Raw genomic sequence first — 128,738 nt, forward strand, 5'->3', positions numbered from 1 at the left:
AAGCATTGCTCAGGACCAGCCCTGGGCTGCGTGGGTCATTTACCATCAGATGTGGACTTGGTGCAGGCAGCGACTGACAACCGCTTTGGGTGTGAGCTCAGCAGGTTTCTGCTGCCAGCTGAGCCATCACCACTCCATGCAGCCCAGAGGCAAAGTCAGTGTGTGACACATGGTGCCAGGTACTCCTCAGGAGAGGCACTGCTGTGTAGAGCCAGGTTCGTGACTGCTGCACACCTTCTGTAGAGTGCCAAGCACCAGTGAGTTTTCTCTCTGGACGGGTGCTGAAGTGTCTGACTGTCTCCCTGTCTTCAAGGTACCATGGAGCCAAGCTGGTTTTGGAGCCTGTCTGTAGGTTCAGGTGCTGATTTCTCCAGGCATTCAGGGGAAACACAAATAGATGACAAATGGCAGAGGTTCTTCATCCCTGCAGCAACATCAACCAACAGCGGGAGCCTCTAGAAGCAGCATCCCATGAGCTGGCAGCACAGCAGTGCCAATGGCAGAAGGGCAGTGAGCAGCTCATCGCTGGCTGGGAGATCATGTCCTCCTGCCTGCAGGTCCCTGGCTCCTCTCTCCTACCAGCCAGGCTGTGGAGGGTGACACAGTGACCACGGGCACTGCAGCTCTCACTTCCAGTGGCACCTGCCCAAAGGGATTAATGGGAGTCCCTCTGCGGCCGCCTTGGAGGAGTCACTGCCATGCAGCATGGGGCTCCAGACAAAGAGGACACTGTTTGGGTAGCTCACGGATGCCAAACGCATTCATTATCTGTCTCTCAGTATCAGATAAGTGTCTGGAAGAGCTGGTCGGCAGCCATGGGGATGGTGCTTCCTGGCAGTGTCAGATGGCCTGACAAGGGCAGAGAACACCCTGGGGAACTGCTGCACAGTGAAGAGAGGAGACACATTGAGTGCAAGGCTGAGATTGTGCCAAGGACCACTGTACTTGAAGCCCACAGTAATAGAACCTCTCTCCTCTGGTGCTGCCCCATAGCAGGATTCTCAACAGCTGGTGCATCCTGCCCCTGTTCCAAGGGGAGGGAACATGCTATCCTCTCCACCTCACCTCCTGCACATATCCACTGAAAGAAAAGGGGCAATGCATGTTCTCAACCTGCATCTTCTTATTATCAGCCCTGGGGCTCCCAGATAACAATACCCAGCAGCCTGCAGCTGTGGCTGCCTGGCTGGGTTACATGCAATAGTTTTCTGTGAGTTATTGAGCCCACAGAGGCAAAAAGCTATAAGGATTGTCCCAAAAGCTAAGCACCCATTGCACATAATTAGAAAGGAGAGCGTTTAAGCATCTCATGAATGCTCAGCATCAGCAGTTGTTCTTTGAAGCCCGCATGTGTTCTGCATGGATGGTTGCCCTGTGGTTGAGCAACTGGGTAAGCATCTGGAGTCCTGGACTCCCACCTCTGCTCCGTCCACATCTATTTGTCCTCTCTGTCAAGTGAGAAGGTATTTCCTTTGTCTGTCTAGTCATTTGGGTGTGGGGAAGAACAAACTGGGGTTCTGCAAAGTGTTACCCTGTCGAAAAGTGTTAGCCTGTCAAAAACCAGCTTCTTAGCTCCAGGATGGTGTCTCTGGTAGGGTGTGGAGGGGATTAGTCACCCCAGAATAACCCAGGGTTTAGGGCATTAGCACATCAGGTTCAAGCCACAGCTGAGTTTCATTTAAAGAATTCCCTTGTTCAGCAATTCCCAAATGAAAGAGCCCGAATGCCGTAAAATACAACATCCTCTCCCGGGAATGCTGCTGCCATGGGGCTGGGACTGGCTCAGAGGAGCGCCCCCTTGTGCTGGGTGCTGGTACACAGCAGCCAGGGCCTGGGCTCCGTTGCCGTCGGGAACACGAGTGCCTCCGACGGGAGGGATGTACAGAGCCGAACCGAGCTGAGCCGTGCGGAGCCGAACCGAATAATGGGGGTAATGGGACTCAACGGAGGCTAATGGGGGGGGCAATGGGAGCTGTCGGCTCCTCTCGGTGCCACTCGGGTCCCTTCGGGCAGCTCCGCCCCCTTTGGGCGGCTTCAGCTCCGCTCGGCTCCCTTACAGCAAAAGCCGGAATTCCCTCACTTTTGCTGTAGAAAGCACTGGGAAAGAGGGAATTCCGTCCCACGGGGATAAACTGGGCTGGGCTGGGGTAAAATAGACTGGACTGTTCTGAGCTGGGCTGGACTAGGCTAGACTGGGCTGGGCTCCACTGGGCTAAACTGAGCTGGACTGGGTTAAACTGGGCTGGACTGGACTAAATGGGGCTGGCCTTGGCTGCATTGGTCTGAACTGGGCTGGAACTGTCTGACCCTGGCTGGACAATTCTAAAATGAGCTGAACTGGGCTAAACTTGTTTGAACCGTCCTTAAGTGGGCTAAACTGGGCTGGACAGAGCTGGGCTGGGCTAATCTGTGCTAAAGTGACCTGGACTGGGGTAAACTGCTTTGAACTGTTCTGGGCTGGGCTTAGTTGGGCTCTTCGGCTATGGGAGCAGAGGCCAAACCTTCGAGCTCAACTCACTCTGCTGCTGGATTTTGGATTCAAATGGACTTTTCGGTGGGAAAACGAGGAGTGACAGCAATGGGGGTGGCACCTTTGCGATGGGAACTGTCTGCAGAGGAGCCCCAGCACCAGCATTGCTTCCTGCGGTGCAGCCTATCCTGCACCAGCAATGGGATGTCCCCTGCCCGCTCTGTAGCTTTGAGCTCTGCCCCCGTGCCTGGATCCCAGCAGCATCCCCAGTGGGATTCATGGGATGCGGTGCCAGGGGCTCACAGTTTGAGCATCCCAATCCCTTGGTCCCCTCTTGCAGGGCACAAACGTGGTCACTTCTTGTAAGCTGGAGGATCTGCGTCACTCCTGACCCACAGGGACACCGCTGGGCTTTGGGAGCTTGAGGCTGCTTAATTTGCCACGGGAGAAGGCAGCAGCAGGAGAGGGATGAATCAAATCACAAGGCAGCTAATGAAAATAATGGGGAATAAAGCACTTTTGGAGGCCGCTTGGTTGGATTCCTATTTCCGTGTGTCACCGGATTTCAATCGGAGATGTTTGTAGCCCTCAAGAAGCAGTCACTTAATTGCCTTTTGTGATTGGCTGCAACTCAATTGACTGTGAATTGCTCTTGCAGACCTGAGCTTTTAGCAGATGAGATGCGAACGGCTCCAAGCAGGGCTCCAGCCCCACGGCTGCTCCCACCCCATTGCCTGAGCACCCAAATCCCTTCCAGAGCGTGGCCCTTACAGCTTGTCCCAGGTCAGAGCGATGGGGGCCGCGGGGGGTGTTCCTGCTGAGGTGTATTCATACAGCGGGAGCAAGCAGGGATCCGGTGGGAGGCTTCGCCTGTCTCTATGTGCCTCCGGTCAGCGCCAGCCTGGGCTCGCAGCTCCCTTCGCACCTATTGACTCCGGTAAATAATGTCCAGATGTGTTTTGTTCTCCCGATAAAAGCTGATGGGTTTTCGATTATTGTCGGGGTGTTTATTGGGGCAGAAACATCCTCGGGCTGTGCTCGCAGCCTGACTGCTGGGAAGCGGCACAAGTCGGCCGGGAGCAAACGTGCTGCTTGGCACCATGGTCACAGGGAAGTGAGGGTGTGGGGGGGGACACGACACAAACATCCCCCTGCCCAGCTGGTTTCATGCGGAGCATCATCCCAGGGTGATCCCTTGTCAGAAGGGAACGGGAAGATGTTGAGTGGTGGGATACAAGGGGCTGGTTTGTGCCTCAGCCACCAGGCACCGGACTGCAGAGGCAGTGGTTTCGGGTCAGGCAGGGTTTATGTGGAAGTCTCACCCATCTGCTCAGCGCTCTCCTGTGCTGGAGCTGCAGCCCCTCAGCATCCCTTTGGCAGCTTGGCCAGAAGCCCGCTGCTCTCTCCCTATTGCTGATGACTGGAGTAGATGGCTTGCTTGAATTACTCGTGTTGGGCAGCAATTAAACATCTCTCCTGATCCCTTAGAGACCGCAGCAGGTTTTGCTCTTCCATCTTGCATCTTATATGGCTGGTAATATTTTGTGTCTTTTTAGGGAATGAAGAAAGGGAACATCTCCTTAGGGAGGCTGGTTCTGGCTGACAGCTGAGCCCATACAAGCTGGTAATGTACCTTATTCTGCTTAAGAGCAGTGATCTGCCCAGCAGGGATTAAATCAGAGGCGCTGATACCACACCTGAGCAATAGAGGCAGCTGTGGGGAGAGGTGGGAGAGCAGTGCTGGCCCCTGGGCCATGGATGCAGGTGATGGTTTGGCTGCAGTGGGGCACATTGGAGTCCTGCTGCCCCCCACATCACACCCAGAGCCCAGTGGGGAATGGAGCCACTTCACACCCCCCCTGAGGCAGGATCGGCTCTTCCCAGGGGGTGGTGGCAGCACCAGAGGTGCCTCTGGATGCCTCCATGCTGCAGGGCTGGGAATGGTCCAGTTCCATCCCTGTCCCAGTGCTGCCTCCGGGTTGTGGCCAGAGCTGCCCGAGGGCTCTGGCCTCACTGCTGGGCTGCCAGCAGTCCCCATCCCACACCCTGCAACCGGGAAAAGCCCTGCAGCCACTTCCCCTTTCCACCTTCCCCTCGCCAGGCAGCCCCAGGCAAAGGGGCCATGGGCTAGGAACCCACTGCACCACTGCTCCCCCTGAAGCATGCCTTGTCCGGGCCATGAGCACCCACACTCCTCCATGCTGCGCTGCCCTCTCTGCCCAGCCCCATTCCCTGTGTCGGCACTGCCTCATCCCATGGGATGCTTCCTGCCCCAGCCTCTCCTCTGGGCTTGCTGGGACCCATGGCTCTGGGTGTGGGTGCCCTGCAGGGATGGAACCCGGCCTCTTGTCCCCATGTCCCACCCCAAGAATGGGATCTGTGGGCCCATGAGGGTGACTCAGACCCGAAGGGGAACCAAGAGCTCTGTCATGGGGGCACGTCTGCCCCATCCGTGACCTGGGGAAGGGGCTGCTGCCCAGGGAGCTGTGCCAAGGATTGGCACCCTCAGAGCCTCCATGGGGGCAAACCTATCCCTGTGGAGCACTGGGATGGGATTCCCAGTCCCCTCTGTACAGGATGAGGGGTCCCACCATGTGTACCCCATGGACAGCGCTTGTTTGTGTCCCACCGGTGTTCACAGCTCCGCCTGCCCTCGGTTCCCACAGAGATGCCCATATCACCATGGCTACCCACGGACATCCCTGCTCCAGCTGGTAAACAGCCTGCAAGCCGCTTCCAACCCAAAACACTGCGGTTGCTCCACCCCAGGGAAGTGTTGCAAGGGCAGCAGCTGTGGGAATCGGCCCCATACCCCATCCCAGTGACCTGCACCCCCCAGCATCCCCATGAACAGCTCAGGCTGTTCTGGGCAGGGGAGATTTGGGAGGAGAAACCCCTTTCCTTAGGCTGTGGGGTAGCTGGATACAGCCCTGGGCCATGGCCCTGGGGCCAGCTCCATGGAACGTGATGCTGGGAGTGTGTCTGCTCTCCTATGGGATAGGGGCTGTGCTGGCTCCAGCGTGGGGTTCAGTGAGCACTGAGTGACGTGTGCTCCAAGTCCATAGTAAACATCTGTTTGCACAACAGCCCCATTGCGAAGGCTGCAGTGTGAGCCGGGTTGGGCAATCCCCTGTTTACCCTCATGTTCCAGCCCCATTCCGCAGGACATGGGGTTCCCCAGCCTGGCATGGGGGGGGCAGAGCTGCCCTGTGCCCAGCAGTGAGAACCCTGGGATGGATGGGTTGGACCATGGGCGAGATGCTGCTGGAAAAGCCTGAGTTAACGGTTGGCACAGGGATGTGTCAATGGGAAGGTCAGGCCTTGGGTTGCCCTGGGGGCCACCTCACCCGGGGCAGGCTGGACTGCATGGTGTGAACATGGGCAGCTTGGGTCAAAGGGGCTTTGCGGGACAGCCCACCCCAGGGCAGGACTGTAGGGGCCAAGCCAGGCTTGCTGCAAGGAGAGGCAGGCTTGTCCTGGGAGTGGGATGAAGGTGGCAGGGATGGGGATGAGGATGAGGATGGGGATGAGCCCATTCCCCTGCCATGGTGCCACCAGCTTTGCCTCCTGCCCTCTGAGTCCCACATCCCCCTTGCAGTGAGGCACAGCACAGAGCCCTGTGCCCGGTGCTGGATGTGTGCGTGCTGCTGAGCTTTCCTTCCTGCGGCGAGCGAGGCGGTCACAGCCTGCAGGGAAGTGTTTTGCAATCACCTCCTTCAGTCACAGCAATTAACGGCGCTGGGTTTGAGGAACTAACGGTGGGAGCAGCATGTTAGCAAACGGGCTGAACGCGGCCGGGCACGGAGGAGAGGGAGAGATGGAGGCGAGGTAGGGATGGTGGTGAGGTGGGGATGGTGGTGGTGATGGTGCTGTGGTGATGGTGCTGTGGTGGGATGGTGCTGAGGTGCGGTTGGGTTGTGTGGTGCTGTGACCGCGCTGTGGCTGTGAGCACTGCTCTGCCCTGTCCCACATGTGCTGGGTGCTCTCCCTATTCCTTTCATCTGGATCTTGGCTTGGGGGGGGGAGAAGGAGGTGGGAGCAGTCAGAGATGGGCTCAGTGTGGGCAGCATCTCCGGGGCCGGTGCTCAGCACACCAAGGACACAGCCAGGACTGGTGTGGGGCACAGGATGAGCCAGGCAGGGGCAGAGGCTGCTCCCGGGGCCGATCCCAGCAGCACGGGGGGGGCACAGACCGGACCCCGCAGCTCCAGCCGGCCCCGCTCCATTGGTTCCCCCTTGCAGTTATCGGCTCTGCCCCTCTCAGCCTCCCTGCAACCACAAATCTGTGCCCGGCAGAGCTGAAGACACCTGAGATAAGATCAGTCCGGCTGCGGCCGCACATGGGGTGTTGCACATGGGGTGTTGCAGCTGGGTTGGGGTGCGCAGCACCAGGAGCTGCCCGTGCCGGATGGATCCCACTGGAGCACCTCAGCCCTGCGCCTTTCCAAGGGGGGCAGAGGTGTCAGCTCTGCACAAGGGCTCTGACAGCAAACGCACATTTTGGTGGTGATGGTGGCCGGGCACAGTGATGGTGGCAGCAGCTCCTCCAGCCCCTTCATCCCAACCAGCTGCTGCCTCCATCCCAACCAGCTGCTGCCTCCATCCCAACCAGCTGCTGTCTCCATCCCAGGTGATGCCAAAGCCACAGAGACCATGGCAAGGTGCGGTGCCGGGATGCTCTTCCTGCTGCAGCTCCCCCTGCTCCTGCTCCTGTATCCCAGTGGTGAGTGGGACCTGCTCCATCCCATGCACCCGGTGCCCACCCTGCATGGCCCACGGGGGCTGCTCCGGGGGGCAGGAACGCCGGCGGCACAGAGGGTGCAGGCAGGATGGGGCCCGGTCTGTGCCATGAGGCTTGCCCAACGCCCGGCTCTTCCTCTCCAGTGGCTGGGGGCCCATCTAAGGGAAGAGTTGCTCATCCCTCTGTCCTGGCTGGGGCCTAGGGGCTGAGCTGGCTCCGTCCTGCCCCTGATGTGATGTGGTTTTCCTGCTTTCAGGGACCATGGGCTGTGCCCTGGTGGCTGTGGACTCACCCATTGTGCCCCTGGGCTCGGCTGTCACTGCATCTTGCACCATCCAGAGCAAGCTGTGCCGTGGCTTGGAGCAGGAGAAGGTCCGGATCACATGGATGCTGGACAAGGAGCCTATGGCTGGGAGGCAGAGCCAGGGCCCAGGGGACACGGAGGTGTCCAACCTCACCCTGCCCCAGTTCAACCGCACGCAGGCCAAGCTGTGGTGCTGGGTGGAGTGGAACGGGACCAAGCAGCGCGTTGGCATGGCCGAGATCAGGGCAGGCTGTGAGTGAGCAGGGCAGAGCTGCTGGGGCCGGAGCAGCATCCGGTGCTGGTGCTGGTGGGGCTGTGCCAGGGGAAGCCTGGGGTCAGTGCTGTGGCAGTGCTGAGCACAGAGGGGATGTGTTCACAGATGGGAGCTTTGCTCAGGCTCTTTCCTGGCCCCTCTCTCCCAGACCCCCCCTCAAAGCCCTTCAACCTCAGCTGCATCCTGAACCTCAGTGACTATGGGCTGATGTGCCAGTGGGAGCCGGGGGCCGACAGCCACCTCCCCACCAGCGTGGCACTGAAGTGTGCCGGGTGAGCCTCGGGGTGACCCATCCCCAGTGCCCCGTCCCTCGCCCCATGGCAAGGCCTGGTCCCCAAGCCCTCTCCTCTCGCTGCGGCAGGAGCAGAGCCCCAGCAGTCACAGGATGCATCCCAGAGGGAGGCCACAGCCGGTGCACGGTGCCGCGCCGGCTGCTCCAGCTCTACCGGCACATGGAGATCTGGGTGTCTGCCACCAACGCCCTGGGCACAGCCGAGTCAGAGCATCTCTGCATGGACCCCATGGATGTCGGTGAGTGACAGCCCCAGCACAGGTCGGGGGCCAGGGGAGCTCATCAGCACCGAGACAGGGGTGTTAGAGTGTCATTAAACACATGAGGCTCTCAGGTCTTCCTTATGGGCAGGTTCCCATGATAAAGGGCTTGCTGGGATGAATAGGTGCCAAAGCTGCATTACAGACCAAGCAGCGTGTGCTGGCGGGTTCTGAGCCATCAGTTGACCTGCTGCACTCTACATCTCTCTCCAGCATTGATTACCCATTCATTCAGGAGGGCTGTTCATAACACATCTGGCTCCCATAAACTAGCTATAAAAGGAACCTTCCCAGGCAGTGCGACCCATCCTCCCTGCTCTGGACCTGGGCAAGGGCTGCCCATGAACCAGGTGAACCCTATGGCTGTGCTGGCCTCTTGGCCTGGGGCAGACCCAAATGTGCAGATTTCATGGCTGTGAACCGGAGCCTGGGTCCTATAGGGTCTGGTTTTCCTGCATGGGCATTAAGGCTGCAGAGCAGGGGCAGCGCTGTGCTCCCCAGCATCACCCTGTGTCCCGGGCAGGGCACATCCCCAGCTGTGAGCTGAAGGTTTTGGGGTGGTTTCTCCCCCTCCCTCACCTCGGGCAGGCCAGCACCAAGGCTGTAACTCATGCCATCAACAACAGCCACACGCAAGGCCATGGGCCCAGTGTCTCCAGCTCTCTCCTCTGCTCTTCCTCCAGCCAAGCTGGACCCCCCAGCCCTGCGGAGCATCCGGTCCATCCCCTTCCAGACCGACTGCATCGCCCTGACCTGGGATGTGGCCCGGAGCAATGCACACATGGAGCTGCAGTGTGAGCTGCGCTACCGGACACCCCAGGACACTGCATGGGCTCTGGTGAGTGCTGCTGGGGGCAGCAGGAGTGACCGGAGCCAGGACCAACCCTCTGCCCCACAGCGGCTCTGTGCCCAAGGCAGGAGCCACCACAGCTCTTTGTGTGACTGCCACCAGGTCACCAACATCATTGGCCACGCTGGCACCGCGCGGTGCTGCGGCTTCCTCTTCGGCACACAGTACAGCTTCCAGATGCGGTGCCGGCGGAGCCTGGCACGGGGCTACTGGAGCGAGTGGAGCCCGGGCAGGAACTACACCACCCATGAGAAAGGTGGGTGCGTGGTGACCACGGGGTGCCCTCTGCCTGGCCAGGCAGCACGGCCATGGTGCCATGGCCATGCTCACCCCTCTCAGCTCCCTGCCTGTCCTCCTCCTGTCGCAGCCCCCACAGGGAAGCTGGATGCATGGTGGAGCACTCGGCCGGCCAGGGTGGGCAAGGGGCTGGAGGTGCAGCTCTGCTGGAAGGTGAGCACTGGGGGGGGGGGGTCATGGGGCAACTGGGGCATCACCCTGGGTACCAAGCATCCCTGTGGGTACTGAGCATCCCCATGGGTACCAAGCATCCCCGTGGGTACCGAGCATCCCCATGGGTACCAAGCATCCCCATGGGTACCAAGCATCCTCACAGGCACTGAGCATCCCCACACTCCCTCCCTGTGCCCAGGCCCCACGCTGGCAGGAGGCTAATGGGCGAGTGCTGGGGTACCACGTCACCCTGAGCCCCAGGAGGAGAGGAAGGGACCCCTCCATGGTCTGCAACACCACCCACACCCACTGCAACTTCTCAGCCCCAGTGGGGACCAGGAGGGTCTATCTCTCAGCCTACAATGCCGCCGGCGAGGGCGCAGTGACCGAGGTTGTCCTGCTGGAGAGGAAAGGTGAGGGCAGAGCACCAAAACCTCCGCACCCTCCCGAGGCTCTGCTGCTCCCCAGCAGCTCCCTGAGCTCTCAAACTGGGTTTGAGCTCCCCTCTCCCATCATCGCTGCTGGTTGTCCCCATGCAGGTGAGCCCCTGGCCGGGCTCCGGGCTGTGCCCGGCAGTGAGCACAGCCTCTGGGTGCACTGGGAGCCGCCGCGGGTCCCGGTGGCCGCGTACATCCTGGAGTGGCTGCGGGTGTCGTCGGAGCCCGGCCCCTGCAGAGCCTGCTGGCAGATGGAGCGGGATGGGGCGGCCACTGCAGCCCTGATCCAGGGTAAGGGGGGGTCCCTGCCCTCCTGGCCGGTGCTATGGGGCAGTTCAGGGCAGCCAGAGCCCCACATTCGTGCTCCTCCCTCTGCTCTCCATTGCAGATGGCATTGAGCCTTTCCAGCAGTACAACATCTCCGTGTACCCCCTCTACAAGGATGCCATAGGGGTGCCTGTTCACACTGCAGCCTACTCCAAGCAGAAGGGTATGTGTGCTCCCAGCAGGCACCCTCGGGGCCGTAGGGGACTCACCCCACACCATGAGCCTTTGCCTTTCAAAAGGGAGAGACCCAAGTACCCCTAATTCAGGGGCTCTGCAGCAGAGCTCAGCCCATGGGGCCGGATCTTGGCTTGTCCCTGAAGCTGCTCTCTGCCCAGAGCCCCATAGGGGCACAGCGTGGGGCAGGGCTGGGTGCCCCCAACTTGGGAGTGGGATTTGTCACTCAGAGCATCCCCCCTCAGTTCCAGCCCCGATCACTCTTCCTGCTCTGTTTCAGCACCATCCTATGCCCCAAAGCTCCACTTGAAGAGCATCAGCAAGTCCAGCGCCGAGCTGTGCTGGGAGCCAGTGCCCGTGGAGATGCAGAATGGCTTTATCACCGGTTACACCATCTTCTGGGCCAACAGCACCACAGATGTGTCCAGTGAGTCCTGCCTGCCCCCCCTGCCATGCCCTCCATCCCTCCTCCATGTGTTGGGTGCGGACATCAGCAGATTCTGCCCTTGTCAAAGAGGGTTGGGATGTGCACAGGTCCCACACGCATCACCAATGGACCATGCAGGTGAGGGCCAAGCAGCCCCCACCATGCCAACAGCCCCTGTTTCCCCAGGTTCCACCCTGAATCCCTCTCTCAGCTCCTTCATCATCCAGGACCTGAAGCCATCAACGCTGTACAAAGTGCACATCATGGCATCCACGGCTGCCGGTGGCACCAATGGCACCAGCCTGACCCTGGTGACCACAGTGCTAGGTGAGGGGTGCAGGGACAGAACCTGGGTCCTGCCCCAGCCTCGTGGCACAGCTCATGGCACAGCTCATGGTGCAGCATGGCCAGCGGTGCCCTGCACAGTTCTTCCTGTGACCCTGTCCCTGCCTGCCTTCCAGATGATGCTGAAATCCAGTTCATCTTCCTGACCCTTGGGCTGGTCTTTGTCCTGCTCATCCTCTTGCTCATCTGCTTCCAGAAGAACAGGCAGTGAGTACTGAGAGCTGCCATGGGCTTGATCAGCCCCACATTGGGCATCCCTGTGCCCAGTCCTTGTCCTGGAGGGACAGGGTGGATGTGAGGGGCGGCAGCATCCCTCCATGGGCTGGGCAGCAGTGGGGCCAGCCGCAGGGCCGCCAGCTCCAGGCCCTGCAATGATGCCCTGGTCCTGTGGTCCTCAGGGTGAAGCAGCAGTTCTGGCCCAGCGTCCCCGACCCTGCCAACAGCAGCCTGGGCAAGTGGGTTCCAGCAGAGCTGCAGCAGGTGAGAGCTGGGCACCTGCTGCCCCTGTGCCCTGCCCTCCACGGGGCACTGCCTGAGGGCACCAGGGGGCAGAGCAGGGGCTGCAGCCTGCGAACAGGCTCTGACCGTGCACTCTGTGCCGCAGGAGCCTCTGCAGGTGCCCGGTGTGAAGGAGCCCGGCCCGGCCACCATTTCTACCGTCACAGTGCTGGAAAGGGCAGCGGGGAAGCCGCCGTGTGCCGCGGAGCCGTCCATGCCCCGCACCGGGCCGCAGGAGGGCCGGGGCTGGTCCGCAGCGGAGCCGTGCCGGGACGCGGACGGCAGCGCGGAGCCCGTGCAGTACGCACGGGTGATGGGCAGCGGCTACAAGGGGCAGCAGCACGGCCCGGTCCGCCTCTACCTGCGCTCCAGCTCCACGCAGCCGCTGCTCCTGGACCCCAGCCCGCTGCCCTACGAGAACCTGTGGCTGGGCTGCCCCGGGGACGGCGGCTGCCCCGAGGAGCTGCCCGCAACCTTCCCGTTGCTGCAGGGGCTCCGCATCGGCGGCGCCGAGGAGATGCCCGACTGCAGGGCGGCTTAGGGCAGGGGACCGGGGCTGTACCGGGCTGCATGGGGCTGTACCGGGCTGCGGGCGCCGGCTCGCTCCGTCCCTGCTGTGCGCGTCCCCTCCTGTGCCCTCCCTGCCGCAATAAACGGGACGCGCTGAGAACGGCCCCGAGCATCCCGTTGAGAGCAGGATCAGCCCCGGAGCGCGGAGCCTCCGTCGGGGATCGGGGGTACCCGCTCCGCCCATCGATGCGCTCGGCGCTCGGCCCGTTCGCTCTGCTCGGCGCTCGGCCGTGGGGCCTGGGCAAGATGGCGGCGGCCACTGCGGAGGGCCCGTGACGGAGGGGCCATGCTGGCGCTGCGGGCCGTGCTGGGCCGCGGCGGGGCCGGTGAGGCCGTGACCGGTGGGGCCGTGGCCGGGGACAGCGGAGGGGAGGCCTCGGGGTGGGCTGGGGAGGAGCCGGAGGCAGCCCTGGGGGCTGCGGGCAGGTAGGAGCGGAGGAGCCGGAGGCAGCCCTGGGGGCTGCGGGCAGGTAGGAGCGGAGGAGCCGGGCCCAGGACTGGAGGCTGCCCGCTGGCCCTGCCCGGTACAACCGGGACCTCCCGGAGCAGCCCCGGCAGCTCCAAGGCTGCAGCTCCCCGGGGTGAAGCTGCTGCGGGCTGGAGCCCTGCGGGGTCTGCGCCCGTGCTGGGAGCGCACCGGGAGCGGGGGGTGGCGTGCGGAGCCCTGCGGCTCCGGGGACTGTCCCTGTGCTGGCAGAGCTGTGCTTGAGGACACGGTGGAGGCACAGGAGGAGGTACTGACTGCAGGAGCCTTGAAGCAGCAGTTGGAGTTTGTCCTTCGGAGGTCAAAGGACGCCTCGGTTGGGGCTGTGGATGAGCATCCTCACCCGTAGCAAGCTGTGCTGCTCCAAGGTTGTCTCCAGGTGTCGCTGCCTCTGCGCTCTGCCATTGGGGCAGTGCAGAGCAGCCCCTAACTCACACAAGGAATCACTTGATTTAGTGCATCAGTTTAAACCCTTCACGTGGACACTGTAGCTGGGAGTCCTCAGACTCTGCTTGGTGTCTGTAATCTCTTCCTTGCTGCTCTGTGCTCATCATTTGGGTTCAGATCACACGGAAGTAGCACAGCTTCACCCGTTTCTTTTAGCACCCATGTGACAACCCCACTGAACTGCTCACACTCCTTTGGGACAGAAGACCTGGCTGGCCACTGATCTGCTTGGAGTCTTACATACCCTGACCAGTTTTCCAGTACAGACTGAGTGGTATTTAATGTGTGCATAGATTAAAACAGCATATGAGTCTGACCAACCTTTGTTTTCTCCCATCAAGCTTGCAGCCCCCTTATTCAGACAGCCAGATGGTACGCCAGACCTCTGAGGAAAAGAAAGAAAGGTATGTCCAGATTAGAAGTTAGCCAGAATTCAGCTGCTCGTAATGTGGGGGAAATCAGTAGTTGCCATTAGCAAGAGATCACTGATCTCAGTGGCCTGTACACCAGGTGGTAAATCCATGGTGCTGAAGGCAAGAGGTTGCACCCAATTTTATTCACTCAATTCCTTCCATCTCAGCTTGATCTCTTAAGTTCTTCCTTCTTATTTGGAGCATACAGTCTCTTTTCTTTGCAGCTTGTTTCCTCTGGTCTAGTTTGTGGGTATGTTCAGAGCTCTGACTTTGTACTGCTCTTCCTCAAATGCTCATCTTCTCTTTGTAGACATCCCCAGCCATTTGGATGACCTTCCTCCCACAATGCTGAAGATAGGTTATGCCGATGTCCCAGTAGTAAGTAGGTATGAGACAGGGAGAGGGAAGGACTGTTCTCTTCAGAGATATGTATCTTACACAGGCACAACCACACTATGTGGAAGCTGTCGCCTGCTTGGGAATTAATCAGTGCTCTGTGGTCACTGGTTTGCAATTTAGCACAGAAATTGCAGAGTCATTTTGAAAGTCGAATTTGCAAAAGCAGTCGCTGATGATGGTTGTTTAAGGGGGGTTGTTTTCTTAATGCAAGATGAAGTGCTGGGTGCCCACATCTTCTGTGGACTTTGTAGAGCATAGAAAAGAGAAATAATATTGAACTACTAGAAATAGTCTTAGAAATGCTCTGTACCTGCCTTGAACTCAGGTGCTGGAGAGTGTGTGGTGAAACAGCACAAACAGAGTGGCTGCTGCTGAAACTGGACCTGGAGTTGAGAGGGTTTAAGCTTCAGTTCCAGCTCTGCTCATGTGTGGTGCAGAGAGAGCCCCCAGTGGCGTTCCTGAGACTGTCACAGACCTTTGAAGGAGCTGGTCTTACTTTGCCCTTGTGTGCTTACTTGGGGTTAATCTTCAGCACCCATTTTGCAGGTCAGGTTTCTGGAATTGGGAAGACTTCATGAGTATTTGAAATAATTGTGCTTCCCTCAGCAGCAAAACTCCTCCATGTTCAGTAATCCACACTGTGGTTATCCCTAGGAATGCAAGAACCAGTTTATACCTGACAGCTTTGGGAGGGGAGTTGCTGTACATGTGCAGAGTAAATTAAAGTTGAGAAAACATAACATGTTCTGAAAAGCTAAGTTCATTTCTGTAGTTAAATATATTTCCTTTCTAGCTTATAAACTAATCTGCAATCTTCTTGCAGTGTGGATGATGTAGTGAAAAAGCTGTTGTCACTGGAAATGGCAAGCCAGGTTAGTTCCATTCTAATTCCATCAAAACGTGACAGATCCAGTGAGCATGTTTGTGTAAGACTGGTCTGTGTTGTTAAATGCCCTTCACTTTAAGTGCTGCTCAGTGACTGCAAATCTGGGGCTATTAAATATGTGAGAGTGAAAAGTTTTGTATGCTCCTAAAATTGATCATGCAATCTTTATGATAATAATTCCATACTAAAATTAGAAGAAAATATTAGGCTGTCAATGGGGAGATGAGCTGTGTTACATTACTGCTGAGGCCTCTGCCCTAAAAACCAGGGCACTGGGCAGCAGATGTGCTTCAAGCTACTTTTTGTATGCCCAGAAAACAAAGTAAGTTAATTGTAAGGCAGCAGAAAGGTCTTGCCATTTCATGCTGCTTAGCAGTTCAGCTTAAAAAGATGTGAAAAGGAAAGGCTGCTGCCATGTGAGCTCAGCCCCAGTTCTCTCCCACACTTGTGAGAGCAGCAGGGCCTCTTCAGCACCCTCCTTCTGTAATCTTGGAGTGAAGGGTGTGCCTGGATTCTTGGTTTGAACAATGGCGTTTGTGTGCTCTGCTGAGATCTCTTTGTGTGGCTTTGCTGCTGTGCTCTGTCCCACAAGCAGCAGGGCCTTTTTTTGCAGCACTTCTTTCACGCTTTGTGATGGACACTGAGTAAAGCTATTAATTACAAAGTCTTCATCTGGGCATTCGGGAAGAGAGCTGGGGTGTCTCAGACCTTTGGTGCTCCCGAGAAAGTGACAAGCTCTTTGCTGTTATCCACAGAAGGAGAAGATGAAAGTAAAGACACAGCAGCTGGTGGAGAAGGTCAGGAGGTCTCCCAACGACGATGGCTCTTTTGAGGTGCAAGGTAAGTTAAAGAAGCAGGAGGGTATTGTTGGCAGATGATACATCTCTGCTTTTATTCAGCTATTCCCACCCCAGTACTTCACGTTTCCTTCAGGAGAGCACCTGCAGTATCCCCTGGAGCTGCAGGGTTGGGATACATTGTGGAAGCAGAGCATGCGCTTGCTGGCAGATGTGTGCTAGGGCACCTTCCAAATTCCTGATCCATATCCACCCTCCAGGGGTGGCAAGTGCATTATCCTGCTTGAAGTGCTTATATGACACGAAGCATCGCACTGCATTCATTACCAAAGTTCCCTTTGCATCAGACACCTTTGACCAAGATGTGCTCCTTTATCACTCTTCAGCTCCTCAGGATGCCACCGGCCTCTTAATCCAATGCCTGAAATCACAAAGAGCTGGCTGCTGCTTTTAGAAAGAACCTTTAGTTGGTGTCTCTTCCTCCAAGCCAAGTGAATTGAATGTAAAGTCACCAGTAACTGAGTGCAAGAGGCAGTTTTGAGCTGTTGTTAAGCTTTTATCCTCTAATTAAGCATCTTCATAATAGTAATAGTTCTGACATAGGTTGAGTAGGTTGTATTTTGTGGTTTGTTTTGCTCTTGTTTGGAGGGCTGTGTGGTGATGTTTGCTTTGGTGCAGTGGGTCCTCAGTTGGCAATTTGGAGGCAATGCAGATGACAGTCTCACCCCAGAAAGCTGCTGCTGCTCTCACACAGCTTGTTACATCTGTTCTTTACAGTTGCTATATTGACTGCTAAGATACGCACTTACGAGGAGCATCTTCAGAAGCATCCCAAGGTAACTGTCAGAAGTCTGAGCCCACACATCTGAGCCAGCAGCTGCTCAGGTTGTTTCCTCAGTTCAGGAACAAAAGGATTTTGATTCTAGGGATTGTGGCTTTCCTAAGAAGGTTATAAAATAGTTATAAATGTTTCCTGGTGCCAGGCTGGTAGCTGCTGGCTCAGTCACAGCTACATGCTCACCAACTGGGATGCAGAGCTTGTTCTTTTTTGTCTCTGGATTGGTGGAAACAGCTGAGCAGATATCATTGAATGGAGTTTAGCTAAATTTACCCTTGCTGCAGGTGTGGCTTTGCTGCTTGTTTTCAGTGTAATTAATGTTCTCACTTCAGCAGCTGTATTCTCTCTTAGTTCTGCCTATGAGAACATTGAGCAGGCAGGACTGCGTTAGTGTCGTAACAACCACAGTCCTCCCTAAAGCTGCCTGGGTTCAGAGCCCAAATTTGAAAACTGCAAATGTAGGCACAAGATGTATTAAAGATTCTTTATGCAGTGCAAAAGGTGGGAAATGCTTTAATCACCTGTGCTTGAAAAAAGTGCATTTGTTAATTATAAAAGCTTGAAGGGTAAAATGAAATAGAATTGAGTTTTAGTAAGAAGGCAGAAGTTGTACTAAATGTTTCAGCAGAAAAGACCTTTAGAAATTACTCAGATGAAGCCTGTTTGTTACCCAGATTGAGGAAGTTTCTCCCGTGGGAGGTTGCCCTGAATGGCTCTGGCTACACACGCTCTCTTCCAAAGAACAACCCAAATGGTCATAGCCAAGTCAGGTTTTATTTTCTCATTTAAAGGGGAAATTCTTCTGTGTTGTTTCTGGACCAACACGTTTCAGGGGAAGCAGAGTTTTTAGCCAGCAGACCTTCCCTTTGGCCTTTGCCTCCAAGCCACTGTGGCTTTTGCTGCTGTGTGCAAGTTGGAAACAGCCTTCAAGGCTGGGGGAGGAAGGTGAAGGTGCAAGCACAGAATGAAGAAAGCAATTTCAGTGGGAAGTAAATTAAATCTGCTCAGATCTCCTTGCAGTGACCTAATGTGCTGCAATGGCTGCCAAGAAAAATGGTTCTAAGATACTGTCCTTAACCTGATTGTTTCCTTTCAGCCATAATCAGGTCCATTCTAAGTGATTTATCAGGAGGAATAACATGTCTGCCATCTTTGCAGGATAAAAGGAACCGCCGCCACATGCTGATGGATATAGATCGCCGGAAGAAACTCCTGGGCTATCTTCGGCGTGTCCGCTATGATGCCTTTGAGAACACCTGCAAGCAGCTGGATATCCAGTACACCCCACGCCCTACCTACACCCGGCGGCCCACCAAGCGCTGGCTGGTGAAGAAGGCGTTCTGTCGCAGGGTATGGAGCAGCCTGCAGAGCAGGGCACAGAGCTGGAGTGGGAAAAAGGCCTTTTAGAGAAGGGCACAAGAAGACTGGTAGTTAAAGCCTTTTAAAATCCATTTGAGCAGACAGTGATAATGTCTGTAGACAAATGTGTAAGCTCAGCAAAGAGCTCCACAGTTATGCAGTGGGCAGCAGCACTCACGCTGCAGATGTTCTGTGCTGGAGAATTTCAGGTTGTTTTGCTGGTTTGCTCAGAAATTTAGGATTCAAGCCAGCTTTGTTTTCCCAGCCTGGTATTGGAACTAATGTGAGACAATTCAATCTAGTGGCAGCTTTGGAACAGAAACACAGGTACAGCCACTGTCTGCTCTCGTTTAATCTCAGTACATTGGTGTATCCGCTGTGTGCAGTGTGTCTCTGAGCAGGATCAAAAAGCAGGACATGCCTTCAGTCTCTATATACTAAATTTTAGCCCAGTGCTATTACAACCAGAAGACAGGTAACTGAACAGAATGCCTCCAGATGTTACCCTGGGAGCAGAGCTGGCTGGCATCCCGCAGGAGGCACATTGAAGGAGCAGATCTCACTGCACAGCGCGCCCGCTGCCCTCTGCTCCAGAACCGGATCCATCTCCCTTTCTCTCACCTTCTCCTGCAGGTTTTTGAGGAGGTGCGGAAGCTGAAAGCGCCAGAGAGGCGGAAGCAGAGGCAAGAGTGGCAAGCAAGAGCCAGAGCTGAGCGGGAGAAGGAGGCGCAGGCGCAGGCACAGGCACAGGCGGAGGGGACACCGGTGTAGCATCACATTGAACCTGGTGCAGTGTCTTTAACAATAAATAACTACTGAAAAAGCCCCTTTGCTTATGCGTGTGTGTGGCCTGCACCATTCTGAGCACCTGGCATGAGCAACTGAAGCGGTGTTAGAAGCTTAAGGCTTGTGTTGTGAGCAGTTGTGGCTGTGTGAGGGGGTTCACCCCTGGCTCCTGGCTGAGGGGCAGGGATGGGAATGCCTTGGAGCAGCATCCATCTCCTGTGCTCACACAGCCAGCCTGCGGGATGGCACTGACCCAGCTGCATGCAGCTGCGGGATGATAAATGAGAAGGAATGAGGTAAAACCACAGCCCTGACAGCCCCTCCTCACTGGGGTTGATGGGGAGCTTTATGGCCGCACAAACCATGTTAATATATCTGACTTCACAGCGGACTTACACCTTACCCTTGTTCTCTGCAGCCATCTCTTGCTGTGCTCAAACTTGGTGATTTTGGTTTACCACCAACCGCTGCTGCTGGTGATGAGCATCCCTGATGTGATTACAGTGATGCCTGTTGGCTGACACCCACAGAACGTCCCCATTCGTCTCAGCCGAGGTGCGTGCGGTCACCCCAGCACACCGGCCAGCGCTAACTTCTCTTTTATTGTATTCAATTTGCCGTTTTATTGCTTTTTTTGCCCCAAAACGCCCCTTTCCTCACGCACCTCAACCACGCACGCGCATGAAGGGACCCCTCCCAGCCAAGACGGCGCCTCCCGATTGGCTCCTTGGTTACCAGGCAACGGCGGCGGCGGTGGTGCCGGCGGTCGCCATGTCCGTGCGGACGCTGCCGCTGCTGTTCCTCAACCTGGGCGGGGAGATGCTGTACATCCTGGACCAGCGGCTCCGGGCTCAGAGCATCCCGGGAGAGAAGGCCCGAAAAGGTGAGTGCTGGGGCCGGGGCAGCTCCCGGAGACCGGCCTGCGAGGGGCCGGGGCTCCCAAGGCCTGTGGGGGCCGAGGGGGGCTTCAACCTGCGGCCTGCTCGGTGCCGGCCCCCACCCTGCTGAAGAGATGGGCTGCGCCAGGGCCTGCTCACCAGTGTGTTCTCCAGTGCGGCAAACACGGATATACTGGGTGCTGAAGGATGCTCAGAACGTAAGAGTGGCTGTCATTGAAAAGCCACTGGGGGAAGTGGTTTCCTGGCTGCAGTAATTAATTGTGTGTGTTTTCTCATCTTAATTTCGAAGTAAAGCCTCTTGAATTAATCAGTTGTCATGAAGCTTCTGTGGTAATAACTGCCTGAAGGTGTTATTGAAGCTAATTGGTGAAATGCACACAGATAAGGTATAAACTGAAACCCATTTCTACATTCCTGTATTTGTTTCAGAGGTTAGAGCTTCAGAAATGTCATTTTGGAACCAAAATAACTCAGGACTTGGGCATCTCAGTCCCGGGCCTGAACTGTTTCAGGAAGATCTGATTCCTTCTCCTGCCTATTCAGTATTAAGAAGTGATAACAGTAGCAAAGGTTTTGCTACAGTGGTGCAAATCTGAGTTATTCTGTGTGTCTTAGAGAATGATCAATGCCAAAAGTTTACTGCTGTTCACATAGGTCTAAGTTTAGATCTTAGACTGGATTAGCTGAGATATTCTGTACTTGGTGGAATATCTCAGGAGGAGAATTAGCTCTGTACGAGTTTATCCACACTTGTATTTATCTTACCAAAACTGGAGTGTTAATTTCCCTGAGCTGTGGTTTCCTCCACACTGAGGTGTTTGTTAACGCTTTAAACACAAATATTCTTCACTTGCACGTGTGAAAAAACAGCTGAAAACTTTCCAAGCTCAATGCAAAACGTGCTCAAAGTCAATCCAGGGTAAGATTTTACCTCCACTGAAGTGACAGGATTGTTTCCAAGGGGAGGGCAAGGTTTCACCCTCTGTGTGCTTGTGAGAGATGGCAACTAAGGGAAGAGTTCACTGAATGCTGTGAGAAAACCCCAAATCCATTAGTTAGATTTTCTCTCTTTTATTTAGATTATTTCTTCTCCTTGAAACTATTGTTCTTACTTCTTGAACTGGTGTTTTTGTTTTATATGCTTCGTGTAGATGAATGGACAGATGTGGACAGGAAACGAGGTACTGTAACCTTCTAGCTGCATGCAGTAGACAAACACCACTACATGCACACATGGGGCTCATCATATGTGAACACACCATGTGCTGTTCCTGCAGCCTTCTAGTCATAGCGTCAAAGACGAGTAACTCATCCGTTCATTAAAACTCACTTGAAATACAGATTGTATTGAAAATAGACAACAGCTCACAAGTGTATGGCTTCAAAAGTAAGTCGCTGATTTAATCAAGACCATAAATAGATCAAAACTTGTTATCAGAGCAGCCTTCCTAGCCAAAATGAGATTTGTATTTTTTTCTAGCATGGCATCAATGCAATGATATAATTGGGTGGGCACTGTGAAGGCTGTTTTTCAGCTGAACTGCAGGAATAGTTTATATACTCCATTTCTAATTCATTGCTTAGGGTTTTGACAGGTGAACTCCCAGAAGGATTTAAGGCACTTCCATCCTAGCTGTGTATCTGTCTCTGCCAGTGGTCACCACCCTTGCAGACAGGTCACAGAGGAGCTTCAACCAAGCTCCTCTTGACTGAAATGACCCCTGAGGGTGGGTTTGAGCTGAGCCATCGGGGTTGGTGCTGGAGCAGCTGCAGGGTGAGTGTGTGTTTCCTTACACACTCTGCCTGGAAACAGGCAGCAAAGGGCTGGGGTAAGGAGCTGGGTGGGCAAATAAACCTCTTAAACTGTCTCGTTTTTGGTAGGTGAACATGGGTAGAACTTTCAGTGGCTTTTTGAGCAGCCCTTTTTTAAAGAGAAATGAAGGTTATGATACTTGGGGGTTTAAATAAGCATCATTTGTAGGGTTTGAAGGTAAATACTGGTATCCTGGAGTTGGCCCCTGCTGTTTTATGCTACCATTAGACTCTGTTTCCAAGAACACTGCTTTTCCAGCATCTGATGTTTTAGAAGTCTAAAAAGATTCCAAATTCCTCTTTTATCATACCCAAACTGATAATGAGTCATACAAAAGCCCATTTGAGCATATTTAGATGGTTAGCAGCACTGATGCAGATCCCACATGGACCAATCCATCAGCTTCTCTTGTGAGAGAAAAAGGTTTGCCTATGAACACTGCTCCTGGGGCGAGCTCTGAAGAGCTGCATAGAGTAAGCAGATGATGAAGTCATGACAAGGCAGCTTCACATGCCTTTGACCTTGTTACTAACTATTGCAAGTACATGTGTGGCTGGTTTGAACTCGTAACGTTCCCTCTGTTGCCTTGAATGTCCTCCAGGAAGCACCAGCATAATCCAGGTGTAAAGGCTTCAGTCTCTTGTCATGCACCCAAGCCACCTTACGTGGCAGTGCCCTAGACATTAGCACGTGTCTGGCACCAGTGACAGGGCATGTGGAAGTGAAAACCACTGTAAATCCTCAGCTTCTCTTCTGCCCATCCATTGTCTATACTTGGTTTCCCTTTCCCCATCCCAGTGGATGAAACCCCTCTCTGCTGAATTGCTTTTATGCTATGTTGCTTGGTGTACCATTTTCCCTGAGCTCCTTTCTTTGTTATTCTCCATTGTTAGAACAGTGTAAATATCTCCTTAGGGCCTACCTGTGCTCTCAGATCTCTCTGCTGTGTCATTACCAAACATACCATGTGAGATTTGCCCTTTGCCATGACTTTTTTGTGTCTTTGTCAGTTCTTTTTATAGCCAATACAAGAGTTTTTAATCTCAGAAGACAATTTATGTCAGGCTGGGTGTGTGGTTAACACAGAGCATGGAATTCCTGTGTGAATATCTGCCAGCCACAGTAAGCATACTGAAATGATGTCTGTCTCCTGGCAGTTTCGGTTATTAGTGACCCTCCAGAGATGCTTCTCAGCCTTTGTGTGGGCAACATGGGCAAGCAACTTAAAAATATCTTTCTTGACAGCAGCATAAAGCAAAAGTTCTTCATTTCTGTCATCAGTGATTACTTGCAAAATGAAATATAAACTAATGCTAGTATGTTTGACTTTCTCCACTGAAAGAAGGGAGGGGTTTTGCCTCAGGCTGCAAGTAGGGATAGGTTTATGGACAATTTGTTTGAAAAGATGGGAGGAAGAGGAGGGATTTTCTTCCCATTTGTAATTAGATGTATTTATAATCCCTGCTGCCCAGAAGCTGAGCTGTCAGGATCCATGAACCCCATGAGGTGCAGTGCAGTGGGTGCTAGAATGTGTGCGTCACCACAGGTGTGCACCAGTGTAGGAGAAAACCCAAACCCATCAGGTTTAAGCAAGGAGAAAGAATCCCATCACAAGGGACTTTTCCTAACTTATCCTCTCTGATCCTGACAACATTACCCAAGACTTACTCATCTGAGACAAGATGAAGTGGCTGGGACAGTAACTTTCCTTTGGCTGGCTGTGTAGGTTGTGAGAAGCCAGGTGTCTACCCCAGCAGTGAATGATTCCAGCAGTGTTTCAGCAGCTAATCACTACCACTACACATAGTTCATCCTTTTTATCCTTTTCTTTATTACTTCCTCTGAGGTTTTTCTAATTTCTAAGCATCAGCCTCAGTAACAGTCACCTGCTCAGGAAAACTCAGGCTTGTGTAGGAATCTCTGTGATTTGGAGATTGATTTAACCTTTTTTGGTGAGAGAACTAAATGCTTATTTATGGGAGCTCTGTAGAGTGTATCAGGTGTATGATAAAAGTATCAGATCCAGCACAAAAGCTAAGGTGATGCATCTGCTTGGATCACTGCAAAATGTTTTTTCTTTGCATTAAAAGCTCCATAACCAGAGTGTAGCCCTTATACTCAGCACTCCTGATCTGTATGTACTCTTGTGTAAGTTGTGTTACATTTAGACATGGAATTGCCTTACATAGACAATTCCATGTCTAAATTTGCACCTAAAAAACTCGAAGCATGTGTAAGGAAGTTGAGAGTTCTGCTTTTGAACTGCTCTAGGATCTGCAGAGGTGGTTGTGTAAGAGCCCTGAATGGCCTGACACAGATCCCAGTGTTATAAACGCCTGCTTAAATACTTGCCAGTGTCAATCCCTATGAAACAAATACTACAGGGAGCCTTGAATCATTTGGGAGATTCTGTTTAGAGGGGAAAATAGACTAAGAGTGTCAAAGGCTAAAGAGAGGACAGGCAGAGTCAGTTGGCTGTAGTTTGCAAAACAGTCTTCTTAGGAAGCAGAACTGCAGCTTTTTGTCAGAGACACCTATAGACAAAGTAATTTAAAAAGTGAAAAGTGCCATAGCTGTAAAACCAGCAACAAACCCAACCTTATTCCCACTGGAAAACAGGGTTTGCTGCGTTCTGCCCCCAGGGACAGGCAGCAGGAATCTTGCTTAGGCTGCTGTGGGATTGAGAGAAATGTTGACATTAGGAAGTGATGTTCTGTTTCCTTTTTCCTTTGTGGCTGTGTACCACGTTCCACAGGTAAGCATTCATGTCAGTCCTCACAGCTGTCAGTGTCCACGTTCTCAGTGTGGAACGAATCCTGTGCTCTTTCTGAAGCAAAAACCCAGAGGCTCTTTGTCTTTGCAGTTATGAATGACATCATCACAACCATGTTCAATAAAAAATTCATGGAAGAGCTCTTTAAACCACAGGAACTCTATTCCAAGAAAGCGCTGCGAACAGTGTACGACCGCCTGGCTCATGCTTCAATCATGAGACTGAACCAGGCAAGCATGGACAAGGTAAAGAACCTCCTGCCCAGTCCTTCTGTGCTCCTGTTCATAGGTTTCTGGTTGGGATCATTAGCACTGTCATTCTGACAGCCCTCATTCCATTCACTTCCTTTGTAAAAGAAGTTCTCATCAAGATTTTGGGGAAATTCATGGTAGTGTCAGGTACTTCAGAACTTGGATTTCTGCTTTAATAGTTAAAAGTTGGATTTTAAGGAGTTCGGGAAGCATTCTTTACCAGATTTTTTTAATATCTGTTTAAAATACATACATACATGGGTGTGTATAAATATCTATTTCTATATTGACACTGTTTTGCAGTTGCAAATGAAGCAGAAATGAAATCAGAATTCTTGCCTGCAGACAGTATATCCAGCAGAACTGGGTTACCTGAGAGACCTCTGCCTGGGTGCCAGGGTTATGGAAATCAGCAGTAGTGTCAAAGGCAGTTGGAAAGCCCAGCAGGAGGGCTGACAGTGATTGCAGAGCTCTTAATTTCTCAGGAAACAAAGCTGAAGTGGTTCTTCCCATAGGCAGGCACTAACCCAGTGTCTAAATCCCTTCCTACATCAGCTCCCTGAGCGCTGTCACACTCTCTCTGTTGTGGCAGAACCAACATTGCCCTGTGTTCCCTTGCAGCTGTATGACCTGATGACGATGGCTTTCAAATACCAAGTGCTGCTGTGCCCCCGGCCCAGGGACATTCTGCTGGTTACCTTCAATCACCTGGATGCCATCAAGGATTTCATATATGATTCCCCTGGGATTATGAATCAGGTGGATGAAACTTTCCGACGGCTGATTGATGTAAGAATCCTTTGGAAAAGGGTGGGATACACTGTGGTTTGAGATGCTTTTATTTGTTTCCTCTTTCAAGCTCATCTTAGAGACTAAACACTACATCAGCAAGTGCCATATCAAGTGCAGACATTGATATCTCCTCAGAGAAACCTTCCAGTAACCTTCCCTTCTTTTTTACCTGAGGGAAACAAATTGGCCTCCCAGTTTCCAAGTTTTGCTGGAATTCTTAGGACAAAGAATATGAGCATCCCAGTGAAAGGAAACTGGTTTCACAACATGTTCTGGGAAGTCATGAAATGGTTTCAAAGGGCTGCTGGAGAGGGAGATGTCTGCAAGTCAAGTGTTATTTTTCTACTGGTGCAGGTTAAATCAGTACATTGCTTATTCAGCCTGATCAAGTCTGCACTGACTTCTGCAGGAATTAAATCAGACTTCAGTCATGGATAATAATTACTGGTAATGACCAGAAGCCCCCTCACACACACACATCATTTCTGCTTTCACTGCCACACGCATGCTATTTTTGCCAGCAGTATTCCAATATCCTTGTTTCCACCTTTACCTTGGACATAATACACTTGCAAAGCCTTCCATGATGGTTTTTCTTTTCCAGACATACAACTGTCTCTCTGATGGGGAATTTCAGCTCATCAGGCAAACACTCCTCATATTTTTTCAGGACATGCACATAAGGGTAAGAGCTCAATATAAGCATTCAATAGGAATGAAAGGGAGTTTGTGGCTAGAATACGGAGGTGTCTTGTTATAATTACACTGTGGGTTTGGTTTTATTACATACATTTTTCAGTCATCGTGATGTGTTTGCCATTATATATTATAATATTATATATATATATACAGTATAGTATATAGAATATAGACCTAAAACTCTAGGAAACCTACCCCAGTCTAGGCAGGAAGGCTTCAAGGCCAGACTTCAAAGGATTCACACCAGAAGATATGCAGTTGATTTTCTCAAAGGTGGAATATTCTTTTGCAGGTTTCTATCTTTCTGAAGGATAAAGTGCAAAACTCTAATGGTCGCTTCGTGCTGCCAACATCAGGCCCTGTTCCTTGGGGCACAGAAGTTCCAGGACTCATCAGGTGAGCTCTGCACTGCTGCTCATCCTGTTTGCAGTGCCTGGCATGTACGGCTGCTCACGGAGAGTGGCCAGTCCCAGAGGTCTAATAGGAATTGAGCTTAGGCTGTCATTCATGTTGCATGGATAGCTGAACCTCCAGTAAGTCCTATTTAAAGGATTTGGGGCTAAGTCAGCCAGCAATGAAATGTTAAGCTGTTTCTGGCATTCTCTACTCCATTAAATTAGTCATTAGTACTTTATCCTGTAAAATAGGCATTCACTAACATACAGGTTAGGATTTTATTCCCCTTTTTCTTGTGCTGTGAGCAAAGGAACTCAGTACTGAAAATCAGTAATAATAATTAAATAATAATAATTAAATATGTTTCAATAATGACATGTTTTTAAGGATGTTTAATCATGATGGAGATGAAGTTAAAAGAACTGAGTTCACCACTCCTGGAAATTATGTTACTCCACAAAGGGAAGGATCTTTTGGTCTTTATGGAGACAGAGTCCTCAAACTTGGAACAAATATGTAAGTAACTTTAGTCCTACATAGAAACAGGAAGTAAATGTTGATGGTTATGGATTTGTTCAAAAGCATGTCTTCATCCTTGTCGGTTTTTCCCTCTTTTCTATTACCAGCTTGAATTCTAACTTCTTATTTCAATTATTTACAGTCTTCAGAAAAATACCCTAAAATCATAGGTTCTGTGCTGCTTCCTCCAACTCCTTTTTCTCATACAAGTAACAGGGAGCTCTTTCTCATGTATGTGTTTTTTTCCCTTTAGGTACAGCATTAGTCGGCCAGTAGAGACACACATGTCAGGATCATCCAAAAACTTGGCATCCCATGCAAAGGTCCGTGTTGTTCTCTTCCTGTCACTGGTTAACTGGCTGACCAGTCTGGGTTGGTGGGTTCTGCAGCTGACCACATGTGATGGGAGCTTTTCCTTCCAGATTTTACATTCTTTTCCCTTGTCCCTCAATAGATGTGGTCACTGATTGAAATGCCCACACCTGTCACCTCCAAATCATTCACTGCCTTCCCCTTTGTTCATCTCATTTCTCAGGGAAACAAAATCCATCATTTTAGTCTACAATTACAGGATAACCTCAGGGGAGCTGCTTCTGTGGTTGTTCTTGGGGAGACCTTATAAGAGTCTTCCGATACCTAAAGGGACCTACAAGAAATCTAGAGAAGGACTTTTTACTGTAGGGATTGTAAAAGAGGGGATGGCTTTAACCTGCCAGAGGAGAGACTGAGCTGAGCTCTTAGGCAGAAGCGCTTCCCTGTGAGGGTGCTGAGGCGCTGGCACAGGGTGCCCAGAGAAGCTGTGGCTGCCCCATCCCTGGCAGTGTTCAAGGCTTGGAGCAACCTGCTCTGGAATCCAATCTGGGATTCTGTGATTCTCAAAGGAATTGAGAATCCAATTGTCCATGGTCCATTTTGAGCTAGGGAAAGGCACATTTTCCTAAAGAACCTCACACACAGGCTTATGCAATGGCTTTCTTGCATCCTATTTTAATCTCTACAGAAACAGAAAGCCAGTTTTACAGATTTCTCAGCTATTTAATTTAGCTGTAAAATTATCTTGTCCTGGGTCTATAAATTCAAGCATCATTTTATAGCTGATAATTACTAGCTATCTGCACAATCTGTACCATCAACAATACAGAAATGTATTTATATCACTCTGAAGAACCTTTATGTAATATCAGAAAACACATAAATGATTATAGTCCTCATCTCCAGGGTAACCTCACCAATGAACCTGTTTTCTGCAGGAGAATACAGTCCCTAACCCTCTTGCTAAAGAAGAACTGAACTTCCTGGCCAGGCTTCTGGGAGGTCTGGAGATCAAGAATCCCAGTGGCAGTGACACAGGATTTCGACTGAATTTGTTCACAACTGACGAGGAGGAAGAGTATGCCCAGGTCCTTCTTGATTTGGGGTTTGGGAGGTGGTGCCAGTATGGACAGCCCTGAGAGCTGGACAGCTTTAGGGACAACATAGCAGGGGTTAGCATTTTGTTGTCCTGGTCCAGATGGTCCCTTCAGGATGAAGGAGTGCTTTTCCCAGCTTGTTTATTCCGGCTGTCAGCAAGGAGAGCATTTGCCTTACTGGTGGTCAGCAGTGGGTGATGAGCTGTACTTCATTCTGTCCATGGAACAGAGCCATCCCTTCAGCCTTTTCAGCTCTCCTTTCCCCAGATACACCTATGTACTTAGGTGCATTTGGGCACTGGTGGTGGTGATGAGCCTCGCAGGCTTGAACACTGTAGCCCTCTCCTGGTGGGGAGCACAAGGGTACTGAGACTTTTTGTTATGTGATTTCTGCAGAATCTACTTTTAATCTCACTGACAGAGAGCTTAAAAAATCTGAGACAGGGAAAAGTCTCCAAATTGGGGTCAATACATTCATTTGCCTGGTAGGAACAGGGACGTGGTCTTCATGCTTACAGGAGCCTCATGAAATCTGATTTTTATCATTTACTTGTGTGTCATCATGACATTGAGCACTCTTTTCATGTTTTCCATCAAGACACGCTGCACTGACTAGACCTGAAGAGCTATCATACAAGGTTATCAACATAGAAGCCACACAGGTACGTACAGCACACTTCAGACCTTTGATTCTCATTGCGCTGCCTTGCTAAGTAGTGGGTTTCACCCAGAGTAGTAACTTAAAATACACCTTTTTTTACACCCAGTTAAGCTCATCAGTAAATCATGGCACTATTTTCTACCAAGCCTGCGCATTTGGTGACTGTTTCATAAGAGAACTTGGAACCTGACAAATATTACAAGTTTATAATATTATAATACAAATATTCCAAGGCTTTAGCTGCTTAAGATGGAGATGTGTTACTGGCTCGTCTGCTGCTTGCGGCTGCAGCCTGATGCCTGCAGCCCCTCTCGAAGGGGCTCGGAGGCACCGGCCGGCAGCTGGGCACATCCCAGCGCAGCCCCGCACGGACCCGTCCCGTCGCAGTCTGAGCTGCGCTGTCTCGCCCCGCAGGAACCGGGCCGACGGGAGGAGCTCTCCTGCATCCTGGGGCAGCTGGAGGCGGAGGAGCCGCGGCCGGAGAGCTCCGGGAAGGGCGAGGAGCTGCTGGCGCTGATGGATGCGCTCTGAGCACGGTGAAGGGAGGGACCGGCAGCGGGGAGGGACCGGCAGCGGGAGCAGAGCGCAGGCGCGGCCGCCCCTTCCTGCCGCCGGGCGGGCGGGTGGGTGAGCGTGGAAGCGGATGGGGCTCGGGGGAGAGGGTGAGGAGGAGGGTCCGTGTGTGCGTGCAAAGGGGGCAGATGGAGAATGGGAGCGGTGGGAGAGGGGCAGAGTGCAAGGGGGGGCACATAGAGAATGGGAGTGACTTGGGAGAGGGGGAGTGTGCAAGGGGGGAGGCAGTGAGGGTCCCAGTGTGCAAAGGGAGGCACGTGGGGTATATGAGTGAGTTAAGAGAGGGGCAGTGTGCAGGTGGGCGTGCAGAGGGTGTTGAGGTCGGTGGCTCTGGCCAGGGGTGGGGGTATCCAGCCGGGATGCAGCTCAGTATCTCCCTCTCCCCAGCCGAAGGCACGCGATGGAGGTCAGCCACTCGGTCAAGGAGCGCACCATCGCAGAGAACAGCCTGGTTATCCTGCTGCAGGGCCTGTGCGGCCACGTCACCACCGTGGACCTCCGCGACGAGAGCACGGCCACGGGGCGCATCACCAGCGTGGATGCCTTCATGAACGTGCGTCTGGCCGAGGTGACCTTCACGGACAGGCAGGGCACCGTGTCCCAGCTGGACGAGCTCTTTGTGACCGGCAGGAACATCCGCTACGTCCATATCCCCGACGAGGTGGACATCAGGGCCACCATTGAGCGGCAGCTCCAGGCCATCCACAGGGTCCGCTACTTCGGGGGCCGTGACAAGGGCAGGAAGGAGTTCCCTCGTGCCAAGTACAAGTGAGCCCATGGACCTGCCCTTTTGGACTGCCAGCCACTTCCACATCTCACCCCAGACATCGCACCCAGGCACATGGGGCTCTGCTGCTCCCCTGGCCAGTGCCCACAGGGAAGCAGAGTTATTCTTTCTGATAAATAACCCCATTTAAAAGGGTCTTTGATCTCAGTTCATTTCCTTGTGTGTCCCGTGGTGGCCAAGCAAAGTTCTTCAGGCCAACACCACATCCTGGGGGTGTTGCTGGACTGCAGCCTTCCTGCTGCCTATGGTTAGCTTCCCCCTTGCCCAGTACCCTGCAGGATGGTCCTGAGCTGGGATGGGGTCAGCTGTGGTCTAAGAGGTTAATGGAAAGAGAGCCACGGGAGAGGGTTTGAGCTTGGAGCGGAGGGGCTGGCTTTGCCCAATGCACACAGAGAGCGGTGCTGGAGCTGCCTGCTCTGCCTCTGTGCTCCTCCATCACCGTGGCCCAGCGCTGCCCTGCCCACTGCTGCCCTGCCTGCAGCTGCCCTCCCTGCTGCTGCCCTGCCTGCAGCTGCCCTGCCCACTGCTGCCCTGCCCGCAGCTGCCCTGCCTACAGCTGCCCTGCCCGCTGCTGCCCTGCCCGCTGCTGCCCTGCCTACAGCTGCCCTGCCTGCAGCTGCCCTGCCTGCTGCTGCCCTGCCCGCAGCTGCCCTGCCTGCAGCTGTCCTGCCTGCTGCTGCCTGCAGCTGCCCTGCCTGCTGCTGCCCTGCCTGCAGCTGCCCTGCCTGCCCTGCCTGCAGCTGTCCTGCCCGCTGCTGCCCTGCCCGCTGCTGCCCTGCCTACAGCTGCCCTGCCCGCTGCTGCCCTGCCCGCAGCTGCCTGCAGCTGCTCTGCCTGCCCTGCCTGCTGCTGCAGCCCTGCCCGCTGCTGCCCTGCCCGCTGCTGCCTGCACCCGGTGGGACAGGGAACGGGCAGCAGGGTCCCGGCGGCGCGGGAGCCAATCGGCGACGGCTGTGGCACCGCCCCAGCCAATCAAATCTCGCCTCCTTTCGTGTGCGCGCCTCAACCAATCAAAATCAGCCGTAAATCCCCTCGCCCACCGTCCCGGCCCTACCCAGTCCCAGCCGGCGCTGTCTGAATCTGACCAATCACCATCGTCTTCTCCCGTGCGCCTGCGCGGTGGCCGCCAGGAGGCGGGGCTGTAGCGTGGGGGGGCGGTGGCTCGTGCGTCACTTCCGTTGTCAGGTGGCTGCCGCCGCGCAGCCGAGCGCAGGCCGCGCCGGCCCCGGGGCCATGGGTGAGTGGGGCCGGGGCTGGGGCCGGGAGGGACGGGTACCGGATACCGGATACCGTGCGGGCCCGGGAGGGACGGGTACCGGTTACCGGGTACCGTGCGGGGCCGGGAGGGACGGGTACCGGTTACCGGGTGCTGAGCGGGGCCGGGGACGGGTACCGGGTACCGTGTACCGGGTGCTGTGTGGGGCCGGGGCCGGGTACCGGTTACCGGGTACCGTGCGGGGCCGGGGCCGGGAGGGACGGGTACCGGTTACCCGGTGCTGAGCGCGGACGGGGGCCTCCGGGCAGCGCCCTCCCTGCGGGGCCGGTGGAGCCCGTCCGCTGCTGAGGCCTCGGAAGAGAGGGCCCGGTTCCGTGTCCCGGTGCTCCCGGTGGCTGCTGCGCTGCCGGTTGCCCTAGAGGTGCTGTCGGGAGGGTGACGCGGCCGGTTCCGCTGCCGGTTCCGCTGCCGGTCCCGCTGCCGGTCCCGCTGCCGGTCGGTCACTGGGGACGGGGAGGTTCAGTAGCGGGGTTGTGTGTGCACGGCTGCGGTTAGAGCGCTGAGGAGCTCCCCGTGATGCCGGAGGGCTGGGGCTCAGCCGGAGCCGGCCCCTGGGCTTGGTGCTGGGTTCGCTCTCGGTCCGGTCCGGTCCGGGGTTTCTCGCTGTGCGCCGGGCAGGAGCCGCCCGTGGCTCAGCAGTGAGTGTGTGTCCTGCGTGTCCTCCAGGGGACAATGAGTAAGCCCATCGGGTGCTGCAGCCGGAACTGGCCTTGGGTGCCTGGCGGCGAGCTCACCTGGGGAGCATGAGGAGGCTCCGTTGGGGTTTCCTGCTTCAGAACCCCCTCTGGTGCCTTCTGGCGGTGGGAGCTCTGCCGCTGCCCTGGGTGGTAAGGGGCTGATGGTGCTGCCGGAGGGAGCAGGTTTCCTCCATGGCATGGGGAGGATGGGGCTTGTCTTGGTCCTGCTCAGGTGCAGTGATGTGCTGTCTGTTAGTGAGACAGTGCTTTACTGGCTTAGAGTCAGGCTCAGCACACACTGCACCGTGTATCTGTGCCAGGCACCTGGTGATGTGGTGATGGTGGAGCAGGAGCCAGTGCCTTGTGTGTCAGGGCTGAGCCGGACACTGGGCACCCTTTGGGGCAGAAGGGACATGGGCTGAGGGCTCGTGGGGTTCCCACAGCCCAGCTGAGCTGTGCCTTGGAGGGGAAGGGGAAGGTTTGCCCGCTGGGAAGCGGCTCCAGGCTGGTGCCATGAGATGCAGGACGTGTTTCATGCTTCCCTGATGCTGCAGCACTTGTCCTACATCCTCTTATTGTTTCTCCATGGCATCCGCACTGATGGCTTGGTCACGGAATCGGGTTACTTAAAAGCATCCTCATGTTCAGCTGCTTTTATCCCCAGGACATCACAGAACCACCTCCTTTTGGAGCCATGCAGAGGGAAGCCTTGTAGGTGCTGTGCAGAGACCAGGCTGGGCTCTGGGCTTGCTCCTCACTCCTGCCTGGGAGCCATCCAGCTGGGAGCTCTGGCTGGACTAGAGGAGGCTCTGTGCCCATTGTAGTCTATGTGAAACACTCTTAGGTGCACATCTGTGACCTTAGGGTGTCTGTCTGTGTGCTTTCCTGCTACCAGTGGTACTAACACTAGCGTGGTGGCATTGTAGGTAGCTGAAGTACACCTCTTTCTCTCCAGCTGGATGAGTAGATCACTGTTAAATGCCACAACCACACCTCCCTGTACCGAAAGTGTGTGCACGTGTGCGAGTCATGCGATAATCCGTGTGTGCAGGAGGCACTTGGGGGATATTGAGTGTACAGAAGCTATAAGCAGGAAGAACACACGCTCATAACACACAGCACACCTCACCTGATGGGGATGGGAAGGGCAGTGACTGCCCAGGAGAAGCCCAGGGCTGGGAGCTCCATGTCTGCAGCCTCAGGGGAGGCCCAAGCACTGCGGTTGGGTTTCCAGGCTCTCCTCCTGTGCTGGACCTGGCCCATGGTGCCCATGCCACGAGGATGTGGGGCTGGAGCAGGGATTGCTCCCAGGGGATGCTGCCTGTGCTTCAGCAGGAAGGGGTTAAGCTGAAGTTGGTGTTTATGTAACCAAAGAGGGAACTCCCAGAGATGAGTCCTTGGCTATCTCATGTGTTGATGCATCAGAAGGGTTTAAAGAGAGCCCAGCTCGTTGCTTGCACTGTAATTACGTCGCTGCAATCCTGTGCTTCAGAGTTTCCCTGGCTGCCTGCTGGGGGGGGCAGGCAGGAAGGAATCTGCTTTCCCTGATGATTGCCTTGCCCTTTGGAAGCCTGTTTGGACCCTGACAGGATGGAGACCGGCCACAGCTAGCTGTGGGAGGTAAGGTGTGCTGGGCACCCATTTAACACTGCAGCCTGGGAAGTGCTGGTTGTACCCTGCTCACAGAGTGGGGTTATGTTGATGAGGTTGGGTGGGCTGAGGAAGGAGGCTCTGCTGTGGGTCTGCATGGGATGCTGGAAGTGGTCCCGTCTCCCAGCTGGTGAAGCACATTCCTGTTTCCTGAGGTGCCTTCCAAGGGCATGGGGGTGCCCCAGCCCCCTGTGCTGCACCAGCACCTTGGGATTCTTCCTTCTTGTTTGGTCAGAGAAGCTCTGTGCCTGGTTTTGGGTGAGCTCCTGGCTTGGGGAGGAAGCCTGAATGGGTCTGGGCCATTCCAAGAAGTCTCTGAGTCAGGGCTCCTCTGTTCCTGGAGAAGGTTTCCCTTCCTGGAAGGGCTCACGCAGCAGTGCCTGGGCTGTGCTGGTGGCTCTGAGTCATCTCATGGGCTCTCGGTGTCACTGTTCCCTTCAGCTCAAACTTCCAGCACTCCTGGTGCTGTTTCTGTTCCTGTGCAGCTCCCTCAGGTGCCCTGTGCCTGCTCCTCCTTCACTTGCTTGGGATCTGCCTGGCAAACATTCCCTGTCACCCCCAGCCGGTGACTCCTCCGCAGGCTCATCCCAACTCCGCCTGTTCTCTGGGAAGCTTTTCCAATGGGAATGGAGCCTCCGATGACTCGGGTCTGAGCTGTTCCCAGCCGGGTTTGCCTGGAAGAAGGCATGTGGCAACACTGGGATTGCTGCTCCTCGCGGCCATACCGACCTGCGTGTTCCCATGCTGGGAAGCTGGACCACGCTCATGTAATGGCAGTGAGCATGTAGGTTTTTAGGTCATAGCCAGCGTTATCTTGTGGGCAGGAACGTGCTGTGAGCCAGGCTGAAGGTGAGCTTTGGTTCAGCACCACTGGTGAATCCTGCCTCTGTGGTGGTTGGCTTGTAAAAGGTGCAGCCGGATACTGTGGAATAATGGACAGTTTTAGCTTTATTCTCACCATAGCTGATGCCTGCACTGGCTGGGAGGAGAGAGCACAGCGAGGGTGGCACAGAAACCTTTGGATGGGGTCTCCTACTGCCTCCCTTGCAGACTGTAGCGGTGGGGTCGGACACCTTTGGGGTTTCCAGTCATCACACTGGATGTGTAAATACCAACAGCCACATTTCCCCTTTGTATCAGCTGCTCCAGTGTCTTAACTCCTTTCTGTGTTCTGAGTAATCCTGGAACGCCCCAAAGGTGCTTGCTTTACCCTGCTGTGGCTGCTGGACTGCAGGACCTGCTTGCTGTTTAAGCTGAGCTGAAAAGGTCAGTTAGTTCCCTCTGCTCTTTTCAGTCTCTGTTTTGCTGGGCACTGGATTTCAGGCAGTGATTTGGGAATCAGACCCTTTCCTGAAGCGCTGTCATTAAAAGGCATCTTGGTTTCCAAATGATTTGATTTTAAGGTCCGAGCTAGCACAGTAAGATGCTTTAGACACTTCTCCAATGAGATGTTTGGTTGTATCGGGTGTGTAACACTCAAGCAATGAATTTCAGTGCTGGATTTGTAACTCCATTATCTCGATGAGAGATCATTTTTGTTGCAGATGGTGGGACAGGAGCAGGGCTCCCATGACCTCTGCATGTCCAGATGGCTTCAGCACACACTGCTCATGGCACAGGACCCATCTCACAGCAGGTCCTGCTCAGGGCTGATGTTTCTGCTCACAGCTGCAGAGAGGGATCATCGCTCATTGCTGGTCTTGGTCTAAGGTTTGCCTTAAGCCCAGCCTCAAGCCACTGTTCCTTGTGGCCATCCTGTGCTTAGAGGCTGGGCACTCGTTCTGCAGGAGCTGACCCAGGGAAGCCTGTGCCCTTTTAACCAATTTCCTTGCTCTGCCTGGGGTTACACAATGTGCAGAAAAGGGAACAGTCTTCCTGCTTTGTCACAGCAGCTGCCCTGGTTTGCTTCCCTTTGGGACCTTCCTTCATTCCAGACATCCTTCACTCCGGTCTCAAGAGGATCCTGAAGTGCTCATGGAAACCCTCTGGGTGCTGTTGAGGGCCCCTGAGGCTTTTGTGGGGCTCTGCTGCCCTTGTGATGCAGCAGGAACCACGTAGGGAGCATGGAGATGGGGTTGACAGCGCTGTGAGTGGCATGGGGTTGTCTTTAAGAGCTGAATACTTGTTTGTGTTGGTGCTTTTCTTGCTCTTACAAGTATTGTGTGAGGGAGCTGTGAATGCCCTTTAAGGGATGGGACACCTCCACTCACTCTCAGTGCCAAGACAGCTCATTCTGAAAGCACTGGAGAGCCGGCACGGGGCTGCCAGCAGCAGAGCCTGGCAGTGTTCTCATCAGACCAGAGGCAGCCTCAGTACTTGAACTCAGGAAGACCTTGGGTAGCTGCCCCAGGAGCAGGTGATGGTGCTGTTTGCTTTGGGGTAGCGTTGGGAATGCAGTGCCCATGCCCCCAAATGTTCCTTGTGCTTTTGACAGTTGATCTGTGTACAGGGTGAAGTAATGCAGCTTGATTTAACGAAGAGTTAAACCAAGCATTTGGTAGAGGTTGTGTAGATTCCATCCTAGGGTGTCTGATTGAAATCCTGACTTTCTCCTTCTTCAATGGGGCCAGATGGAACTCCTGAGCAGCACTGGATTTAAGCAGAATTAGTCTGGTTTATCTTTTTGAGGCCAAATATAAATCATGACAAGGAATTAACTTGCAGCAGGGATTTGACAAGGATAAAATCCAGTGTATTATTCTCTGCCATTTGCAGAAATCCTTCTGTTCAAGTCCAGACTCTAAGCATTAGCTCTTACCGTGATTAAAGACTGCTGCCAGTGGTGAAGGTTCTGCTGTGGCACTGTTGCTAACCTGGCTCTATTGAAGGTACTGTTAAAACCAGGCAAGCAAACACCGTGTGGTGGAGGTTCAAATGGAGAACGTGTTTGTTTCTGCTCTGTTACTGATGCTCTCACATCACAAAATGCCTTTGGAGATCACTGGTGCTGTATTAGTCTTGCTGTGCGGGGCCATCCGTCTGTGACTCAGGGTCTGAACCTCAAGAATCCTTTTACTCTCTCACATGGTTTTGGGAGCTTCAGGCCTTTTCTAAGCCCAAATACACACAAATGGTTCAAGCTGAGGAGTTTTGGTGCATCCCACGTTATCGTGATCAAGAATAACCCAGAACCACAGCATCAAGTGTATCTCGTTTCACATTACAGAGTCCTGGACCTTTCGACCATCCAGCCTTCTCCGAGGTGATGACTCCAGTCCCCTGAGACGTTGGAAAACCTAGTTTGGAAGAAGAATAAAGATACAGTTGATGCTGAACTACGTGAGTGCTCCGGTTATTTTGTTTACGATAACTCTGTTTGCACCAGGGATCCCGATCCAGCTCGGATTGCACAAGGATCATTACCTCAGAGCTGCTGTGCAGTGGGGTTTCTCCAAGTGGAGATGTTACTCATGTATTTCCAGCAGGGATGATGCTGGTGATGTTGCAAGGAGTGAGGAATTTTATAAGGCATAATCAAATCTGAGGTCAGGGATGCGGAATGAACAGAACAAGGAGCATGTGGGGCTCAGGACTTTGTTCTGTTCAACTGGCTGGGCCTGGCAGTGCTGCTCTGTCAGTGGAAGCTTGGAGTGCAGAGATGCCAAGTCTGCTGCAAGACTTCTCACCTTATCTGCTGCTATCTCTGATCTGGGTGACAGGTACTAGATGAATTAATGCAATGAGATCACACTTGTGTCCACAGAAAGGGTGGGACTGCCAGAGGGTGAACTTCAGTCAAAGTACAGGGATTTCTCAGTCTCATACATGGTGAAACACTGGGACTCTTTAAGTGAAACCCCAAAATATTTTCCCTGTCTGCTGTAGTAACCTCCAAGGGAAGAGTCCTGGGGCTTGGCTTTGACTTGCTCAGAGTAAGGAAATGGATCTGTGCACAGTTCCTCCTCTCCCCCCACCCCAATGAAAACCTCTTTGAACAGTTGGGGCACCAGCATTTAGTGGCTAGAGCTTTGTGAAAGTCCTTGAAACCCTTTTCCAAGAGATAAAGGCAAAGTGGAGGTGTATTGGGAACCAAACTTGAGTTTGATGGAGCTGATTGATGCAGGGTGTGAAGGCCAGGCCAGCAGCAAGCATGAGAGGTTTCATCCTGCTAAACTGAAACAAAACTTTCCTATGGGGAAAAGGTGCAATAGTCAAAGGTATTGGTTCTGCAACACCACCACAAACTCTATAGATTTCTAAGCAGCAGAAAATGCATGTTGGAAAGCAGGTTTTCTGCAATAAGTAAGAGTACTTGTTTGCATTGAATTGCAGTGATGTGTGGACCTTGGATACTTGGATGCAAGTCATGAGATTCACATTTAACAGGTTAAATTATTCTTTGCATGAAGTGGTGGTGCGAGGGAGCACAGGTATTGGTATCCCAGTGTTTCCTTTCATTGGAATAGTCATTGAAGGCAGGTAATAGTCTGCATTGATTCCTGCACATGGGGATTGAAGGGATAGTTTTGGATGCTGGATTCCAAGCTTCAGCTGTGTTGGATGGAGATGTAATTAAAAGGTTAGAGCCTAAAGAGGGATAAATAGAGAGGGGGGACTTATTTTAAGACTCAACTTATATTTGTGGGCAAATCCCTGTTAAATGAACTGAATCTCACAGTAAGTGGCATTTTTGTCTCTGTCACCTTACTGGAAAAGATGAAAGATGCTCTCTTAATGGTCACGTGTGTGTATTCTGGGCTGTTTGAGGAACAGATTTGAGCCTTCAGTTACTCGGTGAGCTGGTGGTGATGCCTGGTGAGAAGTGTTCCATGAATGAACCCCCAGAAGCCAATAGGCTGCATCAGCAGCAGACATCCACACAGAAGGATAACTTGGGCATTTTCTTCCAGAGTTTTTTTGGAATATGTTAATTTGCAAACTCGTTTTTGCTGTAAAACAAGCTTTAATTATTTTGACTTGTTCCCACTATGTGTCTCAAACAACTGTTGTAGGAGACGTTGCTTTGAATAATGAGGCTGATTTATAGCCTCCAAAATGCTGTAAGCCTCCAGCCCACAACTGGTCTATCAGTAATGAGCCATAGCTTTTTTGTAGAAACACAAGTAGGCAGAGCCACGAGTGCGTCAGGAGGTGAAAGCCTCCCAGTGCAACAGAAGGGGTAGTGTAAGGAACTAACTCGGTTGCTCATCAGATGTGATCTTTCTCTTCAAGAGCCAAGGATGAAGCGACGAGCATCAGACAGAGGAGCTGGGGAAACATCCACGAAGGCAAAAGCTCTTTGTACAGGGATTTCTGGAAATAATGCCAAGAGAGCAGGCCCTTTTATACTAGGTAAGCAGGAGGGGAGGTGGTTCTGCAGTGTAGCTACAAGGCTGATGGTAAAGGCACTATAAAATGAGGGCAAGAACATGCGGAATGTAGCATCTTAAGAGTACAATTCACTTGATAGAGAAGAACAGCAGCCCTTGGAGCTTCTGCAGCTCTGGTCACACTGAGGAGATCTGTAATATGAATATTATATGTAATATGTAATATGAGCAGGAATGGCTTTAAACTTTGTCAGAGAGTAAATTCATTGAGGGAACTTTTTGGTTAGAGCTCCAGGGAGATGTTTGACCCTGCTTGCCTGGGATGTCCTGTCAGATCAGCATGTGGGCATCTTAATGATGCACTGGTGGGCATTATAAGTAGTATGGGCAAGGCCGGACCACTCTGCTAGCTTTTAAGAGCTGCTAGAATAAGTTGTATAAACTGTCAAACCCCTGATGGACTTCACAGTGGAAACCAATGGATAATCAACTGGAAGCTGATTGATTTAGGCTGAAGAGTGGAGACTGTGTTAACCTGAAGTTGGGGTAATCTGTGCCCGTGCAGAGGTGGCAGCTGGGTTCAGAGGTGTGGTAACAGCAGTTGCCATGGGTGTTGCTTGGTAAATGGGGAAGCCTTATGGTTCAGGCATGCAGAAATTTGAATTTCTGAAGCAGCTCTGCCCTGTGTGGGCTCCTGTTAAATGTTTCTGCAGTGAACAAATGAAACCTTGTGCAAAAAGCTCTGAGTTCAGGACTGGTTTCTTTTCTTCAGAGAGTGATTTGTGGAAATGTGCTTGATCTCTGAGGGGGGGAAAAGGGAACTTAAAGTAACCTAAAGTGCGTGACACTTGCCTACTGATGTAACCCTGAATTAGTCATTGCTGCTTAAAGGAAAACAAGTCTGTTTTTGCTTTGTGCTGCTAGGTCCACGTTTAGGTAACTCCCCTGTGCCAAGTATTGTTCAGTGTTTGGCAAGAAAGGATGGGACAGATGACTTTTATCAGCTGAAGGTAAGCAAACGGGGGGGTTCCAGATCTTTTAGGCTCTTCAGCTTCTTCAGCAGAAGCACTTGCAGTGGTGTGTGGTGTAGGCTGCACCAGGGTGCTGTCAGAAGCGGCTGCAGTTCTGCCAAGCTTAGATCTGGTGTCAAGATTAGCCCTGAGATGAGGCCTCTGTGGCTGCTGTGCTGCTCTCCTCTGATCTGCTCCACTGGCCTGAAATGGGAGTGACTCCAACGGGGAGCAAAAATCCCCTGGGATATTCCCAAAAAGCACCTGAGCTGCTTTTCTGGGTTAAATTATAGCATCATGGAATGGGATGGGTTGGCAGGGACCTTAGATCATCTAGTGCCAACCCCCCATCAAGCTCATGCTGTGCGTTCTGCACAGATGTTGGTTCAGACATTGTGTGGCCAATATGCAGGCATCAGAGCAATTGCATCAGCTGTTAAACACATGGGAATACCTGAAGTGAGAGTGGGGTGGGGGCATTTGGGTTTTTCTGGGAACTGTAAAGGTCTTTTCCCTTTTCTTGAAGATTCTCACTTTAGAAGAGAGGGGTGATAAAGGAATAGAAACCCAGGAGGAGCGACAGGGCAAGATGCTGCTGCACACGGAGTATTCTCTCCTTTCCCTGCTCCATAACCAGGAAGGAGTGGTTCATCACCATGGGCTCTTTCAGGTACAGCTGGTCACCATCCATATCAAGGGAATGCCAGTGATTGCTTTAGGCTGGAGTTGCTTTTGCTTAATGTACAGTTCATGCTGGCCCCATTGTTGTGTGTGAAGAATTACCAGCACACACTGAGGTTAACCACTGCTGCTGCAAACAAGTGGGTGGAAGGGGCTTTTGAGAGTTAAATGGGTGTAACAGGGTTTGGGATTTGGGAAATGTGAGGACATTTAAAGACGGGGCAGGTGCTCAGGAGCATCCCCTTCAAAGAGGACAATAGCTGCTTCACTGGCAAATTAGTCTGTGCCCACAGAGCACCCTTTGGGAACTGAATTTGTGCTTTCCAGTGTGTGTACTGGTTTATGATGACTTGGAAGAGGGGACAAACTGCCAAGAAACTGTTTCATCAAGTTAAACTAGTCAGTGTGCCCATCAGGGTCTCCTGTGAGTGAATTGTGGCTGATGATGCCTTCAGAGCTGTTTATGGATGTGATGGGTGGCTGAGGATTACTGGTTTGGATGCTGATGTTGCCTTTGCTTGCTGGTTAAATCTTATTGACACACTGTTCACTTGAGATCATCTGTACTATAACTTAAATAAGCCAAATGTCCAACTCTGCTGTGTCCTGCTTCACGTTATGGAAGAACTGCTAATTCCTGAGTCTTAAGATTCTTGCTCTCATTGCTAACATGTTGGATCCCTGGCATTCAGAGTGTGCACCCATATACAGTTATTCTAGGTCATATCAAAAGCTCTCTGTGTGTGTATAAACAGTATCAGAGCTGACAGAAGCCAGTCAGAGTTTCTCTCTCTTTTTTAAGCAGAGATCATGTATCTTCTCTTTGCAATCCCAGCTCAGGGCAAAGATCTAGCACTATGATTGCGTTTGCTTGTTTTGAGCTCACCACATAGTTACTGATTCTCCAGTGCTCTGTATGTAAGTACGTAATCCCAGAGAGCTTCCCTGAACTATTGCTCATTTGTTTGCCTCACTTAGGACCGAGCTTGTGAAATTATAGAAGATCTAGAAGCAAACAGAATGGTCAGGAAGATGAAGAAGCGCATTTGTCTCGTGTTAGACTGTCTCTGTGCCCATGATTTCAGTGACAAAACAGCAGATCTGATCAATCTGCAGCATTATGTCATTAAAGAGAAGAGACTCAGTGAGCGGGAGACGGTCGTGATATTTTATGATGTGGTACGAGTGGTAGAAGCATTACATAAGGTAAGGGCTTTGTTACCCCATGTGCTTTCCCACGTCGGTGTAATAGACGGTGTAAGACTTCCTGGTGTGGGCAGTGGTGAGGTTACAGGGGATGGATGTTTCAGCTGTTTCCCTCTAAGAGTGTTCTGCGTAAAGACCTCATGCCCCAAGCCATAAAAGAGCGTTCCCTTCCCCTCCCTTCATGTTGCTGGGTGATAAGACAGCATGTGTTGACAGTGGAGAGGAGCCAGCTGGACTAAATGCAGATCGGGTGAGCTAGTGTTGTTAACCTCAGAAAGGGGTGGTCAAAGAGAAGAGCAGAGGCTAATCAAATGCAGGAAGCACTTCAAGCTATTTCCTTTTGAAGCAAAATAAATCATAATGTAAGGATTGATTTCTGAAGGCAGAATGAGATCAATGAACTAGAAAGTACTGTGACAAAAATAGGCTCTGCTGCTGTTTGACTTCCTACCCTCTGAGAAGGGACACCCGTGCTTCAGTGCTCTGCCAAGGAAGGATGTGTCTTCTGGGGGAATGCCCATTGTATTGCTCTTACTGAGCCTGGGCACTTCAGTTTCAGGTCTCTTGGTTCCAGTCAAGTGTTCAAAGCAGCAGATTTGCTTGTTCTGTTGGTCTAAGCAGAATCCAGAATGAAGTGCACAAAGCATAGGGATGCAGCCTGACTTGGAACCTCGATCAGGGTTATTTCTGAGAGTGACAATTACATGATTTCAAAAGATACTGAGTGCTTTTCTCAGGTATTGAATTTGTGCTTCTCTAACAAATATGGGTTTGCTCATGTTGTGCTGTTTTATATTTTACAGAAGAATATTGTGCACAGAGACTTGAAACTAGGAAACATGGTGCTAAACAAAAGGTAAGTCTGCAGAGCTGGCAGTTTCCTATGCTACCTCTGTTTCTTACAGATACAAAGGCAGCACTTGAGTGCTCGCATGTGAGAAAGGTGATGGAAATGGGAACAAGCTGAAATCCAGTTCAGTGTTGCAGGAGTTCATCTCCAAAAATGAACTGAGCCCAACCAGGATAGTTCACTCTTGCACCGAGCTTAGTGCCCCCATGTCTGCACTTCTTTGAAGGTTCTAGCTTCTGAAAACTAAACTTAACTCAGAAATCTGCAAGAGAGATTTTATACTTATTAAACCAAATCAGAATGTGGGAATTGGTTCTGTTCCCAGAATTCACTTTCCATCGTGCTAAAGGAATCCCCACCGCTGCAGCCTGTGCTATAATCACAGCAGTGTTCCATCTTTGACTCCTGCACTGCTGTGTTTTTGCTAGCAGGAAAATATTTACTTATCTAAACAAAAGTTCTTCTGTCTCCTCTGTATTTGTGCTTGAAATAGCTTCCTTGTTCCTAGGAGTGGGTTTGATGCAAGCCCCAGTTTCTAACGCACTGGTGTCTGGGATGCTGTGCAGGCACAGGGGGGACCAGCCTGGTGGGGCAGGAGTGTAGCATGAGTGAGAGGTGTGGTGGTACCAGACGCTTTGCTTGGTGGCTGCTTGGAGTTTTTTCTTTGTCTTGGGTTATGCAGTGATTTGGTTGGCAAGTCCCATTTCAGATACTCCACTGTGTCCTTCAGGATTACATTACTGCCTAAATATTTTGCACTGGCTTTAGGAATGAGTGGAATTCGTTGTCTTTTCACACTGTCTGGGTTTGTGGAACGAGTAAAAAGCTGGAGGGCTGGAGGTCTGCAGCCTCCCAGAGGCTGTACAAAGCCTGCAGGTTCACTGTGGACACAGCTTCTTTCTTCTTTTTACTACTGTTTGAAAGCAAACATTTTATCTACTGAGGGTGAGCTTCTTGGTTCCCCCCACACACACACATACAGAACATCTAAGGCTTCTCAGGGCCACCTGTAAATAGTTCTGTTTCTGTAGGGCTGCTTTAAGATGCGTTTCTTATCTGCTGCTTGCTGCTTTGATTCTCCTTGCTGGGCAGAGGCAAACAAAAGAGGTTCCCTTCTTTTCTGGGTAAAGGGTGCAGTGGAGCATCCGTCCCACTGAGAGCTGCACACGGGGCCCCCACTATCAGGAAGGGGGAGGGATTCGAAGCTTTGTGAACACACTTTCAAAGTCATTCTCTTATTGCATACTATATATTGGCTTTTTACTAGCAAGCCCATCAGCTTTGGTGAGGAAAACCGTAGCCTCTACAGCAGTGAGTCATAAGAAAGGGTGGGTGAGGCGTAAGAATAGATCACCATGGAGAGGACCAGCCATTTGGGCTGATCAGAAGTGTTTGTTCTGTTCCAGCCGTGTTCACAACAGAGGCAGGTCTTTCCTCTTGGCGGGGGAGGAAGGGAGCTACAGATCACTGCAACATCCAAACCAGGCCAGTTACACCCTGGGCTAATGAAGGTCCCTCATTCATTGTCACCCACAAGATGGGGATGTGAAAGCCTCACAGGTTTTTCCATTAGCCACTTGCATGGTTACAGATTAGCTCAAATTTCAGTGACTAAATGCAGCCAAACAACCCTGAACATTTTGGTGTCCTTTAGAACACTTAGTCTTTTAAATCCTGCAGCTTGTTATTCAGCCAGGGAAGTCTCTTGACAGTTGAAGCTAACACTTCTTAAACACAAGTCTGTCTTAATAATCAGCTCTCCACTGCCAGCCCACACTTGGTTTTATTGCACTTGTCTGGTAGACTTGCTGGTTATTGTGACTGGATTTAATTCATTCTCTGGGGCTCTGGTTGTGTTCTTCAGCTTCTGAAGAATACAGAAATCTTCCAGACAGTGTTTTTCTACTCAGTCCTTTAAGTTGTACATTAAAACCCAAATTATCTGAGTGACATGGAAGACATAATGGTAGTTTTGTAATGAGCTTATGTTGATTAACTGGTGCTGGCAGTACCTTAAGGAAGCAGGGGTATCTTAATAGAGACATTGTGAGTACCTGCAGTTCTCACCTTTCTGTAGGAGGTTTTTTGGATGCTGAGACTTTCTCTGTTCTGCATATTTGGGTGTGAAGAACGGTCCTGCAGATCAGGTAAAACAGCCACCACAGTCCTGCTGTGGGACTCTTGGGTAACACAGAAGTGGTTGTACTATATCTGATCAAAGGTCCTGTCGCTCATCTGCTGGTGACACATAAGCAAACAGTGTGTGGGGGCCAGGCTTGGGTAGTCCTTCTTCAGGGGATTTTCCCTCAGCTCTCAGGTGTTGTGTGCAGAAGATGCTTTTAGAGGTGGGTGGTAAGCATAGGAGAGAAGCAGCAGTTACAGTTCTCCTTTAACACTCTTGCCCAGCAGTGGTCAGCAAGCACTCAAGTGCAGGTCCTGGTGCTGGGGATGCCTGCAGGGTACTGTGGAGGCTGCCCAAAGGGCAGTTGCGTGGCTGCAAGGTGCACAAGTTACAGGAGCACCCCGTGCTTACAGCCACATGCCACTCAGGGTGGATGTAGACATTGCCCATAGCTGTAAAAGAGATTCTCTTATTCCCTCTGTAAGAGTCTTGCAGGCCATGTGGACCAGTGTGGCATCCCTCCCCTTTGGGATGGAGTTGATCTTGCAGCTCCCCTTGCCTTTTCTCAGGGCTTCAAGCTTCCCAGGAAGCCCCATGGACACACTCTGTGCAGTTTGGAGTGTGCAGGATGCTCCTTGGTCACTGATGCCTTCTGATTCTCCACAGGACTCATCGAATAACCATAACAAACTTCTGTCTTGGGAAGCACCTGGTGAGTGAGGATGACCTGCTGAAGGACCAGCGAGGGAGCCCTGCCTACATCAGCCCCGATGTGCTCAGTGGTAGGCAATGCCCTCAGCCCCACACTTCACGCTTGGTGCACTTATTCGTGGCTCTTGACAATAAAAGAAACCCTAATTCTGCTCCCATACATAACCTGCCTCCTGTGAGAGCCTCTTAATTGGGGTCCAGTTATGAGACTTGCACTGTTTTTCCAACTGGGAAAGTATACGGAGGGAAGGAGTGAGTGTAACTTCTTTCTCAAGGCTAGTCTGAGCTTCAAAGCTAATGAGAAGCTCCCTGCCTGTTCCTGAGCCTGACTGCAGACAAGACGTTCCGTTTCCCATGTCTGAATCTTGTTCCTGAGGCTTTGCTTAAGCTGCAGGTAAATCCCTGGGCCTAAGAGGCAATTGGTCCAAATCCCACCACAATGTCAGCTTATTTCAGGCCTTACACTAAGGAGCAGTTGCTGCAGCTGCTGCTTGTTTCCAGAGGGAACTATTGACCCAATGGAAAGGAGTTACTTAAAACCAAAGGGGTGATGACAACAGGCCAGCCCAGCAGTTCTGTTTGGGCTGTATCTTGTCTCCAGCAGTCTGGGCTATGTCTTGTCTCCAGCAGAGGCCTTAAGCAGGAGTCTGGCAAAGAACAGTTTCCCCTAATGTCCTCCCACCTTTTAACTGTTTCCAGTGCAGGAGACTTTCAGAAGCAGATGTGGTTCATTGTCTGTTTAGTTGCTTCAGGAGGTTTCTTTTGCATGAGCTTTAAGGCTTTAAGGTCTGCTACTGTAATAGCTTTTGTGCTGGTAGTAGCTGAGTGGTGGTCCTGTTTGTCAGTGTAGTGACTGAGGGGGAGTTTCTTCTCATCCAGGTGGGCTGGACTAGTGTTGAAGGGTATATTTACAGCTGGGACTCTGCCTGTAAACTGTCTGTACACTTCAGTTATGGTGCATTGTCTCATATTGTTTGGATAAAATTCCCTTTGGATGGAGCTGGACCACACATTGCAGTCCAAAATCACCTCCAATGCATCCCACCAAGGGTTATCCATGCAAAGTGCTGAGCTAGTGCTTGGATGATGCCCAAAACTCTGGACTCTTATCAGTACCAACTGCTTTCTGGACAAGCAGTGCATTGGGTAGCACCCACTGGTGTGCCTATAGCATGTGAGCCCTTGCCAGTGAAATGAATCCTTGCCAGTGCATTTATCTATGCAAGGATGGCATCTGGATACTGAAAACGCTCTGAAGACTCGAGCTGCTCATGTCTGGTATCCCAAGCTCACCTATTTCAGGGATGCCCTCGGAGGGAGGTAGTCCTGAAATCCCCACAGCCAATGGACTCCTCTGTCCGTTTGTTGTCAGGTTTACAGGCAGCAGCACCAAACACTGCTGAGCTCTTCTGTCCTGATCTGCCAGGCAGGTCTGAAGCTGCTTCCCTCCTGGGCAGGACTGAGCCAGGAAGGGAGCAGGGGGAGGTGGAACGTGTGCTTGTTGCAGGCCTTTCCTGTTCTGCAGGATATCCTGAGGCCCCTGTAACCAGATGGATGACACGAGCCAACTGCTCTGCAGGAGCTTGGAGCACTTGCAGCTCCTGTGGCTGGTGGCTGGTAAAGGCTGCATGGAGCTGCTCCTTCCTGTTCATCCAGGGCACTGTTCTGTCCTGGACTTCAGCCCTTCCACCCTCCCAGCAGCACAGCTTGCCTGCAGGCACCCACTTTGTTCTCACAGCTCTCTTGCTGGTGGATTGACTGGCCTGTCTGGGGCCATGAAGCACAAGGAACTGAATGGGCTCTTTGCTGACTTCTCTGACAGCTGAGGCTGTTCAAGACCCTGCATGGTACAGCCTTAGTTCCAGGACAGCATCTTGCTCCAGCACCACCTGGCCTGAGCTCTTCCTTGCAGGGATCTGTGCAGCCAGATCCCCTGCTCTTGCAAATGCTGTTCCATAATGGCTCAGTCTGCAGTTCTCCTCCAAGCACTGAGGGAAGAGTTAACTTGAGGACATTCCAGGCTTCACCACCACCTTCAGACTCTGAAACCCTCTGTTTCTATTGCTAATGCTTCTGTGCAAGAGGAAGCTGAAACGCCTGAAGAATTAATCATTGTTTGAAGTCTCCAAGAGAATCTGTCTTCTGCTAGGAGATGGTTTGCATTCTGTGGCTGCTGAAATGTTACAGCAGGAAAAGCTGGAGGAGGAGGAGGGAGAGGTGCCTTTTTTTGAGCATATAAAGCAAAGAATAATTAGTACAAATAACAAATGCTGCAGCAGTGACTCACGTTGTGAGTCAGAGGAAGTCATTCCCACAGTCCTGTGCTGTGGCACGGCACTGGAGCTTCATTCCTGACCCTCGTGCATGCTGCCATTCGCAGGCTTGCGGTGTGATGGAAGGGGCTTTAAACCAGTGTTTTCACTGAGTGAACCCCAGGGTGTGCTGGGGCTGCAGCAGCTTTTGGGGATGCCTCTGGAGGAGGCAGCTTCCTGCATCCTCTGTGGCTCCACTTGCTGGATCCATCCCAGAGGCAGAGCCCCACCTCAATGGGCTCAGAGGGTCTGCACTTCACACCCATCTCCCATGCAGTGAGGCTGGCATTGATCTTGGACTTTCTTCACCAGAAATCCACTTGTCCTTGGGCTTTCTTTCCTGCCTCTTCTTGCCTTGTGCTCGCTGGACCTTAAATTCCCTTCTCCATGGACCCATCCATGCCAGGGTGCATCTGATGCCTCAGGGGCTCCTGGCAGTGACAGTCTGCAGGGATGGTGAAGGGGAATGAAGTGGGAATTCCTCTGTGTACTGTGCTGGGTTTCATTACTCGATGCTCTTGGATTCAGCAGGAATAGCCCTGCTCTGTATGGAAAGGGGAAAGAGACCTGTGTGGAGATGAACCAACTACTGATTCCCAAGGGATGCAGCTTTGGAAGAGTTTCTTGGTGTTTTGTAATAGGAATTCTCAAGCATTTTGATGAAGGCTTAGAAAAAGGGATGAGGAGAGGTTGCTTGAGAGCCTTCAGTGGTGGTGGAGGGCCTCAGAGGTGAGCAGTGTTGTAAAGCCTCTTGCTCTGTGTCTCCTTGCTCCCTGCAGGACGGCCATACCGTGGCAAACCCAGTGACATGTGGGCTTTGGGAGTGGTGCTCTTCACCATGCTCTATGGGCAGTTCCCCTTCTACGACAGCATACCTCAGGAGCTCTTCCGCAAAATCAAGGCTGCCGAGTACAACATCCCTGAGTGAGTACAGGGCCTGGGGAGCCCTTCCCCTGCTCCCTGGGCCTGCCTGGGGCAGACAGAGCTGCTGGGGGCTTCCCTCAAAGGTCCCAGCAGTGATGAGAACAGACTGCATGCAGTAGACACCAGGGAGCCTGGGACAGCTCAGGCAGTGGTGAGGAAGGGCCTGTGTGATGCAGGGAGAGGGAATCAACCTCCTGGTTAATTCTGGGACCTGTTGGTCAGTGGTGGAGGCTGTTTTCCCTGTGCTCTCAGCATGTCCATGCTCCTGCCTCTGCCCCTCTCGGGCTCATTGTGTGTTCTGTCTTGCAGGGATGGACGGGTCTCAGAAAACACTGTGTGCTTGATCCGAAAGCTGCTGGTCTTGGATCCGCAGCAGCGTCTGACAGCTTCTGAAGTGCTGGACTCCCTCAGCTCCATCATAGCATCCTGGTATGTGCAGGAGCAGAGAGGCAGGAACATGGTGTCTCTGGCCACAGGCTGTGTTATCCCAGCTGTGGCCAGCAGACTGCTGCCAAGCAGGACACCAGAGGAGAGGCTGTGAGAACTGCAAAGGAAGTCTTTAGATCTGGTGTCTGGAGTGGCCTGTGTGAATGCCTTGCCATTCTGACCAAGGCTGGAGCCTGTGGAGCAGTAACACTGCAGAGAAGTGCTAGGGTACAGGAGGGCCTTTGGTGCTGAGAGTAAATCTGACTCCAGGACTGGCATGGACTGACCAGGATGAGATTCCAGTAGCACACTCCAGCATAAATCAATCCTGGTGGTGTTTGCTCGGTGCAACGCTCTCTTGTCAGCCCTGTGACCTTCTGCCTGTGCAGCACAGCACGCCCAGGCACAGCTCTTGTGCTGCCTGTTGAGTCAGCAAGTGGAGTCTGTGAGTTTTGGAGCTGTGGCTGTTTTCTCTCCTACCTAGGCAAGAGTAGAGTTCCACATCCTGTTGAAAATGAAACAGCAAAGGGCAGTGGGAGCAGTTCTAGGGATTGGAATATGGTTTTATTCCAGGGACACTGAATTTTGGATAGCATCCTTTGGTAGCAGTAGCTGGTGTGGCAGCCAGGCAAGGCTGTGCCACACTCTGGTGTCCAGCCATGGGCAGCCAGGAGGGATTGCCCTGGCTGGGCTGTTGGGTTCCATACTCCAGATCCCTGACACTGTGCTCTCCCCCCAGGCAGTCAATGTCCTCGCTGAGTGGCCCTTTGCAAGTGGTGCCAGACATCGATGACCAAGTGGCTAACCCAGAAAACCCTCAAGAGGTAGGTTTTTCTCTTGCCCTTTCCATGGAGCTGCTTTCCCATGACCCTGTGCTAAGTCTGTCTGTAATGGAAAGAGATGGCAGCACCGTGTGGCCCCCGAGCTGTGATGAGGACCCAGCTGTGGCTGCTGCTCTGGGAGGCAGCTGAGTCCAGCACCACCTTGTGCAGTGTGCTGCTGGGGCCAGGAGTCACATCCATGCTGCCAGGCAGGGAGCTCGCTGGCACCAGGGCTGGTTGAGGGCTGTTTGCTCCTCTCCAAGCATCATTCCCTCCCTCACACACAGCTGAGGGCTCACATGTGCTGGGAAGAGGCAGCAGGGTTGGCTCAGGCTCCCTGGTGAGCTCTGGGATGGGAGCAAACATCCTGCTCTGCTGCCAGCATGTTTCCTGCTGGGAGTGACAGCCCCATGACCTCAGTGCCTTGGAGGAGCTGCTGCCTCTGATGCTGCAGGGTTGCCATCAGAAATCCCTCCCCTGGGCTCGGGGTCAGGCAGCTGCAGCCTCTGCATGGCTTGGGATGAGCTGTGTCAGGAGCCGCTCAGTTCCCAGACCTCTGCTCCTGGTGGCACTAATGTCTGTGTGTGAGGCAGCAGGTCCTGTTCTCGCATTAAGACTCCAGTTGTCCCGTGGTAGCTCAGGACCATCGGAGGGCAGCTGTGGGCCCGTTGCTGTGGCTCTGACCGTGGCTCTCTGCAGGTGAAGGTGACGGAGGAGTGCTCACAGTACGAGTTTGAGAACTACATGAGGCAGCAGCTGCTCTTGGCTGAGGAGAAGAACACATTGCATGAGGCCAAGAGCTTCCTGCAGAAGCGGCAGTTTGGGAACATCCCCCCAGTGCGGCGCCTGGGCCACGATGCTCAGCCCATGAACCCTTTGGACGCAGCCATCCTGGCCCAGAGGTACCTGCGGAAGTAGCTTCCTCCCCACCGAGAGCACAAGCACCATCCTGCAGTCTGCCTTTCACGTCGCCTACTACAGCCCAACAGCAATACCCGTGTCCTGTGATGGAGAATAATGTAGCAATCCTTCTGAGCTCTGTTCAGGGACACACTCACTCTGGAGGGAGAAGACTTTTGGGAAACGCTGGTTTTGGAAGCAACAACCTCTTGGCATCTTGTGGAATCTGGTTTTAAATCGAAGCCTAGATGACTAATCTGCTTTTAATCACAACTGTAATCTACCTCTCTTGTCTTTTTAACCATGCTGTTCTCTGGATGGAGCAAAGCCTGTGGGAAAGGAGAAGACACCCGAGGGTGAAGCCGGTTTGCTGGCCCCAGCCGCGGCTGTGCCGGTGCAGAGCCGGCTCCTGGCGCTCGCTCCGGATGGTTTGAATAAGCTCAGATTGGGGTTTCTCAAGAGGAAGAACTCCTTGAAACCTCCCCCTTCATCTGCATCCGATCTCTCTCCTGTCCCCCATGTGCCACTGCTGTGGCTGTGGTGTCTGACCCTGCAGCACACCAAGGCCTTCGTGGTCCCTGGTGTCACCAGGGCAAGGATGGGCTCTTGTCCTCAGTTCTGAGGTTCTCCAGGACTTGGCCGCCCGTGGCCCCATTCCCCCTTTCACTGATTCTTTAGTTCCATAAGGATATGATTTAATCTTATTTTTCAGTAGCTTACCTAAGGTGCAGTTAAAATTGCATTAATTCTGATTTAGCATTTTCACACTTCAGTTGTGGTACAGATATAATATATGAGTTATAATGTGAAAAAGCTTCCCAAAATAATCCGCCTAGAATTAGGAAGGGGCTGGCTGCAGTCTCTGCTGTGTTTGCTCCCCAGCTTATCTTGCCATCCCAGCCCCACCACACACCACCCCACAGTGCTGAGGTGGGAGAAGGAGGTCCCAGTTTGTCACCCAATGGCACTGGGAGAGCGTTTGCCTGTGCTGAGAACAGGAACGGTTGTTTCTGAGCCTCATTTAGTGAACTGGATGCCTGTCTTGCCAGACAAACTGTTCTCACACACAGGGCTCCTTGCTCAAGGCAGCGCTTCCCTGGCTGCCTCCGGCCCCTGCTCCCAGCTCCAGCACTGGGAAGTGTGGGAGCAGGGGTGGGAAAAGCTGTGGGGTTGACCCTGTTGTGTGGGGCTGACCCTGTTGTGTGGGGCAGCTCCAGCAGGGAGCGAGTAGCAGATCTCTTTGTAGCGTGTTGTTGCCTTCTCTTGCCCCGGGCTGGTGACGGGGACTGTGTCTAAGCCTGGGCCAGCTACAGGTGTCCTTGTGGGGATAAAGGGATTGACCTGAACCTCCTTGGCAGCATCGGGCATTACATCCTGCCTGCGCCCTGGCAGCGGGCAGGGACTCTGAACACTAATGCAGACCCCACCAGTGGCCCCAGCCCCAGCTGAGCCAGTAGCCTCAAGTCTTAGCCTTATTTATTGTACCGGTGGGTCTGGCCCCGCACACCCCAATGGGTGCCCATCGCCCCCCCTGTGCCACCAGCAGCAGCACAGGGACTCCCCCCCCTTAGGGTCCTGCTCTCTCCATCTGGTTTCTCCTCTCTTGCCCCCCCTCTGTTGTTGTTGTTGTTGGTTTGTGCCCCAAAGTTAAAGCAATACTGGGGGGGGGCTCTGCAAGGCTGAACCATGCCCAGTGTCCCTGCGCACCGGTCACCAGTAACTGGCGTGTATTGAACTGGAAGAGGGGAGGCAGGAGGGGCCGGGGGGGGGGACGGAGCCTGTTGTAAGAGTTAAAAAGAGAAAGAAAACACAAACCCAGAGGAAAACCTCTTTGTATAAAGATGTTATTTTTGTACAACATGGACCCGACCCCTGCATGGTGGCAATAAAACTTCATACCTGAGCCCTGAGCGCCCATGGGGACCGGGGGGGATGGACTGGGCTGTGGGGATGCAGCAGCACAGGTCAGAGGGGGCCCATGGGGACTCCTGCACCCTTTGCTGGGCCATAGGGCTGAACCCAGTGTAGTCACTGGGGTGCAGCCCCAGCAGCTCGGCTGTGTCCGAGGCTGCCATGAGCGGGGAGAGCCCTTTCCCTCTGCTGCTCCAGCACAGCAAAGGCCACTGGGGCTCCGATGGGTCCTGGATGCTGCTGCCCGGCCCTGGCTGCTCCACCGCAGCACCAACGAGCCTGGAAAGGACCCTTAAGGCCGAGTCCAGCCGGGCCAGGACCCTGCCCTGTCCCGCAGGGCTCCGAGGGTCGGGCCCGATCCTGCCGGGCTGGGTTCGGTGCTTCGGGCGGCTCCGAGCTCCGTGTCCCGGGGGAAGGGGACGCTCCCGGAGCGCCGGGGCTGCCATTGGCTCGGGCGGGGAGCGCTGACCGCCCGCAGCCTCCGAACCATTTCCTGTTGCTGCAGCGTTAACTCGGAGCAGACCCCGCTCCGCTTCCCCCGGTGCAGCCCCAGCGCTCCGGTGAGTACCGAACCCGCACGGGCCGGCCCGAGGGGTCCCAACCGCGTCCCGCAGCCCTCGGGGGGTCCTGGCTCTGCCCCGGGCCTCGCTCGGGGTGCTCCGGGGCTGGGGTGGGGAAAGGGGGCCCGGGATGAGCGGTCGGAGGTGGGGATGGGGACTTGGGGAGCTCGGGGCTGGGACCTCAGGGCTGAGCGCTCTGGGGCTGTGCCCAGGGTGGGATCCTGGGGTGATCCCGTTCCAGGGTTGGATCCTGGGGTGATCCCGTTCCAGGTTGGGATCCCGGCGCTCTCCTGCCCGGCTCCCCTGCCTGTCCCCGGCTTCCCTCACCCCCTGCGCCAGCCACAGCCCCGGACCCCCCCGGTCTGTGGCCAGGGGCACCCCATGGCCCTGGGGTCAGCTCTGCCCCATCGCTGGGCTCTGCCCCTCCAGCCCCAGAGCAGGACTGCGCAGCTCCCCTTGGGCCCCATTGCAGGGACAGGGGCTGGGGGGGCGGCTGCCCCATGGGGAGGGCACCAGGACCCCCTGGGGATGCTGGAGCCCGGGCTGTGGGCGGCGGGGCTGGGCTGGGAGGGCTGCTGATGTGTCAGCTCCTGCCTCCTTCCTGCCGCTCGGGCCGGGGCTGCTCCGGCTCCTGCCCTGCCCCGGGGGCCGCAGCAGGGACCGGGATGTGAGCTCCGTGCTCCGGCTCCCGTGTGCCCGTGGGCTCCGGGCCGAGGATCCGCCGGTGCCGGAGGAGCCACGTCCGTCCTGGCCCCGCAGGAAGGGCGAGGGGCAGCGGAGCCGGATGGCTCCGGTTCGGCATCATTGGGGTACAGCCTTGGATGGAGCAGCCTGGACCTGGGACCGTCCCCTCGGTGATGCCCATTGGGGTCCCCCATGGTCGCACTCGGGCACGGTCCTGAACGGGACAAGGAGCTCGGGGGTCCCCAGCAGGGACCATTCAGCCCCTGTGTCCGCAGATGCGGAGCAAGCACCACCCCTGAGACCCTGAAGCCGGCGCAGGATGGAGAGCCGCCGACGGGACATGGAGCTGCTGAGCAACAGCATGGCCGCGTACGCACACATCCGAGGTGAGGACACGTCCGGGGGGCACTGGGACCCTCATGGACCAGTCCCACATCCCCTGTGCTCACCCCACAGCCAACCCCGAGAGCTTCGGGCTCTACTTCGTGGTGGGCGTCTGCTTCGGGCTGGTGCTGACCCTGTGCCTGCTGGTGCTGCGCCTGTCCTGCGGGCCCCCCCCGCGCCGCCCCGGCCACCTCCGTGATGAGGATGAGGATGAGGATGAAGACGATGATGATGATGAGGATGAGGAGGACACCATTGACCGCGCAGCGTCCGAGTCTCTGCTGCCGGTGACCGAGATCCCATTGGAGCCCCACGGGCCTGGGGATGGGGCTGCAGCCATCGACGTGTTCACGTCGGCAGAGGAGCTGGAGCAGGCTCAGCGCCTGGAGCAGCGGGAGCGCATCCTGCGCGAGATCTGGCGCAATGGGCAGCCCGACATCCTGGGCACCGGCACCATGGGCACCATGGGCACCATGGGCACCGGCACCATCGGCCGCAGCCACTACTACTGACCCGGGGGTGCTGTGGGGCAGGAGGCTGAGGGGGGGGCTGCTCCCTGCCCCTGCCATGGAGCCCTCACCCCCCCCCTTGATGCACTTTGAGCCATTGGTACGACCGCGGGCCCGGGACCTGCAGGGATGGGGACAAGGACAGAGCCATCCCGTGGGTCACATCCGGACGCTCCCATGTAAGCTTTGGGGGTGCTGCCCCACAACACGGTGCTGTTCTCCCCCCCCCGGGGTCAGTGTGGTGTTGGGGGGGTCGGGGGGGGGTTCAGCCGCTGCCTTCCCAAACCGAAGCCTTTCCCATGACCCAACTGGAGTTATCCGGATCCTTTCCGGCACCGCCCTGGGCCTGACCCTTGCGGATGTTTCCCTATGGGGCTCCCCAGGGATGTGGGGCTGCTCCCCACGGGGTTGGGTCACATCCTGCCCCTTCCCCCGGTGCTGTCCCTGCCCCACAGGGGCCCCTCTCCCCCCTCCCCAGCCCCCTATATAAATAGCTCCTTCCCAGGCTGGTCTCGCCGGCAGGATCCAGATGTTTTCCAGATGTTCTCCCAGCCCCACGTCGGTGGCTGGAGGCCAGGATGGGATGGGGCTGGGATGGGAAATGGTGCAGGAGACGGAGGAAGAGGAAGAGGAGGAGGAGGAGGAGGAGGCACTGCCCAGCCCTGTGCTGCAATGGGCCCCATTCCATGGTGGGATCTTTGTGCTGTGATGGGTGTCCTCTGCCCACCCCATAGGGACCCTGCAGCCCACAGCAGACCCCTCTGTGGGTACCCAGCTCTCTGTATCCAGAGCTCTTTATTCCAAGCACTGTCCCAGTGCTGTGGGGCCGTTGTCCGGGGTCCGGGGTGAGCATCCTGCCCCCAACCAGTGCAGAGCAGGCTCAGCACCTGCCCCAACCCACCTCACACCGTGGGGCTGCCCAATGGGGCACTGAGGCTGCTGGGGCTTGGTGCCCACCTTGTCTGGACTGAAGGGACTCTGCATCCCAGGGTGGCATCAATGGCTTCAGCTGATGGAGACGCGCTGGGTGAGGATGGGGCCGTGGCACCAAACCGAGGGCTTTGGCACCGTGGAGCCCACCAAGGGACTGGGTCCATCCACACGAGCCCTGCGTGGCCTTGGCCACTGGGGAAGAGCCGTCTCCGGTGCTGGCACTGCCGGTGCCAACACTGCCGGTGGCAGCACTGCCGGTGCCAACAGTGCCGGTGCCAGCACTGCCGGTGCCAGCCCCCAAGCCCTGGGTGCTGCAGGGCAGGTGTCAGCACCAGGGCCCTGCCTCGGGGTGCCCCTGTCCCCATGGGTGACATCCCCATGGATGCAGCTCACGGGGTCCTCCCCACACCCCCCCCAGTCATGGCACCAGCCCTGCCTGCAGGATGGGTGCAGCTCACGGTGCCCAGCACCCAGCACTGCTCCCATGGCACATCCCTACCTGAGCTGCACCAGGACCCAGCACCGTGGGCAGGGCTGTGGAGCGGAGCAGCCTCAGGGCTCATCCGGAGCCTCAGTGGAGGGGAAGTGAAACCCAAACCATAGAGGGGCCGAAGCCACAGCCCGAGGGCACCACAGGGTCCCTGTGCTGAGCACAGGAGCTCAGCACCCTTGGGTCAGGTGGGTTCGGTAGCGGTGGGACCAGCACCAGGGTGCTGAGGAGCAGGTGCTGCCCATCCCTGGGTTCCCGGCTGGGAAGTGGGGGCACAGCACCAGGCACCCAGCACCAGGCTCCTTCTCTCCAGCTGGCTCCAGGGCTTGAACAGGCTGAAACTTAGCTTAAAGGGTTCAGAATGGACGAGGGAGGTGCTGCTGCTTTCATGCTGCTTGTGTAAGTTAGAACTGGTTCAGTGAGGCAGGTTTAGGCAGAATTAACCTCTTTTAGTGACCTGGACTTCATAGTCTAGAACTTGGGTTTGAGTGGCAGCATCCCCAAGGCTCTAAGTGATGGTTTAGTGGTGGCCTCGGCCGTGCTGGGGTAATGGGCTTGATGATCTCAAGTCTTTTCCAACCTACTTGATTCTATGTATTCACATGAAGGGGAAGCACGAACCGTTAACCCACATCCCTGTCTCAACTGCTCTTGGCCAACACCATTGACCAAGGCCAGGCAGGAACTCTTCCCTTACCACCCAGGCACCCACCATGGAGGCCACATGCTCAGCAAGGACCAATCTTCCTTTGAGGGAGCAGCAATGGAAAAGCATCTCCTGCCCAGTGCCAGCAAAGGCAATGGCCTTACCCTAACCAGGGTTTAGTGCTGGTGTAAAACCACCTACAGTCGTGCTCTTGTGTGTGGATGGAGCCATCAGTCCTGCTCAGGTGTGAAGGCCCTGAAGGCAGCAGAGCCTGGATATAGGAGCTGGGGCTGTCACCTCCTCTTCCCCTCATACAATCACAGCAACCACAGGCTAAAAGCTCCAGTAAGTGTTTAAAAGCCAGGAGTAAGCTGGTTTTAGCCACTCATTTAAGAGCAAGAGGCCATGGGTGGAACACATACCCCATGGGTGCAGGGACAGGGTTGAGTCACCATCCCTGGAGGTTATTTACACATGGAGATGTGGCACTTACGGACATGGTTTAGTGATGGACAGGGCAAGGTTAACAGTTGGATTCAACAACCTTAAAGGTCTCTTTGAACCCAAGTAATGCTTGTGCTGCGAGGGCAGTTTTGGTACCTGTATTCCTGGCCTGGATACCCACATAAACCAGGAGTCACCTTGGGCCCTGCTCCAGGAGGCACCAGTTGCACACAGGGGAACCCCACAGGCCCCAGGCTCAGCTTCCTCTTCCAGGCTGCTCCCTGGCCCATTTTCCCTTGCAGGATGCTCCTGGTTCAAAGCTTCCCTTCCCAGCAGCTGCCCAAGGGGATGTGGTTGTGAACACAGCAGACACACAGAACAAAGAGTTACACCTACTACTCCTTTTATTGTGTTTTATTTGCATAAACAAACTGGAGGGCTTTGCTAAACAGGAACTGTTCAAGTCAAAACAAACCAAACTCTATTGGTGTGTGCGGGGACAAGAGCACAGCAATCCATGGGGAGGGAAGGCAGGGAGGGAGAGCGGTGCCTACACACAGCGTGGGTGCATGGCCATGCCTCTCCTGCTCCGAGGCACTCATCCAGCCCCAGAGCTGCTCACAAACTCCTTCAGAGCACAGGGAAGTGGGAGATAGAAAGAACACCCCAGTCCCAGCCACCCTCAGCCAGCACAGGAGGGACTTCGGTTCTGTCGTCTTTTTGGTTTTTGTTTTATATAAAAAGATTAATAAAAAATATTGAAAAAATTCTCATCTCCTTTTGTATTTTTAACCCAGAATTCCAAAGTTTCTTAGAAAACTGTGGTACCTTGGAAAGAGCATCGAGTTCACAACCAGCTGCAGAGAGGACACACAAAATGCCTACAAGCGGTTCGGGGCTCCAGCACACACCAGGCCTAACAGTGTACACAGACAGTGGTGAGAAGTAGGGTGTCAGGTTTTTCTCTTTAAACCATGCTAATTTTGTTAACTTTCAACAGAAAAGGAAAACATTTTCTTTTTTTTTGCTTTTTAAAGGCCCCAAAACTCAACAATTACATAAAAAAAGGTTTAAAAAAGAAAAGTCATCGGAGTTTGGTCCCAAGGAGTTAACATTTAGATGTTTATTCACATGCTTCATTGTTTTCTTATTGAGAAGAACCAAAAAGAGTTTCCAAAATTATCATTTCATTGGTGTCACTACAGAAAGGCCCTAAAGTAAAGTATGGATTTAAAAAACTGAATACACAATAGGGGGGAAAACCCTTGCAGGGGTGAACGAACCCCAAGCAGAGCATTGCAATTTATAAAAGAGAACCCAAAATGTCAAGACTACCGGGGCAGGATGGGCACAAACCAAACTCCACTTTGCCTTCTAAGCCTGTTAGCAGAAAAGTAACCGACCATTCAATAAGGTCACAGGTGAGAGGAAAATCTCTGATCTCAGCCCGTACTTGACCTTACTCAGTCCAGAAGGGAAGTCTTTGGGAAGATAACTCCAGGAGTGGATCCGAGCATAAATGATTGGTCAGTTTAGTCCACGCTTAAGGGAGGCTGAACTCTGGAAATGTGGTTAACATCGGGGTTGTTTCCGAGCTCCTCTCCAGGGCTCTGCTCAGCACATCAGGATCAATCCAGCCCTGAAGCCTTCCCAGGGCCCTGCAGCTACTCGGTCGTCGCCTGCGAGTTGTCCTTTTCCTCCCTGTTTTCTGCTCCGCTCTCATCATCCTCAATCTCTCCTTCTTCTCCACTGAATTTATCATGGGCCCACTTGGGGCTGGTGCTTGACTTCCGGAACATGAAGCGGCCTCTGCCCCTGGGGAAGGCACCTCGGCCACGGCCACGGTTCACCCACTTGTCTGCGCCTTCGCCCTCGCGGTCATCGTGCTGCATGGGAGGAAGGCAATGAGAGCAGGGGAAACAGAACACTGCTCACTGTGGGACAGGGGAAACCCTGGCTGGGGACACAGAACCTGCAGCGTGGACCAGATCCCCATCTAAAGAGGAACATTAACTTGTCCAGGAGAGAAACGCATCAGATGGAGGAGGAATGCACTATCACTGCCCAGCCTCTGTGCATGGCAGCCTGTCCTTGCTGGCAGGAAGCCCTCTAGAGTATTTAGTTTAGTATATAGCTCTGCCTTCAATAACACTGGAGAAAAACACAGTAAAACCCATGAAGGTTTTCTTGTTTGGAGTACGAGACTGAAATACTGCGTTATCTAATGAGAAGATCGGGGATCTCAGGAACCCCAAATCAGGAAGAGACAAAATGAGTTTGTGTCTGTTTGAAACTACCCCTCTTTCTAAGAACACAGTCACACAGAACCCCCCAGACTAATGCCCCTTAGCAAGGCAGGCTGCTGTCACCAGGAAGGAAAAGGAGCAGTACTAACCCACCCAGGAAGCTGGACACTATATGGTGATAGAACCACCAAGAAACAGAGGCCATCTGCAACACAGACTAACATTCCAGCTGCATTTCCCACAGCCCTCTGAAACACATACTCTCTAACGAGCCTTTAGGATTTCACTTAATGGCAAACCACTCTACAATGAACAGAAAGAAGTTCTCTTTAGTCCTAAGCCACAAGCTTCTTATGGAGTGTCTCACGAAGCCTTACCCTGGGGGACCAGACAATTTAAGGACAGCTGGCACTTCCACCTCTCAAACATTTAAGACCAGATATACCTTGAGCATACGTACGTGTTTCAGTACTTAAGACAACTACATACCAAGTAGTACTTCTTGCTCTTCGGTGTGTACTCTGGATCCCACTCCTCATCTCTGCTTCTCTTCTGGAAGTCATTGTTGCCACCACTGTTGCTGTTATTGTTGCCTGAAAAGTTGCCTCTGCCCCATCCTCTCCCTCTTGCACGGAATTGCTGCAACAGCAAAACACAAAAGCAAAGTAAAATGGTTGCAGTGGCAATGCCCTCCCACCCCCAGAGAGCTTCCAGGGCTACCAGAAGGTACCTCGTCACTTCTCTACCATCCAAGAGCACCTTTAACCCATCATTAAAGTAAGAGGTCAGTATATTTTAGGGTTTTCTACATCATCTGATCACACAGTGCAGCACAGTTGCTATAAAGCTGATTAAGATCATGTAGAGGCATTTCCAGAGCGCTCAGCAATTCCTAATCCACAAAAGCTTCCAGGCTTCATTTTGCTCCATACATCTTGAGTTCAACTGCCCAGACTATATTCTCAGCACCCTGGTTTGTGCTCGAGACCCAGAGCAATCATATTTGGCTCAGCATCCACAACCAGACAATGTCTTTGGGCTTTCTCCTTCATGGTATGCTTTGACTGTGAAAGAGCAAAGCACAAAAGCGACTTTTTGATCACTTTGGGAATTGATACCAGGGTGTGGGGGAGTGGAGAACACTTACAAAGGTCCCTCTAGCTCTTCCTCGTTCATTGGGTCCAGGGAATTCTTTAGTCCCGAGTCGGGACTTGTCAAAGCCTGTGGTGCTTTCCTCTCTCTCCTCAGTCTCCTCGGGATATTCCTCTGCTTTGACTGAATGAGAGGACCACGAAGACGATGAACTGGATCTGGATCTCTCACGTACCCTTCGGTGCTTCCTGTTTCAGTGACATGAAATGGAGGTGAGTGGGACACCGACAAGCTCAATAACACTGTTGTGTCTTGCTTGCTACAGAACTGTTTCTTTATCACTATCAGTGCAATGTTTTCCTTTTCCTACTCCAAAAAGGAACAGCTACAGTAAGAGCTCAGGATCAGCCAAACCACACAGCTCTAACAGAACCCAAGTTTTCTCCATAAAGAACTTGTTGCTTGGAAGGTGTTTATGTGACCTACCATGAGCTAAGCATGCACCTTCAGTTTTAGTCAAACAAAACAATTAAGTGAATAGAGAAGAATTTAATCAACATTAAAGCAAAGTCATTTAAATGTGGCTGTTCTCTACAGCAGGAACAAGAAAGAAGCAACTCACCCATTCCAACACATGGAGCCTTCTCATTTACCTTAACAATTATTTAGTGTTTCAGACAGATATAATGCTATCAAGAAGACAAGCAGAGGGATAATTCATGCCACTGGAGCAGTTATGTCAATAGGTGCACAAGTGTATGTACACGATGTCATCTCCAGCCTTAACAGCAGAAACATGAAAGGCAGAAGGAAATGGTTTAGGTTTCCTACATACTTTTTCTTTGAGCCTTTGTGACTTTTCTCCGTTTTCTCAGCTGATCTTTCCCTTGAGTGACTTGAATCCCTCGAGTCCACCGATTCTCTGGATTTATCACGTTTAAGATCTCTTTCCTTATGTTTTTTACGGCGCTCAATATCAAGGCGCAGGTCAACAGGGTCATCCTTATACTTCCCTTCAGCCTACAAATGCAGGGAAGAGGGGAGAGTTTAATACAGAGGTTTACAGTGTTCTAGATCAGCACCATTACTTTGCTATTGACTGCACAGACTTCTGGAGAACAGGATTTTATCTGAGTACTAATCAATATTCCATTTTAAAATGTAAAATAATGCACTACTGGATTCTCATTTGTCAGACTGCAATTTTCCTTCTGCTTTCTAAGAGCTTTAACTTTTATTCTCCTCTTTTAAACAGCATTAGAACAAATAGCCTGATAATAGGGAAGCCAGAAACACAAAGCTGACACTTATTGTACACCACAGCCAGTGAGAGATGAGAACTTGGAAATTCAACTGACTATGTATCAGAAGTACAGCATGTGAAGTGTCTAACAGCCTGTGGGTGTTACTGAACAGCAGCATGCTCCCTGTCCTGCTGACAGACATCACCTAGCAGGGTGGAAGGGATTTGAATCACCACATCTGGAGGCAATCCTTAAGAAGCTGTTTGCTGCTTGGAGATACCAAAAATCATGATTACTGATCAAAGCATATGAGATGGAGGCCACTGAAATGGAGCAGCCAGGTTCAAGTGGGTGAATGCCAACATCCCACTGGGATGTAGCCTTTAATACAACTATCAATTTAGTGTGTGGCAGCTGTCACCTAGAGCCCTTCTTCCCCCTTGACTGGAAGGCACCATGTGAAAGATGCCAAGAAGTCAATGCAGATGGAGGTATGCATTCCTCCACACAATCCTGCAAGTTTGCTAATGCGAGCTGACCCTGGTGTTTCACAAAGCAAAAAGCAATCAGGTGTATGAAAAACACCCCACAAACAGCTTTGTTTTTTCTTTACAGTGTCAATTAAAAAAGATCTGGTAACAATAGCTTTGAGTTCTGTTGAAATTCCCACTTAAATAATGGATTAAGATAGCTTCTTTGCAAAATGAGAAGTTGCGTTACCTGCATACACTTAAGACCAGTGGCACCTGGATGAGATTCTGCTGACTGCACACACAAGAGCAGCAAACTGACAGAGGCTGTGGTTCTGACAAACATTTAACAGCAGCAGTGTGTCTGCAGGAAGCCTGCACAGACGTTGCTATCAACAACATAGAGCCTTCAGGGTTTGCTACCTCATTCACACAATGCTAATCTTGGGAACTGTATGACTTTAAATGCAACATACATCATATTAATTGTCTTGAATTAAATACAAAAGGATTAGTAATTCTCTAGCTATGAAAATTTTACTTACATGAGTTTCTAAACACTTTTTTGTTTAAATAAATATGTCAAATAACGCAGGAGTGAGAGCAGGCGTTTTGTTTTGGTATTTTGCTCTTCTACTTTCCCCAGGCAAAGAGCTTTTATTTCTACTCTGAGAATAAAACTGCTCCCAACACGATGGATGACAGATAAGTGACAAAATCAGCAGCAGCTCCCTTATGTGGTACAGCAAACACCTATTTGGGTTTGTGAGGGCACGTCTGTTTCACGGAAGGCTGGCGAGCTGTTTGGAAACCACGTTTATAATACACTCTGCCAAGCTGATGCTCAGAGTTCAGGCCCATCAAATCCATCTCACCATCGTCCATGTCAAGCCACAAGTGTGTTTGGAAAAAAATATGAAACAAATATGAAACAAGTAAGGTTTCAGCAGGACTGGTTAAAATCTCTTCAATGTAAATATGTATGAAGGTGAATAAACAAAGGTTAAAATCCCAAACATTTTATGTGAAGCCATTTTTATGACTGTTTACAGCGAGTGCAATGGCTTAACATTCATCTATTCAGAAAAGCTAATACACTCAATTCCAAATGGTCTGGCTCTACTCAAACAAGTGCTGAATGTTAAAGTAACAGCAATCAACAGCAACGGTACAGTAAGTTGTTAGAACAAAATTCATCATCTGCTTAATAGTGTATTCGGCTTAGATAAGTACTTAGTTTTACTTTCCTCTCTTTGACATGCATGTCTGTTTGAAAACATGGTTGGAAATATTGCATGTATACAATTGATTTAATCATACTTACAAGCAGAAAAATATCACAAAAAGTTTCTTCTCTCATCATGGGCACTTGTTCCAAAAATCCTCTCTTTTTTTCTCTCAAGCTCACCTCAATTGACTTTGGGGTCATTTACCATAGTCTAACCACTTCACAAAGGTTGTTGATACATTTTTATTAAAAATTAACCCTTTGTAGTTCATTTTTAGAATTATGCCCATCCTTAAAAGAAAAACACAAACTTAAGTAGAGAGTAATTTAAACAAAAACATCACTGTTAAGTTCATGCCCAATGCACTCATTTTGTTGAATTAAACTAGTCAAGAGTAACAGTTCACCTTGAAGCCAGAATCTCGGGAGCTTTTTGATTCCTCTTGAGAGAATCCATGTTTTCTAAAAGTACTGGGAGATATATCTATCCTCCTAAAATGTAAAGAAAGGACACAGATATAATCTTGACCACAGGAAGTATCCAAAGATTTCGGAGCAAATGGCATTTAAACCAGACCAATGTTTCCAGAGGTACATGAAACTGCCCATATTTTTCCCCCTTTTCTTTTCCCCCTGAAGTTATATAGTTATATACATACATACTATATACTATATATAGTATATATATATGTATATATATATACTTGAATTACTCCAGAGTTTAAGAGCACAAAATCTGAAATACCCCAAAATGTTAAGCCAGCACCAACCTGTGGATTTCAGGGCTCTTTTTGTTTTTAGCTGCATCTTGTTCCATTCCTTTCTTTAGATATTTGGTAAAGCGTTCATTCAGTGTCATTCCTGAAGACCCAAAGTGATGCTCTGTTGGGGGTGTGAGTGAACAATGCCAAAATATTAGTCCCATTTTGGTAAAAAGACAAAGCACATTAGTCCTACACCTTGGTCAGATTCGAGGCAGGAAACATGAAGCACTGCTGAAGGAGCTCTCACTAATGCTGCTGGCAAATCTCAGTCTTGAAATGAACCATTTCCTCGAGTCACAGGTAAAACTAAGAATGCCTCTTCTGCCTCTCCAGAAGACAAGTGTACAATCAGGCTGCTATCCTCACCTATGGCATGTCTGCTGGAAACCAACTCTTTGGGCATTAACTATAGTGCATAAAACTCATTTATTTGATTGAACAAAGGAGGTGCAAACATTCAGCTGAGGTCACATGGACTTCTCACTTACCTCTTACATGATGGACTATAGTCACTATATGCTGAGCAAACAGTTCAGAAAGACTTCGCTGGGACTGAGCAGACTGAATATGATGGAAAATGGAACGGAATTCCTGCTCTTTCTTGTTGCTGTGCACAAGGTCACGACACAGCTTGCGTTCCTGAGCCAGGATGCCACTTGGACTGGAAAAGAAAGAACAAACCACATGAAATACAAGAACAGGGTAAAAGGGAAGCAGTGTAAGATGATTAATGTTTCCCGAGTTGGAAGCTGACTGCATTATTTTATGTTGTCTTATGAAGGCACATCAGGCCTTAAATAGCACATGCAGGACTTACTTAAACATCTCTAAAATACATTGGTCTGACTTACTGGGGTAATTCAGGTCCCTTGTTATTCTGTATGGAGTGCAGGTATGAATCCCTGACATCCTGGGAAATAGATTTACCTCTAACATCCCATCTAGCATTCCTGTCTCAAGATCTCTGGAAGCAATGCTGAAGTGGCTCTCAGAGTTTCAGTACCACTATGTTGAGAATATGAGTAGTTAAACACACTCCAGAGAATCAGTATCAGTTAAGCAGCACTGTAACCTTACTGTACCACTAAGCTTCTAGCAGCAAGAAGACACAGAGTACCTAACTCCTTCCTGAAGCTGACACAGAAGCATTTATGTTGTAGAAGACATTAGGAAAAGCCCTTTAACCCCCGTGCTCCACTTTCACCATCTGCAAACTGGTAACCCCTGTAACCTCCCACCACGAAATAAAAGGGTCACACAAGTCATATAATGCCAGGGAAAAAAAATCAGCTCTATCTCTAAAACATGCAAATTGTGACACAATATTATTCAGCCTTCCTCACACTTGGCAAGCCTATGAGGATCTCAGGAAGAGAAACAGGACAACACTGCTATTCGGAGCTGTACTTACCGTGCAAGGTCTTCATCAAAGGAATCCATTCGAATATTGACCTGGGCCTCACGGGTGATAGAAAAGGAAGATTTACTAGGAGTCAGCCCTTCTACTTTGGAGCCTGGTTTCTCCTTCACCTCAGAAGTCTTCCTTGGTGGGGGGGAAGAACTTTTCTCCTGGCTTGATTTGTAAGTGGTCACTCTGAAATTCTTCTCAGGAACAAAGCCCCTGTGACCTGATTCTGCTCTCTTGGATGCTGCTCTCTCCTCTTTCTTTGATCGTTCTGAATAGCTTTCCTCCTCCAGTTCATCAGGTTTCCTCTGCTTCTCTTTTCCAGGTGGCAAGAACACCACACCTTCCCATTTTCCCGATCTCTCCTCCTCTTGATTTTTACTCGAAGTTGCCACAACTTTAGACATAAATTTGGGCTCTTCCTCAAATTCCGAATCTTTTCGGCCCTTTGCCTTGTCTTTCTTTTCCTGATCATCTGTTTCCTCTTTGCCATAATGGCCTTCCTTGTGGAACTCCGGGGCCTTTGGCTTGTCAAAGTCATCCCGGAACTTGTAGCGTTTGGGCGACTGGCTGCCGCGATATCCCTTCTCCGAGTCGGCTTTGGATGTATAGGAGTCAGATTTTGCCTTTCCATCTGCTGATCCCACCTCAGAGAAACTCCCTTTTTCTTTATTTTTTTCTTTTTCAACATTTGTTACTTTCTGCTCTTTGTCTTTCCCATTCTCAGGCTTCTGCTCTTCCAGGTACCTGTTCATAAGACAGACATTTAAGTAGAACTCTTATTAAAAAGAGATCACAGAGGTTCATTCTTCAGTTGAAAGCAGTCAAATTTTAGAGCACACCAAGCTATGCATGGACAGAAAGCTGTGTCTAGGCCCTAAAATACTTAAAAGATAACACAGATTTACTCAGCCTGGATTTAGACTTCTAGTTCTCAATAAATTCAGCAAATGTACAAGAAAATGGATATGCAGAACTGGTGAGATGAGGCTTAAGAACAAATAACAGACATCTTACCCACAGAGTCAGTTGAAGGAAAATAGTAACATCTTACCCAATCGGTTTATTTACTTACAAACCTGGTTCAGGAGAACAACACATCAAAACTTTCAAACTGGGCTGTTCTGCTTTAAACAACACACTGGAAATAAAAGCCTCAAAAGCTACTTCAAATTTTGGATGCAAGTTTCATAGGTAAGCTAAATATTTCCTGACAGACTGTAAATACAAATAAAAGCAAAAAGGTTAACAAAGGAGAATATGTATTCTGCTTGGAGAAGACAAAACACTCGTACTGAGAACAACAGGTTAAAGCATCAGAACTGTGTTTTAAAGCACTCATGAGGAAACAGAAGCCCTCAGACATTAGTTCAGTGCTTTGGAAAGCCCAAACAAGAGTTACAGCTTTCCCCCCCCCCCTTTCTTTTTCAGTTTCAGGCATCTTTGATATAGAATCAGTTCAAAATAACTTCCAAAATAGTAAAAGCTTTAAAAGCACTTGTGAATGTTACCACATCTTCTAAAACCAAGTGTTGCACATGAATGTGCAGTGGATTAACCAGGCAAACCAACATGGGAAGCTTCTCTATGGAAGGATGTCTTAATAAGCTTGGTGCTTTAACCCACAACCACAGGCACAAACTTCAACTACACCTGCCTTAGGTTGCTTTGCACCGGGACATGCAGTTAAGATTTGATTACATTTTTCTAATCTATAATATCTAATGCAATTCAAGAATGCAATACTATAAAATGTCTTTAAGTGGAAAGTAACAGAGAAATGCAAACTTCCAGTGGGCACTGTTAAACTGCCAGAAAACCTCCAGCACACCTTCAAGTGTTCACAAGCTATGAACACTTTAGCAACTATGCAGGACACAAAACTAACTCCAGCTTTCTACAACACAGGGCCAAAGAGCTGGCACCCTGCACACCCTGGGGCTCATTCCAGCTGGGGCCTGCACAGGGAGAACCCTTGCAGTGCTCCTGGACAGTGTCTACACAGAACCACCACAGCACAACACACACATCACTTGCCTTTTGGAGAAGGCTCCTCCTCCAGGAGCTGAGGCTTCCTCCTTCTGAGATGCACTGTAAATGGAACTGACTGGTGTTGGACTTTTACACACAGGACTCTTCCTTGTTGGGCTCAAACCTGCCGAGCCATGGTCAAAGGGACTCTGATGAGAGCCTGCCTGAAAGGAGGTGCTGCTGCTGCTGCTTTGTAAAGCAGAGCTCATCTGGGATGGGTTGGACAGTGGAGGGCTCGACTTTTGCAATGGACTTGGCCGAGGAGAACGCCGCCTCACCACAACTGACTGGAGAGGGCTCTTTAGTGCAGGACTGCGTTCCCTTGGGCTAAGCTCAGACGCAGAAGCTCTTGACGCTGAACTTGTACCATAGGTGGTCATCTCCTGCCATGGTTTTGATCCCTCAGATGCCTTGACATCTTGAGCCACTGCTCCTGAAAACTGCTGCTCCTTAGCCTCGTCTCCTTGGTTATCCCCCGCAGGCTGAGATGCCCGGTTATCCTTGGAAGATGACTTCTTCTCCTTCCCAGATTTACGCTTCGAAGACTCCACCCGGCTGTGGTTTGAGGAGGACCGGGAAGAGGAAGATCTCCTCGACCGATCAGAAGATGACTTATCAGAGTTCCTAGAACGACTTCTAGACCTGGGAGAAGGAGACCTCCTCTTGGGGGAACGGGAGCGCGACCTCCCTCTCCGGGGGCTATACGCTTGGCGGTAGTTTTGCCAGTTTGACCTGTAATTCCCATATCCTCCTCGATTATACTGGCCCCAGGGATAAAACCCTCGATTTCGGCCTCGAAAATAATATGGTCTCCTGTAGCCTCTATTATGACCTCGGAAATCCCGGCTCTGATAGACTCTCGGATGGTTCCTTTCCCTGTTATGAGATGGAGAATACGATCTCGAACGGGACCTAGAACTGAGAAAAGAAAATTACACAAATACATTAAAGTTTATTCTTCTGTCACAACTTTTTATGTGAAGTTTTCTAGAAAAGTAGCTGAAAATGGCATTTCTCAAGTTTTAAAACTGATTTCTTTGGTTTGGCCTCGTCCAGTTGAGGTATTACACTTTGCCCTCAATAAACTGCTGTGGAAAGAACTCGTATCTGTGATACCACCAAACAAATATTCAGGATCACAGTAGAGACCATGATAACTACTGCTTAGTTTTTCCTGGATGCACATGGATGTCATCCAGCTTGAGGAAAAAAGTGACATGTTGCAAACTTCCAGCCCTTTACAGCTCAAAGTCGAGGCTCAAAAGGTGCAGCCCTTGCCCCAGTTCAGAAGCTGGAACTCCAAACAAGTGGGACAGCAGATGGATGCACTCATTTCCAGGCTGAGGCCGCAAGATGGCACTGCTCAGTGTCCCACTCCTAACCCCATAGGAGAACACTCAGAACAAAACTGAACCCAAAACCTGTAAGAATAGAGTCAAGTGGCAAAACATCAAAGGCTCATCGGTCCAGTAGTCCCCCCCATGCAAGTTCTGGAGCTGCAGCTGTGGGGCTGTTTAAAAGCTCAGGATTAAATGCCAGCCTTACATTATTTCACAGCTGTTGGAATAAGAAACCTGCTGAAAGCCTTTTAGCAAATTTGCATTGGTAAAACAGAGAAGTGTCCAAACCAGTACAGTTAAACAGAGAAAGCCATTTTTCCAAATGGAATTTGAGTAACTAATATTCACTGAAACCATTCCCACTTTCCATTTCACTTCTTGGTCTCATTGGTCATACTCCAACACATGTGTACTGGCTCTTTCACAGACTGGCAACGCACAACTCACTGCTGCTCCCTCTCCACTCACACCCCAAGCACCCATAATGTGAGGAAATACAACGTTGCTGTTAGAATTCCTACCAGATGAGGATAAATGCATGCAGAGGTGGACTTCAGTTCTGGGTTTATTTCTTCCACCTATCAAATGCACATGACAGTTTAGCAGGAAACTGTTCATACTGTAGTTACTGCTAGCAAACAGCTTCATGATAATTTTAACATATACTTCACCCTCTGCTTGAAACAACCAAACGAGCTAAACACCCTCTCTGAGACACTTCCTCGCTTGAGCAACAATAAGAAGGAAAAGCATAGAGGCAGATGGGAAAACACAATAGTAATGAGCCCCAATCAAAAGCACTAACACCACATATACTCCTAGTTTCAGACAACTGCTGTATTTGTCCCAGCAAGGGACCTGTTGAATACAGCTTCCCAAATCTGCTCTATCGTTTTAGAGCCTGCAGCAGGGAGGTTTCACTCTGCAAGCCCCAGCCAACGTACATGGCTCCAGTTGTGAAGCACCCACAAATCTTACAAGAGGTAAAATAAAGCCAGAAAGAAACCAAGAAATATTAGGCAGCCTCCAATATGACAATATGACTTAGAACAAACAGCAAACCTACCAAAAGAAGAGTCAAACATTTTGTGGTGCATGCTGAAGTTCATAATAATGGACTTTCATGACAAAATACCACAAGACCTACCTCAGAAGATATCCTAATGCCATACAAGGTGACTTGTCTGTACTAACCGCTTCCATTGTGGTTCTTATTTATAAAGCACGAGTGGATTCAGCAGCAGCAGAGGAAACAATCACGCTTGCACAGGGTGCCTTTGTTTTCAACTGTCAAAGTTCCTTCACAGCTAGGCTGATGTTCCCAAATGACTACGTCTCTTCCAGCATTCCAGCTTCCTTCTGCAAGAACTTGGTTTGACTCAAGTCTCCGCCTCTAGTTTAGTTTTGCCATGTCCTTCTCCCTCCAACTTTACATTTATTACAGCCTCTGCATTTGAAACCTCTCTTTAACTGTTAACAGTTGCATGTGTTTGCAGTCTAATGGTATGTGTTATTAATTAAAGATTAGAGAGACAGCAGCTGAACACCATTATACCCAGTCCAACCGGAATGCCTTTGCCAGCTACGTCATGCCAAAAGAAAAGGAAAACACAGATATCCTGATATCCAGGGAAGACATGAGTCTGATCAGAAGCAATTCCAGGAGGCAAGAAAAACTATTACAAACATTAATGAGCTCTCCAAAGTAACTTTATCCATGAGTTCTCCAAATCTACTTTATCCATCCAGAACAATCACCGCTGTCACATAATAGCAGTATATTAAATGGACATTAAAACTCATTTCAATCAAGTTTTAGAAAGAGGGGAAAACACACAATAGCTGCAAAATCTGGGATCAATTACATTAACAGCTGAAGAAAAAACAGCCAAAGATGTTTAACACCACAAAGGAGCATGTTTTGCTGTGGACCTTCCCAACTCTTCTTGCCTCCTTTGACTATGAAACACACACTTAAACTCTCTCACAGCACTAAAGCAAACGTCTGATCAAAAGCAGAATCTCAAAATGACCTCAAGCCAGGATACAAAGCTAGCATTTTCTGCACTGTGTCCTGTTTTGGCAATTTCAAACATAATCAGTAGTCATGAATACTTTCAACACAGGCAACTGGAGCTCAGAGATTGTCTCCACTTTGCATTAGGGAAAGCCCAACAGGCTATCCTGTTACACACAGCAGTTCAGAACTGCAGAACATGGGAAGAAACCCACATGCGTTTTGACACACACTTCTATTAATATCTTTGAGAAGAAACAAAGTACAGAAGTCTTCTCTAAGGGACCAGCCTAAAAAGGCCTTTAACAACACCCCCCTAACAAAATGAACTATATTAACCAAACCACCTTCTGATTAAACTGTACATTACAGGATCTCTTCATATTTACACCACGGAAGAAGTTATTGTTCACCAAAAACATGCTACAGAGAGCAGATTAAGAGCTCAAAAGAAGTATCTTGACAATTCACTCTCCTAGCTCATTGAAAACACTTCAAAACAGTTCAGGTTGGCAGGCAACAGGATGCTATCTGTCCTAGAATCTAGTTAAAGTCTTTCCCTGGAAAAGCATTAAGTGACAAACCATCTGAGCAGGGCAGAGAGGAAAAGCAGTTACACCCTTTGGCTCCAGAGCTGCAGGCACTTACCTAAGTCTGCGCTTTCTTGACCGTGAGACAGACCGAGAACGGGAGCGGGATTTGGAGAAGGATCGTGACCGGGATCTCGATCCCGACCTCGAACGGGAAGAGCGGGATCCAGATTTGGACTTGTTAGTTTTAGACATCTTTGCAAGCACCCGTCAGCTGCACCTGAATGAGAAAGGGAAAGGATGTGAAAAGTGAAGTCGGATTTGAGAGGCCACTGGCAGCCTGACCAACTGACATGATACTGGGTAAGACTGGAAATGCGAATGCTGGAAGTGGCTGCCTAAATAACAGATGAATGGTGGTGGGCTCAGAATAGAAGGTGCACTTCAGGAGGAAATCTGTAAAAGGATAACAGGCTTTCACCTCAGAGTAATCACAAATATGAGTGCTAGAGTTGAAAGCAGCAAGTTAGTGCAAAGCCCAGGAACAGGCAGAGGCCACGCTGCTCACTCAAGCAGGAACATCTTTAGACAGACAACCCATTTCATTTCAGTCACATCACTGTCAACAGAGCAAAGCTGGTTTAAAGAACAGTGAGGAAACCCAAAAGGCTTACCGTCAAAAAACCAAAAACCCAACCCCAAAGTCTTCTCTAAATGCTCAGGAGGGAATCATGAACACAAACGACAATCCAGGATTCAGGAATACAATCCTGTTTGCACAGGTCTGCCTCGCACTGAACACTCAGGTTAAACCCTGGCCGTTACGTGTCCTGTCTGCTTGTGGAGCTCCTGCACTTGCTAAGATCAGTTATCAGTGTGTGTATCATCCAGGGAGGAGCTCTGCTGCAGCCAAAATAATTCAGAGGTCCTTCCAAGTATTCACAGACACCAAAGAGCTTACGCTGTGGCATTAAATGGCTCTGAACAGCTATAATTATGAATTGAAGCACGTGTCCAGGTAAAAAGACCCTTAAAAGATGTTTCAGGGAATAGTTTGAGCATGTAATTGTTTCACTTACACCTCACCTGATCTGTTTGCTTGTAAACATCGACTTTGTATCAATGAGCAAGACTTCCTAATGGATTTCCATTACCTTAACTCCAGGGGAAGAAATACTGAGGACTATTAAGAGGGGGTTGTGTGTGTCGCAGGGTTTACATCTGAAGGTTGGTACAAATACTGATGAAATCCAAGCTGCTTTACTCTTTCAGCCAGATTTTCCTGTCAGCATCCAAAAGAATCAAATTGGTAACACAGCTCTGCAGCTTCTGACAAGGACCTTCACAGACCTTCCCCTTCCTGCTGCCACCAACCCCCCCAACCAGCAGTGGCTGTGGAAGCAAAGCCAGCACGCTGGAGATGGGCTGGGAGAGCTGTAGTGCCTCTTCCACGCAGCCATTACAGTGCTTCTCAGCTGTAGTTAATAGCTGACCTACTTCAGCCCTGGATCCAGCCACAAACAAAATTCCTTACAATTTAAAGGTTGATCATGCTGCAAAATGTGCTCCAGCTTTGGAATCCCTGTTGGTTCCAGGATAATTCTTCAGCTTAAATGGAAAATGCTTTGGCCCTGATTTGGCAAGGAGGAAGGGACTCCACTCCTCAGATTAAGTTCCCAGACTCCTTCCTACTTTCATTCCTAGAAATGGGATGTTTCAGCAGTGGGCTGGGAAAGAGACTAAGTGGTAGTTTGAGACGTGTTTGGCTTGTCGAGTGTTCCATACTAGCAGTTGGTATCAAGATCTCTGCAATTCCAGAGGCAGCTGATGAGGCTAAGAAGATAATCTGCTCTCTTTACAAATACCTGAGTTTCATTCAGAGGATCAGAAGCAATTTATTTAGCATTTAACAGAATTCCTTAGGAATTTCTACAAGAAATTACATTTTCTCCCAATCAAACTCCGTAAAATATTGCATAGCTGCAAGTAGTCTGGGCAGAGGAAAAAGCCATCAGTGTACTGGCAGATTTACAGTTCTGCTTCTATCTGCACATGCTCAACAGCAAAACTGCACTTCTTGTGTGCACCACAAGTCGCTGGGATGGTCCAGAGATCAGGCACTGGAAGTTACTTTAATTACTTATTTCAATGGCTAAAAAGCATCTCAAATCATGACATGAACAAAGAGGCGTTCGGAGAGCAAAGTGCCAAAACCTGAGCATCTGTGAAACGACTGCTCTGCAATGCTCATCGCCTGCACTCCAAGAGGGAAGAAACTTGAGACTGCTCTGGGAATTAGGTAAAGGTTTGTAAAGACAAGATTTGCATTAACTCAGTATTGCATAAAGGTTATCCACAAACTGCAGCAGAAGTGACTAACAAATCCAGAAAGAAACAAGGAGCTATATTAGGACAATTTTATCCTTTTTTCCCCCAACTACTGATTAAAATAGAGCTAGAGAAACCCATCAAGTTCTGCTGCTACTGCATCCATTTTAAGCACATTCCAGTGGCCTGACTTGCAACGTCTTCACTTTGAGTCACTCTCCAAAGCCAAATTATGTATACGGTGAGCAAATATTCCACCTAGTGCCAGGGCACTTTCAGGAACAGGAACAGGAAGCTGGCTTTTATTACAAAAACCATGTTACATGTTCCTGTTCTTCCCTTTCACCGCCCTAAAGGTGCAGTATCCATCCAACTGAAGTAGTTTAATATATTCCACACTAGAAAGTATGCAGGGAAAAAAATGTGTGTCCTCATAGTTGTTCTATTAGGAAAGAACAATAGCACCAGGGATGAAAATCAAATGCACAGTCCTTTTTCAGGGAAAGAATGGATGAAAGGATCTGAACTGCCTCCCTGAGTCAATATTATTGACACATTAAAACCGGGGGGGAAAAAGCACTATATTCTGTAGAGTTATTATAAATATATCCCATAAACTGTGTAATTTCAGGACAGCTCTCTACTGAGAACCCTGGAATTCAAGAACAAACTACACTTTCACATATCTGTAAGTTACCTTCATTGACACTGAACTGTACTGCTTGAAATACCTTACTAAACTAACATGATTAGAGCTTTCACCACTGTTCTCCTCTGCTGCATCTCTTCTGAAAGAACTCATTTTTCCACGAAAAAGCACATTCTTAGAGCTAACCCAGCAGTGCAAAAGTGGCAACAACTCTCAGTAAATCCTGAGAAGGCCCAAAAAAAGACTTTAAAGTCTCACTTGCTTTGGGCTGTTGAAGTCTTTGTATTTCACTTTGAACCACGGCACTTACTGGCCAAACACAAGCTTGGAATGTGTGACGTGTGCCAAAAGCTCTCTTGTCATGGAAGGGTTTATCTTTGTCAATATTTTTAAAGCTGATTCATTCCTAACAGCTGAGGTAACTCCTCCTAGAATAGAAACCGAGTTGCTATGGTCTATCAGCACCCAAAAGGTTAAACAAACTCAACGTTGGAGTCATTTCAGCTCCCCTGTGTCAACACTGCAGTTGTAAAGGCACTGTGATACACATCTAGTTGTTCTAAGAATTAATGACTGACTCGGATAAAATGTGTTCAGCTGGTAAGCAGAAAAAGCCCAACTGTGCTGAAAGAATCTGTTCTTATAGAACACCCCAAGGAGTACTCTGAGTTTAAATGCAGCAAACTGTGAAAGCAATGGCAGCTGTGATTACCTCCCCATTCAGATCTCTCCACCCACCAAGATGCTGTGCCCCCAGATCACAACTGCATCCAGCCCCACAGAGCTCACAGGGGAGGATGCTGCTTTTTGAAACTCTGGAAAGTAAAATGTGTCTGCTCCTGAGGGGGGACTGCAGCAGAAGCATTCACAGTGCTACAGTGACTTGTGGTTAGCAATCTGCTCTGCTACAAGTCGTATTTCCTTCCTGCCTACAGCTACACAACCACCTTCCCATGACACCGACTCCACGTCTACCTTAGAAAGGACACTGGTGATCCCTGCTGCCTGATCCAGGTCTCCTGGAAGCACTGCCAGGAGTTTTCAGAATGGGGGCTCTTATGGTTCATCTTCTCTAAAGCACCACTTCCAAGAAGAGCTTCCCAATCAGTGCAGCCTCACATCCCAAAATACCAGCACTGATCCCAAGTGTGTCGAGTTTAAAAGTGCTGCTAAAGCACTACCCTACTGGAAACCAGACACTTGACAGCTTGTTTATCTGCCATAAAACTAGACTGTGTAACATACCTCGTAATTCAACACACACCAAGTCTCAAGAAACAATCTGTATTCCAAACTAGTTTGCTAAATGCACTGCTATGACACAGATTTAAAAGCAGGTGCATTTACTACAAGCCAGATCTGAAATCACTGAAGCTGGTCAGTGGAGCAAAGAGTCAATCTAACAACCAGTTGGTTAGCCTGCTCAAAGTGAATTGACAGTGCACTGAACAGCAAGACTGAAACTGGGAAACATCTCTATACGATCTTAAGGTCCTTTCCAACCCTAACGTTTCTATGATTCAACTGTTTTGAGTCCTTCTTCTACAGATTATGGAAAGTAAAGGCAGAGGGTTTGCTTGGGCTGTGCAAGTCTTTGATACCAATCAGTAACTGAAGTGAATTTGACTTCTCACAGGAGAATATTGCCACATTGCTGCTATGCCCCTTCTGGCATCAAGGATTTCCCACCCTGATCCCAAAGGCACACAGACTCTTCAAACCTCTTTCTTGTGAAGTAAAGCAGAGAACACAAGCTGAGCAGTTCTGCACATTGTTTTGCCAGCACTCACAGAAGCTACTTCATTCTGGAAGTTCTTGAGCTGCTTTAAAAGAACTTTTTTGCCATGCTACAAATGGTGCCTTTCAGAGAGAGAGACTCTTACAGAGGTGGCAATACAGTAGAAATGAGTTCTACTCAAGAACTAAAAGACTTCTGTTATCACAAAACTGTTGTGAATCTTTAACATCTACAGAGAAAAAGCAATAAAGTCCTGGTTTCTAAGGATCTTATCCAAACAGGACCCATACTGCTAATTGTAAGCAACAAGTGTCATCTAACAACTGGAGACAAAGGCCAAAGTCAGCCCTCTTTGATGTTTAACCTTTGTGGATGGATTTCTGCAGATCCACTTCTACTCCTTAAAAGAACTAGAATGAAAATTAACACAGATGTCTCTCAGGATATTTCTGTCATTGTGTACTTGGACTAATTACTACCTTAGCAACAAGGCCCATGTAGAAGGTTCCCAACTTGCCAATGCACTGAATTACTCATCTACAACCTAAACTTACTCCATGCTATGACGGAAGTTACTACTGTTCTGCTTTATAAGAATACTCTTAATCCAGGTTAATTCTGTGACCCCATTCATACAAGCCCTGCTGACAAACACGAGGGGGTGTGCGATGGAGAACCAACAGCCTGGAAGCCCCTCACAAGAGTGTTTCCCAAAATATGGAGGCAATTTCAAGCAGCAACGTTTGCCTTCTCTGTTTCTAAAGCTCCACGGCAATCCAGCACACCACTCAAAGGTGAAAATGAGAGAACAGCAAATGCTCCTAGGAAGCCACCAGAAGGGACTTTGTTCAGAGAACAAACTTTTCTCATGGAACACTGCCAGGAAAGTTAATGTTTTACCTGTTTGAAGTCTCCCAACAGAACTCACCTCTGCTCCACAGCAATGAAAAGAAGTCACTGTCAAGAGTCTCTTATTGCTGGACACTTGCACAGGTACCACAGCTTCAGAAATTCATTATTCAGAATAGTTATGGAGAATTTTTATGATCACTTCTTCCAGGAATCCCACATTATTTCACAAAATTGATCTATTTTACCTTTATATTTACCAGCTATTTGGAAAGAGAAGCCAAAAACATTCTAAGATATGAGGATGAGTTCCTTCTTCAGAACCTCATTAATTCCTTTTTGCACAGCAACATTAGCAATGAAAAAAGAATTCAACTGATACAGGTCAACTTGCTGTATGGCCAGGATAGGAGGGATATAAGAAGGCATATTCCAAATCCCAAAACAGGCAGTTTTAGCACTTTTGAAGGTGTTATTTTCTGTTGTGTCCCTACCTGCTTGAGCAGGTTCACACCTTGCACCCTGCAACAGTCAGGTTTCACTGTCTCAGCTCTGTCAGTTATGAAATCAGGAAGCAAACCTGAAATGAGAATAAAATGCATTGAAACATCTTTGTACATACAATGCTGTACCTGCTGCCACCCCTGATCAACAGGAGTCGAGCTTCCTTAAGCAGTCATCCAGTGCTGTACCCAAAATGGCCATCGGAGCTGAAGTACTTCGAAAGAGCACATACATTGCAAAGGTTCATCACCCACTTCACCATGAATATTCATCATGTGCTTTTATGAAGAACAGAGTTTTTTAAATGGTTATTCAAGCTTTCACAATTTTAAGTCTACTTATTCCTTCCTCCTCCTCCTCCCATCCCCTCTCCTGTTACATACACGCTAATTGCTACCATTACATCTGTATAGCTGTATGGAAGTTAACTTCTCTCAGCTCATTTATACAGTCTTACTGGATTTGGGACTATGGATTTTCCCATATTGTCAAAAGAATCCACAAGCCAAGAGAAACAATTGTTTTCCTGATAAATTCATGCAGCAGCATATCTCCATCTTCCAGGGGTGCCACCACCCCACAGGGAGCTCATTTGACAGGTCTGCAGTTACATTTCAGTGTCCTTCCATGCACTGCAAGAGGGGTGCAAGGTTTAAGAGAGAAAACAACAGTAAACACTCATAAACCACTTCATGTTATTAAACCTCTGCTCTAAGAGCAAGAATGTCATTTACTCTGGTTCAACCATAAAATAAACTTCTTTAAAGCTATTGATTTCTTCATTTACTTAACTGAAAAAGGATTCAAGGCTACCTGAAGATTAGACTTTCTCTGGAATGGTGATTTCATCCTATTCTCACCCAAGATGTTTAGTGTGCTCTAAACCATGCTTACCAGTCTTTGGAAATAGCCAAATAAAGAACACCACACCACCGACTTGATGCTGCTGTTGTCATATCCATCCATCTAAACCTCCACAGAAGAGAGAAATCCTGTCTTTTACTTTAACAAGACCTTTGACTTTCAGACTTTCACAAGGGCTACTAGGAAAACATAACTGCCAGAACCTCCACATCCTGCTTTGTGGTAAAACACTTGGTGTTTGTGGGGGTTCTTCTGCCTCTTCCCCAGGCACCACCATTCCCACTGCACACAGGTGACAGCCAGATAAACAGCTGAATTCTCCTTTGTAGAACTCTGTTCTCATGTTTAGAGCACCACCACAAAAATAATGAACCAAGATGCAGACAACAAGCAAGAAGAGCTAAACTTTCTTCCAGATATGGAAAGAAAAGCAGGAAACGTGCTCTACGCTCTCTGCTGGAGCAGAAATCATAGTCCAGGAGTTTCTTATTCCAGAACACTGTACAGAACATTTCTATATGCCAAGACTTGGGTCAAATGCAGAACATTTCTTGTTTTCACAATGCCTTTTTCCAGGAATTTGTTTCCTGTTTCCAGCTGGCCTCTGTTACTTTATGACTGTCTCTTTCCATCTTCCACTCCTTTCTTGAAGTCTTTCAAGCAGGACTCATCATTATTTCAGACCTTTCACAACAGATGTTAAAGCAGAACAGAGCCACCACAGAAAAGCCACCTCACAGAACGTTACAGCTGAAATCACTCCCTCTCCAGCATGTCGAGGATTGCTGCACCATGCAGCACCACACTTGCCAGCTTAGAGACAAACACAGCAGAGGTGTCCCTACCAGAAACAGCAGTTGATTTGCCTGTAATACCCTGAGTAAAAACACTAGGAACATTTGGAACCAAGTTGAATAGTCTATGTGCATACCTCAGAAGCGTGCCCAGCGCTGTGAAACCCGTCACAGTGGTTTCACTTTAGCAGAGTGTTTACAAACCAGTCACTTGCAAATATTAACTGGTTTTGTAAAAGCATCTGTAGAAAGCTCTGCGTAATTGTGGTAGGAAAACAACAATGACCTTGTTTCTTTCTGGCCAGCATTTAATGAAACTGCTATGGCTTGTTTTGTTGTAAGACCCAAAGCAAACAAGATAGCATCTCAGTAGAGAAAACATTCCTTCCTGGGCACCTTGACACCCATTTAGTGTTCACCAGCACAAGCATGCAGTTTGGGTGAAGCAGCCCAAGTGCTGCAGTATTTGCTCCTGACAGCTTTCATTATCAGGGAACAAAACCATTAATTCTCCTTCAGCTGGCCCTACACTTCCTAATCCTGAGCTCCAAAACCCAAACAAGATTAATTCGTTCTAAAGAAGGGGGGAAGAAATCCCACAGAACATCTTACGCTGCATAATAAGGCAGCAGCAACCACTACAAAAGTACACCTAGAAAAAAGTCACAGAAATACACAGTAGAAGGAGTTTATTTCCCACAAAACAAGCTTTTTAATGCTTGGATAAGATACCTAAAAGGCTTACATCAATTTAAACAGTGGCGCCCTTTGTCCTATCTGAGGAACTGCCTTTTTACAACTTAAACCCTCAGAAGATAAAAATTATTGCTGATTGACCCTATATCTCAATTCATACTTCACAAAGATATCCAAGATACTGCAAAATGCTGGCACAAACAGAAGTGTCAGCACTGTGCTCTCTTAGAAAGAAAGAAAATTAGCTATTGATAAACAGTAGAAATTGCATAATCCAGGCCTAGCAGAAGCAGGAAATCTGATCAAGCAATTCAAACCCCAGTCCTATAGGTGATCTTGTAATTCACAACCCCCTAAAAGTCACTGGTTTTGTGCATTTTTAATTCTCCTCCCTCCCAGAGCAGTAGAGGAGGTAAGTGACACCTGCAATATTATCTAGTAGTATACTAGTTAAGATACAATAACAAACTGTAGGAACTAAAAAGTGTCAAAACACAAGAGTAACTAACTGTCAGCATCTTCTAAAACTAATTTCAGCACGATCTTGTTTGAATAACTCCCTACAGCACAGCAGTTGCACTGTGCCCAGTACCAAACTGCTACATGAACACCAAACACCACCAATATGGCAAAAAATGGTTTAAAAAGCCAAATGTGACCTACTGGGCTCATGTAAAGAATACACGCAATAAATTTGGTCTAATGTAGCACTTCCTCTTGCACTTGGGCTTAATAATACATTTAGAAAGAGCAGCCGGACAGTGGTGTCAAATCAGAGTGAGTTTTGTTTTCTAGACATGGATCTAACAAAGAATAGAAGAACTGTTATTTTCCTTTGTGCAGCAAGTGCCCCAGGAGGATATTTCTCATAGCACACATGAATTCCCTGGAAGGAATTGCAGCCCAAGCAGCACTTGCACCTGTTGAGGCTGCCACTGGCAGCTCATGCAGAACAACCTCCAAAACCTGCCTTGCTCCAACCCACCCATGGCGAGCACAAAGGCACATGACATCTGCTCTCCCCTTGCAGGTCCCAGACCTATTGCCTTTATCAAAAAGCAAATCAACCACAAATTCCTACATTAGCTTAAAAGCTGAAAAGGGTATTCCTGCATCCGTGAAGTTTGACAACCATCGATACACTGCAGTGACCTAAAGCTCCTGCTCTAAAAGAGCAGCCCAGAAGCACGACAAACGAACCTTGCTATGCATGATAGCTATGTAAAATCTATTTCCCAACAAGCTTTGGGCTGCAGCTGCATGAGGTTTTGCTGTGAACTTACTTGAAGTGGAAAAAAGTTGCTGCTATCTGCGTGTCAGAGCACACTGGGAGCGCCAGCAGTAACGTAGAGAGTACAAAAAGCACATGGTGGCTTTGCTAGTTTAGGAATCAAAGTCTAATCATCTCACTTTCTACTGAATTCTTCCCTTTCAAGCTATTTTCTGGTGCAAGATCAAACCTGAATGGTCTTGATAGCAACAGAGCACTTCAGAAGCAGAAAAAAGAGCCACCTGCTTAGCTCCCATTGCCAGCCCATTGGCCTGCAAATTAAATGCTACTTCTACATCAAGCAGTTCAAATTTCCTTCGGGTAACAAAAAGCAGAACAATTTCCCTTTCTAGATCAAGCATCCAATGTGTGTTTTCGGGAGATTAAGGACACAAGTTCCACTAAAGCCTATGACTACACCTACCAGCCTCCTTAACAAAACTTTTCCTGGACAACACAGCTAAAACTAAAGAAACAATTAAATAAACCCAAACCAGTGTGTTTTATTTTAACACATGCCAAGCACGCTGTGGGGAAACAACGTTCTGATTAATCTGCCACAGCAAGAGAGGTACTAATTTGTCAGCAGCAGTTCCAGCTTCTCTCTAGTCTGTATGCTTTTAAAATTCAGATTATTTTCCTTCACACAATTAAATTAATCCCTAAAGGAGTTTAACGTTGAGCTCCAGCTCTGGGTTCTGATTAGAAGCAGGTTCTATAGAAGGGTTGGAAGACTAGCTACAGGACTGATTGTACAGAATGCAGTGCTCAACAATCCTTCCCAAAGCATCTGGCCAGCTCGACACACCAATTGATGACTTGAATTTTGATCCTAGTTCCCTGATAGAAAAGTATTTTCTGTATCTTTGAGCTTAAAATGTCCTGTGTTGGCGTTCAGTTTAGTGACAGGGAGCTCGGAGAATACAAATATGACAAAAAGCTGCTTAGAAACCTGGATGGTTTTGTTACAAGTCAGGCACTTGGATCTTTTGTTAAACACAGAAGAAAAACATCCATAATAACAAGAGGAAAAAAAACAAACCAAAAACCTTTTTCATCACCTTTTTGCTTCCAAACCTATCCAACCTGGGAAGAGATGAGCAGAAAAATCAGATGCTTCTCTGAAGAACCCAGCAGGTTCTGCACACCAACATCTCCTTTATTACAGTGCCCACAATGCACTTCCAAAAGCGTGGAAATAATGTAAAAAACAACTGAACTGAGGCTCTTTGGAATATCTCCTGAAATACCCAGTGCAGTTGCAGCCAAAACTGAATCTGTCCTAACTAATTCCTGCTCCTCACACATTTAACCTATGGAAAGACAAACTCCAGCAACTTGCATTTATAAGCTGCAAAAAGTAAAATCATTCCCATGTTTATTTTCAAGACAGTGCTTGATTTCTCTCTACCTTAACTTGAATCTTGTAACCTCAGAGGAAAATAAGGAAAATTATTTCCCTAACTTGGTGTAACATTAAAAGTTCTTTAAAATACTTAGAAATCAGAGTTATTGTAAGCACAAGCCATCAGAACATGCTACCCCTATACTCTATTGAGCTATGAAACAGAGGTAAGTGCTTGCCCATGGAAATCCTGTATGTATGGAATAATCTTATTCAAACAGTTTTCAGTGCTGTATTTCCATACCTTGAAAAAGTCTCCCATCAATGATGTTTCTGAATCTGCTTTAATAGAAGCGACTGAACTCTCACCTAAGAAAGAGAAAAACAAATTTAAGACAACCAAGATACTGGCAAATTGTCCCATTTTACAAGCACAAGGAAGCATACTGGTTTCAGCCATTCATCCCAGCATCACTTCCCAGTAAAATAAGGCTGACAAAATTACTTAATCAGATAGTGCATGCACAGATCCTTAGCTCAGGAAACCGATCTCATCCACAGCCCTATAGGAGCAATTAACTGTGATAATCTACACAGATACACAGGGCCTGAAATAAGCAGGTACACAATGCTCACAAGATATCACGTGTGCAGCCTTCTGTGAACTTAACATCATTAATACAGAGCCTAATTCCCCTGAAAACAGGATTTCAGCTCAACACCCCCTCAAGCCATCACCTTTGGTGCTCTCAGAGCAGAGAAACCCCTGGGGTTCCTTGCCACGCTTTCCCTTCTTCCTTTCACTCAAGCAAAGGTAAAAGGGAAATGCAGGCAGCAGCAGGGAGGACTGCTCAAACCCTGGTGTTACAGCAGGGACTTTGGGGGGGTTTGTACAGCCACCTCACACTGTAAATCATGGCAGGCTAAAAATGGCCTGGTGACAAATGTGGAGATGAAATTATGAGCAGTCCATTTGCTCTTGTATTAAAGGAGTAGTAGCTGCGGAGCAGGGCTTTGCAAAGAGGCCTTGCTCTCCTGCAGCAGAGGACAGGGGGGAGATGGACAAAGTATTTGTATATGGGATAGGCAAAAAGGACACTGACTGAAAACTTCCTTAGGAAAGGACACACACACCATCACCATCACCCCCCCGCAGCAGGGCTGGGTGTCACCTCTGGGTGCCAGCATGAGTCCTTCTAATGGACACCAGAGCTTCCGGTTACCATGGAGTGCAACAGCGCAAACACCATTCCCAGCTGGCATGAAATGGAATCTCATGATTTTACTATTCATAGCTCTGACATGATAAAGCTAAATTAAGCAGGCCCTCTTCACTTTCTCAAACCTAATAGCAGTGACTACCTCCACTGTTTAGCCCCTGCCAATACTCTCATTTCACTGGGAAGAGGGGAAGGTTATTTTCCTTTATGGCAAGAGAGACTCCAGATCCACAAACCAGCCTGTCATCCAGAAACAAAATGGCACCTACTTGTTCCCAGGCATCACTTTGACTCCAGCAGGATCAGATGAGTTCTTGTGCTGAATCTAACACCTTCTCCTCATCTTGGGACCCATTATAGGAACCCACAAAGCCATTTTCAGCCATGCTCCCAGGCTTGCCCAGCAGCGAATGTTTGCTGAACCAGAGTCAGGCCAGGAAGAAGGGTCAGCTCAAAGCACATATTTGCTGTTATGCACAAGGTCAGACCTTGGTGCCTCCCCTTGGCTGTTTACACAGCCTTGCAGGATTACCTTGCACAAGCTCTCCAGGGAGCCAGAACACTTTTTGCCCTCTTTCAGTGCCTGTGGCCTAAACTATATGGCTAAATAAACAGCAGGAATCCTGCCACACAGAAGAACTCCCTGTACCACTGAAAATCAGAGGAAACCATACGACCTAAACCCCACGTTACTGTACTGGCACATCCAGCTCAGTATACTGTAACCTTTTCCAGATATGGAAAAAAGTTCAACGGCTATGGACCTGCTTAAACTATTAAGTTTTGACATGGCAAATTGTCATTTTGCAAACACAAAGGCCAGAGAGCTAAAAAAAGTACAAATAATCAAGCTTCTGCAATAAACTGCACTGTTCTTTTAGGGAGCCAGTGATACAGCTACACAGTGAGCACCACAGTTTCACACTGAAAAGCATCCTCAGGCTTAACTAAGTTTGAAAGGCTTCAGACTAACTTGTGTGTGCCCCTCGCTGTGCCTGCTAAAACATGAACATTCATAGCACAGAGGATATAAAACTATAAAGTAGGACCTAAACAGAATGTAGACACAATCATAAGGTCCCAGGCTCTACAGAGGATCCCATGTCACAAATCCATGCATTTTAGATAGCTCTCTGCAGTAACCGCATCAGTTTATCCTCTTATCTGCTGTTTGATTGTGTCACAAGGTCAGCCATGTGCTGAGCACCTACAAAGTGCCAGAGCAAGAGGATGAATGGGCAAATGCTCCAGAAGAAAGCACTGTTGTGCTTAAACACTGATTTTTCCCCTGTCTCTACAACATGCTCCCTTAAAGGCAACCTGAGAGGCTCAGCTTTGGAGCGTCTCTTTTCAAACGAATGCAGGTTATGCAACAGAAAGCCAAGGAACAGATCTCCTCTTCAGCCACAGCACTCCAGGGCAGCGGCCACACAAAAGGCACATTAAAAACACACCCAAACCATCACGTTGGCCATGCCACAGCCACTGACATAACCACCTGCCTGTGCTCCTAGCGGGAAGGAGCACTGCAAGCGCCCTTTGCAGACAGTAATTGGATGATTTAATTGAGCTCTCAGGAAAGAGCATCCCGAAAACGTCCATTTGCTGATGTGACCCTGCAGCCTCTCAGAGGAGCTCTGTGCTGCCACTGCTGCAGCAGCAGCAGATAAAGGCTCCTCTCCATCTGCCCATCAGCCGTAAGACAACTTCTAAGGTTTTCCACACGGTTTTACCGATTATTCCAACAAATCTGTTCTTACTCCACAGCATCTGCCACATTACAGAAATGAGTATCCCACCTCTGCCTAGTCCCAAGCAAAAGCCGTTGCACACACACCACCACCCACTGCTCGTCTAGGGCATCCTCACTCACTCACACACACAAGGGAACAGGAGTTAAGCTGCGCCTCCCAGAGCTGCTACATGGCTTATCCCAAACTTATCGCGTCACCTTCTGGCACATAAATGCACTCGGAAAGTAACTCGGGAGGCAATTACAGTAACCATTACCTTGTGGAGACTTTGGATTATACTTATAGAGACTTCAAACACGTTCACTCCCTAAACAACACGAGTGCAGGAAACAAACCCTCATGCGCCCGGTGAATGATGCAGGGCTCACACGTGTCTGTGCCACCGCCAAGCCCATTCCACCGCCTTCCCCAACCCCACTTCCACACCAGATGCAGAGTGGGACGCGTGTGGATGCGCCCATCCGGCTGCACCGAGCAGCACACGGTGCCGAACGGCGGTGCGGCCACCCTGCGAGAGCCACAGCCCGCGGGGGCTCCGAGGACGGCGGCAGCGGACACAGCCGTGACCGGAAAGAACCGCTGGGGCCGGCCCGAAGCGAACGAGGAGCCCCCGGGAACGGGCGGAAAGCGGCAGCCTGCGGGAAGCGGCTGGGCCGGGAGCGGGGGTGAGGCCCCGGGCCAGGCCGCGGTGCGAGGCCCGGCCAGGCCTCAAGGCCGAGCCGAGGGCGGCGCCGCGATCCAGCCTCGCCCGGGGGGTGGGGGGGGCCGCGGGGCCGCGCCCGGCACATGGCGGCCGCCGGGGCACGGAGGGGCAGGGTGGGCAGCGCTGAGGCCCGGGAGGGGACGGGGGGGAGCGAACCGGGGGTGGGTGTGAGGGGCGGCCGCGGAGGGCGCTCGGTGAGGGGCAGGAGAAGGGAAGAGCCCGGCGGGGGAGGGAGGTGACCGGACGGGACCGGAGGTGACCGGACGGGACCGGAGGGAACCGGACGGGACGGGCTGGGCCTACCCGTACTCACCGGGCCCGCTCCGCCCGCGGCCTCCTCAGCAGCCAGGCGCCTACCACCTCCCTCTCACGCACTTCCGCTTCGCGCTCGCCCGCCGCCCGCCCTCGAGGCTGCCGGGAGTTGTAGTCCGGTGAGTGCGCGGCTCCCATTGGCTAGCAGAGCAGCTGGACTACAACTCCCAGCGGGCACAGCGCACGGGGTACGTCACTGCTCGCTCCGCCCCTCACGCCACGCTGAGGCGGAAAATGGCGGCGGCGCCGGTACCGGTACCGGAGGCTGCTCCTCTCCCCCCCCCCGCCCGGTCCCCGGTCCCTGCCCCGCCATGGGGGGGGTTCACCGGCCCCACCGTGACCCGGCCCCCCCGAGCACACAGCGAGGCACGGTGAGGGCAATGTCCGCTTTATTGTTGGCACAGGGTGTCCGGATGCATAACACTGTCACAACGGCACGGGGAGCTCCGGGGGCGCATGCGCGGGGCCGGGCTGCGCACCCCAAACCCCCCTGCCCCACGCAGGACCGGACCGGGCCCCCGTGTATGGCCGAGCTCTATTTACAGTATTCACATACATTGTACCCAGCAAGTTAAATAACTACATTATTACAGCACACGTCTGGGGCGGCTCCGGTGGGGGGGGGGGGGGTCTGATAAGGTGCATATGTAGAAAATGAACCAAAACTGCAATAAGAACAAAGAACAAGGAGAGGAACCCGGTGTCCCCGCAGCACCGGCACCCACAGCACGGCAGCGGCAGCAGTGGGGCCTTCCGACAGCAGGTACGGGTCCGGTGGGGCCACATCCTGGGGTCACAGCACCTCTGCGGGCAAGGGGAGGTGTGGAGCTTGGGGTGGCCGCAGCACAGCCCCAGCCCCACACACTGCCCATGTCTCACCTGTGACCTGCGGGGGCTTGACCACGGCCTGCTTGAGGAAGGGCTCCTTGTCACCGAAGGGGATGATGCTGCCGGGGCTGCTGCTGTGCTGGAGCTCCAGCAGCTCCTTGGAGCCCTCCGGGCCCGAGAAGCCGTTCTCGTGCTTGCCGGGCTGCACACCGTTCACCAGCGAGGCCGGGGATGCCAGCTCCTTGGCTGGGGAGCTGTGGGGCAGGGGGGCTGCGGTCAGCCAGGACCCTGCTGCCCCCCGGTCCCCATAGCCCATCCGGTGCTCACCTTGGCTGCAGCCCTTCACCCACCAGGGCCTTCAGCCCCCCCGGTGTCCCTGCGCTCGGTGTCTCCATCTCGGGGAGCTCCTCCTGCTTTGACATGGGTCCCACGTGCTTCTCCCGGCCTGGGGATGCCGTCAAAGCCCCCACTCAGCCATGGCCCTGGCCAGGAGCAGGCACCCCAAAGGGCAGCAGGGTGTGGGAAGGGGCCACGCACCTGGGACATCGTCCTGCTCCGCTGCTTTGCCATTCACCACCTTCTTGTCCTCCTTCTTCTGCAGGGAGAGAAGAACCATGAGGGGCAGTGGTTGCTTGGGGGCTCCATAGAGCCCCCATGTCCTGACGTGCATCCAGACAAGGGACGAGCACAAACCTTGGCATCTGCAGCATCGGACTTGCGCGTCCTCTTCATGATCTCCTCCAGGCGCTGTGGGGCAGAGAGCGGCTCATGCACAGCCCTCACCGGCCAGATCCTCCTGGGCACCAGGCAGGACCCTGCAGGGAAGCCCCTGCTGTGTCCACAGCCCTCACCTTCTTCCTCTCCAGCCGCTCCTGCTCCTCACGCTGGAAGTGCTTTTCACGCTCCAGCCGCTGCCGCTCGGCCTCTTCGCGTGCTTTGGCCTCGGCCTCTTCCCTCTGTGGCACAGCAGGGTGGCAGGGATGGATCAGACATGGGATGGGGCAGGGACAATGGGGACACAGTGCCCAGGCAGCTCAGCACAGCCCTGCCCCGTGTCCCATTCCTCCACCTGGGGTGTTAAGGTAAGGATGCCTCACACTAGACCCAAGGCTCTGACCTTGAGCACTGCCAGGGATGGAGCATTCACCACTTCTCTGGGCACCCTGTGCCTCACCCTCACAATAAAGAATTTCTTCCTTATCCCCAACCTGAACTTCCCCTGTTTCAGTTCCATCCCCCCTTGTCCTGTCCCTGCAGCCCCTGATGCACAGCCCCTCTCCAGCATCCTTGCAGCCCCTTCAGACCCTGGAAGCTGCTCTGAGGTCTCCATGCAGAACAGCCGCAGCTTCCTCAGCCTGGCTCCGTACAGGAGCTGCTCCAGCCCTGAGCATCCCTCCCTGCCTTCATCCCAACCCCACCTCCCCATCCCCATCCCGCACCTGTCTCTGCAGCCGCTCCGTCTCCTCCCGCTCCGCCCGTGCTCTGTCCTGTGCCTCCCGCTCCTCCTGCTCCTCCCGCTGCCGCGCCAGGGCCTCCGTGCGTGCCCGTTCCTCCTGCTCCCGCTGCTCCCGCTCCTGCTGCAGCCGCCTGCGGGGACGGGTCCATCACCATGGCATGGGGGGCACAGGGGGCACGGGGTCTGGGGCAGCACCCACCTCTGCTGCTCCTCCTGCAGCCGCTGCTCCCGCTCCCGCTGCTCCCGCGCCTGCCGCCGCTTCTCCGCCAGCAGCCGCGCAGCCTCCTCCCGGTCCGTGGTGCCGGCAGGGGCTCTGCCAGGGGGGGGCCCTGGTGTGGGGCTGGGGGCTGCAGGGGCCGGGGGGGCTGTGGGGGGCACACAGCATCAGCGCTGCCCCTGCTGCCCCCCCCCAGCCCCACTTCCCCCCGGTACCCACCTGCTGCTGGCTCTGCGGGAGCCTTGGGGGGCTCGGGGGGGGGCGGAGGGGCCGGGCCCCGCTCCTCCTCCTTCCTGTCCCGCACCTTGGCCTGGCTCTCCTGCTCCCCCCGCTCCTCCCGGGGCCTGGCCCGCACCTTGGGAGAGGAGTGGGTGCTGCGGGGCAGGGGCGGCTTGTGGGGAGAGCCCAGGGCCGGGCTGGGCGATGCCGGACGGGTTCTGGGGGTGGCAGGGGATGAGGGACGGTTCTTGGGGCCAGGGCTGCAAACAGAGCAGGAGATGGTGTTAGCAGGGCTGGGGCTGCCCCCATGGCAGCGGGTGAAGGGCTGGTGGTGCTGGGCCCCTACCTGCTGTCGGCAGCGGGCAGCAGCCGGGGCTGTGCTGGCAGTGTCTGCCGCTTCTTGAGGCTGCGCTCGCGGGACAGGGCACTGCGCTCCTTGGCGTTCTCCCGATCCTTCTCCTTCTTCTCCTTCTTCTTCTGCTCCGGTTGGACAGAGACAGTGACAGCAACAGCATCAGCACCGGTGCCAGCCCAGCCCGGACCCAAGGCTGTGCCCACGGCCACGGTGGCACCGGGAGCACATGGCAGGGGATGGCACTCACCGGCGAGGCCTCAGTCCTGCGGCGCGGTGTCACGTCGGGGCTGGCCGTGGTGCCCTTCCGCCTGTCCCAGCAGCGGTGCTGCAGGCGGTGGTTGTGGCAGGGGCTGAGGGGGCTGGCAGAGGCCGAGCGGGGGCACACGGGCACTGGGGGCAGGAGAACCCATCCCATCAGGACACAGCCACACGGCACCGGCTCTGCCGTCACCAGGCTGCCTTGTCCAGGACCCCCATGGTACTCACCCTGCTCCTTGCCGTTCCCGGCCAGCATCACTGCACTGCGGCTGCGTGCCAGGAAGGACAGCGTGGGGGTCATGAGCCGGTCCACGATGCTGCTCTCCCACGGGCTGAGCTGCAGGCTCCGGTCTGGGGGAGGACAGGAGCCATGAGCAGAGCTCTGAGCCCACAGCACCGGCACAGCCATGCGAGGGGCAGCCATGCGGTTACAGCAATGCCAGGGCTCATGCACAGCCCCGCAGTGCCCGAAGCTCTGGCTGCACAGGACATGGGGCCATGCGGGCGCAGGGGTACGGGGGTGCCTGAGCACCCATGGCACGGCGCAGCAGTGTGACAATGGTGTCCCCATGCCCCACGGTCACCACAGCCACCATGCACCCACAGCGAGCGGTACCCATAGGGTACAACCCCACTGAGAGCAGCCCCTCCACTCTGACCCTGTCCTTGCTGCCGTGTCCCTTCCTGTGCCCCCAGCCTGGTGTGATCCAGCCCCCAGCACACCCTCACCCCAAGGGAGCTGTGCCGAAGCCACCAAACACGCCGCAGGAGCCAGGCCCGGCTCATGGCACCCAAGGAACAGTGGTCCCCAGCCACACTGCTGGCCCAGCAGGACACATCCACTGCCCATCACCAGCACCAAACACCCCACATTGACAACACCCCACATTGACAACACCCCTCTGCTCCTTTCCACCGGGGCCCCCACTTAGGGGTCCAGGAGGGGAGAACAGAGCCATGGGTGCAGTGGGCCAGGACACCGGGTCCGGCACCAGCCCAAGGAGCTGCTGCTGTCACCCGTGCGGTGCTGACAGCCCCTGGTGCCTGTCCCTGGGCTGAGCCCCCAGCACAGGGACACTGGGAGCCGCCTGCGTCACCAGCGCCCGCAGCCGTGTCAGCTGCTCGGGCTATTTATAACCACCCATCACCAGGCAACTCCAACACACAACAGCCGTGCCGGTGCCGGACGCATCCCTCCGGTGCCAACGTCAGCCCCAGCAGCTCGCAAGGGCCACAACAACCTCACAACACCCGGCACAGCATCGCACCCAGCGCCTGTTGGGGACAGGCGACACGGTGGCACCAGCCCCAAGGGTGACCCTGTGCAGCTGCACCTGCACCCACCAGAGCTGCCCTAGGGCAGGGAGCCACAGCTCCCATCCCGTCCTGGCGCCCTATGGGGCTGCCAACACCTCCTCCTCCTCCTCATCCTCACAGCCTGAACACAGCCTCAAGGAGCCTCCTGCAAACACCAAACGGCTTCTCCTATCTCCATGGGCACCATGCTGCAAGGCAGGGCCTGGGGATGGGGGTCCCTGGCCTCGGGGGTCCCCAGCGCTGCGCTGGGGCGAACACAAAGGGCTCTTACTTCTACTGGGAGAGTTCCAGAGGGTGGCGGAGGATTTGGAGAGCCGCTTGTTGATTATAGAGTCCACGTGTTTGGGGAGGTTTACAGCGGACACCGAGCACCGGCTCGCACCTGGAGAAGGGAAAAGACACAAGGGCATTAAGGTCCCGGGGCTGGGGCTGAGCCCCCCACATGCAGCATGCACGGCTGTGCCGGGGCACTGGGGCAAGGAGGATGCAGCACAGAGTGGGACCGGGAGATGCTGGTGTCCAGGAACACGGCACATGGCACTGGCATCCCGCATGGCGCGGTGCCCGAGCGAGCCCTGGGGGGTCATGCTGGGATCATGCAGGATCGCATCCTTTGGGAGCCAGGGGGCTTCTGAGCCCTGCTAAAAGGGTGACCCCAATAGCATCATGGGCACTGGGAGGCCAAGGAGCTCGGCATCACCGGGTGAGCGGGTTGAGGGCAGCAGGTCCGGACGCACAGAGGACAACACTGACCCTGGTGCTGGGTCACTATGGCAGTGCCAGGAGGGTGCTGGTGGCCAGCACCACCTGCACTGGGCTCCTCTGCAACTGGTGCAGGCGGCAGCAGGACCCTGGTGAGGGACAGCACTGGAGCAGGTCCCAGGGAGAGGAGGCAGGGGAAGGTGTCCCCTTGCTGGACCGTGCCAGGTGCTGCACCATGGACACACAGGACTGTCCCAGAGTGTGCCACAGCCGGACACACGGCACCAGGACACACAGACCAGGCAGGCGCAACCAGAACACAGCACCTGTACACTCAGCTTGGCCAGGCACAGCCAGGCACGCAACACCTGTACACACGTGGTGCCCGTACACACAGCTGGGCACGCAACACCTGTACACACATGGTGCTGGTACACACAGCTGGGCACGCAACACCTGTACACACGTGGTGCCAGTACACACAGCTGGGCACACAATGCCTGTATATATGTGGCTCTGGTACATACAGCCCAGCACACAATGCCTGTACACACTGTACATGGATGGTGCTGGTACGTACAGCCAGACACATGACGCCTGTATAGATGTGGTACTGGTACATACAGCAGGCCACACAACATCTGTACACATGTGATGCCAGTACACACAACCTGGCACACAACACCTGTAAACACTGTACACATGTGGTGCCAGTACACACAACCTGGCCAGGCAGGCACAGCCGGGGCTGCCACAGCAGCCCCATGGCACACGTGGGGCAGATCCTGCTCCCCTCTATGCCTTGCACACACCAGGCAGTGCCAGCACCCGCCTGCATGTCCCTGTCCCCTCCGGCGGTCAATGGACAAAGGAGACCTCCACGTGCCCAACCATGGTGCTGAACCCCAGGGGGTGTCCCCAAGACACCCCCAGAAGGGCTGAGTGTCAGCTGTGGGGCACGGCTGAGCCTCCAGCACCCACCTCAGGGCATGGCACAGCCACACTCAGGCACAACATTGCCATGGGCACCCCTGCCCAGCCAGGGAACAAGGGCACAGACCCCAGTGAGAGATGGCAACAGCCTCGCACAGCTCCACAGCCCATGCCCCCCTCCTCCGGCTGCTGCAGACCCAGGAGCACGGCCTCAGCACCCCATAGGCAGCAGGGCTGGCCCCAAGCACAGCCCCTCACACAGCACAGCCTGCAGCTCACCCAGCCCTGGCAGAGCAGGGAAGAGCCAAGGGATACCAAGGGTCCCCACCAGGCTCTGGCACAGCCCAGGCTGACAGCAGCATGGGGCTGAGCTGGGGTTTGGGGTCTCACCCTCCTTGCACAGAGCACAGCAGAGCCATGCCCAGCCGGCACAGAGCCGCGGGGCTCTGGTGCCCGCAGCCAGCCTGGCACTCACCATCCTTGTGTGCCGGAGAACCATGGTGCAGGGCTCCAGCCCAGGACCACCGCTGCTGCCGGATCTCTGCCCACGTCTTCTTGGCTGACCTCTGGATCGCTGCCTCGTAGCGCTCCTGCCCAAGGAGAAGGACAGGATGAGGCCAAGGGCTTGGAGCATGGGGCTGGCACTGGATGGGGCCTCCTGCCAGGAGGCTGCCGCAGTGATGGGATGCTTGGAGAGGATGTGGAAGTGATGCCTGGCCCAGCCAGGGCATATATGCTCAAGGAGCTGGGTACCACAGAGGCTCTGCACCATAAAGGATGCACAGAGGATGGGCACAGTGGGAAGCTGTGCCCAAGGAGCTGGGTACCACTGAGGCTCTGCACCATACAGGATGCACAGAGGATGGGCACACTGGGAAGCTGTGCTCAAGGAGATGGGTACCATGGAGGCTCTGCACCATAAAGGATGCACAGAGGATGGGCACAGTGGGAAGCTGTGCCCAAGGAGCTGGGTACCATGGAGGCTCTGCACCATAAAGGATGCACAGAGGATGGGCACAGTGGGAAGCCCCCAAAGTGGCTGCTGGAGCCCCAGGGTCACCCCATGGAGCTCATCCCCATCCCCACCACCCCCAGTTCCCCATCCCCACCTTGTTCTTCTCCAGCTTCTGCCTCTGCCTCTCCTCCAGCACCGCTCGGCGCTTCTCTGCCTTCAGGCGCTGCTCCTCCAGCCGCTTGCGCCGCTCCTCCAGCTGCTTCTCCCGCAGCAGCCTGGCCTTCTCCTCCTTCTCCAGCCACAGCACCCGCTTGGCCGCTGCAGGATGGGGCCGCGGCGGTGTGGTTATGGCAGAGCCGCAGCCGCGCTGAGCCCCGCACCGGGCACCGGTGCCCATGCTGCAGCGTGGGGCTGAGCGCTGCCTGCGGCCGGAGCATGTGGGGCCGGCGAGGGAGGGCTTTGGGCAAGGACAAAAGGGAGGCCGGGAGCCGAGGAGGGAACAATGGGGGAATGAGGGTGGAAAGAGCGCGGGGATGAGGAGGCCCCATGTGCTGCGCAGGGGCCGGCACCCTGAGCTGCTGCTGCCTGCATGCAGTGGAGCTGGGCTGGGGGGACACGCACGGATCGGGGGGCACCCATGGACTCAGGGGCACCCATGGACCCGGGGGCACCCATGGACTCAGGGGCACCCATGGACCCAGGGCACCCATGGACACAGGGCACCCATGGACTCAGGGGCACCCATGGACCCGGGGCACCCATGGACCCAGGGCACCCATAGACTCAGGGCACCCATGGACTCAGGGCACCCATGGACTCAGGGGCACCCATGGACCCAGGGCACCCATGGACTCAGGGCACCCATGGACTCAGGGCACCCATGGACTCAGGGGCACCCATGGACCTGGGGGCACCCATGGACTCAGGGGCATCCATGGACCCAGGGGCACCCACAGACTCAGGGGCACCCATAGACTCAGGGGCACCCATGGACCCAGGGGCACCCATGGACTCAGGGGCACCCATGGACTCAGGGGCACCCATGGACCCGGGGGCACCCATGGACCCAGGGCACCATGGGGAGCAGCAGCAGCACAGCGATGTGCTGGGGGTGCAGAGCTGCCGAGCTCAGCTCATTGCAGTTAATGGGATTGCCCATGACCCAGCAAAGCTCCTTAGCTCTTGCCATCCTCTGCGTCCCCTTTCCCCCCCGGCACACACCAGGATGTGCCAGCCCTGCTCCCCAGCCCCATACCCAGGTACTTGGCTCGCTCCTCGCGCCGCTCCTTCGCCTGCTTGTGCCTCGCCTGTGCTTTCTGTGCATCTGCAGTGGGGACACAGCATCAGAGCGGTGCCCATGTGGTGCCAGCATCACCACAGCCCCCCCGACCCCCCAGCACCCACCTTGCTTGGGCCTGGCGCTGGCGGAACTCGCTGGCGAGGCTGCAGCCGCGGTGGGGCGGTCGCTCCGGGGGGGGGCATCCTTTGAGGACCCGGCTGTGCCACACACGGGGGGCTTGGCATCGGGGGGGGGCCCTGCACCGGCAGCTGGGGCTGGGGGTTTGCTCCCGTGGGGCAGGGTCTCTGCTGGGCAAGGGGCAGCAGCAGCAGTGTGGATGGGGACGGGGGGGGATGCCTCTGCTTTGGGGTGCTCTGTCAGGGGCTGGGGGGGCCCGGGCAGGGATGTGGGGGGGGCACTGACTGCAGGGCTGGGGGGGCCGGGCTGTCCTGATGGCGTGGTGGCTGCAGGGGGGGGGTCACACTGCGGGGGGGAGCTCCCAGAGGGGGGTGTCCCGGTGTGGGGACCGATGGGGTGCTGGGGGGGGGTCAGGGCTGCAGGGATGGGCTCTTCCGAAGGGGTGATGGTTGTGGGGATGGGAGACGGGGGCTGTGCCGAGGGGACGGGCAGGCCATGCTGCGGGGGGGGGGGGCTTTCCATGCAGGGCACCCCCAGGCGAGGCGGGGGGGGGGATGCTGTCTCCCATCGGGGATGGTGGCTTCCCTGGAACACAGCAGAGCAAATAGTCAATGGCAGAGCCTGGGGCAGCCCTGTGCCCCCCACAGCCCCACACACAAAGCTGCCCCCCGGTCCCCACCACAGCCCCGGTTTTGGGGGGCACCCCCACCGGGTGCCAGGCACCGGATGCACAATGCACAGAGGCACCGGCTGGTGCTGCACCAGGCACCGCTGCCACAAAGCTGCCCTTCATCCCATGCCAGCTGCCATTGTGGCCGCACACAGTGGGGACATGGGGCTGGGGACCCACGGACACCATCACCGGCCCCGAGGATGCGGCACCGCTTCCGCCGGCGCTGGCCCCACGGATGGAGCAGGATGGGTGCGGGCTCCATGCCCTGACGTCACCACAGCCCATGTCCCCCCGCGCTGCACCACGGCCAGGCCCATGTGCAGCCATGAACTCATGGCCCAGGAATGCACTCGAGGACACGGCCGGTGCAGAACAGTCCCCTCCTCATGTGGGGCTCACTCTGTGCCATGGGGCAGGTGGGGGGCACACCAAGGGTCGCTCCCCATCGCCGCCAGCGCATGGGGATGCCAAGAACTGGGGACCACTGCAAGCACTGATGCTAGGGATGGAGACCCGGTGCCAACCGCCCTGCAGTGCCACAGCGCTGCCCTCTGCAAGCATGGATGCACCGTGACCAGCAGTGGTGATCCCCTGACCCCCATCAACCCCCTAACCCTAACCCTAACCTTCAAGCAGGTGCCAAGATCCCAGCCCCACACCCCACAGTCATTCCTGCAGGGAATGATGCCCAATCCACTCCAGGGCCATAGGCACCGGCTCCAGCGCCATGGGCAGCACCGGCTCCAGCGCCGTGGGCAGCACCGGCCCCGCTCCGGTGGCGTGCGGTGACACCGGTGACCCCAGGGCGGTATCACCCTGGGGCTGGGCCGTGTTTGCAGAGCTCTCCACAGTCATCAGCGAGGGGCAAAGTGTGGGCTCTGCAAACAGGGGCCGGCGCCACTCCTCACCCCACTGCAGCAGCCCCAAGCACCGCCAGCCCCGCTCCGTGCCATAGGCATGGCTGCACCCCAGCTCCCGTGGCCACAGCACCCACAGCAGTATCCCCCTGCCCATGGAGGGGCTGGGGTCCTGCTGCAGCCCCATAGCACACTGTGGGGCTGGTGCCTGCAGGGCTCACCCTCCCCAGGCTCTGCAGGGGACTCACCCAGCCCCGGCCCCCCCCGCAGACCCCGGCAGCCTTCCGGGTATTTTGTGCTGCAGGAAGCCAGCCCATCCCCTGGCCCCGATCCTGCACATCCCATATTCCCATCGCTGCACCCCACACATCCCCATTGCTGCACCCCCCATATCCCCATTGCTGCACCCCCCACACCCCCATCGCTGCACCCCCCACATCCCCAATGCTGCACCCCCCACATCCCCATCACTGCACCCCCCACATCCCCATCTCTGCACCCCACACATCCCCATCGCTGCACCCCACACATCCCCATCGCTGCACCCCCCACATCCCCATCTCTGCACCCCACACATCCCCATCGCTGCACCCCACACATCCCCATCGCTGCACCCCCCACATCCCCATCTCTGCACCCCACACATCCCCATCGCTGCACCCCACACATCCCCATCGCTGCACCCCCCACATGCCCATCACTGCACCCCACAACGCAGACATCAGCTCATGTGCCTGAGGAGGTCCCAGAGCTGCAGTTAGGGGCTCCCCTGCCCCGATCAGCACCCACAGGACAGGGGCTTGGCAGGCACCAGCTCCAAGGACAATACCCGTGGTGGTACCACACGTGTCCCAGCTGGAAGAGGTGACCCTCTGGGTGCTGCCCATGGGGATGAAGCACCAACGCCAGGCTGGTGTCCCTGAGCACATGGACATGTCTCTGGAGCCCTGGATGTGTAGGGAGCGATGCCAGGGGATGGAGGGAGCCTCTGGCCACCCTGCACCATGGGGCACACACAGAGCCCTGGGCAGGATCCATGGCCAGGGCAGGGCTGCCTGCACAGGCTGGGGCCAGCCCTGCTCCATCTGTCCCTGTCGCTGCTCCAGCACAGCAGCTGCCCTGAAACCCAACGCTGCCTGCGCCCGGCGGCGCGGGTGTCCCCTATCCCCGACCATGGCATTCCATAGGGATTAGCTCCCGGCCCCCCAGACGTGCAGGCACAGCCCCCCTGCAGCCCCCAGCCCGGGGGAGCCTGCGCAGCACTGGTCCCACTGCTGGCACTGGAACCGGCCATGGGGCTGCCCCTCGACGCCTGTCACCCAGCACATCCCAGCCCACCCCATGGCTCCCTGTGGCACCCACCGAGCACCACCAGCACCTCCAGCCCGGCACTGCCCCATGGCCGGCACATGGCTGAGGATGCTCAACCAGGCAGAGGCAAATCCCTGGTGCTGTGAAGCGAGAGCACATCGAGGCCCTGCAGGCTGCTCTGACCGGATACCCATCCACAGCGCATCCCCGCAGGGCACTTCCCATGAGGACAAGGGGGGCACCCTCCTGCTTTAACCTCAGCTCCCCCCATCCACAGTAACCTCAGGTCCCTGCTCTGTGGCACGACTGGGGCTGCTCTACGTGCGGTACCTGCCCTGGGATGTGGGCATCGGATGGGGCCCATCGTTACCCCATGAGGAGAGGAGAGAGGGGCTGGTGGGTGCAGTGGGGCCACTGCAAAGCCACCCACTGGGGCACTGTGCCCAGCCCACCCTGGCCATGGCACATGTCCTGTGATGCCCAGGGACAAGACCCCGAGGGGAACCACAGCCTTCAGACCCACCACAGGCTCTGCAGGGCTGCTCCCCACAGCCCATGGTGCACACTGGGGCTCTTCCCAGTGCTGTCCATGATCCCACCTCACCATGTCTCAGATGTGCTTCAGAGCTGAGCCCTACCTGGTCCCACCCAGCTCCCGGGATTCCCGAGCACTGCAGCACCTGGATGACAGGGATAGTGAGCAAGCATCCCTGGCACATCCCCAGCACGTCCCCAGCACGTCCAGGCCTTGGCTCACATGCATGGGCAGGGAACCATGGGCAATGCTCCGAGCAAGCACCAGCAGCCAGCACCACAGGGGTGCCCAGTGCCACCCTGGCACCACCAACAGCAATGACCCCCCCCTTCCCCATGGAGGGGGTCCTGTGGGGGTGCTGCCCACGGCCACCCACACCCTGGCCCCGGGCAGCATGAGTGCTGTGTCCTGAGGCTGAGCTCAGGCTCAGAGCCAGAAAGCAGCCGGGGCACGTCAGGCATCACCCCATGGTGCTCCATGCACTGCCCTCAGCTCCAGGGGCAAACATGGGCAGGGCAGGAGGGGCACAGCCGGGTGCCCACAGTGGGTACCAGCCGGAGGAAGGGGCATGATGCGGCATTGCCTGCCCGGCTGGGGCCACGCTGCCTTCGCACCCGCTCCTGGCAGCACTGGTTTGGCCTGGGGCTGCACCCACTGCTCCAGGCAGCACTGCATGGAGGTCCCAGACCCATTCCAGTGCCCGCGCCCTGCCAAGGGCACATGGAGGCAGCCCTGGGGGAACCGTGCCAGCCTCCAGGCCGTGGCAGCAGCCACCAAGCTCATGTGGCACAGCCCCGCGCCAGCAGCTATGTGCCAAGCCAGGGAGCAGCAAGGGGAACTTGGGAGATGGGATCTCGTGGCCAGAGCCCAGCCAGAGCTGGGGGGTTTCCAGGGTTTAAAATACACACGGAGGGAAGGGCTGGGGCTGCACCCCAGCACCCGCACAGCCCAGAGCGAGGGCAGCACCTGCCCCTCATCCATCTGGGCAGCACCGGTGCCACAAGAGGTGTCCTCGTCCTTGGGGCGACCTGTGTGGAGCTCCCAAAACCCTGTCTGCCAGCATCACACTGGGCAACAGAAACCTGGCCCCAAGGCAGGCCATGGGGCAAGCTCAGGTCCTGAGCCTCACAACTGGATGCAGGCACCTACCAAGGCTGTGGTGTCCTACCAGCTCTGTGGTGCCCGTCCCTGCTCGGAGCCCTGCGACAAGCAGGAGCTGTGCTAACTATTTTGGACAGGCACCACGGGACTGTCACATCCCTGCTCCCTCCGCACATCGCATCACGTTGCTCTGATGGCTCCACAGCAGCAGCTCTGCTGGCATCCCTGTGCTGCCGGAGCTCCGGAGCCGCCTGCTCCCAAACACAGGAGCTGGCTGGCACCCAGCTCACCCTGCACCCTCCCTCTCCGCTGTGCAGGAGGGAATGGGGCTGGAGACACCACGGGAAACATGGATCAAGGGCAAACCTGCTCCCTGTTTTGGTCCTCACCCCCGTGCCCGTCCGCAGGGCAGCATCCCAGCCAAGCAGCTCCATGGGGCCACACTCTGCTCCTGCCCCAACAACGCCACCAGCTGCCCCACACCACTGTGGGTCCCAGTCAGTGGAGATAAACCCCATCCCTGCTGGCAGTCAGGATACGGCACGCTGGGGAGTATGGGGGCTCCAGTCCATGCTGGGAAGCAGGACAGGAGCAGCCTGGCCTACCCGACCATGCAGGCTGCCCAAACGAGAAGGATCAGGGCAGGTCCCTGGAGCGGGATGTGGTTCATGCACATCCCGGCACCATCCTCTCATGGTGGAGCAGCCGAGGTACCAGGGAACCAACCCACGGGGCAAGCAGCGGCATGAAGGGGGCTGCCAGGCCGGGGGCTGCGGGGGGCACACACACAATGAGTGCGGCCGCTTCGGTCGGATAAAGGGCGAGCGGCGCTCGGCATCGCTGGGGGCCCGCAGAGACCCCTCCGCGGCTGCGGGGGCCCGGGCGGCCATGGGCGATGAATCACAGCGCGGCGGAGGGGACCGGCAACGAGGGGGAAGGGAACTGCCTCTCCTCTTCCTCCATCGCTGGGAAGCGGCTCCACCGCCGAGCTCTGCTTAGTCACAGCCCAGAGCGAGCGGCCCAGTGGGACCAAAGAGCGCTTGGCTGGAGCCCTGCAGCGGGGAAGAGCCAAAGCAAACCCCAGCCCCGCTTTGCCGAGCCGAGGGCCGGGGCTGGAGTTCATCCCGGGGCAGCGCCGGGACTGGATGGCCCGGGACATGCCCATAGTGGGGGGGAGCGCAGGCAAGTGGGGCGCAAAAGCGGAACCCCTCAACCCACCAACCCCTCCGCTCGCACAAGGGGTGACCCCAGCGCGGACCCCGGGCCACCAACACCCCACAACACGAGCGCCGCAAGCGGGGCTGCGAGCCCGGCAGCGCAGGGAGCAGCGGGGCCCTGCCCGCAGGGACCCCCGGCAGAGCGGCTCGGGGCTGGGGGCGCTCAGGACCAGGCCGGCATCGCCCTCCGGTTGGCGAGGACGAGCCTGAGCCCGAGCCCGAGCACGGGCAGGCGCCGCCGCCCCGGTTCCCCCCCCCCTCCATGGCGGGGCCGCGCCCCGGAGGGCTCCCCAAGGGCAGCTCCCCCGACGGGGCCGGGGTCGGCGCCGCTGCGGCCCCCCCAAGATGGAGGGGCCGTGCTCGGGCTTTGTCCCTCCCGGGAGGCCGCCCCCGGCCCCCGCTCGGCTCCGAGGGCGGCCCCACCGCATCCCCGGCCGGATCCCGTCCCCACCGCTCCCCCTCGGCCGCATCCCCCGGCTCGGGCAGGGCCCCTGCTCCCCCCGGTGCCGAGCCCGGAGCCGGTGCCGGTGCCCCCCTCGGAGCTTACCCTGGGCCTGGGGCTGCGGCTGCGGCTCCCGCCCGGCGCCGCTCCTCTCCATGGCGTGGCGGGGAGGCGCAGGGGGCCGAGCCGAGCCGAGCCGAGCCGCTCCCCCCGACCCGCCGGGGGAGGACGCTCCGCGCTCCCCGCCCCGGCCCCGCGGCCCCGGCCTGGGGGGAGCGGCCGAGCAGGGGATGCTGATGCTCTGCCCCTGCCCCTGCCCCTGCCTCTGCCCTGCCCACAGCACGGCCCCGGCCCCGCTCTCAGCCACCCTCCCGCAGCCAGGACCCCGCGCCCGTCACCCCGGCCTCAGGCCTGCCCGCAGCATCCCCCCCATTCCTCTGCCTCTCGCCCATGCCCGGCCCCTCCTCTCCCAAATGTTGGGGCTTGCACCCACCCTCCCCACCGCTCGCATTTCACGGTGCTCCCTCCCATCATCTGTAAGCATCTGCCCTGCAGCAGACACCCCCATACCCCTGCATCCCGGTCACTGCCAGCACCACAGTGCACAGCCAGTGCCACTCGGATCACCCCGATTTCCAGGCACCCCAAAGAAGCATTGATTCCCCATCCCTGATCCCCACCTTGGCTGCTTGTGAGGCCTTTGAGCTTCTTCCCCAGCACCCACCCGTCACACGTGAGCTTTGCTCACTGCCAGCAGCCACCCCCCTCCCAGGGTGAGGGTTTCACCCCACACATCCCACCCTGCCTCGATAACAGGCAGATAACGAGAGGCCTCCTGGGACAGGAGCTTGGGGCTTGGCTCAACCCTGCTCTCGGGTGAAACTCCTCTTGGCCTTGCAAGAAGAGGAGCACAGCACCAGTCCCTGCCCCAGGCAGCATCCTGGAGCAGAGGCACCCTCGGTTATCGGGGCTGCCGACTGCAGCAGCACATCTGAGGGCAAGGGGCACATGGGTGTCAGCAGCAGGAACAGCGCTGGGAAACACCACGTAGGGCTTTGCAGGGGCAGCAGGAGCCAAGGACGTGTCCCCATTCCCCACACAGCTGGCCCGGTCCAGGCATCCCACACAGTGCCCATCTCTGGGCTCCCGGGAACAGGTTGCTAAACAGCCTGGCAGCACCCATCAGGGATGGATCCCAAGGCTTTGGGGATGATGTCAGGGCAGGGCCAGGACATCCCCTGCCACCCATCCTGCCTCACCTACCAGGCAAACAGGTTCCCCAAATCCCGGCCCTCTCCTCCGGAAGCTGTGACTCAGGGATGGGGAGCAGGCAGAGGGCTCCTTGCAGACGGGGCGGCCCCACTCTGTGCTGCTGCAGGGGTGACCCTGCCCCACAAACACCCCAAACACCCCAGAGGCCCAAACTGCGGCTGAGCCATCACCTCCCTGCAGCCCCCGGCCCTGCTCACCCGGCTCAGCCGGAGCAGAGCCTTCCCAAAACCTCCCAGTGCTGACTCCGGGATAGGGAATGCTGCACGGCAGAGCCACCGTGACTATGGGAGCCGGGAACACCGGGGACAGGAGCAGGAGCGTGTCCCATTGGACCTGCAAACACAGGGGACACAGGGACGGGTTGAGCCCTGCTTATTTCCATGGCACACATGGGACTGGGCAGAGCAGAACGGGGGAACCCAATGACTTGTCCAAGGGTGTTGGGAGGTGGCTTCAGAAGCCTATTGCCATGATCCTGTGGGTCCCAGCAGGGTGGGCAGGGGGTCTGGCACAGCATCACCCACAAGGACAAGCCTCCCAAGCCCTTGGCATTGGGTCCTTCACACCACAAGGCCCATCTGGAGCAGGGGGCACCGTGAGGAAGGGGCACCCATGGGTGTCCAGGGCTGTGCTCCACCGATGCTCCTGGTGCGGGCAGTGATACGATGGCTCCTGGCTGCCAATGCAGTCAATGGCTTATACAAGCAGGAACGCACTGATCGATCGCTCTGCTGCATACTGTGCTGTGCTGGGGCTCCTGGGGCTGCCCCCCCATCCCTGCAGCGCTGGGAGCAGCTGCCCCCCCGCAGTGATGGAAAACCCGATGAGCTCATGCTGAGCACATTGCCCAGCCCCAGCAGCTGCGTGCCCAGAGCTCCCGTGCTCCTCACCCCTCGGTATGGGATGCAGCAGCTCCCGCAGGCTGGCCTGGGGAGGGGGATGCATGCACAGGGGTAGGGAGCAGCCATGGCTCCAGCCCCTCAGCGTGACCAGAGCCTTGCCCTGATGCTGCTTGCAGGGAGCCAGGGAGGTGTCAAACACCCCAGAATCAACCAACAAGTACAGTTACGGCTTGGCCAGCGGGAGCAGACACTGGGTGCAAACAGGGATGAGGATGGCAAACAAACCCCACCGGCATCACTGGGCAAAGTGCTGCATGGACACCCCAATCCCACCCACTCCCCACCCCTGCGCCCCACATCTCCCTCCTCCAGCCCCAGGACTTCGCCCCCATCCTGTTGCTGTGTAGGGTGGTTTCAGTGCCCTGCAGGACAACGGTACCACGGCCATGGGGCTGATGTGAACTCCAGCAGACCCCCACCAACCATGGGGCAGTGATGCAGGAGGAGCCCAGGGGTGAGTGTGTCCCCACATCCTGCCCTGGAGCTCAGTGCTGCGGTACCAGCCTGTCTCTGGCAGCGTGCCGGGTTAGCCACCAGCCTGGAGCATCTTGCCACGGGGCCACCATTGCAGCCAGCCGCAAAGCCCCAGTGCTGCAGGACGGTCCCTGTGGGTGCAGGTGACAAATGGGGCAGCGATGGGCTGAGCCCTGCCCTGCCTCACCACAGCCTCTCCCAGCTCTGTAATTATCCCAGCTGCAGCTGTAATTAGTGACCTGATGTCATGGTATCAGGCCTGGGCAGTCCCACCAGCTCCTCACCAGCCCCACCTTGGCCTCTGGCCCCAGGCTTGAAGGAGATCCCAGCCCTCCAAACCCATCCCAAGGAGCTCCAGCCCAGTTCTGGCTACCAGTGCTCCCCACCATTGCTGCCACCCCATCCCCATCCCTGTCTTGCAGCACTGAAGGGTTGGATCTGGCCCTCTAGGAGCTCCCACTGCTGCACCTCAGCTCCCTCCATGCTGCCAGCATCCTGCCTGCTCATCCTGGGACAGATCCTGCCTGCAACCGGTCCCGAGTGAGCCCCCATGGGGATGAAGGCAGCTTTGCCAGTCCCCCCCCCCCCCAGCACAGGGAATGTGCTGGAGCAGCCCTGGCAGCTATAAATAGAGTGGGGAGCGCAGGCGTGTGCTGGATGGAGCACACGTGGGTCTGGACGGCTGCTGCCCTATGGCCGGCGTGGGGCACAGGCAGGGTGTGAGGCAGGAATGGGGAGGGGGGTGAAGGAGTGTAAGATCCCTGTTGGAGGGAGGCACACAGACACCAGCACCAGGGCTGCCCTTCCCCATGGATGCTCAGGGGCTGGAGCAGCTCCTGTATGGAGCCAGGCTGAGAACATTGGGGCTGTTCAGCCTGGAGAAGAGAAACTGCATGGAGAGCTCAGAGCAGCTCCAGTATCTGAAGGGGGCTATAGGGATGCTGGAGAGGGACTCTGCATCTGGGACTGTAGGGACAGGACAAGGGGTGATGGGTTCAGACTGAAATGGGAAGTTCAGGTTAGATCTGAGGCAGAAGTTCTTTACTGTGAGGGTGCTGAGGCGCTGGCACAGGGTGCCCAGAGCAGCTGTGGCTGCCCCATCCCTGGCAGTGCTCAGGACCAGGCTGGCCAGGCCCTTGGGTGACACGGTCCAGTGTGAGGGTTGGAACTGGGTGATCTCAGGGTCCCAACCCGAACCAGGCTGTGATCCCATGGCTGTCCCCATCCCTAGCACTGATTCAGGGGCCGGGCTGTGCCAGTGACAGTGAATGGCACACTCAGCACCTCCGAGGGCACCCGCAGCTGCTGCTCCGGCTGCTGCCCCCCAGCGAAGAGGGTGAAGGAGCCAGGCTCCAGGCGCCAGCCCTGTGCCCACACCGCACGCTGCTCCACCGACACCTGCAGGGACAGCTTCATGGCCTCGCCAGCTGGCACAGCCACACGCCGGAAAGCCACCAGCTGCCAGCGTGGCACAGGCACGGACGGCTGCTCCCACCGCAAGTACAGCTGCACCACCTGACCGGAGCGATGGAGTCAGCGCCAACGGGACCCCTGCATCCGGACCCCCTCCATCCGTACCCCTGCATCCGGACCCCCTGCATCCGGACCCCCTGCATCCGTACCCCCTGCATCCGTACCCCCTGCAGCCGCATCCATGTGGAGCGGCCATGCTCACCTCCTTACCATCCCGCTGCCCCGTGTTCTCCAGCACCACAGACACGGAGAGGTTGGCACAGATGGGCAGCACCGGGGGGATCAGCACCAGGTCCCGGTAGCGGAAGGTGGTGTAGGACAACCCATAACCAAAGGGGTAAAGAGGGGGCTCCTGCCCATAGTACCGGTATGTCCGTCCCTCCATGGTGTAGTTCTCCATCGGTGGCACCTGTGGGATGTGGGGATGGAGGAGCAGGACACAGTCAAGCATCAGCCCTTCATCCCATGGTCCCCCAGCCCCTGCCATAGGTTAGGGCTGTGGTGCTGCCCTGCTCTTACCTGGTGCATGCCCGCGGGCCATGTGGCCGGCAGCCTGGCAGCAGGGCTGGCCCCAGGCTCCCCCAGCAGCACCTTGGCTATGGCGAGGCCAGCGGCCTGGGCAGGGAAGAAGCATGCCAGGATGGCACCCACAGCCTCGTGTGCCTGCGCCCAGCTCACGTCCAGCGGCCCCGCGTTGAACAGCAGCAGGATCAGAGGGCGCCCGGCGGCTGCAGGGAGATGGGTGTCACTGAGAGCCACATGGGTGCTGCTTGCATGGATCTGGGTGCTCCGGGGATGGGGTCCCTGCACCACAGCCCATCCGCACCCACCGGTCCCTATTCACAGAGCCTCACAGAGCCCTACCTGCCTGCACTGCATCCTGCAGCAGCTCCAGCTGGTGCCCCGGCAGGGACAGGTCACCCCGGTCCCTTGCCTCCGTCTCCACACCGGTCCCTGTGCGGGCACAGCCAAGGGACACCCCCTGACCCCCTTACACCCACGGGGCAGTGGGGCCGGGCAGAGGGCACTGCCCTGGGGTGCTCACTCCTACCTGTGCCCAGGCACACCACAGCCACGTCGGCAGCCCCCACGGCACCCACCACCTCTGCCCGTGAGTACTGCTGGCACCGCGGGTCATGGCAGCCGGCTGCGAAGCTGACGGTGACCGGCAGCGTCTCCAGCCCCCTCCTGTGCCAGGGAAGGGCACTGGATGGTGGCACCGGGGGACACCCCCTTGCCCTGTCCCCCATGGCAGCAGCACCCAGGGCTGTGGGTTCGTGGCTCACCGCGGGGTGTAGATGTACCGCGGCTCCGGCACCGGCGCGTAGTCCCCAAACAGCACCCGGGGGTTGTCAGCGAAGGGACCCACAACCTGTGGGGCAGAGGGGTGAGGGTGGGCACTGCAGCCGGTGCAGCTCTCCCTGCCTGCATGCCATAGAGATGGAGCCAGAGCCCCATGGTCACCACATCCCCCTGCCCGCCTCGGGTGCTCACCGCAAGGCGCTTGCCAGGCAGGTCCTGGGCCCGGAGGGGCAGTGTCCCCCCTGAGTTCTTCAGCAGCACAAAGCTCTTGATGGCAGCTTCCAGGGACAGGTTTCGGTGCTCGGGGCTCTGCACCACGCTCAGGTTCAGGGCACTATAGGGGTTCATGGCCGGGGGGTCGAACTCCCCCAGCCGCATCCGGGTGTAGAAGAGAGGCCGGACCCGGTCACGCAGCATCTGTGAAGACCCCAACACCAAACCCGTGGTTGTGCTCGGTGGGGACAGCCCTGGCCCCTGTGCTCCCAGCCCCACAGCTCACCTGCAGCGTGATGTTCCCCATGGCCAGAGCCTGCGGGATGCGCATGAAGACATTGTTCCTCATGCCATAGGACAGCTCCAGGTTGCAGCCAGCGTTCATTGATGCTGCCGTGCCGGTGACAATGGAAATCACCCATCACAGCCGCACAGCACCCGGGTACCCCCGTCCCGTGGGCTCACCGACCGCCGTCTCCAGGAAGGTGTGTGTGTAGTGGTGCCCCAGCATGATGAGCTCCAGGGCCCCCTCGTCGCTCACCACGTAGCCCTCGAAGCCCCACTCTCCACGCAGGATGTCCGTCAGCAGCTTCTTGTTGGCACAGGCAGGAACACCATTGATGCTGTTGGAGCAGGGATATGGCAGCAGGGACAGGCAGGCACCACCACCCCTGGGCTCTGCACCCCCACCACGCTCCGTACCGGTTGTAGCTGCACATGAAGCTGTAGGAACCCGCACGTACACACGCCTGGAACTGGGGCAGGAAGGTGGTGCGCAGGTCCCGCTCCAGCACCTGCATCACCACAGGGGAGCAGGGTCAGTGCCGGGGGAGCCGCTCCCCATCCCCAGCTCCACTGCCCTCACCTTGGCATCGAAGCTGAGCCTGGACACAGGGATGTTCTCAGGGCCCCCGTGTACACTGAAGTGCTTGCAGCCAGCGCTGGCCTTGATGTAGCGGGGGTGTGAGCCCTGCAGCCCCTGCACGAAGCTGCGGGCCAGCTCCCCGCTCAGGAACGGGTCCTCCCCATAGGTCTCCTGGTTGAGGTGCAGGCAGGTCATGGCAATGATCCCCAGCCCCACATCCCATCACCAGCACCCCGGGGAGCTGCTGTCACCCTCTCATGGACAGACATGGTCCAGGGTGGCTGGAGCCCTGCGGTCCCCCCACCTGGTTCCTGCCCCACAGCGGGTGTCTCATGATGTTCAGGACGGGGCTGAAGCAGCTGAGCCCTGTGTGGTCCCCATAGCGGCCGGCGGCGGCGAAGGCGTTGTGCTTGGCTCTCACCTCGGTGGCGGTGGCGTTGGCCACCCGGTAGATGAGCTCTGGGCTGTGGGGAGAGCACGGGGGCATCTCACGGGGCCGTGTTCCAGGATGGATCCTCGGGTGTCCCATCCCGATGGGATCCCAGTGCCCCGATGCCGGCACCTGAAGGCAGCAGCGAGCCCCAGTGCCTGCGGGAAGGCCGTGGCCCAGCCGGGTGCCTCCCCATCGCCGCGCAGACACTCGGTGTTCCAGTTGTAGGGTGCGATGCCCAGCCTCGGGATGGGGGGCGCGGGGCCGTTCCCCAGCGCACCCCCCCTCGCTACCTGCAGCACCAGCTCGCCAGGGCTCAGCCGGCCCACGAGGTCGTCGAGGCGGCGGTGCCAGGGCAGCGCCGGGTCCTGGAAGGGAAAGGGGAATGAGGAAGGCTCCGCTCGGGCCGGCCGGGGGCACAGCACCGCGCACAGCACTGCGCACAGCACCGCGGCCCCGAGCCCCGGTGCAGCCGCTCCCGGTGCAGCCGCTCGGAGCGGCATGGCCCGGACCGGATCCCGGGATCAGCCCACGGGGCGGAGCGGGGCGCGCTGCACCTCGGTCCCGTACCCACCGGATGGGGCGGAGCGAGCCGGGACGGGACGAGGGGTCCCGGGGCGCTGCTCGGCTCCGGCCGCTTCACCCCCCCCAAAGAACCGGAGTCCCGGCCGGCGGCACCGGGGCACCGAGCAGCCAGGTCGGACACGGCGTGTTTGGGGCGGCCAAACCGGCCCCGGGGTCAGCGGGGCTGGGGAGCAGCTGCCCCACTGCTGCTCCAGACCCAGACCCGGAGCAGTGATGGGAAGAGGATTCATCAGCACGAGAGCCACAGCCTGGGATGCTGGTGCAGGACCCACAGTGCTCGGCCACCTCACCACGGTGGGACACTGCCAGGGACCCACACGGTGACCAGGGACATGGGACCTCCAGCAGCCACAGTGGCCGTGGTCACACTCTTGGTGCCTGGAGGCCAAAGCTTCTGGACCTGCTGACCATGCTACCAAGCCCCACACCTGCAGCCTAGGGACACAGCGCAGGGCTGGGTGGTGGCTCTGGCACAAGGATGCCAGCAGGGACGTGGCTGGGTCTGGCACATGTCCCAGCCAGCAAAGGCCAGTATGGCATCACCGGGAACAGCACACGGCAATGTTTGCTCTGTGGCTTTTCCCACACAGCTGTTCCCACTGTGATAGACGTATACAGGAACATTGGCTTTTGCAGTTGTAGATGTTGCTATGAGGATGTAGTTGTGTGATGAGCTTGCGGTAACAGGAACAAAGATCGTTTGTTTGATGGGGTGACATTTAATGAACTGCTGGAACTCGCCCAGAACCCACAGGTTAAGAGGTCACCTCGAGGAAGAGCTCTGACTTCATCCCAGCAGCCACCCCAGAGACCTCATTGTCTTGCTGGCACCGTGTCCCACTCCTGCAGGGACGGAGGCGATGCTGGGTCAGGCTGGTGTCAGCCCGAGGAGCTCACAGCCCAGCAGGCACCGGCTGCGCCGTTCCAGGGATGCAGCCATGTAAGGCAATGCCAGCGGGTCGGCTGTGTCCATAGGGAGCCCCACCGGCCTCTGCACTCCCGGCACCGCTGCTCCGTGGTAACGGGAGGGATCTCCCGGCTGCTGGATTCCTGAGCAGGGTCTGGCTCCCTCTGCGCCGGGAGCAGAGCCTGCATCACCCGGAGCCAGCCTGGGGCACAAGGCAGGGACAGAGCCTGCCCTGCAGCCGTACCCAGAGCACTACCTAAGCGCCAGCAGCGAGTGCCTGCGGGCAGAGGGCAGAGCTCGGGCGGCTGCGAGGCTCGGGAGGAGCTCGGCTGTCCCTGCAGTCACTGCAGCGACCGGAGGACCCCGGTTCGTGCCTAACACAACCGGGACGAGCAGAGGCAGGGACCGGAGAAGCTTCCCCACGGCCAGGCCCTTGCTTTGGCCACGGCCCCTTCTGCGAGAGGCGGCTCAGGCAGCGGAAACCCCTCGGAGCACAGCCCCCGGGGCCGGGACATCCCGGCAGCCGCCGTGCGGGACCGGGCACGGCGACCGGAGCAAGCACCAGCCCCGGCAGGCACCCAGGGAAGCGGGGCCCGAGGGGAGCGGCCCCGGCCGGAACAACCGGAGGGTCCCGGTCCCAATCCCGATCCCAGTCCCGGTCCCGGTCCTGGTCCCGGTCCCAATCCTGATCCCGGTGCCAGAGGGACCCAACCGGTGTGAGCAGTCGCCGCCTGGCGGCGCACGCCCGCCCCAGCCCGTAGTCAGGTGACCCCCCCTGCGCCCGTCAGTCACGTGGGGCCGCGGTGCACGCTGGGAGCTGTAGTTCGGCGTCGAGGACTACGAGCTCCGGCGTGCACCGGGCCCGGACCGGAGCACAGCAGGGCCGGGAGCACAGCGGGGCCGGACCGGAGCACAGCAGGGCCGGACCGGAGCACAGCGGGGCCGGGAGCACAGAGGGGCCGGACCGGAGCACAGCAGGGCCGGACCGGAGCACAGCAGGGCCGGGAGCACAGCGGGGCCGGACCGGAGCACAACAGGGCCGGACCGGAGCACAGCGGGGCCGGACCGGAGCACAGCGGGGCCGGGAGCGCAGCGAGGCCGGACCGGAGCACAACAGGGCCGGACCGGAGCACAGCGGACAGGATGTCGCGCCAGGCCGGCCGCGGCACCGAGAACAAGAAAATGGTAACGGGAGAGGCCGTGCGGGCCCCGGAGGGATCCGGGGGTAACCGGAGGGCCCGGGGCCGAGCGGGGTGTGGGGAAGCCCGGTGCCGGCGGAGCCCCGGCCCAGGCCTGCGGGAGCGCCCGGCCCTGCCCTCCCGGAGCCCGTTACCGGAGCGGTCACCGGACGCGTTCCCCTTCCCCGTTCGGTGTCACCCGCCCGGCGCAGGCTCGGTGTGAGGGCCGGAGGAGCCCGCAGGGCCGAGGCCTCGTTCCGGTCAGAGCAGACCGAATCCGGTCATTGTGGGGCCATAGCGGTGGTTGGAAGCAGGGAATAGACAATAACTGGGCTGGGTTTGCCCCTCTTGGCCGTGCGGGGGGCTCAGCACCGGGCAGGCGGCTGCCTGCTCAGCACCACACCGGGGCCCCTGCAGGGGTTCGGCTCCTTTGATGCAGCATCGTTATTGAAGGAATAGGGGATGGTTTATTAACCTGACGTTTGCTGTGGGCACAGAACGGTTATATAGTGTGGAGCCTCTACATTAATCTGAAATAAGAAATTATATAAAGAGCGGAGCCACTTCAATATATATATATAATATATATATAATATAGCGGAGCCACTTCAATTCCATTAGATGGACTGAAAATGAAGAGTTCGGTTGCAAATACGAAGTGAGAAGTTTGCCTTGTTATAACCCATATTATATTGGGGTTTGAAGTTACCCCAATAGCAATGTCGCTGTGGCCACCACTGGGTTGCTGCAGGGCTGATAACAGCAGGGGAAGGCATCGTGGCTTCACCCAGTAAATGCCAACATGTTGGACTGGTAACAGCAGGATTTCCTTCATGCATTGACCCCTTCTCTCCCCTGCTGCCAAGCCCTGTTGCTACTAAAAATGACCAAAATCCTTAAAACCAGCATAACCTTTTCTGCATGTTTGTTCTCTGTCAAACATCTGACTCTGCCAGTTGAGCTCAAGGAGATTTCCGCCTTGTCAGGCCCTCCTGAGCCTGATGGGAGCTTCACAGGGTTGTAAGTAAAGAAAAACCCCAAACAAACGATTCTTTAGCTCTAGAATGGGGCAAAAGAAGCAGGGAGCACAACTGGTGCTTTTCGGGTGCTCAGAGCCTTTTGGTCCCTAATTGCTGTTGTCCTTATGAATACAATGACAAGGTGGAATTCCTGCTGTCTTCTAACCCAATTTCTACTTGTTGAATGTTTGGGAGTGATTCTTCCTTCTGTTTGTCTTGGCTTTGTGTAAACTTGTTCAGAATGAAGTGTGATCAGTGTTGTCACTTAACTCTGTTGTCTCTTTTCCCTTCCTTTCTGCCTGCCTGCTGCTTTCATTCTGTAGTATTGGTATTTGCCATTCATTTCACCTTCTGCATCTATGCATCTCATGGTAGGTGATAGGCTTTTAATCTGAGATTAGACTAATGGTTCTGCATGCTAAAACTGAAAGCAGAAATGAAGTGTGATGGTTCCTTTTGTTCTGTGAGAAGCTAAAGCCATTTGGAGCTCTTTGTTTTGCAGCTTTCAACGACTTTGTTAATCACTGGTCTGGCTTAATGGCTCCCAAGAAAATGCCCTTGGACAGAGATGGGTGAAGGTGGTGGCTGGGAGAGGAGACCTCTGGTGTCTGCAGATCTGACCACTGTGCAAAGAAAACCCAAGTAACTTTGATCTTAGCCAGACACAGGGAGTAGATGTAGGACAGGAATCTGCTGATCTGAAGCCATCCTTGCTGTTCTTCTGGGGCTGAGGAGCTGATTTTAATGTCCAAAGCAAATGATGTGCCTAGAGGAGTTCCGAGGGACCAGAGGAGTCTTGGCTTTTCCCGTGGTAGCAGAATGCAGTAATTCCATGAATGGATGAATGGTTTTTGTCCTGTTCAAGGACCAAAATTGGAGCCTAACAAGTGTTGCCCGTTTGCAGCACATGTATGAAGGCAGGCAGCAGTTAGAGCCAGTTCCAGTGCAGGTTCAGCCATCTGGGATGCCAGTAGCACCAAACGACCTGGAGGTGTCACTCCAGTTATCCGTGGGCTCCCTCGTTAAAGCACATTGGTGCTAATGGGCATCCAAGAGTGGCCAGGGTGTGAGCAGCTCCTGGTTTGCCCTCTGCGGGTCAGATTCAGGACACTTTGATGGGAAATGCTGTGTGCATGGAGAGAGGGAGGAAAAGAAAGTGCCCAATCGTTGCTAGTCCAAGAGGATTTCTCTCTCCAAGGAGACTGAGGTCTCCCTGCCAAAATGCAGACCAGGATCTCTCCTTATTAAGTAGCAAATTCCTTTGAGACAGCAGGTTTCTGTTCCCCCTCTCCAGGCCAACGGAAGCGGTGCTGGACACGGATGCAGCAGTGCTCACTCAGGTTTCCCTTTGACTTGTGCTAAATCCCTTTTGCCTCTGCCTAGAACTCGGAGCTCTTCACGCTGACCTACGGTGCACTGGTCACCCAGCTGTGCAAGGACTACGAGAACGATGAGGATGTCAACAAGCAGCTTGACAAAATGTAAGTGGATCTGCTGCAGCAGAGCCTTACAGAGCTCAGGAGCACAGCAGCAATGTCCTTATGTGCTGCTCTGTGAGTATAACCCTGGCAGAGCAGACGTTGTTTAATGCTGATGTTTCTCAGATGAACTTTTTTCCTCCACTGTCTTCTTTTATAAATGGTTGTCCTTCTAAAGCTGTGCTCTGCCCACTCTACCTGTTCCTCTGGTGCATTCACAGGGGTTACAACATCGGTGTTCGGCTAATAGAAGACTTCCTGGCCAGGTCCAACGTTGGAAAATGCCATGATTTCCGTGAAACTGCGGATGTGATTGCAAAGGTAACGGTCAAAGTGTGGCTTTGTCAGGTGTGGTCCTGGTTCTGCATGTGAGGATAGAGTATTTGCTATTCCCAGAGCTTTGCTGAGAGTTTGACCGAGATTCTAGGGAGGAAAGAGATCCCTGACTAGTGCTGACTGGTAGAACTGGGAGAAATGGGAGGTGTTTTCAAAGCCCTTTAGTAATTTTACAAAGATCAAAGCTGTGCTGTTGCTTCATGGGATGTGTTCTTGTTCATACTCTGACATAACAGATAGGGTTTAAAATGTACCTGGGCATCACTCCGAGCATCACCAACTGGAGTCCTGCAGGTGATGAGTTCTCCCTCATCTTGGAAAACAACCCCTTGGTGGACTTTGTTGAGCTTCCTGACAACCACTCATCGCTCATCTATTCCAACTTGCTGTGTGGAGTGCTGCGGGGTGCCCTGGAAATGGTGAGCTGAGGTCTCTTTTCCAGGGAGATAGATGGATAACTGAGGTACCAGCAGGTGCTTCAATACCTACTCTGTGTTCATGACTCCCATGTTTGCTTTGGACTTGAAAGTGGTTCCCAGGAGAAGAGCAGAGCCACAGCAGTGCTCAGCTGCCGGTGCATATGGCAGCTCTTAGTCCAGAGCCCATTCATCTCACAACCCAAGTCCAAGCACTAGGATCTCCTTGAATTTGGTAGGAGGTATGTTGCTGAGGAAAGGTGCCTGCTGTCCACCATGTAGGCCACAGTGTACAAGGAGAATGTGATCTTAGAGCTGTGTTGCATGTCTTGTCCTCACAGTCCTTAAGCTGGTGCTTCACGGTCAAGTGGTGTTGTAAGGGGGTTAACAGCTCTTTTTCCTCTTCCATCACTAGGTTCAGATGGCCGTGGATGCCAGGTTTGTCCAGGACACACTGAAGGGTGACAGCGTCACAGAAATAAGGATGAAATTCATCAAGCGCATTGAAGACAATCTTCCAGCTGGTGAAGAGTGAATGACAGTCCAGGCTCCCTTTGGGGCTGGAGGGGACCAGCTGGTTTTGGCCATTAGCTTTCATTGCAGATCTGTAGGGATCTAGTGCCCCTGTACATTCAGACTGACTCACTGACTGTTTAAGATGTTGTTATATTCTTCTACTGCTCCTTCCGTTCCCTGTAGAACACGATTGTCTGGTTGCTTTTGATTTCACAGGTTCATTCTGAGGCTTTTGTCATAAGGTGATGTCTTTCCTATTCCCCTGGGGACTCTACACTCAGTTTCTTAAGTGTGCCATTTGGTTGTGCAGAAACTACTGCTCTAACTCCACGAAAGCTCCATTCTATTCAAATCTGAATCCATGTTTTATGACCAGAATTGAAGCCCACTGATTTACTGTTAAATCCTGTCCTTAAGAAGTGGTGTTAAAAACCCAGTCCGAGATAAGTGCATAGCATTGCTGTCAAATTAACTGGCCTCCTGCAGTTAATGCAGTCACTGGTAAAACACAAGCTTGATATAAAGGGGTGATTTAGGAGAGCTGTTTGAGTGCTGGCACCAGGTTGGGAGGCTCCTTTTGTTAGAGGGCAGTGGCATCGTGCAGCACTGGCAGACTCATGTGGCCTTTCTGCAGTTTCTCTTCCTCCAGCAGACTCCTGATCCCCTCTTGGAAAGGGATGACCATTAAATTGCAACAGGGTTAAGCTTTTAAAAGGAGAAAAGGAACCCAGAAATGCCAGCAGTGTTCACAGCCACAAGGATGACAACCAAAACTCAGGCTAAAGGCTTGGAAGGTTGTTTATCAGCAAATGGAGCCTGTTCTGCTGTTAGGGTGTACAAACATTGCAATGTGGAGGTGCTGCTGGGGTGTATGCGCACAGGTGTTCAGGCTACAACAGAATTTCCTGTGTTCCTTGAATTGGCAAGTGAGGACAGGCTGTAGCACCCACTGTTGTGTCCGATACGCACACCAAGTGCTGTTAGGTATTGGAAAATCAACTTCCCCTGCCAGAAACTGCAGCTGTTCCATTCTCAAAGCACTTTACATAGCATGAAGGCACAGATCCACAGAGGAGCTTGAAGTTGGTAGCTCTTACCCACGGCCACAGGAGCTGGCAGCACCTTTGTAGGTTTATGCCTGAGTGTAAGGTGTAAGAGAGAACACTGCTGCTGTTTGTTCAGGTTCTTTGAATGAGCATTGGATCATCTGGATGCTGCAGAGCTTGCCTGGTCCCTTATTTTGTCCAGAGGAGTCCCTTTGGTGTCAGGGTTTGGATGTCCTGAGTGATGGATCCTGTGAAGGGGCAGCAAGTTGCTTAAATTGGAGAACATCAGGAGCAGCAGTGGTGGGTGGGTTTGGAGGCAGAAGTGCTGCACAGTCACATTGTAGAGATCAAAAAGACCTGTTATTTCTCATCATCCATTCTAAGTCACATTAAGGCTGCATTTGAAAAGCAATTGCATTAAAAAGAACCCCACTGTCAACTCTGCTTTCCTCGTGCCTGTTCTTTGAGTGCTGGTGTGGAGCAGCAGGGATCCGTGTGCTGGTGTCAGGGTGATGGCACTGCAGGACCAGCAATGTCCGGCTGCTGGCACCTGTGAAACCTGCCCATTACTGAGCACACAGAGGGATTGGGGTGGGATGTGGGGAGCTGATGGGCAGGGTAGGGAACCTGGTGTTTGAGGACTGGCCTCATGAGTACCATGAGTCCCCACACGTGTACAGGAGCAGGCACTCACCACCAGCAGCCCAGGGCAGTCTGCTGCAGAGAAAGAGCCAAGGGATGCTCTTTCTGGTCATTGATAAGGGCAGAAAATCACCTCAGGAGGCATCTCTGTGCCAGCTCAGCACAGGGCCTGCTCCACAGCTGCCAGTAGCCACACAGTGCTGGGAGCATCCAGGCAAGGAATGGCAACTCCAGGCTCTCCAGGCGCAGGAATTCCTGCTGCCCTTGGTTGTATGAACAGTGCAAATGCTCCCCAAGAGCCTGCAGTGCAAGGTGAGCATCCCCATGCACTGAGCACCCACAGCTGCACCCCGGCTCTTACAGTAAAGGATGGGGATGGGGAAAGAGCAGCTCTTACATGAAGTGGCTTCTCTCTGGCATCACACAGTCCTTAGGGACAATGTCGCAGAGGGTGCTGAGGGGATGGAGGCCCCACATCCTCACTGACATCTCAAAGGGGGTTATTTTACAACAGCAAAGCTCACACCAGGTCCTTCTCCCTCCTTTGGCAAGCAAGGGACAGTGCTCATCCCCAAGAGGGGGTCCCAGATTCCCACTCCCAGGAATTACTGACCTGCAAAGGGATTTGCTGGGTGTCTGGGTCAGGAGCAGCCCCCCTGAAAGAGCAAAAAGCAGGAATCACATTAAGGAAATTAAAGCTGTCTACTACCGAGCAGCTCATGGTAGACAAGGGAGAATATGCAACAAGCTCTGTTTGAAACCTACTAAATATTACCATGTGCTGTTTATAGGAAACAAATGGGGAAAGGCATGCTGCATCAATAAAACCCGCAACATGGTTGGAGTTGGACTAAAGCCTTTCCACGGCTCTAGGTTATTGAATACCCTGCACTTTCATGTAGTGCCAGGCCTGACCCCTGCACACGTACCGCAAAGGGGAAAGCTGACTTGTGGCAATAAGAGACATTCCTGGTGACTTAACCTGGCAGGAAAAGAGGCAACTTGCAGCCTTTCCTACCTCTGTGTGATACTAGAGATGACAACAGTGACAAGGCGAGGGGGGCTGTGGGATATGGGGTGGGAATGCTGCTGCGGGACCCTCATGGATAGCAGCAGATGGACTCTGTATCACACAGACCCATCCCAGAGCAATGGATTAGCTGTGGAAGGAGCTTTTCCAGCCCTCACCCTCCTCTAGCACCGTGGCTGGTCCCTGACCATGCATCCTGATGGAGCTGGAGCCCCATGTGGAACTTACCAGGGTCTAACACGAGGTTTTAAACCAGTTTCCCCAGCGTGGGGACAACCTGGGTGCTGCTCCCATCCTGCCCAGGGTTTGGTGCAAGGGCTGTTTGCTGCCACCCTGCTCTGACCACACAGTGCAGGGCAGTGGGACTGGCACAGAGTCAGCCACACTCCCCCTCGCACCAACAGCATCCTTCATCCCACCCTGGTGGGAAGCAGAGCTCCCAGCCCCACTCCTGCCCCTTCACCCAGACCCCAGGGCCCACCAGCCACTGAAGGGGCAGGGATGGTGCTGGGAAAGGAGCCGGGATGAGGGAATCTCCCTGGGAGGGAAGCGTTTCCGGACTGGTGTCCTCATTGCCGGGGCAGCTCCCACAGCTTTCAGCCAGATGTGCTTGGCCGGGTGCAGGGTGAAGGATGTGAGGGTTTGTGCATGGCAGCAGCAGCTCCTCCACATGGTGCTGCCCTGAGCAGCCAATGCAGGCAGTGCTGGCACCAGCCACCCACACCTGGAGCCCTTGAGCCCTGCATCAGGCCACGCTCAGCCCCAGCCCCACATCCCCGAGCACACACAGCAGCCATGCACTGGAAAGTTGCTGGGTGCTGTCAGCATCCAGACCAGGTGAGAGGATGCTCAGGATGCAGGTCCCAGCCATGGACCCATCCCTGCCCCAAGATTCCCAACTCTGGCCACGCATCTCCCTGTGCCTGGCCCCACATGGGTACCAAATGAATACGTTCTCTGCCTGATAAGCCTGGCAAGTTTGGGTACATGGATAAACCATCCAGGCCCCTGCACCAGTGACAAAGCACATTCAGCTGACCCCAGGAAGCACAAACAGGCTGCAGAACCCCCCCCCCCAAGTCACAGCGATGCTGCAAAACCACTGCCCTGGCCCAAACACGGTTTCCAAGGCTGGGAATGCCCATTGGCAGCAGTGCTGGCTCAGGGCAGCCCTTTGGCAACGCTCCTTGGCACCCGCCCTCCTGCAGCATCCCTTGCCAGGGCTGAGGAAGAGGAGGGGAACTGAGGATCCCTGGCCTGAGGAGGTGACAGCAGCACAAGCTCTGCCCCAGCAGCACTGCTGGGAGCTCTGCCATGTCCCGGTGCTGTTTGGTGTTTTGGGTGAAGGGAAGGGGGCTCCATTGTTCCTCTCTCATTGTTTTGGGTTTCCCAAGCAGACCAAGAGCTTCCCCCCACCCTGGGCCCGGCTGCGGAGCTCATCCAGCCCTTTGAAAGGCAGCGAAGGCTCCTGCTCAAGCACTGGGTGAGTGGGAACACAGCAAGAAACCTCCCTGCTCACAGGCACAGATTGACCCCAGCAGCACTTGCAGGGACCCTGCATGGGACACATCTCAGTGTCCCCCTGCTCCTGGCCAGGGCCACATCCCCAGGTCAGCACATGGTGCTTTGGGATGCAAAGTGCTTGTTCATCCCTTGTGCCAAGCTGTGAGGGGAAGGGGCAGCAATGGGGCAGCACCATTCCCAGCACTGGGCTGTGACCCAGCGAGGGCACTGGTCCATGGCCATGGGTTGGTCCCCAGCACTCCCCATCAGGCAGGCAGCCAAAGGCCGTCCTTTCTCCCTGCGGTTTCACTGCTCTCCTGCTCCACACAACCAAACCCCAGTAATTAAAACCACAGGCACCATTGTCCTCCCCTCTGGAAGCCATCCTCTGCTGCCCGGTGCATGCGGCATCCAGCTCCATCCGCAGTGGTGCAGGATGGATGCAGCCCATGCACAGCAAGCACTGAAGCCATAAGCTTTAGACCCCAAGGAGAGCAGGGGAGGACCAGTCCAGCCATTCTACAAGAGGTGCTGCATTGCCAAGGGCTGATGATCCCATTGGAACAACCAGAGTCCAGCTGGGGTGGGTTTGCCCAGGAAGCTGCTTGGCCTGGACAGGACTTGAGGCCAGGACCAGACAGGCATTTTGATGAGAAGTGTTTGTTTTCCTTTAAAATAGATCTAATTGTGGCTTCCAAGGAAGGGAGCTGCTGAAGCAGCCCATGTTCCCTGCACCGCAGCAAGGAAATGGGCTGTTGAAGGACATCCAACCCATTTGCTGTCCCATTGCAGGAGCTACTCTCACAGCCCATCCCTGCTGTACTTAGGCTGCCATGGGCTTACACACCCAGGGATGGAGCTCCAGGTAACCTGGCTCCTGCTCAGCTGCCACATTCCAGATAAACCCTTTCCTGCAGCACTTCAAACCTGCAATGTCCCATCCTGCAGCAGCTAGTTCCATCATTCACCTGCTCATGCAGTGCCCAGCAAGCCCCAGCCCTGCCCAGCTGCAGGACTCACCTGCACATCTGGGTCCTGCACATCTGGGCAGCAGCACAGTGCAACCCTCAGGGTGCCCCAAAGGATGGACACAGCCCATCCCTGATCCCATTCCCACCATGGCAACAGGCTCACCATGAGCAGGACCAAAGCAGATGCCCAGGACCAAGCTGCTGTCAAGGCTTCCAAGCAGTTAATAGAGAGCAGAGCAGTGATTTGAAGGTTTAAACCCAATCCCTTCCCTAACTGAAGCAAAGCCCCATACTCTTCTCTCAGCCCCAGAATCCCATTGGCTTCTCCCTGCCCTTCACATGCAGGCATCTGAGACACAGGAACTTGCCTGGGGAAAGTCCTCACCAGAAAAATGTCTCTTTTCCCATCAAAACAGGCTGGTTTTGTGTAATTATGGGTAGCGCTGCCATCCAAGAGCTCAGGGGGAAGTGGCCAGGGATGGGGACAGCTCTGCCCCAGGCTGTGCCTCCATGTCCCCATCCCACTGCTCACCCACGTGCCCTGCCTGCAGCCACCAACACAGCCTGGCCAGGGCTGTTATTGCTCCCCCAGGTCCTGCAGCACTGAGGCATTGCTGGGAAAGGGCTTGAGCAAGATCCCACTGAGGGGCATCCCCTGCAGAGGGGAGGAACCAGAGGCTTCCTCGAGCACAGGACACCAAAACAACCTGGTGGGACCTCTGCTTGCCTGCTGCAGAGGAGCCTGGGGGAGCAAAGGGGCAAGGCCTTGAGCTCCAGCATCCCTCAGGCTCCAGCATCCCTCAGGCTCCAGCATCCCTTGCCCTGCTGCATCCCTCAGGCTCCAGCATCCCTCAGGCTCCAGCATCCCTTGCCCTGCTGCATCCCTCAGGCTCCAGCATCCCTCACCCTGCTGCATCCCTCAGGCTCCAGCATCCCCACCAGGCAGGGCACAGGGAGCTGTGCTGTGGGTACCAGCCAGCCAGGAGCTGGGAAGCAGAGTGTTAACCGGGACAGCCAGGCTGGGAAGCGGAGCCCAAGGAATGAGGAAGCTGAGGAGTGGGCACCGTAGTGGAAATGGCTTGGCACAGGCTGTGGAAAATGGAGACCTAGAGAAATGTGACAGCAGGCTGGACTGGCTGGGAGTACCACACAGGCGTATTTAAGCCTTCAAGCCTGCCATTGTTCTCCCCTAATTATTCCCACTCCCTGAGTATTACACCCCATAATTCAGGAAAGCTGAGTAATGGAAGAAACAACAGCAGTTTTAATCTCTCAGTACCGGTGGTCTCCACCAAAAAATGCTTTCAAGAGCTCTGCGGTTGCGACTTCCTCGGTTTGGTGGGCAAGGAGGGGAGGGAGAGGACGGCCACCGGCCCATGGGGGCCCAGCCAAGAGCTGGGGTGAGGATGGGAGCAGGGACAGGACTGGGACCTTCCCCTGGGTGATGGAGAGGAGCAAGAGGAACACGCTGGGCACTGGGAGCATCCCCACCAGGTACCATGTGAGCCCCACTGCAGCAGCCAGGGGGGCTGTGGGGTGATGCTCTCCCCACTGCACTGGGGAGGAGCAGAGCTGGGCATGGCACCCACCTCACACCATTGGCACTTCACCTCCCAGCTGCACCACAGAGAACAGGCATCAGTTCTTGGTCAAAGCATGTCTTGCTTAATGGGAGCTGGCTTCCAGAGGAGGAAAATCTGATCTCCCTGGAAATGCAATTGGTTTTCCACAGGAGCCAACTGTGGGTTTGTTCCCTGGGGTTCAAGGCTCCAGTAAACATGTTCCTCACATGAGCAGGATCAACACAAGTAGTCAGAACCGGCAGCAGCCGCCGGGTGCTCTGGAGGAGCCCATGCAGGCAGGATGGATCCCACAGCCCTCTGCCTGCTCCAGCACCCCTGGATGGATCCGGTCACCATCCCACAGCCCTGCTCCCTCCCACCATGGCTCCAAGCATGAGTGGTGGATTACAACGAGCTTCCCAGCTAACTGAGCATCACTTGTCCACAGTTCCCAAGGAGCAGGGAAGGAGCACGGGCAGCAGCACCCACAGTGGGGCTCTGCTGTGCCACACCATGGGGAACAAAGCACCATGTGCAGGGACCAGGCATCCCTTGGGTGCATCCATCACCTCCCTCCCTCCTCAGCCTGGAGCTGCAGTAAAAGCACCAGAACAAGCCCAGGTCTGCCCTGCCCCGTCAGCTTTCTGCAGACACAGCAGCTACCATGTAATAAATCACAGCCACCGCTTTCCCCCTTGCTTGAAGCTGCAGCAATGCCAAGGCTCAGGCCAAATAAAGAGCCAACAAGCTCCCTGAGCCAGGCAGCAACTTGCCATGCTGAGGAGCCCATGGGCAGGAATCACACTGGGAGCCAAGGAGGCAAAGCCAATGGTTTCAAGCCAGTTCAGCATCACTTCTCTGCAGTTGCTCTGTAGTTTCAGCTACACAATGCTCCCTGCAAAGCTTTGCTGCAAGTCACCTTCACCCCAGGTACAAGCCAGGCCAATGGCTCTGCCACAGCATCCCTCAGAGCCACATAACAAGCAACCAGGGCCAAGTCACCCTGCAGCCACCCCTTAGGGTTAACCCTAATGGCACACAGCTCAACCTGCCACAGCTTTCAGCACTTGGCTTCAGGTCCCCAAGGTCCCCTTGGGATGTCCCAGTGGTCCCCATGCATCACAAGCGGGGTGGGATGGGGCACGCTGCCTCTGTGTGGTCTGCAGCCATCTGGATGTACTTAGGGCAAGACTGCAGCAACTGCTGAAAGATCAAACACTCTTCAGGCCAACCTTGATTCCCATTGCATGGTTTGCATTTTTGAGGACTCGAGCCTAAGACCTGACAGCAGGAGGGTGCTGCCTGCACAGCCCAGCATGCCTGACGCCAGGAATGAGGGTCGGGCTGCTCCGGCATCGCTCCAACATCCCATGGGATCCCTTAGGAAACACTTCCCTGGGCCGTTTGTCTGAACCCTGCTGGGACCCAGCTGCACCCATGGGGTCCTGCTCAGCACAACAGGAGGGGATGGTCCAGGCCTCCCCATCCCTGGGGCCAGGGAAGACACCAAGCAGCAATCAACACCTATGTCTGCCCCTCGGAACACCCTTCTTAGGGCTCCTCCATCCGCTTTGAAGCTCAGCACAGGGAATCACATCTCAGCACCCACATAGCCCTGCCTGGTGGGGAGGATGCTAACCCAGCATCATGTACCAGCTTCATGTCCCCTCCGCCTGCACTGGTCAGTGCCAGGGCTCAGAATCAGGCCCCCATCAGTCCTCCTCAGCAGGCTGGTGCCTGACCACTTCCCAGTGCCTGCCCCAGCTCCATCCAGCACAGTGCTCCCTATCCCAGCACCACCTCCAGCCAAGCCAAGGCTGCAGCAGGATGAGCACCACACATCCCTCCCATCCAGCCCTGAGCTGGGTAGGGAGGCAGCAGCAGCACCACCCTGTGCAGAAAGCAGTAAAGAAGCCCCCACCAGCCCAAGGAGGGACCCCAACATCATCCTCACCTTATCCATAGAGAGCAGCTCCAACCCAGCTCTGAGCTGGGCTTCTGGCCCCTTATATAGGGCATGTGCAGGCAGCTCCCACCTGGGGAGGGCCATGAGCCTCAGGTGTGTCCATCTGGGGCTATCCCTGCCTGCAGCCTGTGCTGGCTGGGTAGAGGTTCCACCCCTGGGCATGGAAAGTGCTGGACCCTCCTCCTCTTCCTCCCCAGTGGGGTGCCCAGTGCTCACCCCGGGGCTGCATTCCCAGCCTGCCCTCCAAGCAGCAGCCAGTCCTACACTGTGGCACTGGGGTGCTGGGGTCAGGGGCACTGCAGCACCATGGGGCTGTGGGACCCCTTGGCACTCCAGGCACACAAAGGTGCCAGCCCTGGACCCTCCTCACCCATGTGTGACCTGCACTGGGGCTGCTCAGAGCAGAGACAGCCCCACAAGTCAATCATTAGCTCAATGCTCTATAGGGTGGCAGAGGGGGCAAGGGGGGTGGGTTCCAGCTCCTCTGCCTGTGCTTCCTGCCTGGATCGGTCATTACAGGAGTGGGGCTGCTTTGGGTTTTCCCTGTGTTACCTGGAACGGGGCCGCTGCTGGTTTACAACTGCAATAACAAATTAGTTCATAGAGGGTTGGAGCTGCCGGACCCAGGAGCCTCCTGCACCCCTGCCCTGGTGCTGCCGGACCCAGGAGCCTCCTGCACCCCTGCCCTGGTGCTGCCGGAGCCAGGAGCCTCCTGCACCCCTGCCCTGGTGCTGCCGGACCCAGGAGCCTCCTGCACCCCTGCCCTGGTGCTGCCGCAGCCCCCGGCTCCCACCAGCACGGGCAAAGGGGGCACAAGTGATGGAGAAGGTGGAAGGGGGCACCAGGGGCAAGGCAACCCCGAGGTGCTGGTCCCCGTTGATGCTCACTCCTCCCGTGGGGATCCCGTTCCCTGCTGATGCCCGCAGGGAGCTCTGCAGTGAAGGGGGCTCTATGCAGCTCTGCCCCCCGCATCCTGCCACCCTGCCCCATGGCTCTGCGGTGCCGGTGCCAGCTCCCGAACACTCCTCCGGGAAAGGCTCTGCATGTGCAGACTTCCTCCCGCAGGGAATGCGATGGGAACCAGCCCGGGTGCCCGCTCCCTGCCCTCCGGAGCTGACGGCTCTCGGGGTGCAGCAGGATGCGGCCCCCATGGAGCGGGGGGGAACCGCTGACAGCGCCAACAATGGGGGAGCCCGATAGAGATCACAGAGCAACAAATGCACTTCCCCAGCCGGGCCCTGCTGCCAATGCCCGGCCCCAGGGCCCCCCCGTGCCCAGCCTGGTGCTAGGGCTCCATGGGGGCCGGGGGATGCTGAGCCGGGGGGTACCAGGAGCCTGGAGCCCACCAGGGCCTGGGCTTTGTGCCTCTGCTCCTCAGCCGGACCTCCTTGGAGAATGACCCCCATAAACCGAAGCAGCAGCTGCTTGGTGGATAATAAAACATGGATTTTCCCCCTCTTTTACAACTACTTCACTGCATAAACGTTTCAGCAGCACAGCAGAGCACCGGGAGCACCAAAGAGCCTCTGGTGCTGCTGTCTGCTCCAGGCAGGTCACCAGACCCCTGCACAGCTCCTGGATGGGCTGCAGGTCCCTGCCTTCATCCCAATGGGTCCCCAGGATTCATGGGAGCAGCATGCATGGCAGCACCCACCCGGGTCCCTAGTGCAGGAATGGCACAGGGAGAAGGATGCAAACTGAGAGGGTGACAGAGACCAGGAGAGTCTGATCCCGATGCTCCTGCCCTGAGCCATCCCCTTCCAGGGATGCAGGGGACAACATGGAGCAGCACCTGGGATGCAGGGGCTCAGTTCACCTGCTGCTCCTAGGGCAGATTTACAAGCTCATAGCCAGGGGTGTTTATGGTGGCTGGAATGTGTGTCCCCAGCACGTGATGAATTTACAACGTGCCAACAAGTGGATTTATTCCCACCCCACTGCAGTGAATCAGTCACAGCAGGAAGGGCAGGAGGCACAAGGCAGGCAGAGGTGCTGGGGAGGAGGTGATGGGGCACATGGGGCACTAGGGCATCCCTGGGATGATGCCTGGCTGGGGTTGAACCAGCCCCATTGCCTTGAGCCACGGCTGCTGCATCCCCATCAGCGTTCCCACAAAGCTGCTCCCATCCCAGCACCTCGGCAAGCTTGGAGCTGCTCTGTGCTGGCTGCTTGTGTGGGTCAGGGCATGGCTGAGCCCTGGGGCTATGTCCCTCCTCTCCTTGTAACCCTCAATGCAATGGTGGGACCAGAGACATCACTGGTTCCTGCTCACCAACACTGCCCAGCAGCCTTCCTCCTCCTCCTCCTCTGCTTCCTCCTCCTCCTCCTCTGCTTCCTCCTCCTCCTCCTCTGCTTCCTCCTCCTCCTCCTCTGCTTCCTCCTCCTCCTCCTCTGCTTCCTCCTCCATCAGCATCTCCCTCTCTGCTACCCCTTGCCCAGGAAGGATCAGCAGCCCTGGAGGCTCAAACCTCCATTCAGCTTTCAGATCAAGGTGCCATTTCCAAGCCCTGGTCTCAGTGCCGCCTGCTCCCACCTGGGCTGGCTCTGTGCAGGAAAGGGAGCCGTGGAAACGTTAGGTGAGTGCAGTTTTTCCATGTGTATGTATGTAAGAACAGCATCAGCTGCCAAGGTAAATACAACCCTTCCCTTCCCAAAAATGTCCTCCAGGAATTGTAAAGGATCCTGGAGCAAGAATTCCGTCTCAGATCCTTCATGCTTTCTATCAAGGGAAGTGTATAAACCCACTTCTTTTCAGCTCTAGCAAAGTCAACGTGCTTAGAGTGGTTTTTAATGACATGCACCAAAGGTGCTGGGAGCCGGAGCCATGGCCATGTGTACCCGGGCAGGGCTTGCGCAGGAAAACAATCCCAGTAAAGAGCTTTATAGGCACCAAGGAATGTGGAGCCTCCAGCACCCGGCCGAGGCTCGCAAAGCTAATTGCTTTGGGATTTACTCTTTGGGGGGGTTCAGTCTCCATGGTTGCTGCCTCAGAGGGTCCCAGCTGCCCTTGCGGTTCATTAGGATGCTGAACAGGGAACTAAAGATGCTTTTAGGAGGCTGCAGTGGTTGTGGGGTAGGGGAAGGGGCCATGCGGTTCCCATCTGCGGCCCTGCCTTCTCCCATTACAGTGGGGACCCTCCTGTCCCTGAGGATCCGTGCTTGGATGTGGTGGTGGCAGCAGTGGCTGCGGTGTCCCCATGGCAGCTGCGGATGCCATCCCAGAGCCCAATGGGACCATTCCCTGCAAGCCGACCCCTGGGACCTATCCCTAACCCAGGCTGAACCCCCAGGGGTTCCTTTGGTGTCCAACACATCCCCATGTCTGCCAGCACGAGGCTGCAGCAGCAGCACCTTGGGATGTGCCACAGCAGCCGCTGCTGCCCAGCCTGGTTCCTTTGCTGATCTTCCCTTGCTCATTTAAGTGACTTTGGAAAACGGGAGTTTGGCTCTTAAATCGTTCAGGGGCTTTTGAAAATTTGACTCTAAATACTTTCCGAAGTGCATTTGTATGAAGTAATTCTCTCCAACCTCCCACAGCGGTGGTCAGATTGCATTTAATCCATCACTGAATGTTCCCGAAGGCTGGGATCTGGCACCGCGCTCCACACGGAGCTCACCCCGTGCTGTGAGCCGCTCGCTGCCTGGCGTCCTCCTGCCTCTCACCTGCTTGGCACGATGCGAAGCCAGGGCGATGCTCCCTGCTCCTGTGAGCACAGCAGAGCATCCCGGTGGGTTCATCCACAGCAATGCCATGATGCCACCGGCACCGGCACTGCAGGCCCCCGGCCACCAGCACAACCCCTGCCCCTTCCCACCCCCATGGCAGCTTTTCCTGCTGAGCACCAGGGGCTGGTTTTCAGAGCACAGTTATCTGCCTTGTGGAGCATGGAAATGATATTCCAATGCACGGCACTGATCCGATTACCTTGTGACCCACTGAAATTAAGTTAAGGCATTTTTCAGCCCTAGACTGGGTTATTTCTCCTTCCTCTCTTTCATGTGGAGCAGCAGGATGGCTGAGAGGGGGCACTGGGGGTACTGAACCTGGGAGCCCTGCTTTGGTGCTGCTGAGGCTGCCCCCAGCTCACTTACAGCCCCTGGCAGGGTGAGCTCCATCCAGGTCTCCCAGGCATCACCTCCTGCTGCCCTGGGAGGCCAGGGCCAACATGCAGCCCTGGCACAGCCTCCAGGCTCAGAGCTGCCAGAGGCAGCAGAGCTGCTAAAGCCCACGCTAAGCCGGGCTTCCCTCTCCCATTGGAAGCTGTGTTAAATCCCACTGCTGTACCCAGGCTGAGCCGTGCCTGAGGACGAGCCAGGGCAGCAGTGCTGCCTGCAGCCGCAGCCTCTCGGGCACGCTCATCCCTGGTGCCCCATGTGCACCGTTCAGGATGGCACCATGGGGACACTGCTAAGCACAAAGTGAGTGTCCCTGGGCAGAGGGAAGGAGATGGTGCATGGTGGGGTCAGCCAGGGCAGCACATCCAGGGTGACGGCTGCACCCCATGCTCCCCATCCCAGTGAAGGGGCAGGCAAAGGGGCTTTGGAGGAGTGTGTGGCGCAGGGCTGATGGCAGGAGGGAGAGGCCGGCACGGAGCAAGGCTGCAGCCCATGGCTCGCTCTGTGGGACAGAGGAATGTCTGTGCTGGCTAATGAGTCTGCGTGCAGAGGA

The 128,738-nt window shown here is 54.2% G+C and overlaps 10 protein-coding genes across 16 annotated transcripts; 7 read left to right on the top strand and 3 right to left on the bottom strand.

Moving 5' to 3' along the window:
* The first annotated feature begins 7,123 nt into the window (after positions 1-7,123).
* On the top strand, positions 7,124-12,485 carry CSF3R (colony stimulating factor 3 receptor). Its single transcript, XM_005142552.4, has 15 exons — positions 7,124-7,193; positions 7,468-7,767; positions 7,938-8,061; positions 8,151-8,320; positions 9,025-9,179; positions 9,294-9,447; positions 9,559-9,641; positions 9,841-10,054; positions 10,181-10,369; positions 10,467-10,568; positions 10,860-11,006; positions 11,193-11,333; positions 11,468-11,558; positions 11,750-11,831; positions 11,956-12,485. The coding sequence occupies exons 1-15, from the start codon at positions 7,124-7,126 to the stop codon at positions 12,388-12,390; spliced, it is 2,457 nt and encodes an 818-aa protein (XP_005142609.3). The 3' UTR covers positions 12,391-12,485.
* A 158-nt stretch (positions 12,486-12,643) lies between these two features.
* Positions 12,644-18,868, top strand: MRPS15 (mitochondrial ribosomal protein S15). The gene is made up of 8 exons (XM_034069437.1): positions 12,644-12,745; positions 13,692-13,754; positions 14,074-14,149; positions 14,986-15,034; positions 15,804-15,888; positions 16,623-16,681; positions 17,842-18,033; positions 18,676-18,868. Exons 1-8 carry the CDS (start codon positions 12,706-12,708, stop codon positions 18,811-18,813), a joined length of 702 nt encoding a protein of 233 aa, XP_033925328.1. The 5' UTR covers positions 12,644-12,705; the 3' UTR covers positions 18,814-18,868.
* Positions 18,869-19,577: 709 nt separating this feature from the next.
* OSCP1 (organic solute carrier partner 1) lies at positions 19,578-29,582 on the top strand. Of its 2 annotated transcripts, none has more exons than XM_034069224.1 (10): positions 19,578-19,711; positions 24,404-24,558; positions 25,186-25,353; positions 25,961-26,041; positions 26,348-26,451; positions 26,839-26,967; positions 27,224-27,293; positions 28,221-28,360; positions 28,978-29,041; positions 29,455-29,582. In XM_034069224.1, exons 1-10 carry the CDS (start codon positions 19,600-19,602, stop codon positions 29,569-29,571), a joined length of 1,140 nt encoding a protein of 379 aa, XP_033925115.1. In that variant the 5' UTR covers positions 19,578-19,599; the 3' UTR covers positions 29,572-29,582. The 2 variants fall into 2 exon arrangements, with proteins under 2 accessions (XP_033925115.1, XP_033925116.1); XM_034069225.1 differs by having other exon boundaries at positions 28,221-28,370; positions 29,455-29,576.
* Positions 29,469-30,395, top strand: LSM10 (LSM10, U7 small nuclear RNA associated). 4 transcript variants are annotated; one of them, XM_034069429.1, is made up of 2 exons: positions 29,469-29,576; positions 30,001-30,395. In XM_034069429.1, exon 2 carries the CDS (start codon positions 30,014-30,016, stop codon positions 30,383-30,385), a length of 372 nt encoding a protein of 123 aa, XP_033925320.1. In that variant the 5' UTR covers positions 29,469-29,576; positions 30,001-30,013; the 3' UTR covers positions 30,386-30,395. The 4 variants fall into 4 exon arrangements, with proteins under 4 accessions (XP_033925320.1, XP_033925322.1, XP_033925319.1 ...); XM_034069431.1 differs by lacking the exon at positions 29,469-29,576 and adding an exon at positions 29,625-29,663; XM_034069428.1 differs by lacking the exon at positions 29,469-29,576 and adding an exon at positions 29,667-29,702.
* A 1,162-nt stretch (positions 30,396-31,557) lies between these two features.
* Positions 31,558-53,139, top strand: STK40 (serine/threonine kinase 40). 2 transcript variants are annotated; one of them, XM_034069221.1, is made up of 12 exons: positions 31,558-31,637; positions 37,170-37,282; positions 39,176-39,295; positions 40,198-40,283; positions 40,810-40,953; positions 41,943-42,170; positions 42,974-43,026; positions 45,809-45,924; positions 48,945-49,089; positions 49,399-49,518; positions 50,255-50,339; positions 51,036-53,139. In XM_034069221.1, the coding sequence occupies exons 3-12, from the start codon at positions 39,184-39,186 to the stop codon at positions 51,252-51,254; spliced, it is 1,308 nt and encodes a 435-aa protein (XP_033925112.1). In that variant the 5' UTR covers positions 31,558-31,637; positions 37,170-37,282; positions 39,176-39,183; the 3' UTR covers positions 51,255-53,139. The 2 variants fall into 2 exon arrangements, with proteins under 2 accessions (XP_033925112.1, XP_033925113.1); XM_034069222.1 differs by lacking the exon at positions 31,558-31,637 and adding an exon at positions 33,820-33,973.
* Positions 53,140-53,641: 502 nt separating this feature from the next.
* EVA1B (eva-1 homolog B) lies at positions 53,642-55,910 on the top strand. Its single transcript, XM_034069223.1, has 3 exons — positions 53,642-53,707; positions 54,667-54,777; positions 54,848-55,910. The coding sequence occupies exons 2-3, from the start codon at positions 54,711-54,713 to the stop codon at positions 55,285-55,287; spliced, it is 507 nt and encodes a 168-aa protein (XP_033925114.1). The 5' UTR covers positions 53,642-53,707; positions 54,667-54,710; the 3' UTR covers positions 55,288-55,910.
* A 2,273-nt stretch (positions 55,911-58,183) lies between these two features.
* THRAP3 (thyroid hormone receptor associated protein 3) lies at positions 58,184-87,288 on the bottom strand. Of its 2 annotated transcripts, none has more exons than XM_031043256.2 (13): positions 87,192-87,288; positions 83,506-83,570; positions 78,223-78,308; positions 72,283-72,444; positions 68,284-69,195; positions 66,253-66,993; positions 65,330-65,502; positions 64,848-64,959; positions 64,485-64,569; positions 61,971-62,155; positions 61,191-61,383; positions 60,533-60,682; positions 58,184-59,683 (listed from the first exon to the last, which is right to left on the bottom strand). In XM_031043256.2, exons 4-13 carry the CDS (start codon positions 72,417-72,419, stop codon positions 59,462-59,464), a joined length of 2,910 nt encoding a protein of 969 aa, XP_030899116.2. In that variant the 5' UTR covers positions 72,420-72,444; positions 78,223-78,308; positions 83,506-83,570; positions 87,192-87,288; the 3' UTR covers positions 58,184-59,461. The 2 variants fall into 2 exon arrangements, with proteins under 2 accessions (XP_030899116.2, XP_030899117.2); XM_031043257.2 differs by having other exon boundaries at positions 87,182-87,236.
* A 274-nt stretch (positions 87,289-87,562) lies between these two features.
* Positions 87,563-96,782, bottom strand: MAP7D1 (MAP7 domain containing 1). The gene is made up of 17 exons (XM_034069410.1): positions 96,698-96,782; positions 95,835-96,173; positions 95,686-95,754; positions 94,585-94,748; positions 93,951-94,065; positions 92,112-92,222; positions 90,752-90,874; positions 90,513-90,655; positions 90,257-90,387; positions 89,911-90,170; positions 89,674-89,839; positions 89,458-89,605; positions 88,870-88,974; positions 88,712-88,765; positions 88,556-88,613; positions 88,346-88,463; positions 87,563-88,272 (listed from the first exon to the last, which is right to left on the bottom strand). Exons 1-17 carry the CDS (start codon positions 96,780-96,782, stop codon positions 87,984-87,986), a joined length of 2,478 nt encoding a protein of 825 aa, XP_033925301.1. The 3' UTR covers positions 87,563-87,983.
* An 8,917-nt stretch (positions 96,783-105,699) lies between these two features.
* Positions 105,700-109,431, bottom strand: LOC101879096 (probable beta-D-xylosidase 2). The gene is made up of 13 exons (XM_034069438.1): positions 109,047-109,431; positions 108,789-108,948; positions 108,485-108,655; positions 108,322-108,413; positions 108,085-108,242; positions 107,906-108,009; positions 107,599-107,823; positions 107,391-107,476; positions 107,156-107,292; positions 106,969-107,058; positions 106,624-106,832; positions 106,307-106,513; positions 105,700-106,146 (listed from the first exon to the last, which is right to left on the bottom strand). Exons 1-13 carry the CDS (start codon positions 109,415-109,417, stop codon positions 105,859-105,861), a joined length of 2,298 nt encoding a protein of 765 aa, XP_033925329.1. The 5' UTR covers positions 109,418-109,431; the 3' UTR covers positions 105,700-105,858.
* A 2,065-nt stretch (positions 109,432-111,496) lies between these two features.
* TRAPPC3 (trafficking protein particle complex subunit 3) lies at positions 111,497-116,839 on the top strand. The gene is made up of 5 exons (XM_034069279.1): positions 111,497-111,591; positions 113,987-114,084; positions 114,303-114,402; positions 114,654-114,836; positions 115,249-116,839. Exons 1-5 carry the CDS (start codon positions 111,550-111,552, stop codon positions 115,366-115,368), a joined length of 543 nt encoding a protein of 180 aa, XP_033925170.1. The 5' UTR covers positions 111,497-111,549; the 3' UTR covers positions 115,369-116,839.
* Positions 116,840-128,738: the final 11,899 nt, after the last annotated feature.

This window comes from Melopsittacus undulatus, chromosome 14 (genome assembly GCF_012275295.1).
Source record: "Melopsittacus undulatus isolate bMelUnd1 chromosome 14, bMelUnd1.mat.Z, whole genome shotgun sequence".
Lineage (NCBI taxonomy): Eukaryota > Metazoa > Chordata > Aves > Psittaciformes > Psittaculidae > Melopsittacus > Melopsittacus undulatus.

Excerpts from the sequence above, each read along its gene's own strand:
- TRAPPC3 (XM_034069279.1), top strand. The coding sequence starts at position 111,550 with ATGTCGCGCCAGGCCGGCCGCGGCACCGAGAACAAGAAAATG. Across the intron at positions 114,085-114,302 it reads AACAAGCAGCTTGACAAAAT|GGGTTACAACATCGGTGTTC; the intron begins GTAAGTGGATCT and ends GTGCATTCACAG. Across the intron at positions 114,403-114,653 it reads CTGCGGATGTGATTGCAAAG|ATAGGGTTTAAAATGTACCT; the intron begins GTAACGGTCAAA and ends CTGACATAACAG.
- LSM10 (XM_034069429.1), top strand. The coding sequence starts at position 30,014 with ATGGAGGTCAGCCACTCGGTCAAGGAGCGCACCATCGCAGAGAACAGC.
- MRPS15 (XM_034069437.1), top strand. The coding sequence starts at position 12,706 with ATGCTGGCGCTGCGGGCCGTGCTGGGCCGCGGCGGGGCCG. Across the intron at positions 16,682-17,841 it reads ATCTTCAGAAGCATCCCAAG|GATAAAAGGAACCGCCGCCA; the intron begins GTAACTGTCAGA and ends CCATCTTTGCAG. Across the intron at positions 18,034-18,675 it reads AGAAGGCGTTCTGTCGCAGG|GTTTTTGAGGAGGTGCGGAA; the intron begins GTATGGAGCAGC and ends CTTCTCCTGCAG.
- STK40 (XM_034069221.1), top strand. The coding sequence starts at position 39,184 with ATGAAGCGACGAGCATCAGACAGAGGAGCTGGGGAAACATCCACGAAG. Across the intron at positions 39,296-40,197 it reads AGCAGGCCCTTTTATACTAG|GTCCACGTTTAGGTAACTCC; the intron begins GTAAGCAGGAGG and ends TTGTGCTGCTAG. Across the intron at positions 45,925-48,944 it reads CAGCCCCGATGTGCTCAGTG|GACGGCCATACCGTGGCAAA; the intron begins GTAGGCAATGCC and ends TGCTCCCTGCAG.
- EVA1B (XM_034069223.1), top strand. The coding sequence starts at position 54,711 with ATGGAGAGCCGCCGACGGGACATGGAGCTGCTGAGCAACAGCATGGCC. Across the intron at positions 54,778-54,847 it reads CGCGTACGCACACATCCGAG|CCAACCCCGAGAGCTTCGGG; the intron begins GTGAGGACACGT and ends CTCACCCCACAG.
- CSF3R (XM_005142552.4), top strand. The coding sequence starts at position 7,124 with ATGGCAAGGTGCGGTGCCGGGATGCTCTTCCTGCTGCAGCTCCCCCTG. Across the intron at positions 9,642-9,840 it reads AGGTGCAGCTCTGCTGGAAG|GCCCCACGCTGGCAGGAGGC; the intron begins GTGAGCACTGGG and ends CCCTGTGCCCAG. Across the intron at positions 11,832-11,955 it reads TTCCAGCAGAGCTGCAGCAG|GAGCCTCTGCAGGTGCCCGG; the intron begins GTGAGAGCTGGG and ends TCTGTGCCGCAG.
- LOC101879096 (XM_034069438.1), bottom strand. The coding sequence starts at position 109,417 with ATGCCGCTCCGAGCGGCTGCACCGGGAGCGGCTGCACCGGGGCTCGGG. Across the intron at positions 107,293-107,390 it reads CGGTACATCTACACCCCGCG|GAGGGGGCTGGAGACGCTGC; the intron begins GTGAGCCACGAA and ends TCCCTGGCACAG. Across the intron at positions 106,833-106,968 it reads GCAGGATGCAGTGCAGGCAG|CCGCCGGGCGCCCTCTGATC; the intron begins GTAGGGCTCTGT and ends ATCTCCCTGCAG.
- THRAP3 (XM_031043256.2), bottom strand. The coding sequence starts at position 72,419 with ATGTCTAAAACTAACAAGTCCAAATCTGGATCCCGCTCTTCCCGTTCG. Across the intron at positions 65,503-66,252 it reads TTTGATGAAGACCTTGCACG|TCCAAGTGGCATCCTGGCTC; the intron begins GTAAGTACAGCT and ends TTTCTTTTCCAG. Across the intron at positions 60,683-61,190 it reads GAAGAGCTAGAGGGACCTTT|CAATTCCGTGCAAGAGGGAG; the intron begins GTAAGTGTTCTC and ends TTGCTGTTGCAG.
- MAP7D1 (XM_034069410.1), bottom strand. The coding sequence starts at position 96,782 with ATGGAGCCCGCACCCATCCTGCTCCATCCGTGGGGCCAGCGCCGGCGG. Across the intron at positions 90,388-90,512 it reads GCAGGACTGAGGCCTCGCCG|AAGAAGAAGGAGAAGAAGGA; the intron begins GTGAGTGCCATC and ends CAACCGGAGCAG. Across the intron at positions 88,273-88,345 it reads GGTGAAGGGCTGCAGCCAAG|CTCCCCAGCCAAGGAGCTGG; the intron begins GTGAGCACCGGA and ends CCTGCCCCACAG.
- OSCP1 (XM_034069224.1), top strand. The coding sequence starts at position 19,600 with ATGTCCGTGCGGACGCTGCCGCTGCTGTTCCTCAACCTGGGCGGGGAG. Across the intron at positions 25,354-25,960 it reads CTTTCCGACGGCTGATTGAT|ACATACAACTGTCTCTCTGA; the intron begins GTAAGAATCCTT and ends TTTCTTTTCCAG. Across the intron at positions 27,294-28,220 it reads ACTTGGCATCCCATGCAAAG|GAGAATACAGTCCCTAACCC; the intron begins GTCCGTGTTGTT and ends TGTTTTCTGCAG.